The sequence below is a fragment of the Passer montanus genome, unplaced genomic scaffold (assembly GCF_014805655.1).
Source record: "Passer montanus isolate IOZ18808 unplaced genomic scaffold, ASM1480565v1 scaffold150, whole genome shotgun sequence".
NCBI lineage: Eukaryota > Metazoa > Chordata > Aves > Passeriformes > Passeridae > Passer > Passer montanus.
Genome location: NW_024362052.1, coordinates 1229236 through 1331167, shown reverse-complemented (window position 1 = coordinate 1331167; position 101932 = coordinate 1229236). Strand labels below are relative to the sequence as shown.

The 101932-nt window shown below is 43.7% G+C and overlaps 5 protein-coding genes across 11 annotated transcripts; all 5 read left to right on the top strand.

The window, feature by feature from the left end:
* Positions 1-16478: 16478 nt before the first annotated feature.
* On the top strand, positions 16479-18939 carry LOC120498809 (interleukin-8-like). Its single transcript, XM_039701966.1, has 4 exons — positions 16479-16608; positions 16781-16916; positions 17697-17780; positions 18378-18939. Exons 1-4 carry the CDS (start codon positions 16545-16547, stop codon positions 18406-18408), a joined length of 315 nt encoding a protein of 104 aa, XP_039557900.1. The 5' UTR covers positions 16479-16544; the 3' UTR covers positions 18409-18939.
* A 2335-nt stretch (positions 18940-21274) lies between these two features.
* LOC120498815 (interleukin-8-like) lies at positions 21275-25030 on the top strand. The gene is made up of 4 exons (XM_039701983.1): positions 21275-21425; positions 22847-22985; positions 23947-24030; positions 24633-25030. Exons 1-4 carry the CDS (start codon positions 21362-21364, stop codon positions 24706-24708), a joined length of 363 nt encoding a protein of 120 aa, XP_039557917.1. The 5' UTR covers positions 21275-21361; the 3' UTR covers positions 24709-25030.
* Positions 25031-30242: 5212 nt separating this feature from the next.
* Positions 30243-33916, top strand: LOC120498798 (interleukin-8-like). The gene is made up of 4 exons (XM_039701939.1): positions 30243-30760; positions 31549-31684; positions 32432-32515; positions 33079-33916. Exons 1-4 carry the CDS (start codon positions 30700-30702, stop codon positions 33107-33109), a joined length of 312 nt encoding a protein of 103 aa, XP_039557873.1. The 5' UTR covers positions 30243-30699; the 3' UTR covers positions 33110-33916.
* Positions 33917-43989: 10073 nt separating this feature from the next.
* LOC120498811 (alveolar macrophage chemotactic factor-like) lies at positions 43990-45861 on the top strand. Its single transcript, XM_039701971.1, has 4 exons — positions 43990-44154; positions 44277-44403; positions 44476-44559; positions 44922-45861. Exons 1-4 carry the CDS (start codon positions 44097-44099, stop codon positions 44938-44940), a joined length of 288 nt encoding a protein of 95 aa, XP_039557905.1. The 5' UTR covers positions 43990-44096; the 3' UTR covers positions 44941-45861.
* A 5743-nt stretch (positions 45862-51604) lies between these two features.
* LOC120498781 (probable bifunctional methylenetetrahydrofolate dehydrogenase/cyclohydrolase 2) lies at positions 51605-87068 on the top strand. Of its 7 annotated transcripts, XM_039701901.1 has the most exons (11): positions 51605-51773; positions 54035-54219; positions 54522-54644; positions 59001-59153; positions 59867-59974; positions 63654-63746; positions 67732-67857; positions 79389-79478; positions 84378-84498; positions 85216-85368; positions 85654-87068. In XM_039701901.1, the coding sequence occupies exons 1-11, from the start codon at positions 51637-51639 to the stop codon at positions 85706-85708; spliced, it is 1344 nt and encodes a 447-aa protein (XP_039557835.1). In that variant the 5' UTR covers positions 51605-51636; the 3' UTR covers positions 85709-87068. The 7 variants fall into 7 exon arrangements, with proteins under 7 accessions (XP_039557835.1, XP_039557829.1, XP_039557830.1 ...); XM_039701895.1 differs by lacking the exon at positions 79389-79478; XM_039701900.1 differs by lacking the exons at positions 51605-51773; positions 79389-79478 and adding an exon at positions 53749-53882.
* The last annotated feature ends 14864 nt before the right edge of the window (positions 87069-101932 follow it).

Genomic DNA, 101932 nt, shown 5'->3' with positions numbered 1-101932 from the left:
CACGCTCCTGCGCTCACAGCCCCTGCGTGCTGCAGGCATTCTTCACATCCTTCACACGGCTCTGCACTGTGTGCTGCTGAGCACAAATCCCTCCTGATAATCCTGTGCTCCTGAGCACCAATCCCTTCACTGATACCTCAGCCTGCCAGGAAGCTGTGAAACCAGCCATGTCTGAGACCTAAGAAATGTCCCTGTAGTGAATACTGGCAAGCAACAGCCCTGAAGCATTAGAAAAATTGTTCACGGAGAGAACTGTGTAATATCTGTGCATTAGAGATCTATACAGACAGTAGAGCAGATGATCTAGAAGCATCCATGGCACTTATTCATTAATTTGGTCTTGAAAACATGAGCCCAGAGGGCACTGGCAAGGAGACAGTGCAAAGCAAAACAGATCAGGCTGACTCGCTGAGGTTCTGCCCTAAGCTGGGTGTGTTGAGGGGCACCACTGTGACTCCTCTCTAAGCAAGTTCATGCTCTGACACAGACACTCCTCAGCTCCACTCACTCTTCTCACTGGAAATCACCCCGCAGACACTGCAGTTGCCTGCTCTGTGTCACTCCTGGCCTTCCATGCTGCTGCTTTCCCCTTACAGCATCAAACAACCCCTTGAAGTGTTGTGCTGTTGAGCGCGTTGTGCCAAGAATAAATTCATTTATATACTTACTGTATCACGTTCATGTCATTCTCCCAAGTGTCTGATTGTGTGGATCACTTTTCTCATTCAGATATTCAAGGTTCAAATCCTTAGGGTCCTAGAACTTATGGTGGCATTTATAAGGCCCCTCCAGGGCAGAGGCGGTGGCATTTCAGCAGCATTGGAGGAAACAATAGAGTCTCTAATTTGAAGGGCCAAACCCTCTTTCATGCTTGGCTCACACATTTACCAAACTATGCTAGGCTTTATGGGAATTAAGGGGGCTAAACTTTGATTTGATTGCTGAGGACATGCTGAGGATTGCTTGGAAAAAAGAATCCAGATGAGAGGGCCATGGAACGTGGTAGAGTATCAAACCACTATCTGATTTGGACTAAGAGCTCTGCTTGTGCCTGTGTAAGGCAACTAAACAAGTCAATAGCTGTTTAGGAGATGCTGAATTCTGGAAAAATTCTTCCCTGTGCAGTTTTTTGGAGGGTGTGTCTTCTAATTTGGAATTTGATCTGTCTGAAACTGTCATTCTCAGCCCTATGGGCAAAACCTTGGTTCTAGCCAGTACACATGTCCTTACAGGTGAAGAATCGGAATGCAATGGGAATGCAGAGTCAGCCTCTGAGATGATGTTGCCCTAGCTTTTAAAAAGCACACAGCAAACCACAGGATGCTGGCTGGCAGAGCCCACCTCCAACAAGAGGATGGTCAGTCAGCCAAAAAGCTGCAGAGTGTCTGTGGGATTGTTACCTGGAAGCTGTGCTCGCCCTGGTCTGTGCAGAGAGCACAGGTTCTAACCGGTGCAGGAGCCAACACATTTTCTGGCGTGAAATTTTGTCTGAGTTGTCGCAGAAACACGAACTGAGCAGTAAATGTCAGAGGCAGCTCCCGGGTGAGTGCAAAACCTTCTCGTACTCAAGTACGTACACAGCTCTGGTGGCGTGAACTCGGTGTGCACGGCCAGGACCCGCCAGCCAGGCGGATTTTGGCACCGTCTGTACCACGGGGAGAGCGGTGCCCGACTGCGGACGCGAGGTGGTGCTGCTCGCCCGCGGATCGCGCTGCGGAACGATCCCGCAGCTCCTGCGGGATGAGCTGCGGTGTTCCCGGGATGGACACGAGGGGGTGCTGCTCGCCCGCGGATCGCGCTGCGGAGCGCTCCTGCAGATCCTGCGGGATGAGCCGCGGTGCTCCCGGGAGCAGCGCGTTCCGAGCGTGGACAGCGCTGCCTAGCAGATCTGTGGTACATCTCCTCGCTCAAACACACACGGGGAAAACCTGACTTCCCCACCAGCCCGCCCCAAGGAGCGCTGCTGTCGCGTTCTATCTCGCTGCGCTGCACGCAGTGACCCACCCGCGGCAGAGCAGAGAAGGAAGGACGGACGTGCAGCTGCCCTCCACACGCTGCGTGGCACATGCTGGACGCCCACATCAGTGTTTCCCCGCCAAAGGGCTGCCCCTGTAGGGCCTGAAGCTGCAGGAGTGGATGTGGAGCTTAAAAAAGGAGTCCATCCTCAGGGATGCCGGTACATCTTCCTGCGCAAGAAGTAAGAGCAGGAAAAGGGCATGAAACATTCAGTTTTGGTTACAAACTCTACAGTGGGTGAATGACAGGAAAGATAACTGGTCCTGGACAATATGGTACTACAGGCTCCTGCTTGGCTGAAGGTGTTAAAGAAGCCCTTATAAGAGAAATCCCTTTATTCCTAGAAAAACCAAATACTATGAAAGGAAAAAATCTGCATCAAAAGTGCTGAGTCCCAGACAAAACAAGAAATGGACATGGCCAATGTAGCCTGCTCTGTCCTAAGGGCAAGGTGCTTCTGCCCTTGTTGTGAACAGCAAAATATCCTTTCTTTTAGCTTGCAGATTTGTGAGTTCCTAGACAGGAAACAGTGTCTCCTCCATCAAACACTGCAATCACATAAACAGGGAACCTGTCAACTGGATCTAAAATGTTTGAGATACTGGTATTGCGAGGTGTACCAGCACTGGGTCACCTGCAGGAAGTGTGGGAACTGTTTTTTATCCCAGCTGCTGCTCTCCCTGTCTGTTGGACACTGTTTGCATTGGCTACTGAGTGGCACCTCATTAAAAATTGTAAGCTTCTGACTGGTTATGACCCACCAGGATAACCTGGCAATTTCTGGGTTCAGGCTGATGTGTCTGAAACTGACACAGCAAAATGTTTCGAGCACAAACCTCAGAACAGACTAACAACACAATGCAGCACTTGTCTTCAAGAGAAAAGGCCCAGCTGGGCAGTCAGCAGCTTGCTATTTCCTGGGTGGTTTGTGTGTGCACGCAGGGACTTGCTGCTGCAGGTTACTTCCAGGGTAGCTTCAGAAATTAATCTGTTTCTCATAAAATAAAACATGAGTATCTCTTTGTCATCATTTCTGAAAGTCACGTGGGCATCAGTTTGTTCTATTTCTGTAAAGTGCAATCCTCAAGAACGCAATTCCAGTCCATGTTTGGACACTGTTGTGTCAAAACCCAAAAATCAATAGGAAAGTTTTTAAACGTGCAGCTCAAAGTCTTTACAAGATGCAAGCGTTTTATTTTTGGTGTTTTTATACACGTCTCATGCATTTCACTGACAACACTTCTGGTGGTTATCAATGTGCCGTGCTATTGTATTGTACCTTGTTCAAAAATAAATACCAGACCAAAATGTATGGGAAAACACTGAATTTCATTGTGTGTGATGTCAGGAGGAACTACTTCTTCATTCTCTTTTTTGCTAGAGTAGTAAAAACCATTTCCCAGGAAAAAAAAAAGTGCAGTAGCTAGTAATAGTAAAGAGCTGCCTCTATGTAACACCTCTCACTTAGGGCCATGAATGAATTTAGTCTTAAACTTCCCCATTAGTGACTGAAGTATTATTAATAAAAACCTAAAAAACAGAGAACACCATGGACAAGGGTTTTTCCAAAGGCTGACATGAAAGTGAGTACCCCAGATTCAGATATACCTGGTTTACAAAAGGAAGAGAAGGTTCACTGAAAATCACACCATGTCCAGGCTTTCAGAAAAACCAAAAGCATTTGCAGCCAACAACTGCACCAGGAAGCAAACTAGGTAATTTCTGCCACCACTGCCAAGGGACAGAAGATCTAGTCTAGAACAAGCACATGTGATTTAAAATTGTTTCTCACTGAGCAAGGAACCTCACATAGGAAAGTAGTAAGGGCTGGTTTACATTGAGGCATATATTCAAGACAATTAAGAAATAAAAATAAAAATCAGAGATGCGTGTCTAAATCTCAGCTGTCATTTAAAGATGGAAGGCCAAGAGATCCAGAAAAGTATTTTTTTATGTGCTGTAACTTGAAGGAAATCTTCTGTATTTTACCTTTGCTGTTTCAGAAACTATTAAGATTTGAGTTTTATTTCTGTGCAGAGGACTTAGGAAAAAATCAGACATGAAGAAAGGTCACAGAAGGTATCACAAGCTGAAGATTGTTTGCAGTCTGTAGCTGAAGGAAGTTGAAGAAGGACAGTCCACTGAGTCTTCTCTTCCTTCAGTATTTCCAGCTAAATCCTTCCATGACCCCTCAAACTCCTCTAGCAATTTACCCTCATTGAGTCTTGGGACCTCTCCATGCATTCCCTCTTGTCCACGGGCCCAGAAGCTCATTTAAGCTTGGGCTTTGGCAATTTTCCTGCTTTTGAGCTTTGTTGGAGGAATTCTTGTGTTGGGTCCAGCCTCAGCTTTGAGTTTGCCTGGCCATGGATGGCACTGACCCGGGTGCCTGCCCTGTCACTTGGTTTTCTGGCTGAACGTGGGACTTGCCTCGTTGTCCTGACTTTACTGCTGATGTAGGCTCTTGGTTGGACCCAGGTCTGCCAGGATCTCCTTGCTCAGGCTCTGTGGGAAGGAGTCTGGGCAGTGGGGTGCCTGGCCAGCCTGCTGGGTTCGGGTGCTTGGCTCCCCATGCCTTAGGGAGAAGCTGGTCCTTCCTGGGCCCCAATATCCACCTGCCAGGACTTGCCCACTTGCTGCAAACTTGAGCACTGACTCCTGGTAGTATTTCCTGGGTGCTCTCTCACTGAAGGTACAAAATCATTTGAAAATAAATATGGAAAAATTTAAATATTATTATTTATTTAAGAGCAGGAGAGACACATAAAGGTGCTTTCAAGTGGATGCTCTGAATCCAGTTCTGCTGCAAGTAGAACATTCTCAGTTGGTACCCTGCAATAGCATCCCCTTCTTACTGGTGTCTGGCCACCTAATGCTTCATCCTGGACCTTTTAAAGTGAAATATTAAATGATCAGATGCTTATTATATTCACCTCTTTCACACCTCCTGAAACAGAGCCATTAAACCTTTGAAGCCCAAAGAATGATGAATGATGCCCACAAGAAAGGAATGCCTCACATGCCAACAGGAAGTCTCAACAGTGTTTTTTACTTTGGGGATCTTGTTAATGCATGTGAGATGGGAGGAAAATTATCAGATTACAGAAGAGGAAAGTGGGTCAGGGAAATCACCTCAGTGACTTCAGTGGGGTGAATAAGACCCTTGCAATCCCCAACAATGTGTTAGGACAGATAATGGAGAAGAGAAATAAATAATGCAAATCCTTCATTAAAGGATTGATACCTGTGTCAGCTTCAAGCAGGAAATTTAGCTTTCAGGTGGTGTCAGTAACAGGCACTACTAGGAAAACAAAATGGGCTGCGTTGAAACCAGTGTGTCACTGGTGGCTAAATTTCCTGGCTCTAAGGTGTGGAATGAATTGATAATCCACCTCAAATCCTTTATCCTGTGATAGTTTATTTGTTTTTGAAATGTGTTGAGGGTGAAATATGTTGCTTGAGTCCTTTCCAAAGGATTATAAGGCAGACCTGTCCCAGAAACAAAGAAAGCAAGACACTATTTTTCTGAGTGATTTTCAGATTTACATGATTTCTTTTTAAAGGGTTAAAGTGCCTGAAACATTAAAGATAAGATTATGTACCCATAATTTGTATTGTTTCACACAAAACATACAGAATAAAGTTGATATTTCTTTCAAAGCTGTTCTAAATCCATACTTCCAAGTATCTTGGTAACTCCCAAACCCTACTTTTGAAAGGAAGAAAACCCAGTATCACTTGCATTGTCTGAGGTCTGAACTACTTGTGTTTGAGAATTGTGCCAATTCCTTATTTAATCCAAGTAATTCATGGCAATCCTCTACTCCTGGTTGTTCTTTTGGGTTTTTTTTGTTTTTTTTTTTTTTTTGTTTTTAATGCATATATATGTATATAAATATAAAAATATTAATAATGAAGTTCTCAAGGCTGCTAACTTTTCTCCATACTGTATATTTTAGTGTTTCTTTTTCTGAATCTCTAGAAATTATTCTGAAAGCCCCAGTAACTTAAACTCATCCCCTGGTAGACAGGCACCTTCAATCTGTGCAGCCATGTAATTGTGTTGAGGAGAAGTCAGGCACAAAAAACAAAACTTTGATCTTCAGCAGTAATTAATTTGCTCTGGCAGGACTTTGAGGATGACAGTCTCGTCTTTGATGAGAACTTGGCAAATCCTGGCTTAATCAACTATCCCAGAGTCACAAACCTCTGCTCCAAAGCCAAGAGCTGCACTGAAATCTCTGCAGCTCCAGGATAACACTTTAGGCATGTGCTTGTCTTTTCCCTGAGTTATCCATCTTCCAAATCATGTGCATGCTATAAATATAATTTACCTGCTGATTTTGTCTTGGGTTGTTCTCATAATTTTCTTTCACGACAGACTTGTCTAAAGTGGAAAATTCCAAGTGGGTCCATGCAGTACATTGCATTGCAAGGACTGCATCCACTGCAGTCCTTTCACAGGCGCACTTGGAAAGTAAAATACTGAAATTCTCTTCATTATTGCTTTCCCAGATACCCAATGACTTCAACTGTAATTAAAAAATGTGCAAAACCAGGCCATTTATTCAATGGAACAGCTTTAAATGTGAAAGGCCAGACTGTTAACTTGCCTGAGGAAAGTTAGCATCATGTTCCATGCTAGAAATTAAGCATTTCACAAAGTGATTTCACATCCTTGGGTTGAGCCTTAGGGAAAATTCCTGCTCCCGAGCAGGATGATGTCCTGCTCTCCTGAGAGAGGGGCCACCACATCTCCTCCAAAATGATGCTGTCCAACGTGTGTGTGTGCCACCAGGGCAGAGGTGATGCCGCACACAGGGCTCCCGGGATGACACCACAATACCAGGACATTGCAACATCATGCGGGGAGGATTTGGTTGTCTTGCTGGAACTCATTACCAAGTTCCTGCCTCCAAGAAGAAGAATGACATGAAAATGCCCTTTGGATGTCCCAGCAATGAATCACTTTGAAATGGGTGATGGCTGGCTCACAGGTTTGAGGATAAGGCCCTTAAAAACAGCAAAGCTGCAATGTACTGGCCTTTTGCAACAACTGCTCCTGTGCCTCCAGCCTGCTTGTTCTCCCTCTGCACCATCACAGTCGCAGGCAGCACCATGCTGCAGCTGCAGTGCTCCAGCTGGGATAGAAGATGTGCACTGGAAGTCATCCCAGTATGGTCTGACTGCTTCCTGAGCAGCACTGAGTGCTTCATACCCTCGCTGGCTGCTGCTGAGGTTCATGGATCCAGCATGCTGTCAGAGAGATCCACACTTCTTTACTTCACACCCACTGCTCTTAGCAGGAAGAGCAAACGTGACCCAACTTGTCATGAAATGAAGTGACCTATATGTTAGTAAGGCTAGTTCTGTGATAAAAATGGCATTATACCTTGAAATTCCATTGTGTTGTATAGTTTAAATTCATGGTGACTTGGTTCATAAAGACTGTAGAGTCATTGCCACTAATCTTTCAGATATTTTCTGCCAGCTAACACAATGTCTCTGATGCTGCATACGTTGGATCACAGTAAATAATTTTCCAGGCTGTGCTGTTACACTAATTGAGACACACAGTTTTGGGGAAGCCACTCGGATGGTTTTATTTCTTTTCCAGTCCTGGCCTCCTCTTTCCACCTTTGCAGCGCAGCTTTTGCACCATCTCCCCAGTTATTTCAGCACCGATATCCTAGAGTCAGATTATAAAATGGACCCCCTCAAAAGAAGAAGAATCACACTAAAAGCAAAATGACCAGCCCTGAAATGAAGGAAACCTGTCTGTAATGCCGGGCACCTCAGAAATCTCAGCCCATCCTATTCCCAGATCTCAAAGTCAGCCCCAAAAGTCCTCCATTGAAAATCCACTGTGACTGCATATTAAGGAGAACCACTATTCCTTTCTGGGTTAATCTATGGAAAACATAGTGAAACAGCACAATACCTGTAGATTGAGAACCATCTTTGATTCAGAGAAGAAAAAAAGACAAGCAAATAAAGGAGGACTCTGAGGAACTCACAATGGTGTAACATAACTTCCCTTAATGCTCTGCTTAAAGAATAAAATGTGATTTTTTGGTGTCTTCAGAAGGGAGGCAATTAGTTGTCTGAACTTCTGCCACTTGGATTATGTTTCTTACAGTCAAAACATCACATAAGTACTCAAAAAATGTGTTTAAAAATTAAATTGCTTTGCTGTTGTGCCTTCTGCTCCAGACACATGTTTTGCATCTGGAATTTCTTTTGGTAAGTGATTACCATTATGTTTGGCATTTCCTTTTGGAATAGGCTGTGAAAAGGAGAGGACATGCAGTGGCTTATGCAGAATTGCAAGGATTACTTTCAGAGTGCTCTGGGATGAGTTCAGACCATGACACACAACTTTGTAAACAGGGATCACAAAACACCCAGTCCAGAAAGTACATGGTGAAAAATTCTACTGTGACAGAAGGCTTTGGACAGAATCTGACTGTCCATCATGGCAAGATTGTTTACACCAGAGCAACAAAGGATACAGCGGCTTTTTCATTCTGAGTGTGTGTTTCAGGGCTTTGAAAGTCGATAAACGGAGCCTATCTTGAAAGAGGATGTAAAAGACAAAAAAATTTAATGAGGCTGCACAAACAGACTCCAGAACTCGTTTTCTGCTTCCTGTCCAATTCTGTACCTTAAAACTGAAGATTTATTACTTGGAGTTTATAATAAGAGGGCTGTAATTTGAAGTGTGATCTGTAGCTATCTCCCACACCTCTATAATGTACTTCAGGAACTTGTGTGAAAGGTGAACAGTGACGTTCAAGCCAACAAGTGAACATCCTGCTCATCTTGCAACATAAGCTGGAAGGAAATTGTTTTCAAACTTTAGTGAAGTAACCATCCTTTGATCAAAACCACTGTCACATCGCTCTCACTAAAGTGCAAACGAAATCCTGTTGTGCTAATGATTGTGAACCACCACTGCTACGGGCCTGGCAATTACTGTTTAAGGCACTATTGCCTGAAAACTCTTTGTGTCCCAGCTGTAGGAGCTTCCTAGGCCTGCTGTGCTCATGCAGACTTTTGTCACTTGTCACACTCCACGTGCAACCAGCACCAAAGGTGCACTCAGCACAAGAGTAACAGTGAAGCTCCTGTGCAGTGGGAGAGGCGTTGGAGCTGCCAAATGTCTCAGATAGAACTGTAAAACTAGAATACATGGGGAAAACCTCTTCAGGAGAGAATCTTTAAAACCTCATATAAGCCAAAAAGTAGATGAAGCATGAAGTCTAACCAAGAAGAAATGCTCCTAGGTGTCTTGCATTTCATATTTACTCTCTGACAGTCCATGAGAAACTCTTCTGGAGGACATTTTAGCAGCCAAGGAGCTTCTGTCCTCTAAAGCTGCCAAAACAATGGGGGTTTTGCAGGAGAAATAGAAATGTCCTCTGAAGAATATGTGTGATTGATGGGATGAACCTTATGAAAGGCTGCCAGCTGGCATGCAGTCACACATGCCACTTCAGAAATGAATGCAGTCACACATGCCACTTCAGAAATGAAAATGATAAAACAGTGGCTGGCATCAAAGCTCATAATGACTGTCAGCAGTTTCCAAGCTCTCTGGTGGTTATTGCACTTCAGAGGAATGGGGAAGGGATATGGTTTTCTGTGGGTGTTTAAACATTCGGCTCCATGCCCTGTGCTCATAATGGATAGTTTCCTGATTAATTGTACAGGGATTGGATACCTCAACTGGTTGGACCTAACAAACAGGTATTGTCAGACCTTCGGGAAAAAGGTGCTGGGGAAAATCAAACTGCCTGCTGTAGGTTTGTATCCGTGATCTACATGAGATATTCAGATGTTTGGGTTTGGTATCGACCGCTGAAGTTCTGTGTCACACAGCAATGCAGCTCTTTATGCTAAATAAAAGTGGGTCAATTCCTGGGTTCTAATCATATTCCTTCCTCTAAGAGGAAATCAACTCTGTGCTGAAAGTAGAAGAAACAGTGACATACAAGAGTCATTTCCACATTTCATTGAATCCAAATGACAAATACTTTTCCTCAAATGAAGAGGAGGATATGCCTTTGATGCAAAGAGAATCCAAGCCCAGAAACAGCAAACACTGAGCCCCAATAGTGAAGAGAGGGTAGAGTGGGAATGGCAGAAGGAAAGTAGAACTTTTCGAAGTTCAGAACACACCTTAGGAACTGCTAAAGGTATAAACACACTCGCAGTTCTAACTGTGGCTGTCCAAGCCAGCTCAGATCTTGCCTGATGGTGGTTTGGTAAATATCAGGCCCAGAGACATAAGTCAGTCATACAGAGATAGGATCTACCTCTGATGAAGAAGATTGATCTGGGTGGGAAGTGATTACAAATCACTACTTTAAAATGTCCAGTCATTTTCTTCTGCAGAGTTAAAGATTAACTTCATCCTTTTCTCCCAAAACACCTGGGTGAATTGCAAATGCATAGGAATTTAGTGTGCAGAGGAGATATGATTCAGTGTATAAGTACCAAGATATTAGGCAGAGATTTACACTCCTGAACAATGGTATTTTAAATATTAAGTTCACAAAATCCAAGATACTTTATACCCATATAGTGGTTCTTTCCAAAAGTGCTGTAATTCTTCAGGCAATCTACAGAGGCTTAAAGCAATATGAATTCTGTCTTTATACTACTAGGCCTTTAAAAATCTAGAGAGCTACTTGTGAGTGCTTGGAAAAAATCCAAGGTGCAAGTTCCTAAACTCTCCCTGTCACACAAGTATTCTGGTTTGCTGTTACATACCTGTGAGGAATGGGAGAAGGCAAACAGGTCACACCTGAAGCATTTGTTTGACCTGCTGCTAACTCATGATCAGTGTTACAAAATTCACTGGAGTTAAAGGAAGTTCTCTATGGCAGGAATTCCCAACAAATCAATATAATGTAAATTATTCCCTGGGGTTTTCTGTTTCATATGGGAATGAAACAACACAAAATGAAGGAAAGAAGAGGAAAATGCAGTGGCAAGAAAAATTGGTTTGCTTTCCCTGTAAATCGTTACCTTCCAGCACAGTGTTCCCAAGCAGGAGAAGTAGATGTTGGAATTTGAGGCCAATGCACCCTCTTTATCTCCTCATAGCTGTTGTGCTTTTCACCATCTCAGTACCTGTGAGTTCAGGACCTTGTTATCTTTGGATCTACATCCAGTGCTGAGGTGTGACTCCACTGATTTTAATTGATTCCCCATTTACACCAGTAAGGGGGCGATTAGAATTGCAATGCCCATGGAATGTACCCTAGAGTTACTAATTCTTCTTTGCTTCAATTCTTGAAAATTCGATATCTTTGGAAAAGCTGTCATTATTTTATCCTTCCCTCCCAAGCAGGTAAACCCTAGAACACTGGCTTCTAGTTGTGAGGCAGATGAGGGAATGTAGGCTGTCAAAGAGGAGGCTGGGGAGTAAGGAAGGGGGCATAAGCAAGTGCTACTCCCAAGGATTTTCTCCAGTCCTTTCCCTGTTCTCAGCTACTCTTCCTGCTCAGTCCTGGAAGTCTTGGCTTTGTCACACTGAATAAAATATTTTTCTGAGTAACTCTTTTGTTCATGTATTGTATCATACCATTAGGTTTTCAGTTACATATGATGATTAATGAAAAAAGGCATCTATATAATAGGAAAGACAATACATGGTGATACCATGTATTGCAATACTGGAAAGTCCCTGAGTAATCCTACTGCAATTAGGTTTCTTTTTCTTAAAAATGCAATTAATGCAATTAAACTGGTCTCTTTTTTCCTTTGATGAAGTTGCTGTATGCTGAGTAGCTTGAATATCCTGACAATGTTTCAGGCAGCATTCTGTCCATTTCTTCTTTTTCTTTTTCTTTTTCTTTTTCTTTTTCTTTTTCTTTTTCTTTTTCTTTTTCTTTTTTTTTTTTTTTCTCAATACTACTTCCCTTTCTGGAGATGATTTCATTTCCTATGCAGTTACTACATACATGGGAAAAACCCAGGAATATACAAAGACAGATATTTTCCATCAAACTCAATCAGTAAATGGCTTTTGTCGTATTGTGAATCTGCCACAGGGCACAGAAAGGAAGAACTGCAATTCTGGAGTCCTTCAAAGTGCTGAAAAACGTGAATCAAGTTCTGAGTAAACCACAAATACTCTGCTGGAAGCTCAGGGAGTCCTGAAGCAAGGCTCAGCATCTCCATTAGTGAATTTTAGATGTGCAGCTGCAAGCATGGAATATTAAATGCACAGCACCAGGACCTAGAAGAGCCAGCAGGATGAACACTGGGAAATCAACCTGGCTGACAGAAAATTCGGGAGAGAGAGAAAGAAGTGCTAGCAAGGACTTCAGGTGTGTGATATAATTGTGTATTCCTGCAGCAGCTGCTGGTGCAGCAGGGACATCCACGTGCCATGTGCTCTCGAGACAGAGCTCCAAGGCACCTCACCTGCCTCTGAACCAGAGATCTCATCAGCAGGGCAGGTGGAAAAAAACATTCACCAGCAAGGATGTTGCAACTGTGCTTCTCTGCAGCAACAATCACGGGCTGCACGGAAAATACAGGAATAGGGATCATCATCTCCTGTGCTCTGAGGAAGTACTGCTGTGGTTCAGCAGAGCTCTGCCTCTCATCCTCGTTCTCAGAAGACTGTGCAATTTTATGACTAATTAAACTCCTTTCTTAAACCACTGGCACAGTGACCTTTGTAACACCTGCCCAGTGTAGGACTGATTTGACAAAGACCCTCCACTCCATATCCAGCACTTCTAGAAATGAACAAATGCAATTTCCATTTTTTTAAATGAGGGTAAATATCAACTACAAACATCAACTGAAAGGAGGCAGCCACACAAATTTCAGCGAGCCTCTTCTGAGATGGAGGGCTCAGCAAAACAAGTTAAGCTTGCAGAATTGCACATTAACTAAACAAAAGAGAATTAATATTTTTGCACAGGACTGATCAGACATTGCAGAAGCTCATAGAAGACAGACACCAAAAATTAATCTCATGGTTACATTTCTAATTACAGCCCTTTATTCTATATTTTTCATGTAAAAGTCATTCAGCGTGAAAGCTGGCAAACTTAAAATCTTGTGGAGTTTGTTGATATCTAATTAAGAATTATTAGTAGGGAAAGATGTAGAGTTATGGCATCTGTAACTATAATGAATTCTTTGTTTGGCCATCTCAAGTCAGCCAGTTTGCCTCAGGAAAGGTTCAGAGTAGAGACCATCTCACTGCCAAAACACAGATGAAACTAAAGATCCCAAAAGCCAGGAAAATACCACAAAGATGTTGAAGAATTTTCCTACTGCAGATCAAAAATATCAAGAGATTTTGCATACAGAGTCACAGAAGTGTAAGAAATTAAGAGGAAGATTTTGCCTAAAGGAAATGTAAAGCGAAACAGGACTACCCTTTCCTGTGGAACTCAACATTCTTTCAAAAAACCCCATCAGGTCACATGGACTGACTCAGCTGCTCAGCAATTTTTAAATCATCTTTTACATGTTTGGATGTAAAATTCCAGGCATAAGGCAGAATTACTAAAGATAGTAGTGAACAGTCATTGAGGGAAATGAGGACAGGGCACTCAAGGATCCCCCCAGGGGAAAGGAATTCCTCACTGTTCATGTGGGCATAAGGAAATGTAAATTTCCTGGGCACTCAAGTCAGAGAAGGGCAGGAACACACAGAAAATTATCTGAGAAACTGCAGTGTTTTCATACCTCAGCCTCTCTCCTGCCCTTTGTTTTCTATAGTATAACTGATGTGGAAGCCTTGATTAGTGGAATTACTGAATCCTACGCCTATTGTAGCACCTGCAGTTTGTTCTGAACTAATCCTGCAAATACCAGTTTGCCATGGGTTTTGGACAGGGACTGCTGGACCACACACCAGTGTCAGAAGTTGACGCAGGACAGCCTGCATTCCTGTGTGTCATACACTGCTGATAAGGATCAGTACTCAGAAATCTTATCGCTTGGTAGCTGTTAAGGCACTCTCCTGCCAAGAAAATGGAAGCTTCTCAATAGCTGTATTCATGACCCTTATGACAAAAAGGTGTTTATACAGCTGAAGGGTATCAGATATCGTTTATGACACTCGTATTTAAGGCTTAGCAATGGCTCTCTTCAGTCAGAGTGTGTGTGAGCCTGAATTCCAGCAGCTCTTAATTCACCCACCTCACATCTCCCAGACAAGGCCCTTTTAGATCAGTTGGAACAACAGCTGCTGTCTTTGGCCCAAATCACACAGTTTACAATAAAACTTGTGACCTTTTCATTCAGAGTTCATCTCTTCTGACTTCTCTCTGGTAATCACAGGAGAGAATTTGTCTCTGTGGACTGTGAGCTTTTTGCAGGCCAGTCCTGAGCACTCTGCTCCCTACATCGTAGATTACAAGTCACAGCACAGTCTCCAGAACAGTACTCAGCTGTCCCACTGCTCCATGTCAAGACTTGTAATGCTGTAATCTGTCTCTGATAGACTCACAACACCTAAGCCCTTTCTTTATATTTGAGTAAAACACACAGAGCCACAAACATCTGGTCTGTCTGGACCAAGAAAGCAGAAATCATGCTTCCTTAAAACCAAACAGGCAGAAGGTTTTGCACAAAGAGGAGGAAGGATAAAAGCTTCATTGCATATAGAGCCCAGAAAGAATAACTTTTTACTTGGGATACAGACAATAATTTGTGAAATTAAACAGGAATAATGATTTATTGGAAATATTTGGGAAAAAAATCCACACTCATTAGGCCCTGCAATTCATCCTTCCATTTTCTCCTTGTATGCAGGCCAGAAGACTTTTCCATTCATGCTCTAGCTTGCATTTCTGTAAACAGCTTGCTGTGCATGGAAATAGTGTATGAAGAGAAAATAAAAAGTCCAGAGTTAGGAACAAACAACTCAGTCTGCTGGACAGGGCAGCACCTAGAAAAAGAGGTTGACGTGGAGCCATGATAAAGGCCTACAGAAGTATGAAGCCAGTGGAAATCAGGGTAAGGATCAATATCTGATTCTTGTTATCCTGTAAAAGAATCAGGAGGCAGCAAATGAAACCAGAATCAGACTGCTAGGGTTAAGTCTCAAAGACACTTAGTATTCTCTCACACATTCCTAGACACCTGCTGATTGCCATGGTTGAAGAGCACAATCCCTAGGCAGACCTCAGGTCAGACAAGTAGGGGCTGTGGTGAGGGGTTTATCTGGTTATCTGTTAGCTAATCCAGCTGTATTTTCTGCAAGCTGTAAAGTGACAGGGAAACTGCATACTTAATTCCATAGCTTCTGGAATAGCTACTGTTCAGATCATGTGCTATAAGGCAATTTATAAACTACAGACAATGATAGATAAGGTAATAGTAACTGGAATTCAGTCTGGCCTATGTAAATCTCTGAGACCTTCATGATCAGTCAGAGAAAAATAACCTACATTCATTTATATTTGGCCCTATGCTTTATTCCTTTGACTTCCCCATTACCTGGCAGAGGAACAGTAATGGCAGTCCTTAATGTTTAACCCAAATAAGGTCAAGTTGTATTATAGCATTTGTCTCTACTGTTAAAAGAAATGGTTGAACCCCTCTGACTTCTTCTGAATAATTCTTCTTCATGATCCCATCTTCAGTTTTCTTTATTTTCATCATAATCAGAAGAAATTTTCTCTTTACAGGGTCAAATTTAATTTGCAAAAGTGCCTCACTTTATTTCAGAAGCAGAATCCTACAGCAGCTCTTAGAATTTTCCTTTGCCCAAATTCAAAGCAGCAAATAACTAGGAAGTTTTTGATTCAAAAGAAGCAGTCATCCTAAAAAAATCAATCCACCTTAGGTAGACAAAGCAACTCATTGTATCATATTTACATATTCTGTGTGTTTTCAATGATACTACACAGTCTCAGTGGTACTGTTGCTTATTTCAGTGAAACTAGATTCAAATTCATCAAAAGAATACTGTAAATATTTCTGCTAAACTTAGCATATAAAAAGGGGTCTTTTAAATGTACACGAATATAAGGACATGGAGAGCAAGTATCTATAACTTCTAGAATTATTGGCTCTTATTTCTGTCATGTCTTAAAACAGAAAAAATAATACTGAAGTCCAAAGACACAGAGATAGAAAATCACAGAGCAAATGCCTTTGAGCTGTGGTAGAAAGTCACAAGGAGGACAAAACTACAGATTAAAATTATTCCAAGAAATTACAACCTCTATACAGACTGCACACAGCTCAGTACAGGGCAACTCTACGTGTCTTTACTCATAAAGTGCTTTCTATTAATGAGAAGCAGTTTTGTGGTCATGAAGGGAAAGGGGCTTCCCCACTCACCTGTGACTCAGTGCTCAGCAGCATCTCGCAGGCTTGGAGTTTCCCAAACCCCCGTGATGCCGGAGTGCCCCGGCTGGCCCAGGCAGGATATAAACACAGCCTGTCCCAGAGCACAGGCACTTGACACCCCGGGATCTGCCAGAGCTCACCCCACCACAGAACCAGGCCCAGGCCACACGAGGAAGACACGCACTTGCATCATGGCTGGCAAGACTGTGGCTGCTGTGCTGATCCTGCTCCTGATCTCAGCACTTGGAACACAAGGTAAAGAAACCCTTCCTCAAGCGCTGCTGACCAATGGCCAGAGCAAATGCTGATGGAGAGACACTGTGCTGTCTTACCAGTGCAGCAAAGGACTCTCCTAATGTTCAGCAAAAAAACCAAGTTGTGCTTCCTGTGGAAATAGTGAACCACTCCACCTTTTTTTGTTTGCCAGGTGAGGCAGTGCCACGCTCGGCCATAGAACTCCGGTGCCAGTGCATAAGCACCCATTCCAGGTTCATCCATCCCAAGTTCATCCAAAACGTGAACCTCACTCCCAGCGGACCTCACTGCAAGAATGTTGAAGTCATGTAAGTGTTTTGCAAAACCCTCCTGATTACTTAACAAGGAGGAAGCAGATTTTGCTCTCGATTGGGTGTAAGTGTTCCGTGAGCAGTGTGAGCTGCTGGCAGAAGCAGCTGCTCAGAAAGCAGAACAACACCATTCCCTGCTCCTGCAGAGGATGTGCTACGTGTTGGGAGCTGAGTGTTGTTTTCCCAGTCTCTACTTTTTGAACACATGCAATATTTTGACCTAAATTTGCAGTCATCAGGCAACAAATAACTTCCTAAAACTCTGAATTCCACTGGCTTGTGAAAAAGCATGGAGCCATGTTGAGCAAGAGATAAAAGCATAATTTTTAAGGGCTAGGTCAAAAAAATGATCACACTTCTGCTCAAGTCAATGAAAAAATCCTACCATTAGCACACAGATCATTCCAGTTGCATTCCAGAACTTTTTCTGTAAGTAACCAAGTTCCTCTGGACTGGGCAGTACAATTTCTGAATCGAGATGGAAAGATTTAACTCTTCAGTGAAAGAACGACACCAATACAAAGCCAGTTGGGGGGAAAAGGCAGTTTTGAAAAGAGGGAGAGTCCTGCAGATGGTTTAATGCATCAAACAAACAGATATGAGAAGATACCAAACCAGTGAAAAAGATTCCTTTATGTTAGGCTACAGCCTCGGTTTATGCAGCTTCAAGTGTAACACGTCAGTCTATGCCTAGAATGTTATTATTATGAGAGAAAGGTGGCATTGCCTTGGATTTCACTAAGCAGCCCTTTTCCCATCCTTTCTTTCCTGTTGCAGAGCTACCCTGAGAGATGGCAGAGAAGTGTGCCTGGAGCCCAGTGCTCCCTGGGTGAAGCTGATCATCAAGGCAATTCTGGACAAGTGAGTCATTTCTCCTCAATAATCACAGCTTATTGAAAACCGGTATTTTAATTGAACTACCAAACACAGGCGGGTGTGAAGTGCTTCAAAACTCTGTCTCCTCGGGCAGTTGTTACCTTTTGTGTTTGCTAATTGTGACAAACACTGTGATTGCTTTGAGCCTTAATTACAGCATTAGCTATTGAAGCCTTACTGAGCCACACATCTCTGGGAAGGTTACCTTCCTTTCCCTTAAGGCACAAGCGTTTTGAAAACTTGCAGCACAACTGCTCAGAAAATCTGAGCATTAACTGACTGGTTTTCTCATGCTTGCAGTGGCAGAAAGCAGCAAGCAGTTTTTCAAACAACTGGCACATAGATAAATGGGGGGAAAATCAGGCTCCAGTTGTGAAGTGAAGCATCAAACTATGGAAATTCACTGCTGTTGAATCATCTGGGGAATGTTATGACATACCAGTGTCCCTTGGGTTCTATCACAGCTTTTCAGGGTCTTGGGCACAGAAGCACAAAGTGGTGGATTTCAGCTGACACCAGCAAGTCTTACCTGTTGTATGGTTGATTTTTAATAACTTCTTTTCCCATCTTCTTTCTTTCTAGGGCCAACACCAAACCTGAGACAATGTCCTAAAACAAAGAAGAAAAGTGTCCTGACTCCTCCAGCGAGGCAAAAATAGGGCAGACACTCACCCAGTTTCTGACAGCTCACCTCCTCCTGCCTCCTACATTCACAATGTCACAGCATTTAGAATATGGATTCCCTGGTTTGTAGTTAGTTGACAACAATACTTTTAGTCTTTTAAACTGGTCTCATCATGTAGGAAAGAAACCACAGTCACCTCAACAAGAAGGCAGGAAAAATAGTTTGTGAAGGAATATGGGGATGATTCTGGAATAATTTTTGCTAAACACAGATGGAACAGTGCAGTGCATGCCCAGTGGAGCTTTCACTAAATGATTCATTTCCTTTGTGCTAACAGTTTAGGAAAAGACCAGCAACAACTTCTCCCCAGCAAAGCATGGACAAGTAACTTCAACTGCACCTGGGTCACTGCCACTCATAGTGGGCTACTGGGTGAGGAGGGGAGCTTCCAGAATTAACATGTCAAAATTATTTTACATCAGGTTTTGTGTCACCATTTTCAAGATATTATTTATTGTGAATGAGTGTTGTGAAGGTATAAACATATATTTCAATGCCATCTTTTGCCTAGAAAAAAACCTCACTTTATTTATTTATAGAATAATATTTATTTATTTATTTATTTATTTATTGAAGATTTTTATGTTTACCTACCTAATAAATGCTTGTTGAAATGTTTTCACTTCAGTATTGTTTGTTATTAATTTCCTTGTTGGAACAGAGAACTGATAAAAAGAGGAAGGATTTTCTTTCAGTTTGTATCACATAAAGTGTTCCACGAAGGGCAAGGCGTGGGGATCTGAGTTGTAGGGGCCAGCAAATTGAAACAGCATATTACTGCCTCTGTAAAGTGTAGATTATTAGAGGAATTATGACAACTATCTACTTTCTTCCTCTTTCTTGTCAGACTCAGTGTTTTCAGAAGTCTGGACCATACAATTCCCAGATAGTAATGAACAAATACTGGTTGTCACAGAAATCACAAGGCCATAGCAGTGTGGTGCTCTGACAGAAGAGCACCTGAGAACATGGCAATGAACAAGGGTTTTCATCAGCTTAAAGAAACAGGGAAATCTGATAAACATTAAGGAAGTCACTGAATGCATCCTCCCTAATTCCAGTTAGGAGGGAGGACTACATCAGGGGAAATCCTAAGAAACAGAGCTCCAATTATGTGGCCTTATATCTACCTGTAGCAGAGCAATTAACAGAAGAATGTTGAAATTCAAGCAGCAAACACTTGGGAAGCGGGAAAGTTGAGCAAATATTTTGATATTTGTTTAGGTTTGGTCTTTTCCGACAAGGAGCCACTCCATTCTGCACAATCAGCTCATGTTTGCTCATGGTGCAAGACATAAAGGTAGTTTTTGGCAGTGGTTGAGCAAGTTCTTGTACAAGAGGACAACTATTGTGACGACACTTTCCTCCCTGTCCCCATATTTGCCCCCGTCCCACTGCACAGCATTGTACAGCCTGCTAGACCTCAGAATGCAAAGGAGTCAAGGTTTCTCAAGGAGACAGGTTTTGTTCAGACTTGTCGTACAAGTCTAAGCCTTCCTGTTAATAATCCTGAGGGATTTTTATAAGATATCTTCTTTCAGAGATGTAATTTGGAGATAAGGATGTCGCAAGTATCAGCCAAGAATGGGGAGAGGTTGGGAAAGGCCACTTGCCATAAAAATCTGGGTGTATCCTAAAGGACTGGCATCAGCTTTAGTGTAATGCAGATACACATAACCTTTGCCACCAGCAAAATCCCAGTCAAGTTACTGGGAGCTGAGCCACAGCTGAGAAAGGGCTTTTCTCATCAGTTCTTCTGTCCAAAATGTCAGCAATGGCTGCACTTGTAGGACCCTGGGCAGAGCATCTGCACCTTCCTCCATAGGCTCATTAGTGAGACGCAATTCCAAGGGTAAAAATTACTGCATATCACATCCCCCTTCTGTGTGCAGTCACAGAATACCTACCTTAGAATCACAACAACCATTTTCATGCTTCCAAAAATGTGTTTTGGTGCTCTTGGAGACTGCTAAGGGAAACACTGTGGCTGACTTGGTGTTTACCTTCACCAGACTGGGCTGCTCTTCCTTGTCAATAGAAGTCACTTATGACATGTGTTTATCTGCTGTCTTAAACACCTGTGATTATTCTAAATGCATGAGGTTAGAAAGAAAAACAAGCAACTTCCTAAGTGTTTATTTTAACCAAGTATCATTACAGCCCTTACTGCTAGATACTTTCTCCTTTCATATTATGGACAGATTAAAGTTTCAGAAGAGCTTAAGTGACTTTGGTGATGATGCCTCAGTCATTTTAAGCTCATCATTTCCTGCTTAGTGACTAGAGAGACTTCTCAGCACAAAGTATCTAAATCCCTTTAGCCAAATTGAAAAAGACAAAATCCTTTCAGAGAGTAAGAGGAGTTGAGTCTTGTCTTAATAAAACACTGACTAAATAACTTAATCTGATTCGTATCAAAATATAGTGTGCAAGACTGGCATGAAAATTTCTTGTATTTATGCTGTGTAAATGTTTTTTGCACAAGGCACTTAAGCATGATGCTGGACAGATGTTCTATATTCACAGAGGAGGGAAAAAGTCTCTTTATTTTGGCTCAGAGAGATGTCTGAGTGCAAGCTTAGCATTGTTGGCTAAAGCCAATATCCCATGAAGAAGTGCAAACAGAAAGCGATGGATAACAACAATGATTTAAAGAATAATTGAAAATATACAGCAGCAAAAGATAGGGAAGTTTGAAGTGCCACTGAACGGACTGCACAGAGGTTTGGGTTTCTTATGCAACACTCTCATGTGTTAGGAAATCTGTGTGTGCAGAACCCACCTCTCAGCACTCAGGCTGTTGGGAGTGCACCTTTCAGGTATAAAACCTGATGGGAAACAGCACCAGAACAGGACCTCTGTCAAGAAAACGTGCACAGCAATGGATGGCAAATCTGTTGCTGTCACTTTGGTTCTCTACTTGGTCGCAATGGCAGGGTCAGAAGGTAAGAAAATTATTTCTTAAAAACCATGTAAGCAATTAATAAGTATATGCATGCAAATGCAAGTGGGCTTATGCTATGTCCATGATGATTTTTTGCAAGAGAAGTGCATCCTCAGTAAACTGTCATTCAGAAGTAAAAAGGATCATTTGTACCTGTGAGGATGCTGTGGATAGATGCTTCCAGGAGTAAAAGACGCTTCTGTGTGCAAATGAATTTATTCCTATGCCACACAATATGCTTGTCTCTAGATTTAAAAAGTGCTTGAATTAAAACAGGACATTTCTCCCTAAATATGTCCATACAGATCTTTTTTACAAATGACAATTTTATCCTTTTTGCAATTTTATTCTTGGTAGGCAGGTTGATGACAGAGCAAGAATTATTTGCAAGAAAGAATAAGGAATACGAGCAGATGATTATGGCAGAAACGTAGCAATCCAAGTTTAAATTCAAATGCACCTGCACACCAACAGCTCTGAAAAGTCAGCTGCTGTGTTGTGCAGATGCAGTGACTTTTATCTCAGCAGCCAGCAAATCAGAGTGTCTGAGAAGGAAGAATGAGGCCACAGGAGAGAATACAGTTTGTTTCAGGGGAGCAAATAAAGGTGCTGTTCATGGACCTAGAGATATGTCCTGGCTTGTAAAATAAGCATGTATTCTATTTTGCCATCTGTTGGGGGTTAGGCAGTTTTTTCTTATCTCTTTCAGGAACAATGACACTGCCCGGAAGACAATGTCCTGCTAATGGGCTATATAATGTCCTGGCTTGTAAAATAAGCATGTATTCTGTTTTTGCCATCTGTTGGGGGTTAGGCAGTTTTTCTTATCTCTTTCAAGAACAATGACACTGCCAGGAAGATAATCTCCTGCTAATGGGCTATTGAATTACTCACTGTGGCTGGTAAGATTAGTTACATCATCCCATTGGGAGATGCTCCACCCAGAGGGAGGAGCCAAGCATCCCTGCCACCATAAAACAAGCACTTCTGAGACCACAGACAGCCTTCTTCGCTGGATTTCCGAGAGGAATCAGGAACCGAGGCCCAGCTGCTCCTTCGCCGCATTTTCGGAAGGGATCTACACCCTTCTGCAGATCGCCGCTCCAAGAGGAGCAGCCACCATTTGGCTGGACTGCTATCAGCACCCTGACTTCTCAGGGTGCCAGGTCTTCTCTCACTCTGCCAGTGGTTGTTTTGCTTGTGTTAAATTACATTGTTATTTAGTTTTTTTTCTTCCAGTAAAGAACTGTTATTCCCGTTTCCCATATCTTTACCTGAAAACCTTTTTTTTTTTTAATTCTGAAGTTGTGATAATTCGGAGGGAGGGGGTTTACCTTCTCCATTTCACAGGAGGCTTTTGCCTTCCTTCACAAGCTCCTGTCTTTTCAAACCAAGACAAGATAACAGAATTTTGTTCCACAGGTAAGGCCTTGGAGGAGACAGATGAAAGAGGCTCCCAATGCCAGTGCATAAGCACTCATTCCAAGTTCATCCCTCCCAAGACTATTCAGGATGTGAGGTTAAGCCAAAGAGGACCTCACTGCAAACATGTGGAAATCATGTGAGTACTTTTCCTAAACAGTACCTTGCTTCCTACAGGAGGAACTGATCCAGCATTTCTCATCCTATTTACTCATGTACTTTGAGTGGCAGGATGGTTCCCTAGCAAAGCCTCAGAGACATCAAGTATCAGGAATGAGGCCTTATGTCCAAAGGAATAAGCTCATTCACAGCCAGTGTTACAAGCAGCTTCCAGAGAGTATTTTAATTCTCCTTCTGTCATCTTACTTAGGAACAACATTAGATGGGAGAATCAGATTCCCACAACACAGAGCACAATTAATAACTTAGACATTGAAGAATCAATCAAAGATACAAACTGGGTCCTCTTGACATGGATCAAAACAATTTCCTCTGACTTGGCCTGCATGTGACAAGGTTTGAAAGGCCCCAAGTTATTTCCTGTTTCAGAATTTCACACGGAACATTTCCCTGTGAGAGGAGTGGGGAATTAGGATTATACTCCATGTGGCTACAAAACAGAAGATGCAGTAGGCTTCATTTAAAACCACTCCTGGAACTAGTCACAGGAACCAGGGCAGTGCAGTCAGGAAACAGAAGGGCTCAGTCAGGCTTTTATGCTTTCACTATGGTTTCTTAAGCAAATAATGGTTGTACAATTATACCCTCTGTGCAGCACTGCATGGCATCCCATTCTACCTCACTAGGAACTGGTAATTTAAGCCAGGCTTGGTTAGAAAAAACAACTTTTCAAGATAATTAAGTTCCCAAAAAATCTTCTAAAGTATGGCCAGATAGAGAACTGAAACCAAATAGAAAATCCATTAGGCTCATTATAAGATTATAGCATAAACACCTGTACTGACATAATTCACAAAAACCCCCAAACACATAAGAAAAAACAAACAGGTTCTTCACCTACTGGCTAAGAGAAATTCCAGCCATTAGGAGAAGTGTGAGGGACACACCTGGCCTTAACTCCTCTGCTCCTTTCTCGGCAGAGCTACGCTGAGGGATGGCAGGGAAGTGTGCGTGGAGCCCGCTGCGCCCTGGATCCGGCTCACTGTAAAGGCTCTGCTGGCCAGGTGAGCTGTTCCCTTTCCTACAACACCTGCACTTCAGAGCTCGTTTTAGAAGGCTACTTAAATTCTTGGCGTGCAAATGTTCATCCTCTTCAGGCATAGGTAATTCTTTCCATCAATTCTCTCTAAAGCAATATTTCTACATGCCTGAGGAGCGAAACAGTTTCCTTTGATATCTTCCTGGTGTGTTAAACCACCCAAAGGGCCATGGCTATGATACCCCTAAACCTCTGCTGAGAGACAGCACATTTTGCGTGTTTGACATCTCCAAAAATCCAGGTCTCAAAACTCACTTCCTCTTTCTAGGTAAAATTCAGACATACAGCATTTCCAAGAGCTTTCACTCCTATAGACGGGGATGGTCAAATCCCTACTTCGCACACAGGCAGATGGAAGTTCTTTCTGTTGAAGCAGTTCATGCAGGAGCTGTTTTGGGGTTCTTTTGTTTGGTTGTTTGTTTTTTTCTTTGCACAAATCTCAATTGGTTGGTACAGTAAAAATAAGTAATTAAGGATTGGTCAGTGCTTACTGATCTCCCTTAGCTTGTATTAATAGTAATCATTTCTTTAATTTCTGAATTCACTTTGTACTTAATGGCATTACAGGGCCAGGGACACTGTTGAGTCACCAGTCAAAGAAAAGTCAAGGAAGAATAAACCTTGGATTTCTGCAAGGTCATGAAATGAGAGAAAACATTGCTGCTGAGAATTCCATGATTTCTGATGAGAATGGCCCCTCTGCTACATCACTACAATTGATTATTTTTCTTTCCCTGAGATGGTTGCTGATTCATGTTATTTTCTTTGCTGTCGCTCTTTCTAAACTTCTCTCTGTGATAGATCAAGGAGTTCAATGTTAATGAAAGTGTTTAAGTGTTGTAAGGATGAGAATAAACAAGATGAAGTTACTTACCCCTAAATGGCCTGACTTAAACAGAGGCAGAATGGATAGAATAAGCAAACACATGAAAAAGCACATAATAAAGAAACTTCTGTGTAGCTTTGAAGGAAGCAATCTCTCATGCACTTGTTGCAGTTGTTTGAAGGTGAAAACAAGGCAGGATGGATGGATGTGGCAGGTCTCACAGGTAGAGTCAGACTGCCTTTCTGAAATCCTTTCACAGCCCTCACTAAACGTTGGAAATAATAAGGCTAAGAAACATGTCTTGGAAATGCACAAGTAACAGGTGAGTACACAGAGATGAAGGGCAGAACGAAACGATCAATTTTCATTGATAAAGAGACATCACCCATGGATTCTTACAACCACCTTCTGTGGGGTCCTGTTAGCTTTGGCTGCCCCACGTGGGATCTGGGAAGGTCATTTGTCATGAGCTGAGGTACTCTGGTGATGCTAAATGATGTAAAAACAAGGCTCATCTATAAAGAATTGCAGAAGGACCTTGGGAGAGTCACTGATTAGACAACAAACTACCAGGTGAAATTCCCTGCAGGAAGTAGCCAAAGTGATCGACACAGGAAAAAAATTGCAAAGCTCCTACAGAAGTAAAACATTCTAGGCAGACCATCAGCACACAGGGGAGAGATCTCGGTGCTGGGTGTGTGATAGGAATATCAGATCAGGAATGAAGAGTGGTTGTAAGTGACTAAATGGGATTTGACTGGGTGTAAGGGAGGTGCCAGCAAGCCCAGGCTGACACCTAAAATACCTCCTGTCTCATCAACAGTTCCAAGTCACTGTAAGCCTCGGGGTAAAGACCGGGAGCTCATGGCTTTCAGAAGGGAGCAGCTAAAAATAGAGAGACTACATCACCCTTGTTACTTCTATTTGTTGTGCTGCAGTTTCTGCACTCACAGACAGGAAGATGCAGGCAGAGAGACACACATGCACATATATACAAGAGAAGTTTAGAAGTCATATTTCCAAATGAAAGAGCACATTATTTACTTCAATATAACAGAAAATATTAGGTCCATTTTTTTCTCTCATGTTAGCTCACAAATTTGTCTGAGTAGGAATGGACCCAGAAAGATCATCAAGTCTCATCATCAACTCTTAGCAAAAGGCCAACATGGGGGTTGAACCTGTGACCCTGGTATTGAGCACCATGTTCTATCTGACACCCTAATAGACCACATTTATTGTTACATAAAAGGGTTTTGCAGCTTACATATTTATTCTGTGTTGTTTTTCCAGGATCCAGGGCAATGCATATATGGCTGAACATTAATGTTGATGTGTCAATTCCCACTGATTTATTGTTAATTTCTTTCTACAGTCAAAAAGATGTTTTGTCTTAGTGATTTGCTGTTTATGGCTGGCCATATAAATCTGATTTCTGATTCTACCAGCACTCATCAAACTAGACACACATGGTGAGAGTGATGGAGGACTCAAAAATGCCCTGTGGGATTCAGTCTTGTGAGCCCCAGGTGGGCAGTGGGGTTTGAAGTTGGACCCCCAGCAGCCCCCTCCCCGAAGCAGCTCTGGACTCAGATGTGACTGAACACATCCTCTGTTCCTTCCTGCTGCCCCAGCACCAGGTTTTCGTGAGCAGCAAGGTTTTACCTGTCCATCAGCTGGAGATCCATTGGATCATCAAATTTACATATTACAGCTGTTACACCAAACAGATCTCATTATGAGAGTTAGAGATGAAGGTGTGATGTGTCTTATGGCCACTGACCACTTCTAATTTAATCAAAAGTTCCTGGCACAAACTTCTTCAAACTCACCATGTATTTCCTCCTGCCACTTCCATGACTTGCACAGTCAGAAAATGCCTCTGGCTGAGCTGATGAGAGGCAAATGCAAGATAAATATATGCAATATTAATATGTTATATAAATATAATAATAAATGCAGCCTTATAAGGCAGGTAAAGTCCAGGTGCAGGTGCCTTACAACTCTCTAGGTGGACTTAATATCTCTTCTGTTCATACCATGCAGATAAATTTTATTTGTAGTATGTGTATTTGTTAGTATTTTCTAGTATTTTATGTTAACACTACAGGCGATACTAGTACATCCATTTCTTTTACTACTTTATACCTTATATTAATATTTTCAATGCATTTTCATGTTGACTTGGAGCAAATTAAACATTTCACGTAATCCACAACAATTTTTAAGTAAAGCTACAATACAGAATTGAGTCTTTTCAAGCAGAGCTGAAAAGCATATAAAAAATGAATATGCAGTAACATACTACTGTTTTTATAAATACATATATTAAAAGGCATAACAACCTACTTTGTGATTCCAGAGGGATTCAGGAAAGTCCAGCACTTACTGTGATCTGACTAAGGCTACATAACCATCTATATTTAAACACTGACGTTTGAAAAACCCCACAAGCTGACCTAAGCCTTTCTCCTCTCCTTGCTATCACTTCCTCCTATAGCAATTCTGATATCTAGCAGATATTTTGCTTGTTATGTGTCTGCTCCCTAACCTTTGCCTCATTGCAGACTTCCACAAGTGTTTGCACAACACCGGGCGCAGCTTCTGAGCAGCGGAAGCGATTATTTCCCAGCTCTTGTATTTGTCCCTTCAGCCCTCTGCAGCTCAAGTGGAATGGCAGCTGAATGCCAAGGCCCTTGTGGGGAAAAGGAGGTGGTTTCAGAAGCCAGAGTGAGATTTTCCCTGGGTACAAGAGTAGCTGGAACAGAGAACACACAGGAGGCAGGAGTTGGCAGACCAGCAGCATCCTCATTCCAGCAAAAGGTTGGCCTCCTGGGCCTCTGGGTCTTGTGTGCACAACTTCTCAAGGGAGAGGATGGAATTTGCCTAAAACAAGACAGATTCTTAATTTTCTCAGGGTAAATTTATCAGCCCAGGAGCTGGAGCATTCCTCTGGACCTGGAGCGACTCAAACCAGTAATGGACTGAAGCTCAGCCTCAGTAGACCTGAAGCCCCCTTATTGTGTCCCTAGTGCAGGGGCATCCTTTGCTACATGCAAAGAATAACGGGTCCCAGGCAAGATCCTAAAAGATGCCCTTTTGACTTTTGTGCTCACTAGACAAGCTGATGAGTCACGACAAGCCACTAGTTTCCACCCTGCAACATGGGGAACACAAGCCTGCCTTAGAACATAGGCACGGGAGGTATTTGCTTCCTTTTCAGCAGTCTTTCAGTAGTCAGACTGTTGTGTAAGCGTTGTTTTGTTCACTGCCAGCGTGGTTTTTACAGGGTTTAGCATGGAAGGTCTCTGCTCGCGGCAGTATCAGCTCACTCACTGATGCGATCCTTCCAAAGGAGCAGCAATTCCAGTTGCACAAGTCATCTCTGATGGCTGGCAGGGAAACGAGCTGCCAGAATCCCATAATGGATTTGCAGTTGTCATAACAAAAGCCTGGATGAGATCCTGAGCATGGTGCTGAAGGGATCCAGGGAGAGCTTGGGTGAAACATGGCACTCCCAGAAACACAGCTTAGGAGTGCCTGGCCTTTGGGCTTGATCTCGTGCTTCGATGTTCTCACACCTCAAACTGTCTCTCTTACTCTCCCTTCACACAGTCCCAATGAAACTGTAACTTTGGTGAAAAAGTGCAGGGATTTATATTCCATTACAAACTTCCTGCTCTTTTAGACAGATACTCACTCCTAGTTCAGGGGCAGGGCTCATCATAGGTGGAGCAGGCTCTTGGCTTCACTTCTGCCCTGGGAATTTCGGCAGGAAATAGCTGAGCCTGGTGGTCAGGAGCACAAGCACTCACTGATTTCACTTGGGGATTTGAAGGGGAATTCTCTTTTATTTCCTGAGGTATTAATAACATTTCAGCACACACCAATATTATATAATAAGTCTGCAAGTAGTAACTAAGAAAAGTGTGATCTCTAATCAAATGTTAATTTAACCTCCGTGTGTGTGCATACATATATGGAGACACAGAGAGAACTCAAAAGAAAGAACTTGAAAAAATGCCAGCAAAATCTTCCAAGTAAATTCATTAAAACTCCAAGATCTACAATGTGGCACCAGTGAAACCACACATTAATATAATACAACGTATTCATCATACTAGAATAAAAACAATAAAACACAACCCTCTGTTCCCAGCAAAGCCCTCTCCCGGTTCACACCTTCAGAGAAGTAAATGTATTTTTGATTGAAGTTCTCTAAGAGACACAGCTAAGTAGCAGCACCATCAGGAGTCAGAATCAGTATCTTTTGTCAACTAAATACTCAGTAAGAGGTAGGAGAGACAAAGATGCTGGATCTTTTCCTGGGACAGCCCATACAGCGATAGGACACAAATGAATTTTTATCACTAAGTTCCTTTTATCAAGTTAATTACAAGGAATTCATTTTATCAAGTTAATGACAGGAATTTTATCAAGTTAATGACAGGAAACTACAATAAATTATGGGCAAACTATTCCATTCTTACTGTAAATAAACTGCAATGCTTTACATGCCAAAGATGATTGAGTTTTTGTGAAGTCTCCAAATTTGGGGAGAAGTACTTTGTTCAATCCACAGATCCCAAAACCACAAAACTTTGAATTTGAAGACAACAAGCAGCAAAAGTCATCATATCAGAAGGACTGTGTTTTTACTGCACTGAAACAGAAGGCTTTCTCCTAATCACACACATTCCATCTGGGTTTGAAAATACAGATCTTAATTCAAGCAAAAGTTCAGCATTTGACCCCATCCTCCCTTGGATTTGTCTCCCTTGCAAGGTGTTATCCCCAGCCACAGCAAATAGAAGCTCAGCATTCATACAACAACGATCCCTAACAGAAAACTCTGTACAGTGTCATAACTCTCACTCTTGTGTCCCTTTGCTAGAAACTAGGGTTGCTGTCACTGAAAAAGATGTCAGAAAAGACTTATTAAAAATGTCTGGACTTGTAGAGGAAACAAAATCATTTATGTTCAGCTGTTTAGTTTGTTTGTAAAGCTTCCTCTGTTTATCATCCATTAACATGTGTAACATGAAAAGTACCAGCATGATTTTCAAATCCATTCAGAATTCAATATCTGCTTCCTGCAGAAAGCTTTGAATATTGCAGCCTTTATTAGCCACAAAGAATTAGTGATGAACTTACTTTGTGCCATGCCCCTTGCACGGAGGAAAAAAAAACTAAAATGAAAATCTTTTATGTCAAGATAATGCTGAGGTAAAATCATGACCCAATAAGGAGCATCTCAGTAATTTCAGCACTGCCTGAATTCCACTCTGGTGGCTTGTATCAGGTAAGCAGAAGCTGTCACCTTAACTGGGAATAAGAAATTCAGTATCTCAAGTATAGATCTGATAAATCTACAAAGAACAGTTATAACCCCGAGGAAAGTAATAATAAGTGACAACATATATGTAACTGAAACCATTTTAAAGTTGTATTATTAAATAAGGATATGCTTTAGAAAAAGCAGAAAATTGACAAGTCTGCCGAAATAATTGGAATGTGTGACTATCATAGACATATTTTAATAAATTAATAGATTGTATTAATCGTATCTGCAGAATAATTCCTCGTCATCTAGGAAGAAGTTTCACAATAGTCATGTGACTCATTTTTACTGCAACTGGGAAATTCCTCTAACGCAATCTCCATGCCAGCAGAGAACAGAGGCTGGGCAAAAAACAGTATATAAGCAGGAATCAACAGTCCTCACACACAGCGGAAATCAACAATCCTTTGGAACTCCAGCTCACAGAACTAGACCTGAACAGGCCAGCAAAAAACTCCTGTCCAACCATGAACAGCAAACTCGTAGCTGTCCTGGCTCTTTTCCTGATCTCAGCAGCTGTGTCTCAAGGTAAGTAAAGCTTCCCAAAGCCCCCTTGGCTGCAGTTTTGCCGAGGCATCAACTGAGATGCCTGTCCTTGAAGGGTAGCTTTCTATTTGCTTCACTAAATTAGGCTCTTTTGAGAGATTTTCAGCACCTCTCTTCAGTCAGAAATTTACCACGTAGACCTCAGACTGAAGAGTTACTGACATCTTGTGGGAAATATGTTAAGGATGCAACTTGCATTTGCTTTGTTTCTGCTTCTATTGAAGTGCATGTGGCTAGAGACAGGTTCCTCTGTGGCTAGAGACAGATTTTTGTTCTGGAGTGTTCTGATGTTTCTCTCCCTTCCCACACAAATAACAGTTTATCGTCTCATATTTGTTGCTTAGTGACCGTGCCGCCTCAAGGAAGTAACACACAGCTGGAAAGGGAGAGCAAACAATATGAACACAGAAACACGGGCAAACCTCCAATTAATGAACAAATCTAGGGCTCTGCTTTCTGCAGACTGGCCACGTTTTTTGATCCAGATATTAAAACAATGCAATTAACCACACTGTGTAGTCAGTATGGTTAGTAACCACAAAATATGTGGGTTAATTTTGAAAAGATTTGTTAATTTAGTTTCCAGTGTACTTGGGCATCAGCTCCTCTGAAACCTAAGTAACTCTCCCCACGACATGAGATTTAGGCAGCTTGGACAAATGCAGTGTTTTAACTGAGAATGTTGTTACCATAGAGTAGCTGTGCTTTATATCTGATACACAGACTGTAAGAGCACCTGTCAAACCCCTGTCTGCCTTTTCTGCTCACAGGCAGGACTCTGGCAAGGATGGGAACCGAGCTGCGGTGCCAGTGCATAGCCACTCATTCCAGGTTCATTCCCCCGAAATCCATTCAAGACGTGAAGCTGACACAGAGCGGCCCCCACTGCAAGAACGTTGAAGTCATGTAAGTAGCTCTGTAAGAGTTTCCCTCCTCTTCCCCTGCACTGCTGCCACTGCTGCTGGGCTTTTAGGCTTCACAAGTACCACAGTCAGCACACTGACCTCATGCAGCCAGACTTGGCTTTTATTTTGAGAGGGATGGTGTTAAGGGAAATATTCTGTTTTCACCCTCTCTGTGACCTTACGTATTCCTGAACTCACTATTGTTTATCTGTCAGGGGACATGGTAAATGTTTCTAGTAGTAGAACGTGAATTTCATGGACTTGCCAGCTCTTAGTACATAAGGTAAAGATGTAGTTTGAATCCTGCATTTATTAGGCAGGCAGACTCAAGGAGAAAAACAAAATTCCAGTAAGCAGATTTAGGGAAACAATGAACCAACCTAACCTGAACAGCACAAAGGCACTAAAATGTTAAAATCCTTATTCTGCTCAAACACCTTTTCACCAGTGGAGACTTTAATCATTGTTTAAGAAAGCTTTAGTAATATAAATACATCCAAAACAAGTATTCATATATAGAGGGAAAGATTTTTGGGAATGCAACTCTGCTTAGAGAGCAGATACAGAGACTCACACAATTCTGGATGGTTCTGGTCTCCTCAGTTGTATAAAGCAAAACAGCCAAATCTTACCTAGAGTAGCTGGGATGAATTTATACTAGCTGATCTAAAAATGCAAGATTACATTCTGTGAGTAAAACAAATCAATGTTGCAGATTCCTGACTTTTCTTTATTCCCTGTTTTGCAGAGCTACTCTGAAGGATGGCAGAGAGGTGTGCTTGGAGCCCACTGCTCCTTGGGTACAGCTGATTGTAAAGGCAATTTTGGCCAGGTAAGTCCCATTACCTCTCTGTCTGAGCAGCTGAGTAGCAAACCTCCCAGAAAAAGCCAGTTTGTAGGATTCCATAGCGATAGTTCCCATTCTTTCTTAATCAGATTTAAAGAACAGGGAAGTTTCCTGCTTAATGATAAATTCAGTCTTAGTTTTTCTGGCTGTGCATCAGGGTCCTTGCTCAAGCTGGTATGTCAGTACTAAACCTCTGAGTACCAGCAACTCTCTCTGCAGGGAAGCACAGAAGTGTTTTTCTCCCTTTGAAAAATAAGGATTTTAAAAAGTTATCTTCCCCTTACTTAGTTGCTATTTTTGAGCTAATGAGGTTCTTGCTGTGAGGAACTGCAGAAGCTTGTGCTGCAGAGGTTTCCCAGCTGGACACCGGGCATGCACACACTGGGATTTCAGCAGTTGCTTTTGAAACTTCAACTTTATTCTCCCTGTGCTTTAAGGTAGCACAAAGAATGGGAAAGAGACCCCACGTCCAAAACTGTTTGTGCAATGCTAAGCAGTGGTAACTTGAACCTTCTTTTAAATTATCCTCTTCCTTCCCTTCTTAACAGGGCTCAACAAAATTCTGACTCTCCTCTCTAAGAAGCACCAGGACAGAAAAAATCTGGGAACTGCTTCAGCTCCTCTGTCAAGAGAAATGTTTGGGGAAAGCATCATTCAAGCAATGCACCATCTTCCACACCCCACATTAGTATTATGATGTTAATTATTGATGGGGTTTTTTATTTATTTATCTATTTATTTAACTGTGTGTATTTAAGGAAGTCTTTTGCTATGGTCAGTGTTGTCCGTGGGACATGCTGCCCACTGTGTGACACTGAAGGAAAAGTGGTTTGCTGAAGGAGATGGAGACCCCTTGGCAGCCACTTTAGCCAAACATATGCAGTGAGGTGCAATGCACCTGCAGCACAGCTTATTCACACTAAGCCTGATAATTTTGCTATTTCACCAGCAAACCGATGAATCCTCCTGCTCCCCTGGAGCGCGCCAGTATGTTGTGTCAACAACAGCTTCCTGCACCACGGTCAGCCTGTGGCCAGACTGTGAACTGTGATGTCTCACTTGAAAAACCTAACCCACAGAATGTGTAACACTCTATTTAGTATTTATGTATTGTGATTTCCATAGTATTTATAAATGTATTTATTGAGCAGTTGCTATGTAAGAAAGCAAAGAGTTATAACTTATTTAATTTCTACTGGATTTTTTGTTCCTGCTATCTGTTTCTGGAGAAATATTCACAATCTCATTACTCTGTACTTGATTTTATGTCTACTTAACAACTCCATCAGCTAATGGAAAAAACAGCATTTTACATACCTAGAGTTTGATTATGAGAGTGTAATTATTCCTAAAAATGTACTATTAAATTTTTTATATATAAAAAAACCATTTGTTATCTGCTTGATCTTTTAAATCTTCATTTGCTTTATTTGAAAATTCCGCTTTATTTTTGCCAGCCTGTTTTCTGGAACTGAAATGGAAATTTTTAAGTCCATGGTGCCATAACTCCCCCTGTTGTGGTAACCTGGCACTCCTCACTAAACCAACACAGACTCTTAGGGTAGGGTAAGTGGCTCACTCTCCTCTCTTCAGGCTGTTCCCAATTCATGGGGACTGGTGGGCTCTATCTAGGGCAAGGCCCCTTCTTTAATTCCATTGAAGATAAAAGAGTTTTACCCCCAGATGCTTAAACACTGCTAAGTGTCCACTTCAGCTTCACAGTTGTAAATCTTTACTACAACAAAAGGCCACTATTTAACCATCGAAATGGGAATTTTGACCATTACTTTGGGTACCCAAAAAGTAAGCACTTGTCCTGGTGTAACAACTGCTTCCTATTCTGATCTCTGAAATGCAGTGTGCTGAACACATGATGTCTGCCTCTCTTAAAAACCTTCTAGAAAAAAACAGGGAATAAGAGAAAAAGGGCATAAGTTTAAAGACTATTGTTTTTAACTGCAGTATAACTGTTCATTTGAGGAATGCACACTCTTATTTCACTTTTATCTACAATCTAGATAGTAATAAAACAGCATAGGGATTTTTGCTGGGTAACTTTGTGGTCATAAAATAAGACAGCTGTCTCTGGCTTGTTTTTTCTTGAAGACGCTTCTTAGTAAGATTCATGCTGGTCCTCTCCCTCACCATTTTATTTTGGCATCAGCTAGAAGAGTTCTGCCGCTTTAAACAACGTGCCCTGTGGCGCTCCAGCCATCAGGCCATGCAGAAGCCACAAGGAGAAGTGCACACTATGGAAACATGCAGAGCGTGCAGTCAGTGTCTGTGTGCACGTCTGTGTAACGCAGCAGGCAGCTGGCCAGCAAGTGATTAAGGGTCAGGACTCTTGCACCACAGTGAAAGGATGGGCCCTGAGATTTCACTGCAGCTAACTACATGCTCTTGTCCATCTCCTCCTTTTCCCAATTTCATGAAAGTTTCTGCTCCCCTCGGTCACTTCATTTAGCATCTAAACTGTCTTTCTAAAAGACTGTCAGAAGACCATTCCACTTCACAGCTGCCGTGTGCATTCACCACCTCCCTTTCATTGCAGTGCCTTCTGCATAATAAAATGCAGCAGAGGGGTTTACACATCCTTTCTGTCCTCCGCTATTCTCTTGGCCCCTTACTTCACCTTCCCTTCAAACCACTTTTATTTCCTTCTTGCACAGACAGGCTCATTTGGGGGCAAAAGAAATTACAACTATTGTAGGAATGTAGGAGAGTGCCCCCTAATGACAGAGTGGCAAGCTAGCCTTTGTCCCCCAAAAAAGGAAAGAAGCCCAGAAGTTTCTCCCAACGATCAGGTGAAAAGCCACCTTATAGGACCCCAGAGACTTCACTAAAACCTTGGGGTCACCTAACTGGATAGAAGCCAAAAAGTCCCGCCTGGCCCATAAGGTAGAAAAAGAGGAAGACAAAAGAACTAAACTGCTTTTGTGAAGGTGTTTCTACCAGGGGCAAACCACTGTACCTGGCTCGGATTTTTCTGTTTGTTATTTTGCCTTTTATTAAACCTTTTTGTTTCTAACACTGCAGCAGAAGCCATCCTGCTCATTATTTTCCTCCAAAGGTAATAGCTAAGCTATCCTTGGGTGTATTAGGTTCCCTTTTGAAGGCTCATAAAACACTGGCCCGACAAAATAGAACCTTATAAACTATCAACTGACCAAGCCATGACCTCCTGTGATTTCCCTATCCTCAAACTCCCCTTCCCATGCCTGGTTGCTGGAGTTCCGCTCTTGTATTGAGGGCTGCAATTTGTCCCCTCGAGTGTCTGTGGTTGCTGTCCTTGCAATAACAAAAGTATATTTCTCTCTAATGTATAAACACTGTAAACTATAGAGGAAGTCACGGGTAGAAATACTGGAAAGTCCCTGAAAAATACTTCCAGCTCTTCCTTAGAAGTACAGGGAATGCAAACATGAGTTTCTCGGCCTCAATTTCTCTGTCTGTGCTGGATATTGGCTAACATAAACATAATGTTGGCTAACATAAACATCCTGGTTTTGTGTTAGGTGACAAACGCATGATCCATGCTCTACTTGCTTTTGATTACAGACTGCTTCCCATTCTAAAGCGATTGCTTTGCTTATGCTCTTATCACATAAAAAGGGGAAATTCCATTTTTCCCAGGAAAATTATGTCTAGGATGAATTTTATATTGCAGATTTGTTTCAAGCATTTATTCTTGTTTATAACAAGATATCGTAAGCAACTCTACAGGAAGAAGATCCCTTGGAAATTGAACAAACTTCCACGGAAACTTTGGGGTCAGAAAATAGGCATTTTGTTTCTGTGTTCACAGGTGAAACAACAAATTTGCCACCTATAGAAATAACCCTGAGATCTCTGCTGTTCAAAACTGTCATGAAAATTGACTTTCATAGTACCTGCAGTTAAATTACTTCTAGTAACAACCATAGGTGTCAGTGAGTGCAAAGACTACTTCACAATTCCTGTGGAATTCTGGAGAGGGAGATTCTGTGGAAGAATCTGGAAGGCTATAGGTATAGCAAGGCTCACTGATACTGCTTCCTCTGCCCTTTCATGAAACAGGCAGCAGTGTGACGTCTCTACAACATTCTGTGGGCAGATTTCAACATAACTATGCTGAATAACTTGTCATCACTAAAAAATATCATTTATTTTAACAAGCATCAACGTCTGATACACACAAATATCTTATTCCATGGAAGTTCAAATTAATGAAGAACGTAATCAAATTTTTTTTGAAAGAAAAGGGTTGCACTAAGTTTCCCAGAACCTGTCTCCACAGATTCAGCCAAGGACACTAGGAGAAAAGTGAAGTAAGGCTGCACCACCCAAGGTGCACATTGGCATCTCCAGTATCAGTCTGTTGACTTCTCCTATTCCTTACTAGAGGACAGGTGAACTGGGGAAATTCTAATCTTTTTATCTTTTGCAGAGAACTTTTTCATACATAGACATGCTATAAAAATCTGTTGAAATAAGACATTAGGAAAGTGGCTTGAGAGCACAGTTGGACCCAGTTAATCAACTTACCTCCAAAGGAACCTTCAGTTTTTGAGAAGGAGAGTTAAGCAGCTTTTCTGAGTCAGTTAAATACAAAAATAATTTTTAAGCACTGAAGTAACATTCTTGCTGCACTCCTAAGATTCACAATTTCTAGCTTTTTCCTTGAAATAATTTTCCAGAATGATGAAAACTTCATAGCTCATAAGAGAAGCAAATGAATAAGTCCACTCTCTTAGCCTGATTCTTTTATTAAAGACATATATAACATGTTTGCACCAAAATAAGGAGACTTCCAAAACACTAACAATTCTTCTTTTCCTCTTCTGTTTTCAAGGTTACGCTTTGTACAAGTTTGCAAGCATCAAAATCAGCTGTTGTGCTAAAGCCAAAGTGCCAATAAAATTGCAAAAGCTTGAAAAACCATTTCCGTGTGAAGTGTGTCTAAAACATCAGTGGCAGATTTCATGAAGAGTGAGACAGGAGATGTGAATAAGAGCATGGACCACACGGGCTTCTTTTTTACTTGATGCAGAACTTCTTGAAGGAACAAGAATGAGTGAGAATGTGTGTGGGGGCAAAAGCACCGGCAGAGATGAAACAATTACAGTGCAGTTAAAAGGCAAGGTTTCCAACTGAAAGCCAGTAGCTATTCACAGGTACTCAGAAAAGCACACCCGCCTGCCATAGCAGCAGACACTCATAAGAAACAGATGAGTGACTCCTGTTCTCCCTTTGGTCAGGCTTTTGCAAAAGTAAAAAGTAAAGGAGGAACAAGATATACTAAGCCCAGAAAAGGACCAAAGAGCAGTACTTGAAACACCCCCTGCCGTCTATTGCTCTTTCTGAAGAGTTTGTCCATGCAGGTGTCAGACCTTTGTGTGAAAGGAAGTTAGTCACTCAATACAAACAGTGACGAGCAAGTGACTTCTCAAAAAACCTGGCTCTTTGAAAGTTTTGTGTTTGATTATCAATAACCAATAAAGGAATGCGCTGCCAACCAGCTGGTTCATTGCTGAGCCAGACATTGCCAGCAGCAGACCAATAATCAAGCCAATAAATCTAGGTTTGCTGACTTACTGCATCCCTGTAGTCAAAAATGCCACCAGCTCCTCATTTTCTGCTTTCTTCTCTCTTTGGTACTTCACCTCTGACAGCAAAGCCCTGCAAAAGAGAAGCAATTGACGTAAGCACTGCTCACCCTGAGCACAGTCTCAACGAGAAGAGCCAAAGAAAACAGGCTCTGTTGTAGCTGGTTCTTGTGGAGCACTGCAGCTTCACCCACTCCTTGCTAACACCACGGAAAACCCAAGTGGTTTTTGCATACACAAATCTTTCACCAAAGTCAGCAGGAGACAGCTGAGGAAGGAACATGGCAAAGAGACGTCAATCTACCTGCACACACCTGACCTCTTGGCAGGCCAGATGCTGGAGTTGTTTCCATGTTGAAAAGTTCTCACAGTACTATTCCTGCTTGGAGGAAAGGATGAGGGAGAGCATGCAATGTCTTCTGATACTAAAATGACTGTTTAAAGAAGAAGAAGAAGAAAATTCATGAAAAGTACCCTGTAGGGTTTGTTTCAAATGGTGTGTTCCAGGAATACAAGCCAGGGCCATCCAGATGGAAAACCTGCTGGTGGAACAGTGCTCCCCTAGAAAAAGGAGGATTTGAACAAACCAAAGAACCTCATTAGAAAGCAATGATTTTGTCAAATTCAAGCGCCAAGTGCGAAGTTCATCTAAATTAAACTAATCTTAGCTCACAGCAAAACAATATTTGGAGCTAAGCAAAATTATTCTTTTCAGTCAATGTTCTGATCAATTTAATTTTATGGGGACTTTCACTCTTTGTAAGAAAACCAAAGGTAAAAAGGCTGAATTTCAATTAAATCAAATGCTGCTTTTTTCAGTAGCCTGTTTTCCATGGAATGCTCCTAGCTTGCTTACTCTCCTGTCACCTCAGTTTACTCCTGACAGCAGCACTCACTAGCAATTTCAATTTCTTAGTTCTTAAGAAAGAAAAAATGCTTTGCTCATGTTTGTTGCTACAGCTTTTAGCACAATGTCTTGGCATAGTCCTGTACCCTGCATGTATTGAAGCAATATGGAGTCACACTATCTGGAAATTTAAAACAAGGAAGGGAAAAAGGAAAGAAATATAGATAATGGGGAAGAAAACCATTGACAGTAAACTCAGCGGTGATCACATTTACCAAAAATGTTATCAGTGTGTTTCCTCCAAAGCCTCCTTCTCTAAACACCTCCCTATAACAAGCTGAAAGAATACACGTCCCTCTTGCTGCTGTGTAGGCTGTTTTGGATAATTCAGTGACAAGTAAGCAAATTCATTAGTATTATTTTTCCTTCCTTCCAACAAATAGCAGCCATTTGTTGTTGCCAGGGACAATCCAATTAGTTTTACTACAGAGTCCAAGTACACTGGAGACTGAACCTTCACACGGCACCCAAAGGGCTGTAAGAAAGTGCTCCCTGAGATGGCAGCTTCGGTGTCTCCTAGGGTGTAAGTCAAGTATGACTTCTTCATTTTTCCTTCATTGCAAAACAAGCAATGAAAGTAACAGGATTGAAGTCTGGGTGTCATGAGAGAAGACTTCAAAGATTTTGTGATGATTCCAATGAGTGTTCCTATTTTCTTGAGGTCAGATGTCTTGTGTCACTGTTTTCCCAAGTGATGCCCTCACTTTAACCAAAAGACCACAACTATTCAAAGCACACTCCCAAAAATTACTTGGTTCCACTGAGTCTGAAAATTGCCTTAAGCCATGTTGGGGGAATGTTGATTTTGGGGCCTTGGATTGGGGTTTTTTTGGGTGAATAGTTCCTTTTTTAAGAGACTCATATTTTCCTTACTTCCAACTATCTGCAGATGGAACAAACTTTTATGCATTTATTTCCAAACAGCTCATTTCCAAGATGACAGAAATCTTTGTTACGAAGTTCACACACATCCAAGGACAAAAGCCTGCAGCAATGTGTAGGATGAAGAGCATTTTTTCTCCTGCTGGTAAAGCCAAGAGGAGCTCTTTCTGCTTTTCAGAAGCTGTGATGACCTCAAAGGCTTATCAACCAAACAACTATGTGGGGGTGGAAGGAGTCGCACAGTTGTAACCTTTGTCCAGGATCATGCCTGCCACTAAAAAGCCAGATTCTTTCTCCTCAGCAGAGGTAAGAACAAATTGCTTAAGCAGTTGGGCTCCAAACTCAAAATAAAGCCCCTCCTGTTCTTATATGTTCAGTGTAGAATACTGGAACCAGTGAGTCCACCACCAGCCACGCACTTTTTGGGAATTGTTGTGTGTCCAGGAGTCCCACTCAGTAAGGCGACAGCGAAACCACAGTCTCTGCAGTCCCATCAAACATCTCAGAAAAGGTCAGCTGGCACCTGAAACCGAAAACCAGAGAAGTGATGGCCAAACACACATATTTCAGAGCCAACAGGTTCTATTTGCCAAGGTAATGCCTGAGTAATACAAACACATTCCTTTCAGCTATCCACAGTGTGTGTGTTTTCATGCTCTGATTCCCAGAAGTGGGCACGGGTGAAGGAACTCTAATTCTGGGGAAGGGAAACAAAAAACCTAAGGGCTCCTGAATGTTAAAGTTCAATGAAGATCCAGGAAGGCGGGTGGGAAGGTACTGAGCATCATTTGCTATAGATAATTATTTTAAATGTGAATTTTCACATCTCAAAAGGTGTTACAGAAATGAGCACACAAAAACGTGTGACATGTGCCACGATGCAGCTGGCAAAACGGAGTTGGGATTCTCCATGACACAAGGTGAACAACAGGACGCTTCAATCTATCACATCTTCTGGTATTATTTTCAAGGGCGTATGGACTGGAGAAATTTCAAAACTTAAGAAACACACAGGGAAATTGAAGGAAATAAAGCATCTGATAGATATAAAACTTACCTTGCACAAAACTGTAGCTTGAAATTTGGTTTCAGACTCCAGCAAATATGTTTGTACTTCATGACAGAGCTGGATCCACAGAAGGAATCATAGGTGCTAGGGAGCAGCATCCCATCATAACCAAGGAATACTATGAAGCATACTGGTATAGCTGACATGATGAAGATAAGAGGATATCAGCAGTCCATACCCTCTGACTTTAGTCAGTACTAGGTAGCAGTGACTCGACATTTTACAGATCAGAACATAAATCATTCCTAATCAAAACCCTGGAGGAAATAAGACTGCTCCTTCAGAGACTGGCCATGTTAAATGGTTTCAAGGCCATGATGAAAGTTCACCTTTACACCTGTATCTGGGACACATCCTCCAAAGTAATTCTCGTGCACTTAGGAGAAGTTCTCACTTGTTGAAGTGAGAAATCTCTTGTTTAATTGTCTTGTGCTCTCCTGGGCCTGCTGCCAATGAATGGCTCCCACTACAGGTGCCAAGCCAAATAAATACCTGCTGTGGAAAGGCACACAGCCAAAGTCTGAAACAAAGCAGCCAAATCACTTCCTGCATGTAATGAATTAAGGACTGGATAATGGGAAGGCAATTGAGCCATGAGGTTTATTCTCTTTATGTACTTACTCAGGGCCTGCCTGAGCTGGGACTGGTTTCTGTGTCCCAGTAACCCCAAGACCCAGGCTAAGGACACTGAGAGATTGCACGGAATCACATAATCCTGGCCTATCTTCACACAGCAGTTTCTGCTAAAGAGCTGGGTGGCTTGAACGGGACCTTCAGTGAGGCAAATACAAACCTTGTGGTGAGTCTGCCCCAGCTACACTGACACCACCACTCACAGTAACTAATTTAAACTTAATTCAAGATTACCTTCAAGGTCCCCTTCCAATCCAAGCCATTTCATGATTCTATCTGTTCCACCTGCACTCAGTGCATGGAAAATTATGCATAATGAAAGAGATAGGGCAGCAGGCAAGGAAAAACTAAGCTCTCTGCTCCCTATCTTTTCTGTACTTGATAAAGGAATTTTGCCAAAGGTGCTGAAAGGAGACAGGGCAAAGGGTACAATTGAAGAGAGTTCCTCCACAACTCAGCCTTGCTGCTGCTGTCATCTGGACTGAAGAGACCTTGCTCACATTCCCACAGAAGGTAGCTAGAAGCAATCTAAAGTCTGCAGGTACAATGCCTTGCTTAGGCAGATGGTCTTGCATGTTGCAATAGTCCCAAAGACACCCATTTCCCTTGTTCCAGGCCTGTTTGTGCAAGCCCTGACTCAGAGGACCAGGCTCTGCACCATCTGCTGCACCGCAGCATGTCCATGAGCTGACGGCTGCTCCTCTTGGCACATGGCTCTGAGGGAGAGCTGGCTGCAGAGTTTCACACATTGCTGCTGCTTGTCTAAAAACAGCCTCACACTCCAGACCCCAGGAGACATCTGGAATTTCCTCAGCAGTAACCACTGTGGAATGAGTCTGATGGGTCAGTTCTTGTGAGCAGTCATGTAAGCATAAAGCCAAGTTCTGTCACGTAAGCTGTCCTTACTCATGTGTACTGTCCAAGAGCAATGTGTAATCTGACTGCGCACGAGTGACAATGAGTGATCTGCCCTGCACATCCACTCCGAGCGGGATCTGCTAACGATAATTGCACTGTCCCGAAGCAGATTATGCACTGTCCTACCTGCTTGTTGCCTCAGTTTGCTGCAGCTGGGCAAATCCTTCTTCCTGCAAAGAACATAGCACTTCCTCAGTACAACCATATGGGAAACGTGCAGTCCAAGGCTTGTGTGGCTATAACCTGGAGAGAATGGTGATTCCACCTCTATGATCTCAAGGGATCTCAAGGGATCTCAGTGAAGGTTTCTAATTAGTGGCTGCTCCTAAGCTGACCATGTAGCTTCCTTTTAAGACCAAGCTAAAAGCCAGATGCTTCCAAGGATGTTGTTACCAAGCTGTATCTGGAAAAGGGTCCAAATTAGTCATTAGATATTTCCTGATAACATGGGGCAATCACCATGTGCTTGTGATATACAATCTTCCTGCAGGGCTGATCACCTGAGGGACTAAGCCAGCAGCTGTATGAAACAGCTGAGCTGTAGATGATGGAGCCCAGGAATGAGAGTCCTTAATCTCCTCAATCCCTTTTTAGGACTGCTTTACATGCTGTATCTTATCTTTTTCGGGTCCTGACTCGGTTTTGTTCTCAGATAGTACATCTAATCTAAGGCAGTCAGGCAGATGGGGCGAGACACATGGCAGCCTGACCCTGGAACAAATTGATTTGCCGAACCCCACTCATGTTCACAAAAGTCTGTGGAAGAAAACAGATTGGCTACAAAAAAACCGTACCAAACCAACCAAAAACTAAGATCAATAAAGTGCAATATTATATGTCGTACTAAAACTTATTATAAAAAAAAGTGTGCTGACCATAACTGATCTAAACCTATGTGTAAATAAAATGTAGAAAACCTGCATCTCATTTTCATTAAAAGCTCATAGAAAACTGCTATTTTGCTTCTTTATAACTGAACTTAGCAAAATGCCTTGACATGAATGAAGAAAAAGAATGACCTATGTGTGCAGAGGAGTGGAACAGAAGGCTTTCAGCAGTGGAGTGTAGGTAGGGAAACCTGAGAGCCTCCTAGTCGCAGGAAAAAAAGATTTCTGGTTTTCAAAAGCTAGGTGAATAAATGGGGTGCTCAGGGGAGCAATGCCCACAGAATAAGTGTGCGTGGTTGCACACGGTTCGGCAGCAAGGCAAACTCCAGAACCCAAATTCTCCTTTGGCTCAGCAGCCTGCACCCTGAAAGCTAACGGAGAGCTCCCACAAAAAGCCGCCGCTCCTTTTGGAGAATGGGGTCCCAGCAGACGCTGGGCGGTTCTCGGGACGGTGCAGTGCGACGCTTCCCTCGCTCCAAACCTGAAGGAGCCGCTGTGCCGGGAGCGGCCGCTCTTCTCTCTCCGCCTTCCTCCTTTTGCGGCACACACCCACCGTGGAAATGGGCACTGCCCCCGGCTCCACTCCGGGAAATTCCCCGGCAGCTGGCGGCCGGGAATAAAAGCACAGGAGCGTAAGGGGGGCGCCTCGTCGGCTCCTGCACCCTCTCTGACGCCAGCACCAGCCATGAATCCGCACCTCCGCCTCCTCCTCCTCCTCCTGGCCGCCGCCGCTCTATGCCAGGGTAAGCGGCCGAGCAGGGGCTACCCATCCGTCCGCGGCCGTGCCCCGGCAGGGTGCGCGGGGGCTCGGGGGGTTTCGGGAGACCCCGGAGCAGAGGCTCAGAGGGCTCCTCCCGCCTGCCAGGTGCGCCGCTGGCCGGCGAGCTGCGCTGCCGCTGCGTGCGGACCGTGTCCGAGGTGATCCCGCCGCGGCGCCTGGCCCGCCTGGAGTTCCTGGCCGAGGGGCCGCACTGCGCCGTGCCCGAGGTCATGTAAGTGCCCGGCCCGCCGAACCGGCCCCGGCCCAACCGGCCCGGCCTCACCCCTCCCTGTCTCGCCCGCAGAGCCACGACGAAGCAGGGACAGATGATCTGCCTGGACCCCGTCGCACCCTGGGTCAAGCTCCTGGTCACCAGGATTCTCCGCAGGTACCTGCCGGGCCAGCTGTCGCCAGCGCCTGGGGCCAAACTTGCCTTTTGGAGGGGCTTAAAGCCAAGAGTAACGAGAGCCACATTCTGTTACTGATTCCTGTAGGGAAATCTGGTTAGTTACACCAAAAATGTGTCCAGAAAGTGGCTTCTTTGTTGGGGAAGAGACGACCCAGAAGGTTGTCAGGGAGAGTATCCACAGCAAATGCCTGATTAATTGTAAATCTAGCCACAGTACATTCCATCATCACCATCAGGCATCTTTTCCACACCTCCTATGGGATTTATTATCTGGTCTATGCAAGAAAACTTGTGGAAAAATTTCCTGTCTGGCTTTACAATTTGAATTCTGCCTGTTGCAGCTCACCCAACAAGCTCTGAGTGAGGAAAGTTGCACCTTGGAATGAAGTTACCTGTTTGCCACAAGATCCCAGGAAACAGATGCTATGAGGACACAATAGCTCACCTCTCTAGTTTTGATGGGTTTGTAGATCAGATGCTCTATGTTTCGTTCCCTCTCCTCATATTTGTTACTCCTAATCCTATGCGTGGTTTTATTGACTGAGATAAAGTGATTGAATCCATTTGATAAGACAGTGGAAGCTTTGGTGGGCACCTCTCAGCAACCTTCTCAGAGTCTGCTCCACCTTTGTGCCAAACACTATTTGCCAATAAGCTCCTTCTTGCCAAACACTATTTGCCAATAAGCTTCTATAAAACAGCATCAATACCTGAAAAGAAGCTGGGCCCACAGTGAAGATAATTTTGCAGATGTCTGCAGAGCATGTGACAGGAGAGGTTTGAATGCATTGGGCGTAATCCTTCCATCAGGAATAACAAGAGTGCTGGCTGGCTCTTAACATTTCAGTGCCTGTCCAGGATTACATGGGAATAAAACCTGGTTCAGGCAAGAATGTTTTGCTGAATCTCTTTTTCCTACTCCAATCCTCCAGTCTTTAACTCACAATGTACTGTCTAATGATATCACAAATTTTGCCCCTGAAGCATTTTTGCCCCTATTCAATACTTAGAAGGGTTTAATAATTTCTATGAAATTGTGGGGGTTTGTGCTGTGACTGGTTTGGTTTTTAACCAGATAATGTAGAGGTTGTTTAGTTGGTTTGTTTTTAAATGAGTTTACGTGACAATATTTGGTATTTATGCACAAGTTCTAAAGGAACAGTAAATGTTCTGGAGAGACTTAGACATTTTATGTCTTCTTGTATGACATAATGTCATAACTCATAAAGAATAAGTAATTTTCATTTTTCTGCTTTGGAAAATTGTATGTAAAGAGGTGGATTTCTCATGATAATGTAATGAAATATACAATACAATAAACACGTTTTCCTGTTGAAAAACATCCCGGGTTTTTGTGAATCCCATGTTAAATGGGGCTGTGTACCTGTGTCAGTTGGGCTGGTGGGATGCAGGGAAGCAGAAACCTCTGGGATTCCTGGATGTATTCAGGCATTCCTGGACACACCTGCAGATCAGTTCCCTCTGAAGTGTCAGGGGCGCCACGCAAACTTGTTTCTATATTCAGAGGCACGTTACTCAAACCCTCTGATGTGAAGCTGATCTGAGCTGCTGATATGAAGAGACATTAATCCCAGGATGGATCTATTGAACCCAGGCACACCCCTGCAGTCTGCAGGAATTTCTATTCTTTCTATTCTTCCTCGCACCTTGACGCGGGCTGTGTTTAAAGTTAAGTGGGAATGAGTAACAGTGTTTGCTATGGCAAGAAACAGCAAAAGTTGGCAATGGTAAATTTGTTTCCAGAAGAAAGGTGGTGTGGGTCCCAGCGGTAGCAAGGATCTCTGGCACTTCTGAAAGCCAAGAATCCCCTCGTCTGCATTCCTGCAAATTTCTAGGACAAACAATCTCTTCTGTCTACTAGGCACACAGCACTTGTTTAGTGACAGACAAATCTACTGAAATGAAATGAAATCCACATGAAATCCAACAAAACCTTACCTGAAAGCACACCCACATCCTGGCCTTGCTGACATGGGGAAGTCATGAGTGTTCTCTGGTGACACCTGAGGAAAGCTGGCTCATCCCCAGAGACAGACAAATGAAGGCAATATGGAAATCTGTCTCCTTTACACACCCATGGGTAGAGAGCATGAAATGTTCTTCCATTTCCTTGTGAATCTCCTTGTACATTTTTTTCCTTGTTAAAAAAAAAATCTGTGATCTTTTTCCCTGCCCTTTAAAGGTGACCTGAGACTGTTGCTCCCTCTTCAGAACCTCGAGAAAGTCCTGCCTGCTCTGGCCACCTCTCAACAAACCCCAGTGTGTCTGCACACATAATGGCTTTTCCCTGGGAATGGTGTCTGTCTGAAATGACCACATTACCCTGTTGCACCATGTTTGTCTCAGGAAAAGACCAGAGAGAGCTACACACAGATTCACTTTACCAGAGCAGCAGATATTTGCAAAATCCCAAGGCAGATTTTTCATTTTCCCTGCTTAGCACATACCAAAGACCGTGACTACAACACTGGCAATAACCAGATTCTTTCAAAAGCTGAAAAGTATAATTTACCAGCAGGAATAGATGCCTATTTAAAATGCTCTTTTTGAAAACCATGGCTCAGTAAAAACTTCTACAGTTCTTCCCTTCTGCTCTATGTCATATGTTTTTGTTCAGATGCAAGTTAATCGACTAAAACAGCAATGGAAATATCTTGTGCAACTCTGGATTTTTGCCTCCCGCCCAGTTTTCAGCAGGAAAGTACATTGCCCAAGAAAAAATGTTAGTAAAACAGGACACATCAAAAGTTTTTAAAGTCCCCATGGGGCTCAGGAGTTGTTATCATTGGTTCTTTGAAGTTCTCAAGACACTAAGCATGAATCAAGTTCATCTTCACAGCACCCTAAGAGATTCACCTAAGTGCCTGTAGATAAGTCAAATGTACAAAGTCACAGTAAGCCAATCATTACAACTTAAAACTACATTTAACACTTGAAATTGTTTGGGGTTTTTTGTATGTTTTTTTGGTTGATTATTTTCTTTTGTTTGTTTGTTTGTTTCTCCCCTGAAATTGAAAAGAGAGTTTGATTTCCATGTAAAGTTCCAGCTTTGAGTACATAGCATATTTTGTGCTATTTTGTAATGAACTTGATCAACTGAAAACGTTTATAAAATATTTGGAGGAATGACTAGGAAATTGCTTCGTTCTCCTTATCTGCAGACTGTGGAACCAAATGCTTTCGTGGAGAAAATAAACACGCTTACTCTGCAAGGGTCCTCAAAAACTACGACTGTCACCATCTGAATAACATGTCAGTTGTTTGTAAAGACCTCTCTAGGAAGGCAGGAAAAGTCCTTGAAAAATATATTCCATTTAAGATCAAAAATAGAGGAACACCTGCTTCTGCAAAAACCCAGCCAAACACCTTGCTCCGTGGACCTGAGCTCACTATCCTCTTCCATATATAAAGAGTACAATCAGAAGCTCTCACCCACCAAGAGAGCAACAATTATTATAGAGTTTGGGGGCTTTCACCACTGCTATTTGATTAATGTGGCTGACTACATTGCAAGTGAAGGCCCTACAGTTAAAGGGGTTTCCAGAGAAATACAAAGCAGGTTCTTATGCCCTCTGCAGAAACGGCTTGGCACGAAAAAGAAACAGCATTCAGGTTTTCTCAAAGCTCCCCTACGAACTGCAGAGATTTACCTTAAGGAGGAGCTTCTCCCGCCCTCAGCTCCGCCCGTCCCTTAGCCCCGCCGCCGCCTGCACTCCCCGTCTGTCCCCAGGCGACGCCGCTTCCACCCGTGGGGTCCGACCGCCATGGCTCCGATTCGGAAAGTCGGGAACTCTGCAGCTGCGGGACATTAGTGCTGCAGTGTGTCTAATTGCCCACGAAGAATATGGTAACATTGTGAAGATACAGAAGGGAATAACAACTAATACGTGCATAACTCTTTGGAGTCTATACAATTTTCAAGAGGTTTTGGAAAAATAGACACACTTTCAATAAAGAAAATGCCACCATCTTAGAGAGGTTTATATAGGTAACATCGGCAATGCAACATCTTTGCTTAACTTTTAATATGAAAAGCACATTGAAAATCGTGACATGGCATAAAATTTCTGGGGCTTTTTAAATTATGTGACTAACACGGAGTGAAGTTAGTTTCTGGGATTGTCTATAAATGAGTGTTATCCCAAATCTTTAAATCATCTGGTGAGTAGATCTATCAAAAGTCAGGTGAAGAACGGCTTGGCAAGTGACCAGAGGATGCACATAACAGGTATGGTCAACTTCAGTGTGGGTTTGATTTGTTTTAAATTCATAAAAACATCTTTTTTAAATTTTTTTTTATTTCCCCTTTAATAGAATAAGCTTTAAGGTAAGATCCACAGGAAAATCCTCTTATCACAAATAATTTGTAATGTGTGGTTAGACGACACACTAGAATTCTTGAAAAGATCTGTAATTCTTAATGATTCTTTTAGAATATTCTTTTAGAATATTCGGCCACTATTCTTTTTAGAATAACCCAAGAGACAAGTTAAACCAAATTAAGATATGACAATCAAGCTTAAGAGAGGCTTCCTGAGGCTGAAAATCCCTTTTCTCTTGACTAATATGAACACCAGTTTAAAAGTCAAAATAGCACGCACTTCTGCAAATATCTGACAGAATTTGGGGACTGTCACTATACAGAAAGAATTGTTACTACTTCTAGTAGGAATAATTATTATTGTCTATCACTTATTTTGTAATACGGAAACTGCTATTTCAGATCAATCAGATTGTTTCTCCTGGAAAAACATGCACGAAAACTGGATCTAAACGATCCAGTAATATTTGTGAATGGCATCATAACTGTTTTTACTGTTACTACTTTCTAAAATCATTACTTTCCTTCCGCTATTTTCGCTGTTACTGCTCTCTAAAAGCAGCACCAGAACCTTTGTGCCGCGTTGGGTCCCCCGCCAAGCACCGGCGGAACGCTCCCCGCCGTCCCCTCAGGCGCTTCCCGCCCTTTTTGCCCGCCTCGCGCTTCCCGCCGCGGCGTGAGGGGAGCGAGGAGGCTGAGGAGGAAGGAGCGAGGGGCAAAACCCCCCGATGCACGCCGCGTACCCGGCGGCGCTGCGAGGGGCGCTGCAGCCGGGCCGGGGCGCCGGGAGGAAGGCGAGGGCTCGGCAGCCCCTCGGCGGCGCCCAGGCCGGGAGCAGCAGCGCGGAGCAGGCGGAGGAGAGCATGTGGGGGCCGCAGCCATGGCGGTCGGACCCCACGGGTGGAAGCGGCGTCGCCTGGGGACAGACGGGGAGTGCAGGCGGCGGCGGGGCTAAGGGACGGGCGGAGCTGAGGGCGGGAGAAGCTCCTCCTTAAGGTAAATCTCTGCAGTTCGTAGGGGAGCTTTGAGAAAACCTGAATGCTGTTTCTTTTTCGTGCCAAGCCGTTTCTGCAGAGGGCATAAGAACCTGCTTTGTATTTCTCTGGAAACCCCTTTAACTGTAGGGCCTTCACTTGCAATGTAGTCAGCCACATTAATCAAATAGCAGTGGTGAAAGCCCCCAAACTCTATAATAATTGTTGCTCTCTTGGTGGGTGAGAGCTTCTGATTGTACTCTTTATATATGCGCCGCAAGCCAGCGACGAGGGGAAGAGCCGAGACAAAAAGGTGCTGAAGGACGGGTGGACAATGGAACGACACCCTAGTTTTTATCTAGGGTATAATTTGGTAAGGATAATATTTTAGAAAGGGCAAGCCATTAAAACCCAGCACGCACGCTGTCTGTGGAAGCACCTGAACCACATTACTTTTGGAAACATTTAACTCGGCAAAAACCTTGCCAGAACCATAATGAAGCCTCACTGCGTTGACACATCTTTCTAAAGCTTTTCCCAACTTTACAAAGGAATTTTCCCACTGTCAGTAGGCTGGCGAGGGTGCTGTTATTATTTTGGCATGCTTTTTATATGCTACTTTAGATCTTTGTTTTCTCCTCCCATTCTGCACAGGCGATTTTTTACTATAAAACCTGCCACTGAACGTGACAGAAGCCACCAATATGCAAATTGCAAGCGATTTCCTGAGACTTCCCCCTCAGAAAACACAGGGGTGCAGGGAATAACTATGAAGGGTGTGAAAAACGCCAGTCACTTGTTTTTGAAATTTTAAAAGTTTATTAGTAATAAAATGGTTATAAAAATAGTAATATATTTATATTACTATTATATACTAATAGATAATAGTTATAAAAATGGTGATAAAAATAGTAATATAATTAGAGTAATAAAATTTGAACAATAGAGATTAGGACAATATGAGACAATAAAAACAAAGAGATACGGACGTCCGGGTACCTTTTTCTGGGCAACACAAGCCCGAAAAAGGACACCGGTTAACAGAGGATTAACCCTTAAAAACAATCGCCTGTTGCATATTCATACATCACATACATGATGCATAAATTCCATTCAAACACAGGATTCTGTCTGGTCACTGTCAACTTCTTCCTCTTAATCCTCATGCCGTCTTCCTGTCTGAGCGAGGTGGGAAGAAGTTATTTTTCTGCTGATAAGGGAGCAATAAATTCCCTTTCTCTGAAAGATTTAGGTGTCTTGTGGCTCCTATCTGGTGCCAGTCCTTTCTTAAACAAATATCTTGCAGAGTATAATTTCTATTTTAACATTATGTTATAACCTAAAACTATACTTAATACACTACTTAAGAAAATTAATATAGCATAACTTTCTAGCATAATACAATATTAATTTTAATACTTGCGAAAAGCCAACCATAAAACACACATTTTTCACAAGGGCATGGATGCTTGTCCCTGGAGCTCTGTGTCCGCCCACTCCAAGCTGTGACGGGAACAGCAGCCGAGCTCACGGCGGCCAAAGGCTGCAGCCGAAGCCCGCCTTTGGGGCATCGTTTGAGCGGTGTACCTTGAGGCTTCAAATCCCCGTCACGCCGACCGTACCCCAGCATCTCCCGTCCCTCAGCTCCGCCCGCTCTGGCGGCGGTCCCGGAGCCGGCCGCGGCCCCGCCTGCCCGTCGCTTGGTTGCGGCGGCGCTTCCGGCCGTGGGGGCCGGCCGAAATGGCGGCGGCCGCCGCAGCCTGGTGCCTCTCCTCCGTCTCCACCTCTGCCGCGCTGCTGCGCCCGGACTGGGCGCCCCTGAGGCGGTGGCGAGCCCTGGCTCGCAGCGCCAGCAGCTTCCCTCGCAGCGCCGCCAGGTACCGTGCGCCGATCGGGTCTTTTTTCTCGTCATTCTCCCCCTCCCTCCGCCTCATCCTCGTACCCCTCACGGCGCGGCGGGTCCAAAGGGCGGGAAACGCCCGAGGGGTCAGCGGGCTCGGAACCCCCGCGATCGCCCTTTGGGGTGCATGCCCTCCGATGGCCGCTGAGTTCCGCGGTTCTTCTCGGGGAAACGGGGAATAACCAGCGGGAGAGCGGCGGGCGAGCGGGCCGTGGCCCTGGTGATCTATCGGGAATTAAAGCGGTGCCCTCGAAATTGAAGAAGCCCTTGCAATGTGACCTTCGTGCCCCCTCCCAGAGGGGAATCTGTGACTTTTCTTGCTCCTGGTACCTTAAAGAGCCTGTCAGTGGATTTATACCGAATTACTGCATATATTCATCATTTGGTGGCAAACAGGGCATGCTTTGGTGCAGTAGGGATTGGTGTCCTGACAATAATCACCCCCTGCGTTAAATTTATTGCATTGTGTGCAAAGGGAATGTGGTGTTGATTTTGCAGCACTGCATCTCTGAGCTCTTGCCTGGGTGTGCATGGGACGGTCTCTGATCTCCTGCTTGTGAACCTTCTCATTTACATGTAATTGTGTTAAGACCTGGCTGAAAGCCGACTAAAGAGATTCTGCAGATCACAAGTGTCAATGCTGAAAGCACTGTCTTTGTGATTTCAAGCAGGAAAAGATGACTGAGCTGAACAGCCACTGAAATAACCGTGTGACCCCATGGGTGTTCTGTGTATTGAGAAACGATTCTGCTAGTTTTGGGAGAAACAGCTGTATTTCTGGACCAGTGCACATCCTGCTTCTGTGCTGCGTTGCTAGTAACTGTTTTTTCCAGTTCTGCAGAACGTGGATGTTCCTGCACTAAAAATTTTCCAGGGGTTTTTATGGGGTGTGGGACATGTCCTTTTGCGTTGCTGGATATGATCTGAAATTGATCTAAAATTGTTGTGCAGATCTTAGTTTGTGTCATGGCCTGCAAGTCACCGGATTCATAAACAAGAAGAATTTTCTGTGGTAAATCCATGCTGGGTTCAGAGTAAGAGCATCCCTGGGTGGGTGGGATAACAGTGGGACAGGATGGTGTAGTAACACTTATTAAGTCTGTCATTTAACTTGGTCATGAAACCTGTCACAAATCCATCATTAAACCTGTAATTGACCAACACCTCGTCAATGTTTTAATGTGTGTAGAATTTACAATAATAATTATTCGTGACTTAGTTTCCATGTCTTGAATAGCCTGCTGCAGTGTAGGCTTTTTGTACACGTGGTGATTTAATTGTTCATACAGTTCTTGTATGATGAATCCATCAAAGGACTTATTTAGGTTCTAAACCTAAGAAGCATCAACATATTTCAGTATTTGCTATTTTTATATTTTACAGGCGTGAGAAATGCTATTTACTGACTCCCTAACCAGCAGCTATGAAATATGAGAAATATGTAATTGATTCTTGGACAAAAAAAAATAGTGTAAATAATGCTACATCAAATCAATTTTAAAGGAAATTTGTGGGGGGAAGTGGGTTACTTTCCTTAAACCAGTAAAACCTAAGGGCGTAAGAACATTCTCATGTTTTATTCCAAGATGCAGGGTTCATGTATATTTACGTGGCTGGCTGTGTGTGTTGGGAAGGTGAGTTGTGGGTCCTCTGGTGAGCTCCTCTTCCAAATGCACCGAAGGCACATCCATGCTCTTGAGATAAGAGAGTGGATGTAGGCACACAGTTTGTGGAATTGGGAGTGGGGCTGCAGCCGAGCCTCATCCCCAGTGGGTCACAGCTGTGCAGCACAGGTGAACATTGTTGAACGTGACAGCCATTCTGTACCCAGGGGCACTGACCAATCCCCCGAGGGAACAGAGGGCACACAGGTGCAGTGCATCAACCATGAGGGCATAGAAGGTTGAGCAAGAAAGAGCAGGTGCTTACAGCCTTGTGGGTTGGTGCTTAGAGTCTTCAGAAGGTCTTTGGTGTTGCTCTCTATGGGTGAATGCTTAAAGCCTTCTGAAGTTGTGTAGTGATACTTTGTGTTGTGGCCATCTCAACTGTGACAAGTGGGGAAGCGCTTCTTTTCCCATGTAGATTTGTTAGTGTGTTAATGTTTTTGAAATAATATTTGAAATACCACCACAAAAATCAACACATTTGGCAGTGTTCAAAGTGGTAGATCACACACTTGAAGGCGTCTTCTTCCAGGTGAAATTTAGCCCTAAATATTGTGTACCTTTTTCTCTATAGTGATGAAGCAACCGTTATCTCAGGGACGAAGCTTGCACACCAGGTTTTGAAGGAAGTTCGAAGGGATGTGGAATCGTGGATATCGGCTGGGAACCAGAGGCCTCACCTCACTGTCATATTGGTAGGAGACAATCCAGCCAGTCACATCTATGTCAGGAACAAGATAAAGGCAGCTGCAGCTGTGGGTATGTCATGCAAGTGTTCCTTTGGTAAGCTTTTAAAAGGAAAAAAATAAAGCAGGAGGAATCCCCTTAGCATCTTAATTAAATTTTGCCCTGATTTCTTCCACGTTTTTTCTGATGGACCTAAGGAATTGCATGACTGTATGAAGAAAGTAGCTTTAATGTGATTTGAATGGGAGCTCTAAGTTTCATTTTGCATCTTTGAAAACAGTTCTTAAGAATTAGACAGATTTTTGGACTAAAAGACTAAGCTGATCACTGTGTATCATTATTCTGACATGTCTTCTTTCTTTTGTTTTTATCAGGCATTTCTAGTGAGATCATACTGAGGCCTAAAGACATTTCACAGGAAGAGCTCTTGGATATGACAGTAAAACTCAACAAGGATTCCAGAGTTAGTGGGTTATTAGTTCAGCTACCTCTCCCAGGTGTGTGATATCTTTGTCCCACTCCTCATACACAGTCCATATAAGAGGAGAAAGTGTAGTGATTTTGGACTGCAAGTGTACCTTAGGGCCATAAGAAACTCTTGAAAGAGAACCTGTGTAATGAAGGGTTAGCTGAGGTGGTTTTTTTTGTTGTTGTTGAATATGCAGTACATTTTAAAGAAAAAAATCCTGGGGATAATTTCATATGCAAAACTTGCTTTTTTAAATGATCAGTCACAGTGGTGTTTCAAGGCATTTAACATAATTTGTCCAGTTTAATTTTTGGGATTGTTGCACTGGTTTGCCTTGAGTTCCATGCTTTCATCCTCCACATCATGCAGCATTGATATGTAGCAGGTAATGCTATAGCCTTTCTCAGTGATTCCAGGTTTTGCCTTAAACATTAAACATTTGTTTTCATTGTTGGCCCTAGTGTTCCAAGTGAACTTCGTGCGAAGGTCCTAAAAGCGTTGACTAAATTTTTGGGTGTTTTATTTACCTTCTCCTAGTTTGTAATAAAATCTCACTGAAATATCACTAGGGAGTAGCTGGCCAAGTGGTGTTTTTGCAGTGATAAAACTTGCAGAGCAATAAAGAACTAAACTGAAAGCGTTTTCTATCTATAAAACAACAAAAGTGGGGCAGGTTCTGGGAGTTATGGAGGGGAAAATGCTTTGGTTGTATTTGTAATAAACAGCAGTGCTCATGATGAGGAGGGTTTGCACTTGGTGTTACACGAAGGTGGCCTGAAATGGGCCATGTACTGAAATGAATTTGCCACAAGGTGGAAGTATAACACAACTCAGGAGCCACATCCTGGCCTTCAAGGTAGGAGCCAATGGAATGTGGACAGTTTCCTTTGGAGGAACATCTCCCACTCATGAGGATTTGCAGCAGCAGGTGATGTGATTAATGAAGTTTAATTGCAGCAATGAGAACTGCAGAAGATGGAGCACTGGCAGCCTGGGGATGGAAATCATCCTGTCTGAAGCCTGTAGTAAAGGGAGCAGGTTTGTACACTGGACTCCCAGTGTTACCCACAAATGGGAGCTGTCATGTGTCTTGCTGGTGAGGATGCTCAGGGGAATAGTTAGGTACCACCTGGAGAAATGCATTTATAAGGAGGATATTAGGTCACTACAGTCTGCTTTCATCAATGCACAATTCAGAACTTCTTTTAGTCTCAAAATGTCATGGATTTAAACGTGGTCAGCACAAGAAAAGAAAAAAAAGCCTGATGGTAATTCTAGCTGTGTCAGTTGAGTTGTTCTATGCTTCTGCACTGAAATGCTGAAGTCCTTAAATAAGGATTAATCCTAAAATTGGTTGGAGGTTCTTCCCAAGAAATGTGACACACCTGTCACAATACATGAAGACTAATTAGCCTCCCTGCAACCTATCAGACAGGCATGGCTGTTGCTTGTGTTAGGAAAAGCTTTAGAGCAGTTTAATCCATAGCAGAACTTTGTCAATATTTCAGTGTCTGTATAGTAAAGTAAAGTGTGCAACTTGTCATGAACTGGAAATATTCAGTAAGCTCTTTGCATGAGTTATGTTGTTATTCCATAACAACATAACTTGGATAACTGATATTTCCTTTCCTCAAAGGAACTTAATAAACTAAAGGGCCAAAAGCTAAGTTAGCTGATGTTCCAAATTTTATTTGCCTTGTAGGAAGGAGACAAAACCCAGAAGTTATAAAAACTCCATCAGTGGAGTCTCCTTATTCCAGAATTGAGCTTATTGTGTGGGGTTTGGGGCTTTTTTTTGCAGTAAAACACACAAAGTGTAGGTTTGATCAATGTTGGGTTCAAAATGGAGTCAGAAATAGCTTTGTTCTGTTGCACTGTTGTGAGTCGGGCAACTTAACTTTGAGGATTGTTATCTTTGCCTCAGGAGAACTTCTTTTCTGTCTACCTTTTGAGTGCATTACTTGTGATAGTTTTTTGGAGGTTTTCCTGGCTCTTGGTTTGAAGTGCCTGGGGGATGGCCACAAAATGTTCATCTTTTTGGGACAGAAGATGAAAATCCATGCAGTATTTTTTTCAAATCCCTTTTGTGCTAGGTTATTATTTTCAATAGTCTTCCCTTTTGAAAACCAGTCTTTATTTTTCACGTGCCAGCCCCAGAGGCAGTTGCTGTGTAAACAGCAGTTCCTCTGTGGGCAAATGCTTGGCCAGTGATGCCCAGTGTAGTCCTGCAAGTTCAGCCAAAAAGGGAGAGGAGGAGTGCAGACAGGAACTTGGCCTGGGGAGTGGCTTGTAATGACTGCAAGGAAATTTATATGGGTATCAGCTCATGTTTTATGAGACTGAAAATAAGATAATTAAGGAATTATTTTGTTCCTCTGGAAATGAAGAAGGCATGTGGGAGCTTCTTTTCTGGCTCACAGCTCACTTGTCCCCAACTGTGCAGCAGTATTTCCTCCTAGTAGTGTAAACCCTGTTCTGGAATTCTGCAAATCAGTTTGGAACATGGAAAATATCCATGGAAAGCATGATTTGTTTTTCCTTTAACATAATTGTGTCTATTATCTGTCTGGTTTTGGGAAGCTAAAGACAGTGTGGATGAGGTGTTGTTCAGAGCAGTGTTCTGCTCATCCCAGGCACAAGGCAAAGCATGGCTGCCAAGTTTGTGTTGGAAGAACAACTGACTTGCCTAAGGGTAACAAGTTGTCTTTTGCAAAAGCTATTTAATAGGTTACTCCAAATTTCTTTCTTGGTTTTGTTTTGTTTTTTTTTTTTTTTTTTAATTCCCAAGTTGACATAAAAACAGGGTTATGGCTGCTTTCAGTCTCTGTGAGGCAAGTTTCAGGTCTAAGAGACTCTTTCATCAATGTACTTAATATCTTAATTTCCACGGTCTGTTCTTATTAGCATTCAAAAGGAAACTTGCTCTCATCATAAAATGGAGAATTAAACTGTAAATCATAGCATTCTGGTTTAACTCTAGGGGTTTTTTAATTGGAAATCTTTTAACAGCTGATTATCATGGTTTAAGTTCTACAGTATGCTTATCTTTTAATTATCTAGCTGCTTTTAATGGAAAACCACAAAAACCTACTAAATTAAAGCATCCTGTTTATGTCTCTAAAATATTTTACTGGCAACATCTGAATTTCCTTATTGCTGCTTATTTTCCTTTGTTTGGTTTTTTTAAACCTCCTGTAGTGCTCTCTGGCTCGGACACTGGGACATCTTGCCACACAGTTGCAGGATTCTGTTCAGGTTGTGGCTAGAATGGGTCACGTGAAGGATGCAAAAAGCAATTCCTCTGAGATGGAAATTATAAACCCCCCAGCCTACTTGTCAGGTTTAGGGGAAGGTACTTTGGTTCACTCTTACTGGTCCTGGGGAGGAAATACCAAATTCCCAGGAGCTTCAGTAGCCAACTGGTCATCATCCCACAGAGGGTCAGAGGCTCTCTCCCATCTACCCACTCTGGTGGTCAGCTTGCCTTTCTCCTGGAGAAAACCTTTCAACAGCACTGGATTACTGCAGGCCGTGGGCCAGTCAGTGCCATTTTGGGCGAGGACATGGGTCAGTCATTAAACACAGTTTGCTTTTTGGGTTAGTATGGGATGTTTTGTGGAGCTGTTAGGTATTCCAGGTTTATGCTTTGATTTGGAACTCTGCACGGAGAGGCCTGCAAACACATTTGTTTCATAATTAGTGCTAATGTTTCAGCTTTAAGCAGTTGCAGAGCTGTCCTGTATCATTAGTGCATATAAAAAATATTCAGTATGAGTACATGTGAATACAAAATTATGTGCAGGTGATGCCATTTAAGCAATATTCAGTGTTTTGAGCTCACCGGTATTGAACAGTTTTGTGTATTCTCAGTTTTTTAATGAAGCAGGATATGTTTTGGTCCTACTGATTAACAGTTGACTATAAAAACCAGCCTTGTTGGGAAAAGAAAGCTAGACCTTCAAAGTTACTTTAGCTTGAGATTTCCATGAATTTGTTTAAAAACTAGCTCATGTATCCTCTGTGGGCTTAGAAACCAGAAAAATGCATATAACTGTTCTCCTGTCGTTTGTTGGGGTTTTTGAGCTGCTTCGTGTTTAAGAATTCTACATTGCAGAGGTGACTTCCTTAAATATTTCTTCTTATAGTTACTGTCCTCATTCTCAGCTGAGTATTGGGCTCTCATATTTTGACAGAATCTATTATATCAACACTGTGACAAATGCCTTAACCTAATCTTCAGTCAACTGTTTGAAAAGGTGAAACTGTCTTTAGGGGGGGTGTACTTGGTTGAATCAAGAGCAGTAATTAATGACCCTGGCCAGGTCTGGGCTGTGCCATGATGTATCAGTGGCACCTGACGAGCTGAGGGCTGTGTGTCTCCTAGATCACATAGAGGAACGGACAGTGTGCAACGCCATCGCCCCTGAGAAGGACGTGGATGGGTTCCATATCATGAATGTTGGGCGGCTGTGTCTCGATCAGCCTTCCATCATCCCTGCCACCGCTGCTGCCGTCTGGGAGATCATAAAACGGACGGGTAAGAGACTCACCTGTCCTGGAGCTCTTATCCTGGGAGACAAACAAGGGATGAACTTGGGTGTGAGCTGAAAGGTCAAGGTCATCTAAATGCATTGGGCTGAGTGAAGAACTACCATTTAGAGTATTAATCTGAATAAGGAGCTGCCAAGTAGATGGGCTCTTGTGCCATTAGCACAACTATTATTTAAGTGTAGACAGTACTATTTGGTGGAACACTTCAGTAACTTTCTGAATTTCACAGTTTTGCAAGAAATTTTCTGTGCTGTTGTTCTTCTGTTTGTCAAATAGAAGATTGGATGCCTAAGTTCTTGTGGAGAAGGGGGGAAAACAAGAACAAAAAATGAGAGCACTTAATTCAGTACTGGAAGGGGAAAATATGTATATGTTTTCAATAGTTGTAATTTTTTATTTAGAATGCACATGTTCTTACTGGTAGACATAAGTGCTTCCCTTTGTGGCTGGAGCAAGGAAATTAAGTCTTTTTGGTAAGGGTGATTCAGGTACCCTGAATGAGCTCTCAATTTTCTTTCTCCGAGGTGAAAGCTGAAAGTTGTTTTGTGGATTCATCCCATAAATTCAGCCTTGTGGATTTTCAAGTTGTGTTGATGTCAGCAGTCCACAACCACAAATAATTCTATCATGGGGATTGAGAAGAAGGGTTTTGACATATTAAAATAGTGGAATATAATTTTTTTTTTTTTTTCCTGCAAGGAATACAGACATTTGGAAAAAATGTTCTTGTAGCTGGAAGATCCAAAAATGTTGGAATGCCTATTTCAATGCTTTTACATACTGATGGAGAGCATGAAAGGCCTGGAGGTAAGTCCAGGAATGTTGTCCCAGTGTTTCCATTTGTGAAGTCCTGAAAATAAAGCTGGCTAGAGGACTCAGATTTAAGAGCAAGCTTTCCACACTTGTGCATACTTGCAACCAGACCAAGGAAACAAATTTGCTAAAGCATTTCCTGCCTTATTCTCAGGAGAGCAGTTTCTGGACTTGACTTTTTCTGGTGTCAAGTCATCCCTTCCTCCTCTCTTTTAAACAGCTGCTATTTCAACTGATCCTTGAGGGTGGTACTGGCAGTGAGGCCTTGAAGAGCTGCAGAGGCTCCTGTGATGTTTATACCATGTAGCTGTTTATGTGCTTTACCCTCATCCTTGTTCAATTTTGATTTCATTGGTCATACATACATGAGCATGCACACCTGTGTACATGTGCACACAAACACATTTATGTGTGAATAAACAGAAAGGTGTGTCATGACCCTTGTGTTGAGCTATGTCAGTGAGGTGTTGCTTATGGAAATGCCTGAATGACCAACCGAGGAACTCTTCAGTGTGAGTACCATGATTACTTGTTGGCCTGGGGGGTGTTTCTGCAGTGCAGTTTATATCCCCCTGGAAATTGAGTGCTGTGGTGGAAATATTTTTAAGTGATTCTAATTACAGAAGCCTACATGTGCTGCTATAAATGTGCTGTAGAAATTAAAACAAATATAATTTAGATAGAATGCTGCCCTTTTGCAACTTCATTTTGATGTTAGAAACTGCTGTGGTGGTGTGCACAAATGAGGTAAACATGGACATTTAATTCCAGGCCTATTTAATTGGAGCAGAGTGAAATCTGTTATTATTATAATAAAACACTAAAAGCTTTATCCTAATCATAGAGTTGTTTTTTCCATTCAGCCTCTGTGGGAAAGTTGCTATTTGGAACTTCTCTCAGTGCCTGGATTGTAATTACCGTTGGTGCATAGTTCTGGTCTCATCATCATTCCCACGAAAATTAGTAGCATTTTTGCCATTTGCTGCAAATATTGGGTGGCATTTGTTATTGGCAGCGCAGCTGACGTTTGAAGTAGGCTTGCTAGAACACAAGGTCATGTTACAAACTACTTACACATTTCCCACCTGGAAATGAGGAGACCTAGTGACCTGTGATGCTTTCAGTAGCTTGTTGCAAAACCCTCAGCAGCTGCATGGGCAGTTTTTAGCTGTAATTAAATACTGTTTGCAGCTTCCAGCTTTTGAGTGGATTGGCTCCATGGCTCAGTTTTGTCGTGTATCCTGGGTTTCTAGTTCCTGTTTTACTGCCTGGTAGTGCAGCTTGTTTCAGGAGGCCAGTCCATGAGATTTTTGTGGTGCTTCATGGTCTTCTGCCAATGTTTTGGTTCCTGACATGTCAGAAGACTTCCCTTGGAAGCCTGCTTGCTGGCATCGCCAGCGCTTCTATCTATGTCACATATGTAGTGTAGGGACAGAAGAATGTTCAGGTAGTCCCTTGCTGACTTGGAGCCTAGATACAGAGAGTTAACTCACTAAAGTAATTTGCCTAATCTGACGAAATGGATTTATTTCTCAGGTAGTTTTATAGTTTTCCACCCTGCTGAGTGTTGGCACACAGTCTAAAGCAGCTGGCAATGAGAAAACAAAGGAACATGTACTTCCCTGATGAGCAGGCATTAAGTGTGTATGTATGTGCTGTGTACATGATGATAAATACGTCTGTATTTGGGGTGGTCTGGTGGAGTTTTCCTCCCTGACTCACAGATGGGGCTCTCCTTGAAGCTCTGCTTCATCTTCTGCACTTGGGTTTAATTTCTGCTTTTGCTGTAAGCAGCAAGAGATTGGCCTGGATGGAAAAAAAGTCAGGCTAGGCCATGGTTTCAGCTTTTTTTTTTTTTTCTTTTTTTTTAAAGTCAGGGGGGTAGGGACCAGAGAACACCTACAGTGAAATGCTGAAAAAGGCCTTTCTCAGGTTGTCAGGGGAGAGAGTTTTTTTTCAGCAGCTGAGTTGCTTTGATTATTTTTTTTTTTTAATTGAGAAATGATGCAAGGGGTGGGTGTGAATGGTACTATTTTTAATTTTTTTTTGTTGTGCATTTTGGTTTTCTTTCTAGATTATGAACCAAAATTCAAAGCTGGGGACTGTCTCAATTTGTCATGTTTCATATGTGGATACACTCATGTCCTGCAGGTGGCAATATCTGATCAGATGGAAAAGCTATGTGAACCCCTTCCAAAATAAATAATGTGATGTGTAGGCAGGTCAAGAGACTATCTCTGTTTTGTAAGCTAGGGAGTTGACTTGGGAGTATGATATGGAATCTTAATCATTAAATATATTCCTCTTCTTTCAGCAGAAGTAGCAGTGTAAAAATAGTTTTTATTTTCTGTTTGGGCATGGTCACAAATAAATGGAAAACCTCCCCTTTCTGAGGTGTCTGTAAGCCTCTGGACTGCTATTCTCAAGGTAGGGGCTTTTTTTTTTCCTCCCTTTTTCTCCTTTTCTTTTTGTTAGTGAAAGCAATTACTTGATTTCAGGAGCTGACTACAGACACATTCCTCACTCAAATCTTAAAAGCAAATTAGCACCAATTTTCTTCCTCAGAGATAACCTTTTACCTTTGGATTTTATCCATTGGTTTTTTTCAACTTTTTTGCTGAATAATGACTGTGATTTTGGGCAAGACATAGTTTTGTTTAAAGCAGGTATAGGAACTCCTCTATTTTTTTTCAAGCTTGTACTTTTCTGTTTTCATGATCTGTAAATGTTTTGATCTGCTTGTCTTTGGGGAGATTATGTGCACTGTAGAGCCTGAAAGAGAGGGATAAAAAGTAAGGGGAAAGAGCAGTGAAGCCAGAGCATAGAAAGGTTGAAGATGAGATGCCTGAGAGAGTTAATGAGAGGCACAGATTAGATCAGTCCAGACACATTGCAAAGGAAGGAGATTTGATGGTAATGCCTGAGAAGGCAAAAGGTTCCAGTTTAATTGCAAGTAACATGGCCTAGGTGTCTGTGATGAGTGGAAGGCAGAGATGGGGGTGTAACACCTGAACACTGCAGTACAAATAACTGCAGAGAGGGTTGGAAGGAGTCTTCTTTGACAGGTGTTCTCCTTGCTGCTTGCTTGGGCAGTCCTTGAGGGAGTACCACTCCTGCTGTTGGGTGCAGTAGGAGGCTTCAGACCCTCTCCCTGTGACTGTTCATATTATGGTCTCTCCTCAGTATCTCCATCAAACAGCACAAGGGTTTTTCATGTCTTAGCAGGAGAGTTTATTCTGCAGGAGCAGAAGGATATGTGCTTCTTGTGCTTCTGCTGGTGGTCTTGTATCAAAGCTTTCATGTCTGGCAGACAGCTGAGTCTTGTGGCACCCTCTACAAACTGGCCTTGATAAAGCAGACACTGGGTTCTGTGCTGGGTTTGCTTTGTGCAGTTCCACAGAATGTAACAAAGCCATGGAAGGGAGTTGAGTCCGCAGTATATAAATGAATTCATCCTGGGAGAGTTTTTAAGAAGAAATGTTTTTTCATATGTGTGAGCAGCAAGTCTTGTGAGTGTGTTCTACCTATGCTGATTTAAAAGTCACATCCCAAGACAAATCTCATCATCTGTTCTGTTGTTCATGTACCAAAGTAAGTAATTTGCACCTGAAGGTAAATGCTGTGCTTTTTATAGCGTTTTACATCTGACAATTATTTTTTTCTTCTGTTTCAGGTGATGCCACAGTGACCATTACTCACAGATACACCCCAAAGGAACAGCTCAAGATCCACACGCAGCTCGCTGACATAGTAATAGTTGCTGCAGGTAATACTGGTTGTTGTTAATGCTGCAATTGCAGCATTTCAAACCCAAAAAGAGGACTTTGCAGTCTCTGTCTGTGGCACTGGCTGTTTCACGTTTCTCTGAATAATCAGTGCTCGCTGAGGATGTTGCAGTGGGTAGGATTTCTCACTGTAGGAAGGGCAAGTGATTTGGCTCTTTGTTCTTGCCCTTCACATTTGCAGACTCATAAACTGTTTCTCGTCACATGCGACACCTTTCCCTTAGGGAGACTTTGGAGTGAACTCAAGATTGGGAACCAGTCAGTGCATAGTTTATACAGGTATAATTATGTAAATTAAAACATTCTCTGTGCCATGGAAAAATCATGAGTCATTTAAATTTTGACAGGAGGGTTTCTTTAAATCAGATGGAGCCTGCGTTCATAAAATCATGGTATCATTTCCCCACTGTTAGAATTAAGGCCAACCTTTCCAAATTAACTGGAGGTTTGAGTAACCTATGTTAGTAATGGCTGGGTTTTTTTCTCTTTTACAATTGTCATATCAAGAGAAAGACAATGGTAATTGCCTAGGGAAGGGGGACTGAAAGATGAGTGTCTGTACTCTTAAAGCAATGTCAACTGAAATACTTGGAGTTTAACTAATATGTCCCAAAGAAACAAGTGGAACTCTGTTTCTAAGCAGCCACTGTTATTTGTTTACAGGTAATACATAGAAATACTAATTATTTTTTAAAAATCAAACAGCCCAACTTAGTATATAACCTTGGTAAAATTCTGGGTCCCTTTACGGTTCAGGGATCTCATCCTTCTCTTGTACCATTTTGTAGGACCACAAGAGGGTTGTGTCTTTCCTCTTTTCTGCTCCCTTTCCCCCTCCTTCTCATCCTCAAGACCCAAGACGTGATGTATTTTCTAGATGAAGACAGACAGGTACCTGTCTAAAGCTTGTCACTTCCTGTTGAAGTGAGATGCCCTTTCCTTCAGGGTTGAACTTCACTGCCTCTTTCCTAAGGCAGGCCAGGATAAAGAAATAATTTATTTGTTCCATGTCTAATTGTTCAGCTCTGGGCCTGACCAGAATCCACCACTGTGTATAAAAGAAAACAATGGTGTGCTAACTGGAAATAAACCAGTAACTTTTCATCCAAATTCACTGCTTCTAATTTAATAATTGCTTCTGATTTTTGTGCTGAACATGGTTTGTCGTTGTTTATGCTTAGAATTAAATGGTCTGGTAGCCATTCAGCCATATTTAGCTTTCACATTATTTTCCTTGTTTCATTTGTAACAGGAGTGTGATACAACACTCATTCCATAACTTGAGATATACTTGAAATGATGAAAAAAACCTAGGGTTAGGTTGTGCAAACAGCACACAGCCCTGCCCCAGTGTGTGCTCTGGGGAAAGTTGTACTTTAGAAAGGTGGAATCACTCCAAGCTTCCTTTTGTTACATGAGAACTGTGCACATTTTACCTCTGGGATCACACACTCCCCAGAAATGGGTCATCTGTTCAGTGAGTGTTACCTTTCTTGCAACTTGTGCCTTGCCAGGTTGGCACAGCTGCTTTTACAGGCCACTGCAGAAGATGTGCAAATGGAAGAGAGCTTTTTTTGTGTGTCTGCATGGAAGACCAAGGTTCCTTTTCCTGTGTGGTATTTTTACAAGAGCCATCTGCATCCTGCCTCCTGGTTGGTGACTTGTTGCACTGAGTCTCTTCTGATCTGGTGCTCCACCTCTGAGTGCTTTCCTGTTCACTTGCCTTCATGGTTTTGGTAACACTTCAAATCACATGCTTCTTTTCTCTTACTCCTGAATGTGAAAAGATTGATCTCTGTGTGCTGTTTCATTTGCCCCCAGGCTTGGGGCACCAATTTTCCTGATTATTTGGCTTGTAGCTATCCATGCAGTTTATTCCTTCCTTCTTGTTCCTACTGACTCCTTGCATCTTAAGTTCCAACAATGCTGCTCTTGTCCAGCCTACCCCTTCTTAAAATCTCTTTCAATACCACACAGCTTTTGGATTTCTCTGTAAGGCATTGTGTTTCCTGTTAAGCACACCAGCACTCTGTATCTCACACAGCAGTTTCCCCTCGTGGCCTGCAATCCCTGCCTGTATGGGCATCCCATGGAGTCCGGCGTTTTTGCCATCAGCCCAGCCCCATGGCAGAAGTGTAAATGCAGCTTTACCCAGACGTGCTCCTAGAGCCACCTCAGGACAGACAAGGCTCTGATGGAAGCAGCAGGACTCTGGAACCTGTCAGCTTGCTGCTCCTGCTCTCTGGGATTTCCAGTCTGCTGAGAGAAGCAGGGCTCATCTGCCTGCTACCTTTGGAGAGGGGGTGAAGAGAAAAAGTAGTGACTGTGCCAAATGCCAGATCTTCTGCTTGAACTGCTTGTGCTGTCCCTTAGGATATGATCTGTGGTCTTCTTGTCTAGAAGTGCTGGCTGATCAGACCCTTTATTCTGGCTAGCTTTCTTAGAAGTTGGCTGTTTCACAGTCCTTGCACTTAGATTAGGTAGGGCCTTGTTACTGCTTTGTTTAAAATGTGATTCATCATTTTCTACAAAAAAGGGCCAATGGAAGGTTTTCCCATATTCTTCAGTTCAGTGCATTTTAGGAAAACCTACCCTAATGTTTATCCCTGCCTGCTTGGTATGTAAAGTAGGCTTAAGCAACTAGACAGGCTCATTTGGTTTGGGGGTTAGTTCATTTGTTGCTATTAAGTATTTGGCTTATTATCAAACCATTTTACAAAGGGTGCAACTGTGCAGCTTCCATTAATATGCTTCCAGCCCTATCTCACACAGATCATTTACCCCCACAAGGCTGAGGCATTATCCAATTACCAGCCAGGTTGCCATGGATTACTTCAGAGAGGGGTGAAGGAGATGCAGTCAGATATTATCGAATGGGTTAGGAAAGAGTTTGAGATCTTGGCTTGCTCAACATGAGGAGCAGAGTTTCAAGCGGGTGTCTTATGGGGGAGTGAGAAATGGAGAGCAAGGAGTGCTCTAGTACTGCCTGTATCCAAATGACTAAGTGTCAGTGCTCCAGCACTGCACATGGAGCCAGAACCTTGTACACTAGTGCTTCCCTCCAAAAAAACTGCAGTTTCAACCCTTATAGATTTGGATTCTTTTCCTTTTTGCCTTCTCCCCACCTGAGAGAAAGCTGCTTTGATGGGGAGAAGGGAGTTCAGACTCCCTTTTTGGAGGTTACTCTAACATTCCTCTCAGAACAAAAACTGATGGAATTGCTCAAGAAGCAAGGCGAGTTGTAACGTTTAGTTTGCAAATTCCCACTACTGAAAGCTGGAGGTTGCATGGTAGGGAAGAAATTCCTGACCAGATTTATAGGGCCATGGATACATTTCATTAGCTACACTTTGAAGTGACTCTTTAGGTTTTCTGGCTCCTGACTGAAGCACATATTCTTGATGAATATCAAGAAGCTTCGCATTTAAATGTGCTGAAGAAATTGTGGTGCATATGAAAAAGCTGTGGTGGCTTTTTGTGGCTGTTTGAGCTGGAATTTTTTAATAGCAAAAAACTCCTACTCCAGGACACCACAGAGATGAAGCCTGCAAGGTGTGCAGTGCCCAGGCTGGGGCTCCCAGGTCAAGTGCAGAGGTCTCACAAATTACTGTAAAGAGCAAGAAATGGTGTGTTGTCCCTGTGGAAGATCAGTGTTGCCTGCTGGGATTGCTGTAACAGTTCAAATTGCCTATTGGTTGAGTGTGTTTTTTGACCCCAAACCAGTCCCATGGCACAACTTTTTGTGGGATGTTTTTTGTGGTTTTTTTTCTTTTTTTCTAAAGTAGTTACAAACTATGTGCAACTGAGGAATAGTTGTATTCAGTGGGGGTGTATTAAGAAATATTCCATGTTGTAGAATTCTATTTTGTGCATGCATAGCTTTGCGTGCACACCCCTTGATATCATTCAAAAGTGATAACCTCAGATTACCTGGCCAGGGTAATGAAATATGTTTTATGATTCCAGGTATCCCAAAGTTGATTACAACTGATATGGTCAAAGAAGGTGCAGCTGTGATTGACGTAGGCATCAACCATATCCACGATCCTCTTACAGGAAAAACCAAATTAGTTGGGGATGTGGACTTTGAAGGTCAGTGGAACGATCTTTATACAAATCTGTTGGACAAATATACTCAAGTCATGGGATTCACTCATGGTAAATTTTTGGACTAGGCGTTGTCTCAAATGAGACGATGTTTTCAGGAATGTTTATAATTTATTTACTTAAATAAGAACACAAATCTATCTGCTCTTAAGAAATTGTTAATTAGGAGACGAAGTGTTACTTTTAATTACAGGTACCAGCAACCCCCAAGAGATACAGATGAGCTCTTCTGGCAGTGGAGTAGAAGGTGCTTGTGTCCAGTTCCTTTAGTCTTTTGAGTTTGTGAAGTGTTTGAAAAGTAATCAATGAAAACAATTTTTGCTCTTTCTCAAGCATAGGGTCTCCTGCTGTTCATAACAATTATTATTAAACCACAGCTTCTCAAAGCCTCCTTTGGCACTCTTCCGCTACACTTGTCTGTGAAAATGTTAACTCGGCTTTAGAAATACTCTTTATGCTAAAGTTTAATATGGGTTCATCTAAAAGTGCTTAACATCTTGGTCCAGCCAAGCCTTACAGATAAAAATTGTTGTTACATATTGATCTTTTTATGTGTAACTTGTTGCAGAGCAAGTTCACAATGTAACTTGATTAAATATCTCTGCTCTGGAGGAGCTCCAGACTGGAATAGCAGGATTGTTGCACTTATTGGCAGGGTTGAGTGTGGGAAGCTTAGACAGCATTTATCCACCTTATTAATGGTTCTCAACAGTTCCTTGTTTTGATAAGTATGAAAATCACCCACAGGTTTTTTTTCAGTTATTAACATCTTGGCTGGCATAATGTTTCAAAGCTTAATTATATTCAGAATGGTTTTAGCCAGCTGTGTGTATTTCTAATTACATCATTCAGTTCCCTGCTGCTTTTATTCATCATGCATGTTACCTGTCTGTTAAAGTCTGTGAAATTACCTGCATGAGTGTAGCTGAGCGACTGTCTTGGAATGTGTTTGGAAATGTGTAACTGGATGTATGCAACAGAGGTCCAGGAAAATTAATCTTTTGTAGGACAGCTTGAATTTTTTTTTTCCTTATCCTGCCTGGATTTGTGGTATCCCAAATAAAAGGCTCTGTTTTCAGAGCTGAAGTACAGAGAAATTCCAGGTGTTTGGTTTGCTTTAGCAGGTGTGGGAGTACAAAAGCTGTAACTTTGAGAAATGTGAAGCTGCATCCTTCTTGTTTGTTTCTCTTCAAACACGGGACCTTGTGCCTACAAAAAAGGTGTAGATTCAGTGGCAAGGCCATGATTCAGAGTTTCAGCAATGCTCTGTATCTGTCTCATCATGTCTGCTGTGGGTTGTTCTTGAGATTTTACCTGGGGGGAGGGAAGATCCAAAAAAGAGGGAGGAACTTCAGCTTGGATTATGCCACTGCAGTTACAAGTAGCATTTCTCTGTGCATTGCCAAGGGGAAGTTGTTGTTGGTTCACTGGTATCGGTGAAAGTTTCACTAAATCTTTAACAACAACAAAAAACATCCCAGTGTATACAGTTCTGAAGACTAGCAAGTAAACCACCCTTGGCAAGTATTTCATTTGGCAATTAGGAAATGAAACAAGCCAGCCTGTTTGTGTAGCAAATAATTTTATCCTTTTCCCCTGTTTGATCACTTGGCTGAATCTATGTTTAAGCCTGAGTGAAAATGGTTTTTGCAGGTTGAGGCCAGGCACTTAAATGGCTGGCTTGACATGTGGTGCCTGTGTAACATCACGTAGCCCACCAGTATCTATTGTCTCTTGATCTACTTCTTTAAGAGAAAAATCCTGCTGTGGAGAGAGGTTTAAGTGGGGATCAGAGTTCAAATTTCATTCACAAAAGTAGATGGAAATGTCTTCCTTCACCAGGTCATCTGGCTGAAAGGCTCCTGTAATGGAAATTAATTTTATTAGGTGGGTGGAAGGTGTTTTTATTCAGTTGCTTATCTTGCCAGTACTTGGATTGTATCTTCTAATCTCTGCAAGGTAGGTGAGAGAGTAGAAGTTATTTTTCTCTTTAACAACAAAAGGATGTATTTATTTTCTTCTTTTCTGTGTCTTTCATTGTTAAATTCAGTGTACACATTTGCGAAAGTAACAGAATGCCTTTAGTAAACAGTATTTGCGATTTCCCATTTCCCCACGTCCTCTTTGACACTCTAAACTGCATCCACATCAAAAACCAGTAATGGTTTGGTCTGGAATAGTTGACTGTGCAGTTCCTAGGTATCTTAAAGAGCAAGACAGGAGAGCACTGTGCATGTGGAGGTCAGCTGCAAAGCACTGAGATACTCAGCCTGATATTGCAGGGATAAATTAAACTGTGTGTGCAGCTCTCCATTTAAAACCATGACAGCACATGAGTCCCTGTTCTTGTTAAGAATTCTGTGCTCTAGGGAGTGACTGTCCTGGCTTCTGGGAGCCTCAGGAGGAAGAGTGAAGTGCCAGGAAGGAGGAGAAGCAGTGGCATCCCTGTGTGATCCCAGCGCCATTGTAGCTGCTTTTGGGCCTCAGGTTTCAGTGACAGAGAGGGAGGTCTGTTTCTATGAGCAGGGTAGTGCATGTGTGTGTGCACTTGGCCCTGTTTTATATGCTTTTGTTGCCACAGCTATAGTGCCAAGGGAGGAGGAGGGCTATAAGGACCAGGAACCATGAAATAAAGCAACAAATTACCCAGAACATTTAGCTGAAGCAGCTCTTTTGGGTGGAGCATCATTTCCAGGAGTAACTGGTAGAGCAGGGTACTAACATGCCACATTCGTAGCTCACCTTTGCAAGTGGAACTGGAAATACCAATGAAACCAAGGTTGCTTGTATTTCTTTACAATTCCTTCCATATTTTTGACAAACAGCGGTGCTGATTGTTGAGTCTTCATTAGATGCCTATGTAGAAAAGAAATCCTTTGTGTGAGATCTTTGTTAGGTGATGTAGTTGAGATATCAGTGGAGGGATTTACACAGGAGAACTGTTTGTTCTGACTTGACAGAGTGAAAGAGCTTCTTGAAAATTGGTGCCACCATGAGCAGGGAGGGATTCCCAGCACTGAAGAGCGGAAGAGAGAGCCCCAACAAGTAATGGATGTGGGTTCAAGGTGATGGGCCTATGTTAGGCATTTTCTCTGAATGAGGCTGAGCACCACCATCTTCAAATCCAATTAATTAGTGGAAGTGGTGGTCCTTCAGCTGTACAGCAGTGTGCAGGAAGCCTGGCCTCTGTGACAGCTGCTGCATCTGATGGTGTTTGCTGCCTCTCCACGTTCATCGTGGTACCTGCCCAGCTATAGGCTGCTCCTCACTCATTGAATCCTTTCCAACTTCGCTCCCTGTGCAGCTTTCCCAAACAGAGGTCATGAAAACAGAATGTGGATGTTCCAGGTGCTTTTGCTATAACTCTATTTAATTCCTTTCTCAGTTGATTTCAAAGAGCTGGCATTTATTTTTCCATGAAGAAGAGCCCAGTTTGTCTGGTCAAGTCAGCATATTGCTGCCCTGCAGACCTTAGGGGCACCATTGCCTCTTGTGCTCCATGACTTTAAGGAATGAATCAGAAGGTTGGCGTTAGGCTGTGACAGAAGGCTGTTGGCTATCTGGGGTCAGTGAGCTGCTGCATGGCCAGTCAAGGCTCTCCTGCACAGAAGAGGATGTTGTTCAGGGATGTTACTGATATGCACTGTTTGAATTACAGCACTGCACCAGAATTTTCCCAGGTTTTCCTTTATATTGCAGTTAAAATAGCTGCAATAAGAGAGAGGGATGAGAAAAAGAAGGAACTCCAAGAGCCGGGGTAGATGCTTGCTGGTTGGTATCCCACAGTGCGTCGTGAGAAGAATCCCAGAATGTGTGGAGTAGAACATGAGATATCTAGCGTGGCTGCTGAGCACATGATATCACACTTGGCAGGGATGCAGGGATCTGGGGTAGCTTTAGAGGGACTCGTAAAGCCGTGTGGAAACAGTGCTTGGGCAGGAATTGCTCTGCATCACTTAATGCAGATGCACAAGACCCAGAACTGCCTTCAGGTTGAGACTTGCCATTGGTTTGTGTGATTAACCCTATTAGGTGTCTGATGTCCTCAGCTTTAAAGGAACCTAGGAATGAAGGGCTGTCTCCAAAGCAGTGGATCCTGTTTTTCAAGGAAACAATCTACATTTCATTTCTTCTGAATAATCAAAGGAAGATTTCAAGGTTCTACAGAAGCTGCAAAATAGCAGCTCCTCCCCCATAGGCATCTAATTTGCATTTTCCAGAAGGCCTGGGACACCAGCGCCCATCTGGAGAAAGCAGGAGTAGAGCTGTGGACCAAGTTACTTCTTTCCTGAGTGGCAGAAGCAGGACCTGATGGAATGGATGGCACAACACCTCACCTGCTGACATGAGATCAGTCACACATTCATGTGGTGTCTGGGAACTGTGCATTGGCCTATTTCACTTGACCAGCAAAGTCTACTGATGTTTTTGAGGCCAAGCTATCTTCCCCCTTTGGTTGCTGGCATTCATCTTGGAAAATTGCACTCGCCATATCTGTATTTACTCTTACCAATGGAAATTTATCAGATGGTAATTTCCCCAGCACAGACACCTGTTGTGTGTTCAGGAATCTGGATCAGCTTTTGTGCATAAGCTGTCTGGGTGATTTTATGCTAACTGACACAAAACTTGGCTTCTGCCACACCTATCCACAGGGATTTCCATAATGGTAGAATATGGGCAGAGGAATTCCCCACCAACTTGGGAAAACAGTGTGCTGTGTGTTTCCTGCTGGGTAGGGTTGCTAACACCACAGGCAGTGCATGTTGGACCTGACAGGCATTGGAAGGCTTTCTTGAGGAAAGGCACAGTCTGGTTGCAGGTATCCTCTTTGTAGGTAAGGTAGGAGTAGTTTGAATAACACCACAAGAAGAGGTAGGTAACATTGCCATGGAAACAAACATTTCAGTTTATAGTGCCTACAGTGTTAGGCACTATAATGTGTTAATGGCTGTGTTTTCTTCAGATGTGGATAATCTGAGATCTCATAGTAACTATATTAACTGTGAGCACCATTCTAAAATGGTAGGTGCTTCAAAGTAGTATGGCTATTAAAAAGGTGAATTTTGTGTTTGAGAGTATTGAGAGTAACAATATTAATTATTGTTACTCTCAATACTCTCAAATTATTGTTTTTAATTAATTAATTTGGTGAATTTTACATCTGAAGAAAAAACACATTATAGCCTGCTTTCCTTTCTGTATATTTTAAGAGTATATCTGGTGGTGTCAGTCAGCAGAGTAATTAAAGCCCTCCTGGTTTTATTTACCAGCTCTCCTCTATTGGGGTTGGTCTTGTGTTCTTCAGTTTTGGTGAGATATTTGCTGTTAACTTTGCAAATGCTCTCATGAGTTCCCTGCCTTGGGGGAGGTTCAGACAGCATTTTATTAATTTCATTTAACCCTGGTCCCTCAAATCTAGTACATTCATTTCCCAAAATCCCCAATGTTCTAATTTTTCAAGTTCTTTTGAACTATTTCTTTTTTTGGGACCTTCTTATTCCTGACAGTTAAGCACCACATAAATTCCAGAGATTGAAGATGAATATGCTTAAAGCAGTAGCAAGTGATCTTGTTTGTCCCAAAGCCAGCTGCCTAGTTTTCCATCTCTTAATCTCTTCTCATAGCCAGGCAGAGTTTGCTCTGTAGGGACTGCAGTGGAATTGAATGTGTTTGTGTCAGTTATGCTTGTTCAGTTGTCTCCTGTGTATGTGCCTTTGAAAAACCAAAGTTTAAGTGGGGAATGATGTAAAGAGAAGTTATTACTAAGCACGACAAAAAAAGCCCCAAACTAACAAATAAAGAAACCTCTCATGGTGGTGCCCTAAAAAAAACCCCAACTCTCAGGATTAACAAGGTGAATTCCTACCAAGTTGAGCAGAATTCCTTTGCAAACAGCCTGCAATTCTAATCAGTGGCATTTTGCACAGTAGATAAGGAGATCAACCTAGGATTTCTTGCTGAGTTATATGAATTCCTCATACAAACAGGTTAACTTAAATGCACTCAAGGTGTACACTGAATTTGAGTAGTCTAATATGGGTAATGGTTGGAGCTAATTAATCAGTAAGGTTTTCCTTTGTGATACTTTGCCAAGAACCTGTGCCTTTGCATCCTGGTTTAACCTAGGCACCCTAGTAAAACAGATTTTAAAAAGAATAAGAAGTCTTTTCTGGAGGAACTGAGTGTTTATGGCTGAAATGGCAATGGGGATTTTGCCACTAGAACTGTATTTTTTTCTTGAAGAAAACTCTTGTCTTTGTCTATAGTGTGAAGCAGAAAAACTAATCAAACAGAAAATTGTACTCTCCCAGTTTTAAGTTTTTCTATGATCTCAGGGTGTCTTTTTAGGATGTGTTGTAGGAGACCAGATTATGGGCTGTAGGGAATGGGGCTATGGCTGAGCCTCATCCCTAATAGGGTGCAGCTGTGCAAAACAGGTGACGATCAGGAAAACAAGCATGGAATGCTGAGGTGCTTTGACCAATCACAGGTGTCATGCATGTGAGAAGCAGGGTAGAAAGGGTTGTACTGGGGGTTAAAAAGTGCTGATGCTTGAAACCATTCATGGTGTCAGTCGTGTGTCCCCCATCTCGTGGGAGACAGAGGCTGTCTAGGTGACTTGGCTGCTGCTGGTGCTCTGCTGTCGATGGCAGTAGTTGCTCTGCATGCTGCTCCTCAGGAACACAGACTTGGGGGTGTCACCTCCTTACCTGCAGAATGGCATCTCCAGCTTCCATAGCTCTCCTGGATGCTGCAGGTGCAGTGTCCCAGCTGACAGATGGGAGTGATGCACATCTGTGCTGCTCTCCCGCTGGGCTTGGCCTCATGTCACACAGATGTTCCTGGGACAGCTGGTCACCCAGGTCACGTGGGCAAAAATTGCCCCTTACCAAGAGATTTCCTTGGGAATAACCTTCCCTCTATTGGAGCACAGGCTGCATGAGTGCAAGGGCAAGGTGCTGCAGGTAGATCAGCTGGAACAGGTTGTGCAGCCCTGGCCCAGAGCTAGCCCTGGGTGATACATTCAGATTAGGAGAAGTACCTCGCAGCCCCAATCCTGGCCACGTTCCATCCCTGCTGTGGCTGCAGCAAAGCTTCTGCCTTGGCTGGTCCCTTCCCTGCAGTACCTGCCATCACAGCTCTTCATGCACAGGTGGGAAAAAAGGTTTGGGAATGTTCTTAGTCAATGCCTTTTCTCTCTTTTCTCTTAGAAGTGAAGAAGAAGGCTGCCTTTATCACTCCGGTGCCAGGAGGGGTAGGACCTATGACTGTTGCAATGCTTCTGAAGAACACACTCCTGGTCGCTAAAAAGCTCATTTACTAGAGCAAATGGGTTACCTTGGAAGAAGAATCCAAGTTGTTCTATTTATTGATACACAAAACACTTATTTTTTACTACAAATATATTTATTTCTACATTGTATTTATTTTTTCATGTCAGGTATGTCAAAGCTGATGGTTTATAAAATGTTCAAATACTTTGTCTTACCTCCTACTGACTCATTGTGAGCAAAATCAACTTGGAGAATGCAGCCTATGCAGATATGGTGGTGGTGGTGGCCAATTACATGTTTGAGAATGAAGAAAAGCAGAAATTACAGCTGTACCTGTGTATTGGGGCAGTTATCAAGGTCTTGTAAACACTTGGGACCTGTTCAAACAATATAAAAACTAAGACATGCTGGATATCTTTCAAATACATGGTTTGCGTTCTGAGGTCACTAAGCACTCTGGATGTAGTTCAGAGTCCTTAAATACTTATTTTTGAACAAGTAGAGCCAGCAGTGGCCAGGCAGTAATGTTGACATGAATGCAAATGTTCAGTAAATGTTTTAAAATAGTCAAATAAGCTTGAATGCTGGTGAAATGCTGACTTGAAACATCTGCAAGAGGTAAGCGTGAATAAGTAGCTAGAATTGAAGCTGGAGTCTGGGCCCATTATTTTGGTGCATAACAGCCCCATCTCACAACAACCCCTCAAACCTGAACAGTTGATTGGGCTGAATTTGATTGAAATTGAATGGGATAGAATGAAATTGAGTGGAAAGTAATTTAAATTACTATACACATACAACATAGGTATTGCAGCAGGAGACGGAGGAGAAACTTTATCCCTCACGAAATATTTGTGTTGGAACTTTAAACCATTTAATGATTCTCTTATTTTTCAAAACTGCATGAAGAGGGCTTTTTAGTCCATGTTGTAAGCCTTGGCTTCAATGGCCACAGTATTTTGCTGGTTAGAGAAGAGCATATGGGATAGGATCAGTATGCTTCTATTCCAAAAGCTGGTTCCTGGACGGATCTAGAACAGTCCTATGCAGTGTAGAAGTTGCTGAGATGCCAGTTCAGCACCAGTGTGCACTGGTGACATTGCCACTGAAGGTAGTAGTAGACAGTTTAGACTTCTACATGTTTTTATCTGGGCTGGGATTACTGATTTATTTTCATCAGGAGCCTTAGGTGTTTGCTAATGGGCTATGGATGACTTGGAAGGGAAGGAAAAAGACTGTGGCTAAGTTTTCTTGCTGTTAAAGGGAAAAATGCCCTTACTGTGATAAATAAGTCAAGGTGGAGCATCATTTCCATGCTGGCTGTTCTTGTGATGGATTTTGAGTTTGCTTTAGCACGATGTTTGCAGAAATTTGACAGGATTGTTATTAAATATACAGTGCCAATGGTGCAGACACTTGCTTGTCTTTTTAAATGTAGGTGGTAATATAAATTCATGTGGTAATATAAGTGGTAGGAAGATAAAGGCACCTATGGAGACTGTACTTGGACTCATCAACCCATGACTGAAAGATGGAATAAAACTTGTTCGCTGTTACCTTGGTCTTGCTGGAGGGTGTTGATGTGGTTTGGGGCATGGTTGTGTTCTTCCTTTGTTTGTTGTGTGTTCAGCCATTGCTGTGTCCATCTGTTTGCTATTTGTTTTGTTGGGTTTAACTCTGATCATCTCTGTGTTTTTTGGCAGAGTAACCATTTAAGGCACTGTGCTTGTCCCTTGAGCGAGCCTGCCTGTGTCATGCCCTACAAGCAGGTCATTGTGCATTGCAAGCCTTTTCCCTTTATCCTGTGGTAGCTGGGTTAGCATTACAGTGCAGCCTGGGAGGCCCGGGCTTGGCTCCACTGCATGCTGTCTGCAGAGTTGCTGGAGGCATCCCTGAGAGTGCTCTCCGCTGGGAGAACATCCAGAAGGAGCATCCAGAGGGAAGGGCCCATTAGACAACACAGAAAGCACGCTGGTGTGCCCGACCTGGTCAAGGTTTGTCCAAGGATAAACACCCTGCGGCAGATGGAGCACGGCCTTGCCCACTACAGCCTTGTCCCAGGCCTACCACACCCATTGTGTTGCCTCATGACAAAGCCTGGGCTCGGATTCAGGCCAGATTAAACTGCCATTGTGCAGCTGAGTGTTGAAAGCAAGGCTCACGAACCTCATCCCTGCTTGGGACTGATAGCAGAGGTTATCCAGGTAGGCATAAACACTCCTGTCCATCCAGGGAGTGTGAAGGTTGCGCTCAATCAGTGTGCAGGCATGCAGCAATTCAGGATAGCAAAGGAAGGGAAAAGCCTCCTGGAATGCAGTCTGTGAGCAGCAAAAGGCATAATTAAAATATGCATAACTAGCTTGTGTTTTTCCCTTAACACGTGAAGTGGTTAGATGTAATTCTACAGATCACTGAGGAGAATGCTTGGCTCACATTCTCCCTCTCCACAGCAGAGTTACCAGGGCACTTATTTAGTTTAAGTCTTTAGTAAAAGACTGAGTTTTAAAATCTAAAATTTGTGAAATGTTTTTGTTGCTTGGAGCTCATGGTTCAGGAAGTGAGAGTTGTTGCTGAGGTGAACTATGTAGCTCTGATGTCTCAGTGTGTTACTGAACTGGGATTTTCCAGTTAACTGCTCTAGTCTGGGCACATCAGTACCCTTCAGATAGACCAGTCCTACTTGTTCCAAGCTGCCTGTGACCAAGGAAGCTGGACAGTGTTTGGAGCTGTGGAGAGTGGTTTAGTATGAGAAGCATGTTTGACAGGTCTTTTCTAGAGACCCTGCAAACAGCATGTGAAAGGTATGAGTGTTCCCATTAAGCATAGTCGCTTCTTGGACAGGCAGAGATGGGCTCTTCTGGCAGAAATTAAGGCATCTGCTGCTATAGGAGGCAACGGTTTACCTGCTCTTTCAGTCTGTGTTTCTTCACTGCTTGTGCCTAGCCAGGTCTGGACTTGTGCCCCGCAGCTCTAGCCAGCAATCCCAGACCTGGCACCGGCCAGTGGGCTGCCTTGCTTCCCGGGCTGGGCACAGCCAGGCTGAATGGAAAGTGATTAGCACAGCCCTCAGGCTTGCAGCGCCTGGGATCAAAGGCCTCCCGCTGGCAGTCACTGAGCTAGAACACCGTCCATTATCTTTGTGCCTGATCGCTTCCTAATCTCGGCACTAGCTGTGCCCGCAGTTCCTCTGCTGGATGGCAGGGACTGAGGGACAGGGAGGACCAGGGGAGGAACATTAGCAGAGCAGGGACTGGTCTCTGCACTTCAACTCCAGTGTAGCATCCTGAGGGTGAATGTCCTCCTGGAAGTCATATAAGACCTACATTGTGAAGAGAAGGAAACACCACGTTTTCACATCGTATTTTGTTTGGCTCACCTTTGTTTGGCTGTTTTTTTGTTCTTCTGCACTGTCAGATTCTGGGTTTCACTCCAAAACTGTACCTTTATGCCCACAGGTAATAGGAAACCAGGGTTTCAAAAGAAAACCTGATGCCATTGCTAGATAATAGCAGTTTCCTAAATAAATGTGTGGTTGCCCTGGGGGTTAGGTTGTTACCAGATGCACCTTTTCTTGATTGGTGAGAACAGGAGATGACGCTTCCTGGCGTATAAGTGCAAGAGAAAACACGGGAGCGCAGATAAGCAGAGCAAGCAAGCCACCTGGAAAGAAGACCTGAGAAGGTGTTAAAGCAGCTGCCTGCCATGGCATTTGGAATGCTAATCTATATTTTGCTGAAAGGTAGGTTTGGAAGAGGCTTTTCTGTGTTGTGAGGTGCCAAGCTTTGTTAAACAGAAACAAAGCCTTTCTCCTTCTGAAATAGGCGGTGGGGTGGGAGGCGTGCAGAGAGGTAGGAAGCAGAGCTACTTCAGCCATTTGAAACCTGGATGAAATTTTAACTGATAGGATGTAATTTAGATTCTTTGAAAATAAGCTACTTAAATAGGTAAATAGATGCAAGGCTATGTTACATGTATCTATTGTGAGATAATAGAATGGAAAACAGGATGGATTTGTATTTTGGGAAATTTGCAAGCCATCGTTTGTTGTCCCACAATCATTAGTATGCTATGGCAAAAGGAAGTTTGAGGCAAGAGTGTTTTAAATGAATTATGATATTGCTGCCTTCTCTGGGGTTTGTTTGAAGTGCATCTTGTATGAAGTGCTTTCTGGGTGAAGTAAACCTTGAATGGATGTACTGAGCTTTTCTGTTCCACTAAGCATCTATTTGCATTATACAGCAATGGGGGCATTAAGTGAAGACTCAGCTATTACTGCTTCATCCCTCAGCACTGACTTACAGAATAACTGGACAAAAAACAACGCTGAAGGTATTGATTTTTTGTGTTGTTTGTCTCTTTAATCTGTCAGGGGAAAAAACCCAACCAACAAACCAAAACCTCCACCTATATATGTGATGCTAGCTGCTGTGATGCTCTGTGCCTTGGACACTGGGATTTATGAGATAAGCTGATTTCTTCATGGAACCTTTGAAGCCTCTCTGGAGTAAGGGTGCCACCCAGCAGGGGTAGGCTCAGCAATGAGCAGCTGAAGGATCATTTAATTCAAGTTCAGTCATGATTGGAAGGAGACATTTTCAGGCTGATGATCGGGGTTTCTGATGGCAGTTTCTGTCACTTTGGCCTGGTGCTTGGTTTCTGTCTGTCCTCTGCACGCACCTCAGTGCGCAGAAGTGAGAATGAACAGGCACAACTTCGAGCAATACCTGTCATGAGTTATTACTCACTAGTTTCTGTCTTTGTTGCAGTTTTGCTTTTGGCTGTCTGGGCTTTCACAGCCCTCCTCAGAGTGCTGGCTCTCTCCCTTCATCCTTTCTTTTTCCTGACTGAAATGTGAACCCAGGCTCTTTTACCTGCCAACCTCTGAGAGCAAAGCTGTGTTTATCGTGCCAGCTGCATTCTTGATGTTACCTGAGATGCTGGTGATGTCATTGCTTTCGGAGAGCTGTGCCATCTGGGAATGAGGTTTTGGCAGGTCAGTAAAGGAGGAGAAGAATCTAACTGCGATTTTTAGTGTCTCTGTACTTTGAAAGGCATGTAAACAGGCATACAAATAATCTTCTGTTAATTCTAAGTTGTCACAGGATATCTTCCAAGCCTTTTTTTAGGAGAGCCATAAGGTTTTTATTATTTTTTCATAACAAGTCCAGCTGTTTTATTTTCATTTCTGATCTGTCATAGTGGCAGAGTGTTATATATACATTGATCCATACACGTACTGTGTGTGTGGGTTCCTTATATATATACATAAAATATGTATACACACTTGTATGCATGTGAAATCGGTGAGGTGTTGATTTTTGACCGCAGTGCTTTGGTTTATCAGTGCAGCACTGTGGTCTGGTTTAGTCTGTCTGTGACACGATTCTTGCAGAGGTGCATACAGCAAACAGGAGGATAATGAAGTGGAAATACCTTGTGGTTCGTTAAATGCCCTGTTAGTGTTGTTTCTAGAAAGCAGGAGCAATGGGTCATGTTTCAACAAAGAAGAGGCTTATTTACAGGGTCACAGCTATGTGTGTTGTAGTCTGTGAACCTTTGTGGCAGCTGGAGCTGTGGTAATCAACTGGATACCAGCATTTTCCTTTGAGAGAATTCTACTCAAGGGTAGAATCAAGTTCACAAACATTCAAGCACACATTTACACAGGGAGTTAAAATTGTATTTTGGTAGACCTCTTACAAAGCCAGTGAAAAGTTAATAAACAGCCTTTCCAGAATAAAGATTGAAAAGAAATACTTAAAAAGACACTACAGCAACTCACTGAATCTCTCCAGTTTGCTGTTAGCTTCTATTCCTGTGCACTGTAAGCTCATGAGAAGGTTTACTTGCCAGGGTTTAGTAATACTGGGTTCTGAGGACATGAATTCCTGGTTCAGTATCACTAGAGAAACTGGTGGTTTCTTGTGGGATTCAAGCCCTTTGGGGACTGAGGTGCTGTTTGTAGAAAACCATTAATTTCTGCTGTATCTCTTGGCCTGCTATTTACAAGGTCTGGTCCTATTTTCTCCTTTTATGTCGCATAGGCTTTACTTGTCACCAGCACTGGGGCTGGGGAATTTTAGGCTCAGTGATTAGCTGAGAAGCGGAAAGGGTCATGGAGAGGAGCTGGGAACTGGCACGGCATGGCCTTCATGGCAAAATGGGCAGCCAGGAGTAGGGAAGGTCTTGGTTGCACTGGGAAAAACATGGAATCTCTTGATGGCCATCAGCTGCTTCCCTGCAGCCTGTAAAGGAGGCCCTGGAGCTGGGACTGAGCCCTTCCCTGCCTCTTTCCCACTGCCTTTCCTCCCTGGTGCAGGGTGCTCTGGGACTGAGCTGTCACGGTCTTACTGGCTGACTCCTTTTGTTGCCAGTCTGTTAGTTTTGGCAAGCCCAGGCTTCCAAGTACCTGTAAGCCTGATTTCATGTCACATCTTGCCAGGTGTATCTCTTTGAATGACTCAGTTGCAGGCAGCTGTCAAGTGCTTACACGGCATGTTTCTCTCTCTTCACGTGACATGAAAGGGCACATGCACCTGTTTATTCAACAGCTTGTTTAGTATCTAGGCAGGCAGTATGATAGGAATTAACATAATACTCTGGGGCAGACTAGGAAATCATCCTTTTTGTTTTCAAGACTCATTCTTTCAGAGGTAATTTGTACTTTTGCAATGTCAAAATAATTAGCACATGGAATTTTTGTGTGTAGACCTAATAGCTGATCTTAGCCACATTGGACCAAGCTGTTCCTCCTGACAGCGACAAAGGTTTGTGTCAGGTGCTTTCTAGGCAGGCTGCTGCTCTGGGCTGACCTGCGTTTCTAATGACACCGGCACTCGGGGAAGAGGTTCCTGTGCCTGCACAAAGCCAGGTTTCCTGAAGATGTGGGTAGGTGGAAGTCTGCCACCTCTCGGCAGAGCTGGTGTGAGCGAGGAGGGATTTTGGGATGTGGAAATGCACCTGGTCGAAGTTGAGGTAGAGGTGGCTGGGGATTTTGTGCCTCTGGGGTGTGAATTTGTATCTTCCTCAGGTTTATTTTCTTTCTTCCCCTCGTGGAAGAGATGGAAATTAAAAGCTAAACTTGTACAATAGAGACCTTCTCAGGGCCTAGCAGCCCTAGTGGTACTTTGAACAGTGGGAAATGCTGGCTGAGGTCTCCCATTAAAGGGTATTTTCAGTGATTTTCTAGTGGTCTTTGTGCTGAAATGGTGATTCAAAACAGTTGGTGCCCCAGTGTTTGAGGAGGTTCCTGGGAAAAGTGTGGATGTGCCGTTGTCTGTTTTCTGAAACTCTTCCCTGCAGAGCTTAGGTAGCTGTTGTGCAGGTACTCCAGACATAACCAGAGAGGGCATTTGAGCCCCCACCATCCTGGATCTCCTTGGCATGCTCCTCCTGCAGCTCTGCTGACTGCAGCTCTGCTGACCACATGCTTTCCATTGTGCTTTCCTCATCAGGGGGCAGTGTACTGTTCTTCAGTGCAGCCAGTAGGGTCATCCATCCACCCAAAATCTGTCTTTTTATCCTGAAAACTGCCCTTTCTTAACTTCTTCCTGAAGTCTGTCCCTCTAAGGCCTGGTCCTTTGCTGACTGTGCTCTTAGCCAACAAGCCTGTCTCCAGAGGTTGTCAGCAGCTTTCCCAGAGGCAGCCAGAAAGAGCCAGAGCTGGATAGTAGAGCCCCTGTTTAGCCAGCACCAACTTCCTCCCTTGCATTGTGTTTCTAGACCCCACAGAGCGAAGACAAACTTGTGGCTAACTTATCTGTGGAAGGATGGCTAAGATGCCCTTTTCTCACTCATTAGAAGTTCATTCTGAAACAAGACGTGCTTCTCCCACCTCTGTAGCTTTTCTGAGGAAGTGCAGTAAGCCAAAAGTAATTTTTTCAAGCAGATCTGAATTGCCACTTCTCCCTAAGTCTCTTCTGAAGCTGCAAGTCTGGTTACTCTGTCAGGTTTGAGACACTGTTCTCAAAGGAGTTGTTTGATCTGAGTGTCAGTGATAGCATCATGCCTTTTGGGTGTCCAAACCACATCATGCACAGCTGAAGTTGAGAGCTGCTCTAGCAAGAGCAGCTGTTTGCCATTGCTTGTCACCTCTGATAAAGCTGCAGAGAGGAGGAAGAAAAAAACCCCAAAACTACTTAGAGCACACAAAGGAGGTTCCTGCCATTAAATGGCGCAGACTGGAATTTGATTGGGAGTCTAGGGGGTTGGTGCTGTTAATCCTGAAATGTGTGTGGTGGGGTCACAAGTTGCCCTCAAGGAGGCTTGAGGCTTGTGTCCGTGGCAATGGTTCCATGGTTGTATGATCTCCAGACCTTGATTCAGCACTTAGTCAGAAAGGAAGGGTTCTGCTTGCTGTACCTTTGTTGAGTCACCTTTGTTGAGCAGACCTTGTTACCTTGCTGCAAGATGTTATTTTTCTTGTGGTCATAACTGAAAGCTGCTGTTGACATGCACTCTGTTAGGAAATCACCTTCAGCTGTCACTGAGGCAGTCCCTTGAAATAGCAAGTCATTGCTTGGACACCCCACCCCACCAGTGATTCCTGGAACTGGGTAGAGAGACCAGTTGGAACAGATGCCTGCAGTGATGGCAAAGCTTTGGAGCTTTCTCCTCACCTGCTGCACCCCTGTTCCTGTGACCTTATTCCCATTTGAACCACCAGGAATAAGGGAATAAGGGCAGTCTTGGCAGGTTAAAACTGTCATGCTAACATTGAACCATGGAGAAGGGAGAGGAGGGAGGAGTCCCACCATTCATCCTCATCCATGGCTGCAGAGCTGGCAGGGAGGAGCACTCAAAGTGCAATAGTTTGTCTTGGGACAAAGAAAAGAAAATAACTATTAATTTAATTCAGACTGGGAAGGACACTGAGAATAATGCAGTGCTCTCTTTGTGTCATAAATTCCCGTTGTTGCTGGCATGGTTTTTCTGATTGGATTGCAGAGTGGGTAGTGCTGATGTTACCCTGTGTGAATGTCCCGTAGACATTTCTGTACATGTTCCTCAATAGCAAGTGATTTATTCACAGTTTGTGCTTTCTCAAGGCTGTGCTGGACCTTCTGGGAAGCTTGCTCTGTTCAGTGCTGACTGAACTAGCTCATGAGACACCACACAGTAAACTGATGTACAGAGGGTTTGCTGCATAGTGTTTGTTCTGCTCCAGGTGTGAAAATATGTTTAAATGTTATTTTGTCCTAAACATAACATGACTTCATTCTTTCACAGTGGATTATACAGAGCAGCCAAAGCTCTTGAAGCTGATGCAGACATGCCTTGAGGAGCACCACAGCTATTGTATCAATGGGCTCTGCGCCTTCCACAGCGAACTGAGGAAGCCCATATGCAAGTAAGAGCTGCTGCCTATTATACCCTTCTTCAAAAATGACACTGGCATTGATTCTGAACGTGCTGCATGTGCAGCTTCACAGTGCCAGTCAGGTATTTGCAGGATTAAACTTGGGTACAGACCTGAGTGCTGTGGTGCCTCAGGACTGCTAACAAGGCTGCAGTGCTATGCTAGTGTAAAACTGAGGAAGGGAGAGGGGGAATTCACAGCTTTGTAGATGACTGCTGTGGTGCCATCTCAAATCACAGCTGGTATTGAAGTTAGTAGTACAGGAGTCAGTAGATGTCCACAGTGAGTACCAAGAAGGGAACAGGATATTCCAACATACCAGCTCCAACTCCCTTATTCCACAATGAGGACCATGGTGTCCTTACTGTTCTCTAGGATACATAGTGGGCAGCCTTGGCCTCTGGAGACGTTAGAGCAGCTGAGGATCAGCAGAGCACAATGCTTTTGGTCCACACCCTGCACAACCAGGGGATGCTTAGACTGCATTGCTGCTGTGACTGCAGTGCTCAAGTTAGCTTTAACCTAGATAAACTGGGACAAGTGGTAGTCTTGGTGGAGAGAAGAGGTTCTGAGTGAGCACCAGGTTCAGCCCCTCCTTGTTTAGACTTCTTGTGATGAGTTCAAAACAGATGAAAACTAATGTGTGTGTGAAATAGAAAGCAAGACAAGCTCTGAATGATATTTGCATGATGTGTATTTATTTTGTAGGTGCCTTGCAGGTTATAATGGAGAAAGGTGTGAACATTTAACACTAAATTCATATGCACATAATTCTTATGAGCGCTACATTGCTGTGGGGATTGGTATAGGAATACTGACCAGTGGAATACTTGCCATCATCTACTGCTATGTAAGAAAGAGGTATGGGAAATCTGGAGCCTTCTGATTAAATTGATCTGAATTTCAGTGGGGCGAGTTTTGAAGGCATTGGGATTGTGTTTTTGCCTGCTACTAATCTGTGGTGTGATCTTAAAGGAACTAACGCTCTCTCCCTCTGATTTCTGGTGTGACCAGTGGTGCAGTTGTCTGAACCATGGGGCTCCTCTGGGCTGCCTCACCGAATTAGGGGGTTCCATTTTGGTTCTGTGCGGGCTGCTGCAGTTTCAGGTTTGGCTGATATGAATCACATGATGGTGTCTGCTTTAGATGCAGGAAGCTGCAATCCCCCTACAAGGTGTGCGTGGGTGAGACGGCGTTGTGAAGCCGCGGCGCTGGAACGCTCACCGCTTTGCCTGCTGAGGAGCAAGGCCCCTGGCATCGGACAGGCACCCCGGCCTCGCTGAGGAGATGGGCTCAGGGAACGGCAGAGGAGCGCGCCAAGGGAGCTCCTGTAGGACTGACAGGCTCTGTGTTGTTGAAGAAAGACTTCCTCTCTTGGGTGAGGGTGGATCGTGCTCAGGTCCAAGCAGCTGAGGACACTGGCAGGCCTCTGGGCACGGTCCTGTGCCCACTGTTTGCCATGGGGAGAACTGGTTGGTTTTAGCTGTTTGCAGTCATTTCAAGCACTCGTACAGTGTTCTGCTTTGGTCTTTTGTGTGTTTTGTTTGGTTTTGTTTTCTTCTTTTTTTTTCTCCTCTGGAGGATAAGCACCACCTCTCTCACAGTGGAGCTGTGTTCTGGACATCATGCCCTGATCCCTAACCTTTGGGTTCTGATTTTGCTGTCTGCTGGCTGTGTGTGTGAATAAACAGCCCTCCCCCAACCCAATGGTTACCATTGGTGTGCTGGGCCAAGTAAGGGCTTCTGGTGCCATAAAGGACAAATCCTTTGGACTGAAGAAAACGTCTGGCTCTCTGTCCTTAAACTAGAATATAGAGAGTAGGCAATTCCTGGAAAATCAGACCGTGACACCTCTGGGCATGGCACGTTTTATCATTTTCATAAGCAAAGCAACCAGACGCCTTTCTCAAAATGGATTATGGAGTGTGCTTGTGACAAAGAACTCTCCTCTTCCCAAACATCCTATAGCAGCTCTGCAGTTCCATGGAATTTCAGGCAGAACATTGCCTTGCTGCACCCTGATTCCTGCACGAGACTTGAATTGCTAGAGAAGCTGGAATTTTGTTATTAAACTTCACTACAGTTTTTCCCAGGAAACAGACTTTCTCTATGCCATTTGCGCATTATGAGGACAATGTGACCACTTAAGAAATAAATTATTTTAGGGATTTGGTTCCACCCTGGACTAACAGATTGCATATTGGATGCTTGGTTCCATTCATCATATCTACAAAAAATTGGGAAGGTGTGAAGATTTGGTTCAAGGAAAAGGGAAGAAAATTGGTTCTGAAGATGGTGGCACTAACTGGGACTTCTCACTGACAGCTGGAGTGTTTGCTGGTGCTGATGTGACTAGAGATGACTCTCAGATTTTCATTTCAGCTGCTGCACATTGTAGACTCATCTGCTGTGCTCAGCCATCTGCCAGAGAAAGGCAGTTGGTACATTGAGGTCTTGTGGAAAAATATTGACTCCTAAATTCAGGTGCCCTGCTGAAAGCTCATTTCTTTGTTTTGCGAGTTTGTTTTGACAACAAGGATGCATGCTGTTTGTTTAAAAAATGTGTATTTGTGAGACTACAGTGACAATGCTGAAGTGTATGAAAGGTGGGGTTTGAAAGGGTAGAGGTGTGTGTGGTGCATCAATGGTCTGAAGTTCAGGGGGCTTCTCATGTGGGCATCTTGGTCAGTAGCTGAGCCATCCTGGCTCTGTGATACCAGTAAATAAAACACCACATCACACACAGCTCAGAATCTCATGTAACAGAGGGAGCAATCAGCACATCCACATGCAAAAAGCATTGCTGGTGAGAGTGGATGGACACTACTCCTCTGCACTTTGACACCAGTTTTTCCAGCCATCAGCCTTTTGGTCTTCTTCATCTCCAGTCAGATCTTCAAATCTTTGCACTGTTTGCTTTTTTCCACTCTTCTGACCTTTTCTTAGATTCCACTGCTGGGTAACATGTGCTCTTGACAGTCTTCAAGTCAGGTTTTGGTTGTGGCCCTACCATTTTCTGTCACACACACATGTGGTGAGAGGGCAATTCAGTATGAATTACAGTCTGCACATCCTCACAAATGAAAAACACCCTTCACCCATCTCGCACGGAAATGGAAAATGTGCATGTCATTAGGAGAACACAGGTGAGAGATCCTGCTCATTGATCTCAAGAGAAAATTCTAGAGTGAATATCCAAAGGATGAAAAGCCTTAGGGTTTTTGTCATGTGAATGAATCTTCCTCTCCCCAATGAGTTCTCTTCCTGTGCCAGTGTTGGATTCACTTCCCAAGGACCAGTCCTTCTCCATTGCAGAGACTGTCTTGGAGCAGACACCCTACACACCTGGCTCAGGGGTCCAGGCACTTGTCACACAAGTTCTAAGGGCACGAGTTGGAACACCAGGACTTCACCTTTCCCAAAGATAACTGTTGGAGAGAGATATGCATTTTGTTTGCATGTCCTCTTACTGATGTTTGTTACACCCTTTGTCTATCAGAGGCCAAGCAGGTGACCTGCAGGATATGCAAGTGCCTTTTCAGTGGTATTTACTCATTGCAGTGAGCCATTTGTACCTACAGCAACATACTCTGACTTGATTTTTTTCAAGTTTGGTTACACGTGAATGAAAAGGAAGGTCTACTTAAGGGCCACAACTTAGCAGGAGACTACATAGTGAAATATGTTCTTCTAGTTGGCTTTCAGGCCCAAGGTGGCTTTGGAAGTGAGAGTTTGCTGGTATTTTTTTGCCAGTGTAAGAAAAAAGTGTAGAGTGAAGCACCAGATAAGTCTCTGCTATGCAAAATGAGACTTGGTGTCAGGACAGAATGAGAATAAAATAGCAGGATGAAGTTGGGAAGAAGGCAAGGCAGGAAGGAAAGGAAGATGCTTGCTTTATTTTAGTTCTCTTTTTCCAAGTGGAGTCACAGCTTCCAATATGGGGTTCCTCACCACGTGTGTGCTGGGTGCCTGCCCTGCAGAAGCACAGCCTCAGAGCAGGCCCCAGCTGTATGTGAGGCATGGCTGCATGACTGACTCACAGTGCAGCTGGGCTGAGGGAATTTGCATGGCCTCAGATTGCTTCAGGGAGTCAGCCCTGCTGAGCCCTTCCTTGATAAGTGACAGATGCTGCCAGCCTGGAATGGTGTGTTGCTGCTTACGGTGCTGAATTTCCTGCAGAACTGGCCTGTCAGAGGATCAGGATCATCTTTCCTAGCTGATTTATCAGGCTCAGACTCTTTCTGTAGTGGCATAATTAAGAGAGTTGTAAGCTTCTCCTTCCCTTTCCAGCTGCACGTGCCAAAAACTGTCATTTCAAGAGGAGCCCCTGTGTTTGTGTGCCTTTTAGGCAGGGCTGCCTTAAGCTGTGGGAGGCAGCAGCTCAGCAGGGACAAGCCAGAGACATCAAAGACCAGGATCTTCCTTTCTGAAGGATGGAGCACTTGCCCTGTGCATGATCCAGGCTGGTGAAAGCCCACTGGATTTTCCTGCAGCACATCCCTCAAGCTGGGTTGCCCTTAAGCCACCCAGCCCTGAACCTGCTCCACTGGCATCTGCAGCCACTGTGCAGGTGTGCTGGGCTGCCACTGGAACATCTTCCCTGAATTCAACTCCCATTTTCTGCTCAGCTGTGTGGGTGGCCTGCAGTTTCCCTGATCCCAGCAAGGTCTGTTGCAGACAGAGGTGCAAGCCTGGGGAAAAAGATGGCTTTAAAGACACTTGACTTGGTTTTGGAGGAAAGTGTAAGGAGCTGGATTGATGCTCTGAGTGCACAGTGTCCCTGTCTCACTTGCTGGTTGGGACACACTGGTGTCTGGCATGCAGGTAAGAGACAGTTTTTCCTTGGAGATTTTCTGTTATTCCTAGTAACCCACAGTATATTTGGATAATGAGGATTTCCAGGGTTTCTTCTCCATCACACAGTAAAAGTACAAATCTCATTGGTGCTGCTGCAGCAGTGCAGTCCTGCCTTGTGTTTATGTACTAAGAACCAGCTGTGGAACTGCTCACTTCCTAGTGATTCTCAGCTTCATGCAAAAAAAGAAACCAAACCAGAACCCCCCGAAAAAAAACACCCCAACTCTCCCCTCCTCCTCCAACAAAACCCCAAAACCAAAATCAAACCCAAAAAATCATATCCCTCTTGGCAAAATTTTAGAGCTTAGTAATTCTTTACACCTGTTATTTGTTATGTTTCATTTCTGGTCCATGAAATGCACTGTAGCATCCCACAAGGAGAAGGCTAACTTGGTAGTGTAATTGATTTCATAATTGAGTTCAGAATTACTCCTGTCACCCCTGAAGGTTGCAGTTCTTAATGGATTGCCTTTAGACCATCCCTAGAAAGCAAGGCTTTAAGGATGATGTTCTGTGGAGAACTAAAACAAGGAGGGATTAAACCCACATGATGGAGAGATGTCAGACTTCAAACCTTTTTAAAATGTAGATCATTCTTTTGTGACTTCTTTTAAGAAATGGTGCTTGGGTAGACCAATAACACAGTAAGTGTTGAGAGAGAGGAAAGACTGGTCAGATTTGGTAAGATGCAAGTTTGATGGCAAACAGCAAGAGTTTCTTTTTGAATATTCAGTTCAGTGCTCTCTTGTGTGATACAAGTGTGGATTTACTGTTTGTGTTTTAACTTTTAGAGCTATCCCAAAAAGTATCAGGGCAAAGTGTGTTTGAAAGCAGACGTTTGGCACGACGCAGATCAATAATCTGAAGGCTGGATTCAGTCAGCTCCAGCCTTGTCATAGGCAGGGTCTTCATGGCCCTGCTGATTTCAGTGAATGCTGGCACGGAACCCAGTGCTGGCTGCTCTGTGGTCTGTGTGTCACAGAGCTCTGGTGTGGCTGCTCTGACCTGTCCTGAGCCTTGCTCAGAACAGGGAAACACCTGTAGAGGTCCCTATTGTACTGCAAATCCAGGAAACTGCTTAGGACTCCTCCTTTACGACCCAGTTAAGGAACAAATAAAAAAAAGTGCAGCTACTCATTGAAATCTCAGTGTAAGTAGTCATTAATTATCACGACAGCAATAAAATCTTGTCCTGTGACTAGAGCTGGGGCTGCTCCTACTCTCGCTGAACTGAGTGGAAGCAAGAGCAGGTTCTTTGAGCAGCAGACCTTGGTGAGCTGGAGGAGAGGGAACTGTTCACCAGGCTGCTCTGGGAGCTCTGCTACTCGGGGCTCTTCTGGCTCTTGGCTCTACAGGTGGGAAGAGCTCCCTCTTTGTGGCTGCTGGGGTTGGGAGCTGGGGCACAGGCTGGTTTTGGTTGAGAGCAGGGTTTGGCTTGGGATGAAGCCCATGGCCTGTGGGCAAGCAAACCTCTAAATGAGAGGTTGCTTGAGTCAAATTAAAATTCTAATTCCATTTTTCATGAGTATAAACATAAAAATAGCCTATGAGACAGAGTTTCACAGACAAATTAGTGTTAAAACTGCTTTAAATGCTTATTATCTGGAGCAGTTTGGGATGAGCTAAACTTGGTAGTTGAGGCATGTCTTGTATAGCCATTCTGGGGGAATTTTCAATTTGATGGTTTGGGGTTGTGGAATTAGGGCCATCTGTGAATGCTCATCTGCCTTAGCTCTGGGCTCACTTTTCTAATTCATAGAAATGTTAAAGGTATCCAAAGGTGAGGTTTTGATCCCATGTCAGAGCCACTTAAATGCTAATTTTTGATCAAAAGTTCTTGTTGAATTTATTTGGTGAATATTGGCAAGGAAGTTGCCTTGTATGGATTCCCTAGCGCCATTTCTTTATGAAAGTATTTTGTCCTTTAATAAGCAGAAATACAGTTTACTGCATTTTGAATGCCTGGTGTTCAAATGCCAGGTGTGTTTTCTGGCCAGGACTGAACAAAATGTGGCATGGCAGCATTGCCCCTGGCTGATGGGAGCCAGGCTGGTGGAGAGCCAGCCTGAGGTGGGACAGCTTCCTAGGCAGGGTATGTCTGTGAGCCCAGAGCCAAGTTTTTGGAGCACTGTTGCTGTGTGCCAGTTCATCTGCCATCACCTGCAGCTTCCCAAGCCAAGGGGAATAGTATGATCCACTTGCAGGAATGTGAGAGCATGGGCCCTGGCACTTTAAATCTGTTTTGCTCTTTGCCTTTTTTTTTTTTTTAATTGTTATTCAGGTTTTTTTGTTTGGGAGGGCGCAGGGAATGCAGGAACCTTTCCTTTCTCCTCCTTCTCCAAAGCAGAGAAGCCTCTCCACAGCTCCCTCTGGCAAACAGCACAGCCAGGCTCGAGACACGAGAGGACAGGGCTGAGCTTTGCAAGAATGTCTGAGTAACTCGGGCAAAGCTAATTTGTTTGACATCATTTCAGTACGTAAGGCTAAGTCTGTTTGCGTCCCATTGTTATGGCAGATCCCACGAGGGATGGGATTTTATTGACTCGTGCCGGCCGTTCGGCAGAGCGCGGCAGCGGGTTTGGCCCTGAGCGCCCTTCCAGGAGCTGCCTTAAGAGATGCCAACGCGGAATTCCAAAGCTGTGCGGCGACAGCTGAGCCTGCAGGGAGCTGTGGCAGCCTCACCACAGGGAGGACCCGAGCGCTTCCCCTGAGTGCATCCCTGGTCTGCCACCCCTGGGCAGGATGAGTCAGTGACACGGAGTGGGAGGGGGACCTTCAGTTACAGGCCGTGCCAGAACATGCAAGATTTGGCTGAGAATTGTGTGCTTCCCCTCTTCTTTTGAAATGGCTGTGGCGTTGCTTTTTCATGGGTGTCTCTTGGAGGGATGCTCTTCAGGCAGGCAAACCCAAGGAGGGCCTCCAAGTGGCCTTGTCTGTGTTTGTCATTTTTGGAAACTCAACATCTTAGGTGCCCAGTTTATAGGTATAAGTCTGTAGTTCTGACACAGTACTTGGGTAGCTTAATCTGCCCTGTGTCTCAGGATGGATGACTGCTGCAGTGCCCTTTCAGGCTGTCTGGCTTTGCTGGAGCAAACCAATGCCCTGAAACACAGGCAGGGCTCCCAAGGAGGTGAAAGAGAGGAAATTCTCTTGCCCTTTCCCCTTGCCTTGTTAATGCTTCTCTTGACTTCTTTGGTGGCATGTTCATGACATCTCTTGTGCAAATAGATATGAAAGTTCTCCCTCAGGCATTTCTCAGCCGTCTCTGGAATTCCTTTCTCCAACACTAACGACATTTTCCATCAAGATTACAGCAGGAAAAAAATGTTCTCTATGGGCTAGGTGCTCCCCTGTGTGTGAAAAGTGTGTGCAGGAGCCAAGAAACACTAGGAGTTTCTTCCTGATTGTTCCCAAGAAGAATGGAGAGTGACGCAGGGGAAGGGCACGACCTTACACCAACACACACACACTCCAAGACCAGCACAGAAGTGTCCATGACCTCAGCATGACAGTGAGGAATTTGGGGGTGGTCTGATCCAGTTGGGTGTCCCCTTGCATTCCTCCCTGACCTTTTCCTTCTCGCCTAGCAGAGTTCCTTTCAGGGTCATCCTTCCTGGCCTACCCAAAAGAGGTGCCTCCCAGCCAGGAGCAGGTGCCCTCGTGTAATTCAGGTGCCACATTCAAACTGCAGCCTGAAAGGACTTCAGAAGGTTTTTAAGATGATTCCAAGTAAGGTTTAGTTTGATTCCTTTTTAAACCATTAAGGATTTGTGAAATGCACTGGTGGAATGGCTCTACTGAAGCCTTTTCAAGACAATTTATCAAAGTAGGGCTCTGTGATTTTCCCAATCAGCTCTGCCCTAACTCCAAGCTCTGCTGCAGGCTGCAATAAAGTGTTTCTTGTCTTCAGTGGGTGCAGACTCAGGCTTACTTGCACTGCCTTCAGTCCATGGGTATTTAGGTGTTTAGGGTTTTTGAGTGCTGTAGAATTCTTAAAAATTCCTATTTGCTTGTGGTGGTTTCTTGGGCGAGAAGCACCAGTGATACATAAGAAGAACAAGGTGGAAGATACAAGCCAACTTGACAACAGTAACAGCATGTACTTGGAATGCTACTTGAAGGTTAAAAACCCTGGGTGGAGGAGGAAACTCAGGGGCACTTGGCCCCAGTGTGTGTGTGTGTATAGGCACATTTTGGGTGAAGCCTATTGAAGTCCTGGGCTGCCACGGGGTTTCTGGGGATGGTACATTGCCCATAAATTCAGTGAATTGAAGGGAGACTGCTTCTCTCCCTAAATACAAAAGTTCTGTGTATGTGCATTGAAAGAAAACATTACACAAATGGGAGACAAATTCCCTTGTCTTCCAAACATTGGATTACAGTTGTTTAAGGCTGAGCATTGCTTCATTATTTGCACATCCTTCCTTCAGCACTTAAGCTGTGTGCTGAATTCCTGTTATGCCAAAGGATATTTTCTGTGATCAGTGTCCAGGTGACACGGAAAAACATGGTCAAATATTGGCAGAGGTGCCCTGTATGTGTCTGATAAAAAATCTCAGACTTTAATGTGCATACCATACCTTGTGCTGATGAAGAGCTGAGGCTCTGCCCTAGATGTCAGGTGGTTTTGTAATGTTGAACAAACTTTGAACAGCAAGTTTGTCTTTATTTCTCATAAAAAAAATCTTTGTTGACCCACAGTTTGGCTTTGTGCAGATCCGTACATATGCAGAGAGCCCTGCAGAAAAAATTCCATTATCCTTCAAAGAACTCAGGGAAACCCAAACCCCACCAATGTGGGGGTGAGTTGGATCCCCTGAGCCCTCTGCCATGTCCCTCCTGTGGCCCGTGGGGGGTTTGGAGTGGGGGGCTGGCAAAGGGGCAGGTCTGTATGCAAAAGGTGCAGATCAGGGCCTGCTCAGTCTTCTTATTCTGCACCAGAGCTTTAGTCCAGTCCTTTCCACACAGAAATTGCCCCGGGGTCTATGGTCCTGTGCAGAATGCCAAAATGATAATTGATAGAAATTACAATTAATATAAGTAAGACAAAATTACAGTTCCGTATGATTTAATGCAAGCCACTGCCAAAGAAGTCCAAGCAGAGGTTTCCACTTATCACCAAGAGTGAGATGGTGCAAAAGCAGCTTGATCTGCTTCAGGTGGCCTGTTAGTTCAGAGGCTGGAGCTTGGATGTGGCTTCTTTATCTTGTAGCTAGCTGGGTGCCAGGCAGGAGCAAATGCTGGTTTAACCTGTGCCGAGGATGAGCAAAGGGAACAGCAAGGATTGCTGGGCTGAGCCTGCCATGCACAGGGTCTGACGTTGCCTGGGGGAAGGAGGCCCAAGAGACAGCAGTCATGGCCTGGGAATATAGTGACCTGATGGTTTTCCACACTTAAATCTCTCTCTGTGGTCCCCTTTAAATTTCTCTTCTCCTGCAATATGGATCAGGACTACAGCATCAGGAACAGGAGCCTGGGAGGCAGCAGTGCTGCTCTGGCTCAGCATCCACAGAGGAAGTGATCCATGAGAAGGGCAGGAGTGGAGCACAGGGACAGGTAGGAGTCCCTGCCTCTGCACGTTTGATAAGTTGCAGACCCTGTGGTTGCCTCCCTGCTGCCATCACATAAATATCCAAATAGCTACTAGGATGCCACAGGGATGAAAGTGTTACAGCCTTTGAAGGTAGTTCAGAGATACTGGGGTATGGTAAACCAGCACTTAGTCCATGTGTAAGACTTTGCATCTGTAGATGGAAAATCAGTCTTGCTCCCAGCATGACCTCTGGGGAAAGTGGACAATGTTTCAGCAGCCAGCTGAAATTATCCAGCTGAAATTATCCAGACTCCCTTGGCCTGTCATGCTGCAGAGAAAGCAGAGCCTTCTCTGCCTCTGCTTTTACTTTTGCTCCTTGCCTCCTTCAGCCCTGCCATCCATAAAAACAACTGGGGGGATTTTCGGGTGTTACTAATTTTAATAAAGTGGTTTTAGGAATGTTTTGCCTCTCCAGAGCTTTCATAACTTACAGTCATAGAGGCTTTTGGCAGGAGCAGTAAAGCAAATTGCTCCCACCCTCTCTTAGCATGCGGTAAGCTGTGTGTGTCCCAGCAGGCACGTGACTGAAAGTCGGAACACGGCGCAGCACCTGGGGAGCTGGGAATGCCCGTGTGAAACACGCAGGCTCCGTGTCCTGCACACAAGCACCAGCCTCTGCTCTCCCACGCTCACTGGCCCCATGATCTCTGCCAACTCATGTAGTTCTCTGGAACTGCTTATTTTGGAGGTGATGGGGGATGCTCTGTCACTGGGGAGGCACATCCTTGCACCATGTTTTACTCTAAGCCTTAATTTTCTTTGCTTTTGAGGGCTTGCATAAGACTGTCAGGCACTATTGAACAGAGACATTTGTGTTTATCTGCCTACCTAGTAAGGGAAAGGTAAGCAATTTTTATGCTTCAAATGCCTCTCATATCTCCCCAAGGGCATTTAGTTATCTCGTTCCTTGGCTGTAGGTACAGTTGTAGTGGGTGTAAGTTACAGCTTCCTCCTGCTCTATCTGCAAAGCAATCTGGATCCCAGCTGAGTTTATAGTGCAGTATGCAGTGATCTGCCTTAGAACAAGTGGGGTCAGGACTTCACATTGCTTCCTTTGCCCCTTGTTTTAGATAAAACAAGTTCCTGATGATTTCCTTTACAAAGAATGTCTATTTCAGGTGCCGCTGTTGCTGTTCCAGTGGTGCTAATGATGGGTTAGAGGGGTGTACCACAGGCCTGACATTTCCAGGTGACACTAGGGATGACACCAGAGCAGTCTGTGCCACTCACAGGAGAAGAAAACAGTGAAGGTTTTGGGAACTCCACTGGGGTTATGCTGGGAATCAGACTGAAATGAGACTGGTTCTAGTTTTTTTCTTGCTTTGACATAGCATAAGAGACCTGTCCTTTTAGCCAAAGTCTGGGGGAAGTAGCTGAATGCTGGCATCTGACCTGATGCTACCATGATTGTGGCCTGGAGTTACAGTCCTTCAAGGTACTTGTTTTTGGAGTTAGGGATGCCCTGTCACACTACTTGGCATCAGCATACTCCCAGTAGTGGTTGTTCACACGTGAATGAGCAGTGACTCAACTCGGTGCTTCTACTTCTACACCAAGAGTTCTTAGTGTTGCTCTTCTGTTTTCTTCCAAGCTGGAGCTTCCCTCTGAATGAAAGCAATTCCTCCATCCCTCAGAGCTGGCTACCCAGTTAGTCAAATATGAGCCAACCAGGGTAGGTGTGCCTTGCTTTTAATAAAGTATTTAGCTGATGGGGAACTTTGAGCTTCTCTCTAGTTCTGCTAGGAGGTTCTGTCCTGAGATGCATTGCCAAAACATAAGAGTTTGGTGTTATGACTTCTTTTTGAAAGCTATCTTTGGATTTACTGAAGAAAATTTGCAGATTACAGACAGGTATCTAATTATTGACCATCAAAAACCCCTATTTGCAACACTGAAGAAACTCATAAGAAAATGTGTATTTTTCTCCATGTGTCACTGTCTTCATTTAGGTGAAATCCATTGTTTATATGAAAGAGGAAAAGGCCCTACCTCTGAGTAAGATGTAGCAACAAGCTTTCTATCAGCATAACTCTCTTGCCTTCTCTACCTGAGAACTACACAGCATAAGCCTGTGGGAAATAATGCCAACAGTAACCTGTCATTCCTTTGACTTAAAATTCCCCAGCAAACACTCTCCAAGTGCACCAACTCCACAAACAATTTGCAGAAGCCACGAGGTAGAAGTCTCAGTATGTACCCCGAGAGGCACTGTGTGGTCAGCAGGGGTTGTGCAACATTACCAGCGAAGCCGTAGGAGAGAGAGGCAGACCCGCTGCAGACGGGCATGCATCAAACCGCTCAAGTGCAGCTGAGGGGCTTCTGACAGGATATTTACAAATGGGTGACATCCTGTTTATGGGAGCCACGTAAACAATGGAAGGCCGTTGCCCAGAGGCTCCACTGTTACTCAGATGTGCGTAAAAGACAGTTCTGCCACGAGCAATGCAGTCGGCACTCGGATGCTGTGACATGGCAATCAAAGCTGCTCCGCTGTAATTAAATGCACGCAGTGATGCGCAGCGCGTTGCATAAGGTGCAGCGTGAGACACTGGGAAAGGGCTTGCAGAGAGACCTCTGGTTTAGTTTAGTTAACCTGTGCGCCCTTTAAAGTGGCTGGTTTGGAAAGATGGGTAATGAGCTTTGTGTACTGTAGCTCTTCCTGGAAATCTCTCTCCTGGTTCACAAAGGGGAATGTTACGGGAACAAAACAGGGGGGAGGCTTGAGGAGACAGGATGGAAATAGAAGAGCAGAGCTGTGTTCTGCACAGGCTCTCAGGTCTGGCATTTCACCTGAGACAGATCTTCTCCTGTGCTGGCTTAATGGGCTTCAGGCTGATCAGGCTGCTTGTGTGCTGGGTTTGGAGGTTTGGACAGGGAGCTTAATCTGGGTGTGGAGGTGGAAAGTAGTGTGTGATGCTTGAGGGGGTGACCTCGGCTGTAGGCACGCTGCAAGTTGGGCCAAAAGTGTCTCATCCTGAGCATCTGATGTGCAGGCTCACGAAAACAGGGCTCTCATATCTGTTGAAAATCCTGTAAAGGAACTTTTGTTGTTCAGAAGTTTAATGAGGTTCAGAGACCAAATGTGTGATTGGCAGCCTTGGCCAATTCCTCCTTGTTCCCTAGCCCTTAATTTCCTCTATGAAGGACAAAGCCACTGGCTGCAGGAGGATCGATCAAGAACTGCCAGCCATAGCTCAGTGCTGTTGTTAATTTAATGGCATCACTGATCTAATTAAACCCAGCCCTGGCCTTTGTCCTGCCCCACTTGATTTACGCGCATGCGCTCCCAGTGTCATAAAGGAAATCTCCTGCCTCTCTTAAATAACACTAAGCTGCAGGAATGAGGACGAGGGGGTGGATGTGTAGATACCAGGAGGAGTTATGCGGGAAGTGGCACAGTCAGCCAACTGGCCACTGCCACCTCCCCCCCAGGACATCCAGTTGCAGTTTCCTGCCTTGTCCCATCTCCTACTTGCATCCTCTGTACCTGTGGATGGAGAGACAGACAACTTCCCTGGGGCTTGGGCCTTCGCCTCTTCTTGGCCCTTGGGCAAACCGGAGGTCTTTGCTGAGAGAGCAGAGAAACATCCAGGCACTGAACACCTTTTATTTTGCTTTTTAGTGTGGGAAGAATCCAGGCTGCACTCTTGAGATAGGCTGGGGAGCAGCCAGCTCTGACCAGAGAACTGCAGTCTGTCTCCTTTCCTGGTAGCTGACGGCAGCCTGACCTGCATAAATGGGAGGAAAAATCAGCATTGTAGGCAGTTGGTTTCCACCTGTGCAGGAGCTCTCCCTGCTCTTCTCAGCCTCACAGAGGCCTACAGTCCTTCTCTGTGGCTTCCAGTCAGTACCCAGTTGGCTAATCCATTTCTTCCGTGTGTAACCTAGGAACGGTGTCCAGGGAGACTTGGATACCTGAGATGATGTTCAGATCATTGATGGGAGGAGAGGGTGACTAGAAGATGATTTCACATAGTCTTGGTCATTCCCAAACCAAACCCCAGAGGTTTCCACATACCGTGTGACTCATGGGCTCTCAAGAGTTGGTGGTACTGAATTCACTGGAGATCAAAGAATATGGAGTTTTATAGCAGGTTGGGCCCAGTCAGGGAAAACACCGAATGGAAATGTGTTGTCGGGTGTTGCAACGACAGAGTATTCCTGATCAGCTTCTTTCCTTTCTACCTGCATCTGCCTGCAGGCAGAGAGCATGATATCCAGCCTGGCTCCCAGCTGATGTGAGCTGCAGGGAGTGCCAAGGATTTTTTTTGCTGGAGCTGTAGGAGAGCTTCACTGGGGGCCACAGTGTCCTAGTTTGAAACATGACTGCAGCAATGAATTGGGCACCTGTGTTTATAGGCTCCCTGGGGCAGACTGTCTCATCGCCTCTGCATAACAACAGCCAGCACAATAAAGGTCTGATCCTCACAGCCTTTTTTTTCTTTTTTTTTTTTTTTGGTCACTTCAGTAATAGTAATGATTAACAGTAATTATCAGAACAGTAGTGGGAGTGTCCCATAATGCTACTGGATGGGGGAATTCCACTAAGTGCATCTGCTACAGTGCTTACTGCTGGTTACCAGGCCAAACAAATACAGCAGAGACCTGGGCTCTTTCCTAGATTTGGTTTCTGGAACATGTGCTGGTGGAGCTGGTTTCAGGTGGATTGCTGTTTACTCCATCATCCCTAATGACACATTCCTCCTGTCCAGGGTGCCCCAGCTCCCGTGTGCATGGCTGGCATGCAGGTGACAGGCCCTGCTGTGCTGCACCCAAAACGTGGAGTCTGCAGACAGCTGAAGTCCCCATGGTGGAGCAGGGCCTGGGGTGAGTCACAGCTCAGTGCAGCTTTGGATTCAGCAGGCCCAGCACAGGCAGGTGAACAGCCTGCTAGTCAGCCCTTCCTCTGCTCATATATGCTCGAGATATAAGAGCAAAATATTTATCAAGGGCCAAAATAAACTTGCCAAAGGGATTGAAGCCAATGCAGCTGAGGCCTGTGGTGGCCAGGATTCCCAGATGGAGCAGCAAAGAGTCAGGGGCTCTACTGATGGTGTGTGTGCAGCACATACTGCTCAGGCTTTAGCGTAGGCCTTAGAGGCTGGTGCCATGCCTCAGCAGGTCTGTGCTTCTCACTGACAGTGTTTTCCTCTTGTCTTCCCCATGCTGGCACCAGCTGTCCTGATGGGAGGTGCAGGAGAGGCATGGAAGGTTGAGATGGAGAGCCCACAGCCAGGAGAGACTGCTGTGCAGGAAACCTGAGAGCAGCTGGTGAGTCACACCGGTCCCCGTTGCAGTGGGTTTGCCACCATTTCTCTGTCCTGAGATGGGTGTCCCTCTCTGGGCAGAGCCATCGAGGGGGTGGGCCATACGGTCATCCACCAGGGCCATGCTGCCATGTAGGAATTTCAGTTCTACTGGCCACTGATCAGGGGCATGAATGATGCACCCATGTGTGCACATGGTGACTTGTCAGAGAAGGCAAATGTCCTGTCTCTCAGTGGTTAATCCTTGTGCCTGAGAATGAGAAATTTTGTGGACGAGGTGACTTCATAAACTCAAAAGAGGTGCTGATGGACAGAACAGCACACAGGACTGATGGGTAAGGGGCTGGTGTTCTCCCACCTTGCTTGCAACCTGCTACATGCTGTGAGGAAATCTCCTTTGTTTCAAGCTTTGTTCTTCTATAATTCTATTCTATGTAATTGTTCTAAACAGTTCACCCAAAACAAGGAGAAAACAGATATAGGGACAGTGATATGGGGGGGACTTGGCTTGATACCACTCTCAGCAAGGGCATGGTTTTGTTTGACACCAAAGGCAGAAATCATGGAAAAATTCCACAAAAGAGAAAGGTTTCAACCCCTCAGAGGCTAAGAAATCACTCAGCATGGAGCACTGGGCTGTAATTAGGAAAGGGAAATCACCAGCTGAGCATTTAGAAGTTCTTGCTGCCCATGAGATGTGTTGAGCCATTCAGGATTTGCCCAGAGGAGAGTAATGGCAAAGTCATACAAGCCAGGAGAATTAAGTTTTAAAAACTGCCCTTTAGGGAGGAATGCAGCATGAACTGGGAGACCTGTCTCCCTTTTCAGTGCCACCTTCTGAGATGGATGAAAATTAGCTGCTTGGGGTTTTTTTTCCCCTTTCTTTTTTAAATGGCTGGTTAATGCTGACCCCAGAAGTTGGCAAAGAAGTCAGTGAATTTAGGGAATTGTTTTTTTTTTTTTTTAATAGCACAACATCCATGTTGTCCAGTAACTTTGACCTCATGCTGTGTTTACAGGAAGAGGCATCGACCACTTTCAGCCCTGGGTGCATATTTTGAACTCTTGTAGTTTATAGGAGAGAGTGGTTGTTTAATTAATCCCTCGCATTCACGGCAAATTTGAAACTGACCTTTAAACGGAGTCATTTGGCTCAAGGTTTTTCTTTACTCCATTTCCTCCAGCTGATTGCGTCTACATATTCTAGTTAAAAATACTTTCCCTTCTTAGGGCATTTGTCCTAAGGGCATATTCCCATGAGTCTCAAGATTTTTACCATTTATGATTTTCAAAAAATCATGGAATCATTTAGGTTAGAAAGGCCTCTAGGATCACTGAGTCAAGCCATTCCCCCAGCACTGCAAAGCCCACTGCTGAACTGTGACTCCAATGGCACATCTACCTGCCTTTTATATCCCTTTGGGAACTTATTATTAATCTCGTGTACTTCAAATGAAAGTGCTGTCACGAGTGAGGTGCATTTCAATTGATGTCTAACCTTCTGAGAGTATTTCTTGAGCATCTCTCATTTTGTGCAGTGAAAGCTTGCTGTATGAAAGCCTGCTTACAGACATACTGACATGTGCACTCCTGTTGTTTGAAAAATTCTGGATGATTTTTCCAAGAATTTATGAAATTGCTGCTCTTTTTTACTTTGCGTGTGTGCATGACAGTGGTGAGTGCATCAATGCAAGGCTAGGAATTATTT

Excerpts from the sequence above, each read along its gene's own strand:
- LOC120498809 (XM_039701966.1), top strand. The coding sequence starts at position 16,545 with ATGGCTGGCAAGACTGTGGCTGCTGTGCTGATCCTGCTCCTGATCTCA. Across the intron at positions 16,609-16,780 it reads CTCAGCACTTGGAACACAAG|GTGAGGCAGTGCCACGCTCG; the intron begins GTAAAGAAACCC and ends TTTGTTTGCCAG. Across the intron at positions 16,917-17,696 it reads TGCAAGAATGTTGAAGTCAT|AGCTACCCTGAGAGATGGCA; the intron begins GTAAGTGTTTTG and ends TTCCTGTTGCAG.
- LOC120498815 (XM_039701983.1), top strand. The coding sequence starts at position 21,362 with ATGGATGGCAAATCTGTTGCTGTCACTTTGGTTCTCTACTTGGTCGCA. Across the intron at positions 21,426-22,846 it reads CGCAATGGCAGGGTCAGAAG|GTAAGGCCTTGGAGGAGACA; the intron begins GTAAGAAAATTA and ends TTTGTTCCACAG. Across the intron at positions 24,031-24,632 it reads GTAAAGGCTCTGCTGGCCAG|GGCCAGGGACACTGTTGAGT; the intron begins GTGAGCTGTTCC and ends ATGGCATTACAG.
- LOC120498798 (XM_039701939.1), top strand. The coding sequence starts at position 30,700 with ATGAACAGCAAACTCGTAGCTGTCCTGGCTCTTTTCCTGATCTCAGCA. Across the intron at positions 30,761-31,548 it reads CTCAGCAGCTGTGTCTCAAG|GCAGGACTCTGGCAAGGATG; the intron begins GTAAGTAAAGCT and ends TTCTGCTCACAG. Across the intron at positions 31,685-32,431 it reads TGCAAGAACGTTGAAGTCAT|AGCTACTCTGAAGGATGGCA; the intron begins GTAAGTAGCTCT and ends CCTGTTTTGCAG.
- LOC120498811 (XM_039701971.1), top strand. The coding sequence starts at position 44,097 with ATGAATCCGCACCTCCGCCTCCTCCTCCTCCTCCTGGCCGCCGCCGCT. Across the intron at positions 44,155-44,276 it reads CGCCGCCGCTCTATGCCAGG|GTGCGCCGCTGGCCGGCGAG; the intron begins GTAAGCGGCCGA and ends CCCGCCTGCCAG. Across the intron at positions 44,404-44,475 it reads TGCGCCGTGCCCGAGGTCAT|AGCCACGACGAAGCAGGGAC; the intron begins GTAAGTGCCCGG and ends TCTCGCCCGCAG.
- LOC120498781 (XM_039701901.1), top strand. The coding sequence starts at position 51,637 with ATGGCGGCGGCCGCCGCAGCCTGGTGCCTCTCCTCCGTCTCCACCTCT. Across the intron at positions 59,154-59,866 it reads GGAGATCATAAAACGGACGG|GAATACAGACATTTGGAAAA; the intron begins GTAAGAGACTCA and ends TTTTCCTGCAAG. Across the intron at positions 85,369-85,653 it reads TACTGCTATGTAAGAAAGAG|ATGCAGGAAGCTGCAATCCC; the intron begins GTATGGGAAATC and ends TGTCTGCTTTAG.